Source organism: Myxine glutinosa, chromosome 1 (assembly GCF_964187855.1).
Source record: "Myxine glutinosa chromosome 1, kmMyxGlut1.1, whole genome shotgun sequence".
In the NCBI taxonomy this organism is placed as follows: Eukaryota; Metazoa; Chordata; class Myxini; order Myxiniformes; family Myxinidae; genus Myxine; species Myxine glutinosa.
In genome coordinates, this window is record NC_136261.1 from 391,201,840 (window position 1) to 391,346,018 (window position 144,179).

General features: G+C 46.8%; 1 protein-coding gene, 1 long non-coding RNA gene, 3 other non-coding genes and 2 pseudogenes across 7 annotated transcripts; 4 read left to right on the forward strand and 3 right to left on the reverse strand.

The window, feature by feature from the left end:
- The first annotated feature begins 33,505 nt into the window (after positions 1-33,505).
- KLHL12 (kelch like family member 12) lies at positions 33,506-82,218 on the forward strand. 2 transcript variants are annotated; one of them, XM_068102067.2, is made up of 12 exons: positions 33,506-33,857; positions 34,108-34,319; positions 40,878-41,031; positions 47,566-47,783; positions 50,066-50,215; positions 50,380-50,494; positions 53,085-53,191; positions 53,418-53,613; positions 66,448-66,606; positions 71,780-71,878; positions 72,109-72,295; positions 80,921-82,218. In XM_068102067.2, the coding sequence occupies exons 2-12, from the start codon at positions 34,137-34,139 to the stop codon at positions 81,045-81,047; spliced, it is 1,695 nt and encodes a 564-aa protein (XP_067958168.1). In that variant the 5' UTR covers positions 33,506-33,857; positions 34,108-34,136; the 3' UTR covers positions 81,048-82,218. The 2 variants fall into 2 exon arrangements, with proteins under 2 accessions (XP_067958168.1, XP_067958178.1); XM_068102077.2 differs by having other exon boundaries at positions 33,708-33,852.
- A 720-nt stretch (positions 82,219-82,938) lies between these two features.
- On the reverse strand, positions 82,939-97,189 carry LOC137416564 (uncharacterized). 2 transcript variants are annotated; one of them, XR_010982300.2, is made up of 4 exons: positions 97,124-97,189; positions 92,640-92,853; positions 92,451-92,510; positions 82,939-84,582 (listed from the first exon to the last, which is right to left on the reverse strand). It is a non-coding gene; the product is annotated as an uncharacterized LOC137416564 (long non-coding RNA). The 2 variants fall into 2 exon arrangements; XR_010982301.2 differs by lacking the exon at positions 92,451-92,510 and having other exon boundaries at positions 82,940-84,582.
- Positions 97,190-108,388: 11,199 nt separating this feature from the next.
- On the forward strand, positions 108,389-108,582 carry LOC144889925 (U2 spliceosomal RNA). Its single transcript, XR_013622144.1, has one exon. It is a non-coding gene; the product is annotated as a U2 spliceosomal RNA (small nuclear RNA).
- Positions 108,583-110,552: 1,970 nt separating this feature from the next.
- Positions 110,553-110,648, forward strand: LOC137419686 (U2 spliceosomal RNA; annotated as a pseudogene).
- A 20,411-nt stretch (positions 110,649-131,059) lies between these two features.
- LOC137420192 (U2 spliceosomal RNA) lies at positions 131,060-131,253 on the forward strand. Its single transcript, XR_010983161.2, has one exon. It is a non-coding gene; the product is annotated as a U2 spliceosomal RNA (small nuclear RNA).
- A 1,597-nt stretch (positions 131,254-132,850) lies between these two features.
- On the reverse strand, positions 132,851-133,029 carry LOC137419665 (U2 spliceosomal RNA; annotated as a pseudogene).
- Positions 133,030-134,268: 1,239 nt separating this feature from the next.
- On the reverse strand, positions 134,269-134,462 carry LOC137420191 (U2 spliceosomal RNA). The gene has a single exon (XR_010983160.2). It is a non-coding gene; the product is annotated as a U2 spliceosomal RNA (small nuclear RNA).
- Positions 134,463-144,179: the final 9,717 nt, after the last annotated feature.

Consider the following 144,179-nt stretch of genomic DNA (forward strand, 5'->3'; position numbering starts at 1 on the left):
GTTGAGAGGAAAGGGTAAAATCACATCAACAGTTACTAATCCACAGCAGGCCTGCCAGGATGGCCTCGAGGACAGAGGTACGCACACTCGCCTCAAAGTTGTCTAACCTGGGCTTGACTCCTGACCCAGCAATAAACTGCCGTCTTTCGGATGGACATTAAACTGGGATTTCCATCTGCCGGCATTAGTTGGAGGACGATAAATATATCGCCTTCACAAAAAGTAGGCCAAATTCCAATATTCCTGCCCTAAGCAGCGGAGGGCATCGCATCAGCGGCACAGCCACACCTTCAGCCAATGACGCTCCTCCGCAACCGTGTGCTGCATACAAAGAAGACGAAGAACCCACGGCAAATATCAAACTACAGTAAACTCAAATCAATTTCACATTGTAAATTGTCTTGTCCTCACCATTCTGTTTTGACTATTCACTGCTGGATACATTCAAAACCTCTTCAATCACTAAAATGGATGAAGGCCCTGAACCTCAAGGACATCTTAAGGGAGTCCTTGCTTTGATTTGTCTGTTAAACCGATCTTCTAGGTTCTCGAGTATCAATCCTTGTGACATTAATGCTTCTTCCGGTGTTCCACGGGATAGTGTATTTAAGGATTATTGCGATTTCCCATTGTCCCTTGCCAATGCAATCCAAAAGTATCAGGAACCCATGCGGCAATTCACGACACCATGGAGTTTAAGGTTTCGCTTCCTTCTTTCGTCCATGTGGACTTGTCTCTCTTATCTGTGATTCAGAGTGGCTGTTTCTGTCTGTCTGTCTGTCTGTCTGTTTTTCTGTGAGCAGGATATCTCAAACAGTTGTGGACGGATTTGGATGAAACTTGGTGGACTGTTTGGGTGTGTGACAAGGACCAATCTGGATCTGGCCTATCAGTGGGATACAAAGCGTAAACTGTTCAGCCTGGCCGAGGTATGCGCTCTACCGAGTGACGTTCTAGTTATTTCCTTTTTTTTGAATACATAAATATAGGCTAATGAAAGTGCTAAATGGAAGTGGAAGAACAAGAAGACAAGCACATCACAGAGGAGTGAATGAGTGGCTGAAAGGAAAAGTTTGGGAGAGGAGGGGGAAGTAACGGAGTAACGGATGGTTAAGGCAGGAATTTGGAAATTGGTTGTGGAGCTGGCGATAGGATAGCTTGTCTACTCTTGGCAAAGGACGTCTAGCCAGGATGACACCAGGACGGCAGTTTGTAGCTGGTTCGAGATTCAAACGCAGGCTCGATGGCGCAGGGGCAACTGTGCGTACCCCTAGTCTAGGCTATCCTGCTAGCCGAGAACAAGACCGACCCTTTCAGAGGCCTTATCCTAAATTCTTTAGAGTAGAGCCGCCATCAATTCTTTGCATCTCGAAGGAATGACAGCCAAGGAGATTCACGCTGAGAAGGTGCAAACAGGAAGTCAGGATGGCCCCTCATACAACACAGTGAAGCAGCATTCTACTGGATTCAGCCATGGCACACTGAGCGCAGTGGATGAGCCAGGGTCAGGACGGCCTACTGGGGTGATGTCTGATGAATTGGTGAATGCTGTTCATGACAAAGTGATGGCAGACAGGCCTGCATCATCACTAGGCAATTTATCTGTGTCTTTGGCATGAGATAAACATCGGCTAAACGAATTATTTTCATGAAAAACTTAAAAACATAAACAGGATGGATACCCATAGATGTTCCAACGGAGCAGCAGAGGGTCAGGATGCAAATTTCACATCAACTTCTTGATGAATTTCAATGCGATCCACGGGCGTTCTTTGGCCATGATGTGACCCAGGATGAAAAATGGGTACAGCACTTTGATCCTATATCAAAAGAACAAAGTTAAGAGTGGAAAACCCCAATCTCTCGTCTCCACTCCCCAGTCCTCCCTCCTCCCAATAAATTCAAGACAGCTGCCTCCAGTGGCAAAGTCATGGAATCCGTTTTCTGGGATGGAGAGGGTGTTATCAAAGTGGGATATCTGCGGAAAGACATGACTATTAATGGCCAGTGATAGCAAATAAAAGACAGCAACTTCAGGAACAAATAATGGAAAAAAAACCTTGGAAAGCAAAAAGCTCACAAGAGGCCTTTGGCTTCTCCAGGACAACTCACCACAAATTCCTCTTAACTTGCAGTGGATGCTGCAAAGGATTGCCGGTTCTGAATTCCTCTGCATTCACCTGCTCAAGCTCCCTCTGACTTCCTCCTCTTTCCCGGACTGAAATCTGAGCTCGGTGGAAGCAAAGTCGACGCTGATGAGGTCGCAAGTGCTGCTGTGGAGACGTGTTTGGATTGAACAGGATGGACGTTGGTTTCATGGCGGATTAGCAATGCTGGAGAAACGATGGACGAAGTCCATTGAAAAGAAAAGGGGAATCGTTAGGAAAAAATAAATTAAATAATTAATTTTTCTAATGGAATGTTCTTTCCTGGTCGGGCTGGAAACTTGTGGGATTTTTCCTCAAACGTAGATCTTCCAGCCATTTTTGGATACAAAGTCGAGGCTCGTGGAGGAGCTAGAACATAGAAGGGATCAGAACCTCATGGAGCAAAAGGAACAGTAGAAATAAAGGAGGAAAACACACCAACAGCAGGACTGAGGGACAAAATAGAGGGAGACTTGGACAAATGAGGGATGTGGGGAAGTAAGAGGGATAGGGAAGAATGCATGGGGTGGACAAGATGGATTCAGAAGCAAACTCTCAGGAAGAAAAAACTGGGAATTTGGAAAGTTGTTTAGCTTGGGTGGGTTAACGGGGTAGAAAAGAACATGGTTAAGGGGGAATACCAGACTTGGTGCTGTAACGGTTAGAGCGTCTGCTCTGAGTTTGGAAGGTAGTCGGTGGAAACCCGATCTGAGCCATAGCAAATACTTTTAAAATGGTGTGTGCTGCTTCCTTGCTTGACGTTCGGCATTTGAAAGGTTAAGAGCATGGACAATCCCAACAGTTTGGCATCTATGGGGAGAAGGGGAAAGTTCCTACTTGAGGAATGCCCCACTGAGGGCGCCATTGTTGTGACGTCACTGGTACCCAAATCCCCAAGAAACAAGCTTAGTGGTTGTGTTGGTCTTGTTTAACAGTCTTGTGTCATGTACAGTCACGTGAAAAAGTAAGTACACCCCATGTAAAGTTTTGACTTTTTCAACATATTTCAACATACAGCTATGTGATCCTCATTTCAACAATATTGATAGATAAAGGTGATATAATACTACTGTGTTCAAAAAGTATCCGACCTTTATTTTTTGTGCGTAAAAAAAAAGAAGCTAGGGAGGCGTTGATTGGTGCACGTATGTAGGCGATCCTAATGCGCACGCGTGAATTTTTTCCCACCTGCAGAAGCTGTCATTCGACGGCAGACCACCGATGAGTGAGGACATGTAAGTGAGCACCGTCGGATTTTCGTTTTTGACAAAATGACGGAAAAACTTGAACAACGCTACTGCATCAAATTTTGTGTAAAGCTTGGCGATTCCCAAGTGGAAACGATCCGCAAGATTCAACACCGTTCATTCCATTATGAAGGAGGATTTGGGCTTCAGGAGAATCTCAGCGAAATTCGTACCAAAGCTGCTAACGATTGAGCAGAAGCAACTCCGTTTGGAGATCACACAGGACATGCTGGAGACTGTGAACAGCGAACCCATAAACCCAGGACTCATCGCCAGTGATCACTGTGTTGAGGAAGCTGGGATCGCTGTTCACAGTCTCCAGCATGTCCTGTGCGATCTCCAAACGGAGTTGCTTCTGCTCAATCGTTAGCAGCTTTGGTACGAACTTCGCTGAGATTCTCCTGAAGCCCAAATCCTCCTTCATAATGGAATGAACGGTGTTGAATCTTGCGGATCGTTTCCACTTGGGAATCGCCAAGCTTTACACAAAATTTGATGCAGCAGCGTTGTTCAAGTTTTTCCGTCATTTTGTCAAAAACGAAAATCCGACGGCGCTCACTTACATGTCCTCACTCATCGGCGGTCTGCCGTCGAATGACAGCTTCTGCAGGTGGGAAAAAATTCACGCATGCCAATTAGGATCGCCTACATACGTGCACCAATCAACGCCTCCCTAGCTTCTTCTTTTTTACGCATGAAAAATAAAGGTCGGATACTTTTTGAACACACTACGTATAACAAATAGCATGAAACATTTACATTTTGGAATCCATTGTATAATTTAAATAAACATAAATGCAAATTTCGCATGTGGAAAAAGTAAGTACACCCGTGGCTCTAATCGGTGGTATTGCCCCCTTTGGCAGAAACAACCTCAAGTAGGCGTTTCTTATAACTGTCTAACAGTCTCTGACATCGACTGGGAGAAATTTTTTGCCCACTCCTCCATGCAGAATTCTTTCAGCTATGCGATGTTTGAGGGGTTTCTTGCATGCACAGCTCGTTTCAAATCCCCCCAAAACATCTCAATGGGATTTAGATCCGGGCTTTGACTTGGCCATTCCAGAACCCTCCATTTCTTTCTTTTCAGCCATTCCTTGGTGGATTTACTGGTATGTTTAGGGTCATCGTCATGTTGCAAGGTCCACCTTCGGTTGAGCTTCAACTTTCTGACAGATGGCCTCACATTATCCTCAAGCACCCTCTGGTACAATGAAGAATTCATAGTGGATTCTATGATGGTGAGCTGCCCAGGCCCTGATGCAGCAAAGCTGCCCCAAACCATAATATTTCCACCACCATGCTTTACAGTTGGTATCAGGTTCTTGTGGTCAAATGCTGTCTTTGGTTTTCGCCAAACATGTCTTCTGGTACAGTGGCCAAATAGCTCCACCTTTGACTCATCTGTCCAGAGCACATTGTTCCAGAAGTGCTGGTCTTTGCCTCGGTGTTCATTGGAAACTTTAGTCTTGCCCTGATGTTCTTTCTGGACAGCAAAGGTTTTACTCCTGGCACACCTCCCATGTAGATCAAATTTGTGCAGCCTCTTTCTAATGGTAGACTCGTGCACTTTGACATCAACAGTGGCAAGAGCTACCTGGAGGTCCCGTGATGACATTCTGGGGTTCTTCGAGACTTCTTTCAGCATCTTGCGGTCTGCTCTCAGGCTGAACTTGCTGGGGCGGCCTGGCCTGAACAAGTTGGCAGTTGTTTGGAATCTTCTCCACTTGTAGATGATCTTCCGGACAGTCGAATGATTGATTTCAAATTGTTTGGAGATCTTTTTAAATCCCTTCCCAGACTCGTAGGCATCTATAACCTTCTTTCTGAAGGCCTCAGAGAGCTCTTTTGATCTAGGCATGGTGACGCCGCACACTTCAACAACAAAGAGCAAACCAAACTAAATGTCTGAGGTTTAAATAAGACAGGTTCCTCCAAGATCATCTCTAACGATGTTCTAATCATTTGCACCTGAGCTGGTGCACCTGATTCTAATTTTAGGTATTTGAAGTAGTGATAAATGTAGGGGTGTACTTACTTTTCCCACATGTGAAATTTGCATTTATGTTTATTTAAATTATACAATGGACTACAAAATGCAAATGTTTCATGATATTTGTTATATTATATCACGTTTATCTATCAATATTGTTGAAATGAAGCTCAAATAGCTGTATGTTGAAATATGTTGAAAAAGTCAAAACTTTACATGGGGTGTACTTACTTTTTCACGTGACTGTATATACAGACTTGGCATTTAATATGGAATATTTTTTTGTTGTTGATTTGGGTTTACTTTCTTAACTCAGTATATCAATCTGGTGAGTTTCTTTCACACTTTGGCGATTTATTTGTTAAAAGAACCATGTCACTGATTGTCTGTCGCAGCAAGAAGTCAACAACAGGATTATATCACAGGTGGCGTGGCAAAATGTACGGACAGGTGCATTTGACGATTGGCTTCACAGTCGGGTATACAAGGGTTGTTGCGTTCTGTATTAGTAGAAAACAACTGCTGCAGGTCTCCAAAAGTTATTGCCGATTCCTCTGGAGATGGTCCGTCAACTCGACAATGCTGTTTGTCATGGAGTGGTGGCTTTACGAAATTACGGCATGAAAGAGCGTGCTATTGCTCGGCAGTATGGCATCACTCAAGGTCAGATGTCAAAGATCCTGAAACGAAATGCTCAGAGGGGTGTCCCTACTCCAATACCGAGGCCAGGACGTCCCCGCAGAACCACAAGGAGGGATGATCGCCAGCTGCACCGGTTAGTCCGCAATGGCCGTACCAAGTCAGCTAATCGGCTTAGGGCTGAGTGGCAGCAACTGACAAATGTGCCTGTATCCAGAAGGCTAGTCAACCAACGACTGGTTCAAGCAGGCTATTGTGCCAGGCGTCCCCTGAGAAAGCCACGCCTGACCAGACAACACCGCCAGCGCCGATTGCAGTGGGCCAGAGAACACCGTCAATGGCAGCCAGGACACTGGAATCAGGTGATCTTCAGGGACGAGTCTAGATTTCTGGTCTATCGTCAAGATGGCTGCGTCCGAGTGCGCAGACAAGTGCATGAAGCCTACAACAAAGATTGTATAGTGCCAAGAGTCCAAGCTGGAGGTGGTGGGGTGACCATTTGGACTGGTTTTCATGCAGGGGGCAAAACTGACCTGGTTGTTCTGAATGGAAAGTACAGGGCCATTCTGGAAGAAACATTGCTTCCTGAAACATTGCTTCAAAACTGACCTGGTTGTTCTGAATGGAAAGTACAGGGCCATTCTGGAAGAAACATTGCTTCCATTTGCTCGTGCCGCCTTTCGAGGAAACTTTGTCTTCCAAGATGACAATGCACGGCCTCATCGTGCTCGCATGATCCAACACTTTCTGGCTGACCGTGGTGTAGAGCATATGGAGTGGCCTGCCATGTCCCCGGATATGAATCCGATAGAGAAATTGTGGGCAGAATTAATGCGCCAAATCGACCACTGGGACCAGCAGCCGACCTCTGTGCGTGAATTGCAGCAGGCTATTGTCACTGCATGGCAAGCGATTCCTGTCCAAACCTTGGCAAATCTCGTGAACAGCATGCCTAAACATGTACGTGCTCTCCTGAATGCTCGTGGGGATTACACGAAGTACTGAACTGTAATTTTACTGTCCGTAATCCCAGTCGTAATTTAACTTTTGTTTTTGTTAAAAAAAAATTGGCTAATGTGCAATATAAAGAGATACTTCTGGAAAACGTACAGAAGTTTAACACAGTACTGTCCGTGAATTGAGTTCAATATCAGTTTACATCACTTTCAAGGATCAATTTATTTGCTTCGAAATGTCAAATGTGTTTTTTGTTTCTTTTAAAGGTCAAACTAACAAAATCTAGAATAATTTCAACATAATTCCAATGAACTTTTGGTTCTAAGACATCTTGAAAAGTAAGTTCACCCCCACAAAAAAATATTCCACATTAAATGCCAAGTCTGGCGCGCACCGAGGGCCCGATTCGGCTAAATGTCGTTCTAACCGCTAACCCAGTTACCGTCGATGCTTCACCTGCATGCTCACACGCATACGCTACCCCTTTCACCCTCACCAAGCTCGGTGCTCCAACGCCGCCCGTACACCCCGCATACTTCGTCATTGCACTCGTTCTTTCGCTCACAGACTTGGTCACACACCTGACCACCGCACACCTTGGCACACACTCGTCGTTCGCACACCTCACCAACACACCTCTTCGCGCCCCCTCCTCGGTCACCTCCTCTGTGACAACCACAGGTGTGCTCTCACTTGCACAGCCAATCACATGCCTTACTACCAACTCCAGCGTGCATTCCCATACGCGCTGTACCATTCCAGGTGTGCATCCTTCCATTCCAGGTGTACATCCTCTCTCACCTGCCACAACCAACTCATGCTCCGTGTCACTCTTACTACTCTCACCTCCACACTCGGTCGCGCACTCACCCTTACTCTTGACCGCGCACTCTGTCCTCATGCACCCGTCCGTTACACACCTTTCTCGCGCATCCTCTTGCGCACACTCTCCTGTTACATCCTCTGTAACATTCACCACAGGCGTGCATTCTTTCATTACATCCTCTGTAACACTCCCCACTCCGTGCTTCCATGTGACCCCTCGCACCCGCGCTACGACCAACTCACTCTTGACAGCGCACTCTTTCCCCATGCACCCGTCCGTTACACACCTTTCTCGCACATCCTCTTTCGCACACTCTCCCATTACTTCCTCCGTAACACTCACCACAGGCGTGCATTCTCCTTTACTTTTGACAGCGCACTCTTCCCTCATGCGCCCGTCCGTTACACACCTTTCTCGCGCATCCTCTTGTGCACACTCTCCCGTTACATCCTCTGTAACATTCACCACAGGCGTGCATTCTTTCGTTACATCCTCTGTAACACTCCCCACTCCACGCTTCCATGTGCCCCCTCGCACCCACGCTACGACCAACTCACTCTTGACAGCGCACTCTTTCCCCATGCACCCGTCCGTTACACACCTTTCTCGCGCATCCTCTTTCGCACACTCTCCCGTTACTTCCTCTGTAACACTCACCACAGGCGTGCATTCTCCTTTACTTTTGACAGCGCACTCTTCCCTCATGCACCCGTCCGTTACACACCTTTCTCGCACATCCTCTTTCGCACACTCTCCCATTACTTCCTCCGTAACACTCCCCACTACGCGCTTCCATGTGCTCCCTCGCACACGCGCAACAACCAACTCACTCTCGACGGCACACTCACTCCTCGGCGCGCACTTTTTCCTCACACACCCCAGAGTCGGACATTCTCACACACCTCCTCCTTCGCACTCCGTACCTGTCGCACACTTCACCAACGGCCTCTCACGAACACCCGGATCCAAATCAACCCCCAAGCCGACTGAAGCTCCCCTCACATCATATGCATTTCCGAATATATCGCCACTCACCTTGGCACCTCGTCTCTGCACCTCCTTCACCACCTGCACACTCTTTATTTGGTTAGTGAGCACATAATCAAGATTTGAGCACCGACCTTGTACATATTCCATCACCTCCTCCTGTATTTCTCTCTTAGTTTCTGTCCGTCTCTTCTTAATTTCACTCACCCCCTCTTCCACCTCCTTTAACTTTTGCTTCACCTCTTTTATCTCCCGGTGCGTCTCCTCAATCTTGTCCTCTAAGGCTACCTTGACCGTCTCTATGTGCGTCCTCACCTCCCGGTCCTTCGTCTCCATTACTTCTGTCACCTCGTCCAACCTCGTTGTCAGTCCCTCACGTACCATCTGACATTGCCTCTGTGTCTCTATTAAGTCATTTTTAATGTCGTTTTGTGTCGCTTTTAACCCTCCTAGTACCGCAGTGTTCCTTTGAACCTGCTCCACTAACTCCGTCTGTCCCACCGTCAGCTGTTCCACCTCCTCCGTCAGGGTCCTCTATGCCCCCTTGTAACTTTGCCGTACCATTTCTCACCTCTTTCTCCATACGCTTTTCACCTCGCTTTACCTCCTCGCGTACCCCCGAGACCTCCTCGCTTACACCTCGTCGTATTTCCTCCTTCATCTCCTCCCTCTCTTTTGTAGATGCCACCCTCATCTGTCCCAATTCATCCCTCTGAGCATCCAATTTGGTTTCTACCCCGATTTTCACCTCCTCTATCTGCTCTCCCATTTGTTTAATTTCTCGGGCGGATTGCTCCCCTATTTCCCGCAATTTGTTTTCCATCTTGTTTTCTAACCCCTCCAACCCATTTTTCACCCCCTCTATCTGATTCTCCTGGGCAGCCATTCTATTTTCCACCCCCGTTAACCCATGTTTTACCTCTTTTATCCCGTTGTCTAACCCCTCAAATTTAGCTTCTAGCCGTTCCCCCATTCTGTTTTCCAATCCTCCAATTTGGTTTCCCAATTGCTCACTATTCTTGTCCATAAGGGCCTTCATTTGCATCATAAAAAGGTTCAAATCCACCGGTGCCGCTGCTACGGTCGCGGGCGCGGTCGCCGTAGCCATGTGCGAGGCGCCATTTTGCGCGCCCGTAACCTCGTGCGCGAGAGCGCCATTTTGCATGCCTGAAACCTCCTCAACCACCTCCTCATTGCCCTCCTCCACATACATTTCCCCCAGGTCCTGGGTCGATTCTACCCCGTCTATCTCTCCCACCGACATCCCGTCGCCTTGACCAGCCATGGCGCGATTTCAAAATTCGGGTTTTTCTTTAAAACAAACCAAATTTCGGCCGCTCCAAATTTTGACCAAATTTTTTATAGATGTTTTAAAAATTTGGTTCGGGCCTCGTATCTCACTCCCAGACACCAATTGTTACGGACCGCGGATAAGATGTTGGTTTTGCCGAGGGGAGGCCCCGCGGCCCTAACAGTTACCCCGACTAACCCGATTCCCGAACATTGGCCGGATCGCGCCACAGATATTCAATATGGAAAAGACAAAAGCGACACAGATGTGAAGAAGAAGAAGAAGAAGAAGAAGACGAAAAAAAGGTTGGAAATACTACTAAATTTATTCCTACTATATACACGCTCAAAGTAACCAAGGAAGAAGGAAAGATAAGAAAATAATATACAGAAGAATTAGAGACACAGTGCAATTATTACCTTATACAAGCTTAATTAAATACCCATGGACAAGACACACAGAACAAACTCACGTACACAAAAGGATGGAAAGGCAGGAGGTGGATGGCTGGAGGGAGAGGAAGGTCCAATGGTACTGCAGCACGATCGGCGCGTTTAACAGCCGCCGTTCCTTCGCGGCCCTGCTCCGGAACTGCCGTCAAGGCCCCAAGCTGCTATCGTTGCTGCTGTGGCTGCGGCTGCTCTGTGGACGTCGCGTGCTTTGCCAGGACTCGTCTGGTCCAACCACACAACTGAACAACGTGCTTGCTTCTTGCCCAACTCTCTTGCTTGGTCCAACTTTGGCGAGCAAGGCGACGAATAGCAGGCTTTGTGCTTCCCTGGATGATCTTTTTAATGTTCTCCCTGGATGATCTCTCTGGATGATCTCTCTGGATGATCTCCCGCAGTACCTTGCGCGCGTGCTTTTATAGCGCCTCCGGCGATCAAGCCGCCGGCCTTCAGGACACGCCCATCGGTGTGCTCACCTCGGCCCTGGTTGGTCACGCGACCCTCTGGCTCCGCCCTTGATGACGACGGGCAGGCACGCCCCTTCTTTCCCGACCCGAGCACATGTTCAATGGTGGTTTTGGAGGGGATGTAATTGGCAATCGAGGCTTGGCAATGATGAAAGGGGCAAGTGAAAGGAATCTACTCTATTTCACTTGGTGCAATGGAGTGTCATCTTAATGGAAGACAAGGCCTTACCCTAATACACATAATAAATATATAACTATCAACCAGGGGGAAATCTATGATTGGCTGACGTGTATGCTTTATGGACTAATTATGGGACGCCCTTTGACCTTTATACATAACTGGAGTAAGGAGGGTCCAGACTAAAGCAATAATTCACAACAATTTACTATACAATACAACACAATAAAAAAACACAATCCTCATATCCGCAACACTGCACCCTCCTCCTCTTAGGCACATCCCGGGCCTATAACTTTAACTTAGTGTGACACGTAGGTGTAGTTCCCTCTACTTTTAACCTGACCCTGAGTGCAACAGTTTTAAAACATAAATAAATATGTCCCGCTGCTCCATTGCACCCTACCTAACAGACACGCCCACAGCTAACCGAATTGCGGAATGGTCTTCAAACTATACACTGACAGTGGGGAGCATTATTTACAATGACGTTACTTTATTTACAAAACTAACCCAGGACCTGTGATTGTTCTTTCTGGGGGTGGGGGGGGCGGGGCAGTCTGCTCTGCATCGACGCACCATGAAAGCACCCTAAGACGCACCAATACACCCTCAAGCACCAATCGGTGCACAGTCATCACTGGTCATGAAAATAAAAACAACAACCCCTAACCCTGCAGGTGGTCTCTTGCTATTTGGCTCCCTCTGCTGGCTATTATTATTTTCCTGGTGTTGTCATCTTCCTTTGCTGGCGGCCTATTTGCACTACAATAAAATGCACCCAACGTGTCCATGTTTATTTATTTTATTTATGGCTCACAGGGCCGACTAGTGTGGTTCACCTGTGGGGCATTGGTGCCCTGTGATCAAGGTCCGCCAGCAAGATTTCGGGCCTTCATGGCCGGTTCCAGCAGAGGGGCCATGCCCCAACCCATGGGGTCCATAAGTGGTGCTCGGCCACAGACATGTGGTCCATAATGTGGTGCATCGATGCAGACAGCTGGTTCTGGGAGTTCCGGGCGCACAATGGCGGACTCACGCACGCTCCCCTCGGCGCCCAGTGGCGCACAGGTCCTCATGTGGGAGACAAAGGGGGGGGAAAGACAGATGAGCGAGGGGTAAGGTCACAAGGGTACACATCAATAAGGCAATGCAAGGCGAAGTGCGTACGGAGAGCGAAGTGAGAAAGCTCGTCCCTACCGTACGTCACCCCCCCTGTCACCTACTCTACCCTTGCCCTTACCCCTTATTTACAAAATCTACACATTACAAATTTGTCGCTAATGTCACGTCTTCCCCATATTTCCCCTACACCAAATTCGTTCCCACAATCCCTCTATCCAAAATTTGCCATCACCCAATTCACCATCAATCCTCATAAGGAGGAAGAGATGGAACATCAAGCACAATGTCACACCCACGTCATGATGCGTCTCACATTCCAAACATTTGCAACAAAAATAATAAAAACATGGCATGGTGCGGAGTTACGTCACCTCAGGTGAGTGGATGTAGATGGTGCAAGGAGATTTTCATCCTAACTACTTTCTAAATGACATTAACACACTTTACACTACCCGGGGTCTTTCCCTGCCAATCCATTGGCCAACTTACACTATGGGTTCTAAAAACCAATTCCCATTGACCAAACTGTGGTGCTTCTCAATTTGGGGTCTCACTTCCCCGATGCAACTCCCTGTGCCCTTGCACAATTTCCAGGCTGGGTCGTGTAGCTCTCCCAGCAGGCCTACCCACCTGCACACCTCCACCACTGCAGTTGCCACCCGAGCTTACCTAGCTCCTCACCCTAACCTATCTAACTGGGGAAGGCCCCTCTTGGCTCTGTCACCCCTCGGTGCCCTCTGGCACTGGGCTACCCGGGTCCGTCCTCCGGATCCTCGGGCCCCATCCACAACAACTCTACCGGCTCCCAGAGCCCACCTGCGGCCTCACCTGGCCGACATCCTCACAGTGGTGGAGTGCCCAAACCAACTACACACACTAACAGGCTACACGCCCAGCCATTTCCACAACACTAATGCACCCATCCAAATACCATTCTTTCACCCGCACCACAGATGCCAATATCCAACCACAATTTACCTGTACCCTCTACCTAACACTTACACTACCCGCCCCGGGTATTCGTGATGGGGGTCCACTCTTCCTCCATTCACACCTTCGCACCATCCACTCCACTCCATAGTTTCCACCATACTCACTCCACGACCATCCATTCCAATACTCCATATATTCCACACTCCATGTATTCCACATTCCATGTATTTCACACAACCATTCTCCATACACCTGTTGTTGCACACCTGTGCAATCACACCTGTTCCTCACACACGGCATCATCTAATCTACCTGTTGCCCTGCTAACTTATTGCTCCCCGTCTTCCCTTTAAACTAAGCACATACCACGTCATTATCATCCACTCTAATCTACCTGCGTCCCCACTACAGGTGTCATTGTCACTACCTAACCTTAACGTTACCTAAGGTCATCTTCTAGGTCCCTACACATTATCCAAACCCTCCCTCGGCGAGCTTACACTGCCATAAACCCCATAACCTAGTGCTCCTTTGCCCCCGCTGTGAGAGATGGCAGAGTTGCCATCCCACCACATCGGGTATCTCTCACTATAAATTTTGCTAGTCCAAATTCAACAAATCAAAAATTTGCCAATCACTACCCATCATCTGCCAATCATTACTGCCAATCCTTTGCCAATCATTAAATTTTGCTTTGCAATTTCGGGTCCAAACCACTATCCTCGTCATCAGTCTTCTCACTAGTGCCTCTCAGTGCGCCAATTCACTTCTAAAGCTCGGCTTCGTAAAGCCGAGCAATGAATGCGGGTTGCTTGGTGCCGGCGGTTGGATACATCCCGCATTTGGTGCAGGGACGGGGGCTTACCCGGGCCAAGATCCCACGCACCATCTCACGCATTATCTTTCGGTGTGTGAAGTTATTGTGTGCAACTTTGGTTGTTTTTCGGTGTTTATCTTTCATAAATTGATCGTCTGTTTGCCGCGTTGCGAGCAAGGCCTTTGCCACGTCGCGAACGATTTGAAATCGAAGTTAAGTGATTGTTCCCATTTGTATTTTCGTTAAAACTGTATTTATTTATGGTGTTGTACGTATATTGTGTCCCGACGAAGATTTTTCGGTGCAAATCTTTCATACCTGTATTGAAAATCGTGTTAATTCGTGTCGTGTCTTGAGGCCTTGTACAGTGTACACTGTACAACCTTGAGGCTTTGTTTTTCTCTCAGCGGTCCGTCGTTTGTGATCCAATAACTTTCGTTCTCTGTATTCCCAGTCTTTTCACCCATAGCCTACTTCCTTGTGTAAATCTCAACTCAAAAAAAAAAAAAAAAAACATTTCCTTCTCTGTTCTCATTCGTTTATTCATTCTTATTCGTTCGTTCTTCGACCACGTGTTTCTCCCCCATTTCCCCAGATAGTTTTCACTGTTATTAACCTTCAATGTTTACACTTTCCCCTCAAGTTATGTATTCCGTCATATATTATAACACCTTTTTCTTCTTTAAAAGGCTGCTTTCGACTTGCTCACCAATTCAATTCATCCCCAAAAAAATATCCATCTCCTATAGTGCCTTTTTTCTACATTCCCTAAACTCTCCTGCACTCCATCCTCCATCCAGCGTCCTTAAACGTATTTTTAACTCGAAGGTCACAAGAAACTCATTTTGCAATAAATGTTCGTTTCCCATAAGTCGTACACTTTCTAAAATCCAATCTCACCCCTCCCCTCCAAATCTTCCCCATAACCCCTCCCCTCCAAATCTTCCCCATCACCCCTCCCCTCCAAATCTTCCCCATCACCCATACCTTTCAAATCTCCGCCCTTGCCGCCTCCCTCCTAAACTACCCCCTCACCCCTCCCCGCCAAGATGCCCCCTCGCCCCTCCCCTCCTAGACTCCTCCCTCACCCGTCCCCTCCAAATCTCCCCCATATCCCATCCCTTTCAAATCCCTCCCCTTGTCCCTTCCCTCCCAAACTCCCCCCTCGCCCCTCCACTTCAAATCTCCCCACCCTCATTGCTTCTCAATTTCCCCCCTCTCACTCCCCCTCCTCAAAGCGTCCTCCCCGCTTCTTCCCCCTTCCAACTCTCACCTCCATCTCCCCCAACCTTCTGCCTCGCTCTTCCCCCTCTTCAAATAACACCTCATTGTGCCTCACCCAATCACCATCAAACCTTTTGTCCGCCCCATCCTTCCCTTTCTCCGAGCAATTCTGAAATCTCTGACACACCTTCAACAGCTCTCCCTACCTCTTCCACCTCTTCCACATCTTACCCTACCCCTCCTCCCCCCTGTTCTGTATCTGATGCTCCCCCTTCCTCTTCATTAACGGTATGGACCTCAAACATCCGGGGCCTTCGTTCAAACTTAACTGATCTCTCCATACAGGTTGCTTCTGTCAAACCAGACGTGATCTGCTTAACAGAAACTTTCCTCCTTTATGATGTCTCTGATTCCTTAGTATCTCTCCCGGGCTACTCCCTCCTCCGGTATGATAGACCTGAGCCTCGTCCTGGAGGTGGGGTTCCTATCTTTATCAAAAACTCTCTTCCTCACTCGCCCTGCACTGCACTCTCTCCACCTCACCCCCAGGAATACCTCTGGCTACGGCTTCCCCTTCACTCCCACCTCTTGTTCATATGTGTGTTGTACCGTCCACCAAACAGTGATGACTCAATCTACATCTCGCTGTCTGATAATATGGACCAACTTCTATCTACTCATCCCAACTCTCTCTTCCTCATATGTGGTGATTTCAACTGTCATCATGCCAGTTGGCTGGGTGTGGGTACCTCTCTCACCAGCCATGGCTCCTCAGCAAAGGACTTCTGCGACTCACTGGGACTGACACAATCTGTCAATTTCCCGACCCGGATCTCAGTCAACGGAACATCTTCTCTTCTGGACTTGGTTATGACTAACTTCCCTGAAAATGTCTGCTGCTCTTGTTCTGCTCCAATCGGATCATCTGATCATGTCCTTGTTAAAGTGGACATCTCTCTGACCATCCTCAGGGAGCCTGCTCAGCGTCGACGAGTCTGGCATTTCACTCAGGCCAACTGGCACGGTCTTCAAGCAGCCATCAATCATCTGGACTGGTCTCCCATCTCTACCACCTCTGACATCAACTAATCCTGGGAATTCTTCCAAAGTAAATTGCTCTCTCTCATGCACAGATTTATTCCATCTCGTCTTCAGTTGTCATACCCTTCCTCCCGTCCATGGTACACGGAATCTTGTGGTGAGGCTGTTGCCCAGAAATAACTTGCCTTCGTCTCCTGGAAAGCAAATCCAACGGAAGGAAATCTCATTTCCTTTCACAAAGCCCGAAACAAGTGTGTGTCCACCCTCAGGAGAGCCAGGAAACAATATCTCTCCGTTCTCAAGACCGAACTCTCTTATCTCTCTCCCTCTTCCAAATCCTGGTGGCGTCTGGTCAAATCCGTTTCTGGTGTTTGTTCCCCCTCCATCCCATCCCTTACCTCAAACGGCGACACAGCTGAATCTGCACGTGAAAAAGCTGAATGCCTCAACTCTGTGTTTGCCTCTAAATCTTGTGTCCCAAACCCATCCCTCTCTGTACCCACCATACCCAGTCGTACCCTGCTGCTCCTGGACTCCGTGTCCTTTCCTCCTGACAAGGTGGAAAAGTTTCTGTCAACCCTCGACTCTGATTCTGCAACTGGACCCGACGGCATCAGCACACGGGTCCTAAAATCCTGCTCTGCCGCTCTATCTCACCCTCTCTCTGTTCTCTTCACCCTCTCTTTTGCTCAAGGGCAACTGCCATCTGCTTGGAAATCAGCCAACATCACCGCTTTGCACAAAAAAGGTGCAAAAACAGATCCTAGCAACTACAGACCAATCAGCCTTCTCCCAATTATCAGCAAAGTCATGGAATCCATCATTGCTTCGGATATTAAATCTTTCCTCTTCTCCAATGGCTTGATCTCTGACCATCAATTTGATTTCAGACCAGCTCACTCTACTCTGGACATGCTGCTTCTGCTGTCTCAACAATGGATGGAGGTCCTCAATGCCAAACAGGAAATTAGAGCCGTCTCCCTCGACATATCACGTGCCTTCGACACGGTCTGGCACCCCGCTCTGCTCACCAAACTCTCCTCCTTTGGTATCCATGGAAATCTCCACGCATGGCTGGCGGACGTCCTCTCTAGTCGTCGTCAACGTGTGGCCCTGAATGGGTTTCTCTCATCTCCTCTTCCTGTTCAGGCTGGAGTTCCCCAAGGCAGTATTCTGGGCCCCGTGCTTTTTCTGGTCTTCATCAATGATCTCTCTGACTCTCTTGAAAATCCTCTCTATCTCTTTGCTGATGACTCCACTCTCTGCCGCTCCATTCCTCTTCCCTCAGATCGGCAGTCTGCAGCCTCCTCACTCTCTGAAGACTTGGACAAAATCACAGACTGGTCAAACAAGTGGAACATGTCTTTCAATCCTGACAAATCTCACACTCTTACTATGTCTCTCCGAAAAGATCGACTGGACAACCCTCCCATCTACTTTCTCAACAATCCTCTCCAAGAAGTTCTGTCGCTCAAGCTTTTGGGTCTCACTATCTGCCATGATCTTTCTTGGGAAACCACATTTCCAAGCTGGCCTCCAAAGCCAGTCGCCGACTGGGCATCCTCCGTCGTGCGAAGTCCTTCCTCGGCACACCTGAGCTCCTCACCACATACAAGGCTTTCATCCGCAGCTCAATGGAATACTGTTCTCCCCTATGGGCCGGTGCTCCTGCCTCACACCTAGCTCGGCTTCACGCTGTTGAAACCAAAGCTTTCAGAATTATTGGAATCTCCCGCGATGAAGCTATCTCTGAGGGCCTTTCACTCACTCACCGCAGGCAGGTAGGTGGTCGTTCTGTCTTCTACCGGCTCCTCTCCGGCCTTGCACCCCCAGCTCTCTCTGTGCTCTGTCCCCCAAATATTCCTACAGGTCGCACAAGATCTGCCAGCAACCCTCTGATGGTTAAACTGCCGAAATCTCGGCTCTCTGCTCACCTTCACTCTTTCATTCCTCTTTTCTCCCGCCTCTGGAACAAACTCCCTCACTCCCTTCAATCCCACTCCTCCCTCCAGGTCTTTAAAACAGCTGTTCACCACCATCTCTTATCTTCCCCCATCCAAAACCTTGATCTTTTCTACCCCCACTAATTCACCCCAGATCCACCTTGTTTGAAATTCCAACTTCTTTCCTGGAAGTCCTGGCAGTGTCCATATGTTTTATACCTCTCCCACCGCCCCCTTCCCATGCCCCCCCCCCCAAAGCCCTCGCCCTCTCTCAGATACCTCGATGTCTCCATGTCTCTCGGTCCCTGCTCTCAAATGTTGTGTTTGTGTCCTTCCCCCTCTCTCCCTATCTTGTCTACCGCTCCTGATGTTATATGTTTTATGTGTCGGTTTGTCTTTCTGTGTGATTAATGTTCGCTCTTTCACGAGCCTCGATCTTGTATACAAAAAAAAAAATCTCGGCACAGAGCCGTACAATGGCCTGATCTTGACCTGCCGGAACGCCTCAACAAAAAGGGGTCGCCATGACGACCCTTCCTATCGGGCTGCCCGCTCCGCCTAGTGGAGCACGGACGCGGCCGTTCCGAGTGAGGCCCAGCGTGGATCGCGTACGGCGGTTCTTTCGAAACCGCCGTGGTTCGGATCCCCGCTGGTCCTCGCGGCACGCGAAGCTGCTTGGCACGCACCGAGGGCCCGATTCGGCTAAATGTCGTTCTAACCGCTAACCCGGTTACCGTCGATGCTTCACCTGCATGCTCACACGCATACGCTACCCCTTTCACCCTCACCGAGCTCGGTGCTCCAACGCCGCCCGTACACCCCGCATACTTCGTCATTGCACTCGTTCTTTCGCTCACAGACTTGGTCACACACCTGACCACCGCACACCTTGGCACACACTCGTCGTTCGCACACCTCACCAACACACCTCTTCACGCCCCCTCCTCGGTCATCTCCTCTGTGACAACCACAGGTGTGCTCTCACTTGCACAGCCAATCACGTGCCTTACTACCAACTCCAGCGTGCATTCCCATACGCGCTCTACCATTCCAGGTGTGCATCCTTCCATTCCAGGTGTACATCCTCTCTCACCTGCCACAACCAACTCACGCTCCGTGTCACTCTTACTACTCTCACCTCCACACTCGGTCGCGCACTCACCCTTACTCTTGACCGCGCACTCTGTCCTCATGCACCCGTCCGTTACACACCTTTCTCGCGCATCCTCTTGCGCACACTCTCCCGTTACATCCTCTGTAACATTCACCACAGGCGTGCATTCTTTCATTACATCCTCTGTAACACTCCCCACTCCGCGCTTCCATGTGCCCCCTCGCACCTGCGCTACGACCAACTCACTCTTGACAGCGCACTCTTTCCCCATGCACCCGTACGTTACACACCTTTCTCGCACATCCTCTTTCGCACACTCTCCCATTACTTCCTCCGTAACACTCACCACAGGCGTGCATTCTCCTTTACTTTTGACAGCGCACTCTTCCCTCATGCCCCCGTCCGTTACACACCTTTCTCGCGCATCCTCTTGCGCACACTCTCCCGTTACTTCCTCCGTAACACTCCCCACTACGCGCTTCCATGTGCTCCCTCGCACACGCGCAACAACCAACTCACTGTCGACGGCACACTCACTCCTCGGCACGCACTTTTTCCTCACACACCCCAGAGTCGGACATTCTCACACACCTCCTCCTTCGCACTCTGTACCTGTCGCACACTTCACCAACGGCCTCTCACGAACACCCGGATCCAAATCAACCCCCAAGCCGACTGAAGCTCCCTTCACATCATATGCATTTCCGAATATATCGCCACTCACCTTGGCACCTCGTCTCCGCACCTCCTTCGCCACCTGCAAACTCTTTATTTGGTTAGTGAGCACATAATCACGATTTGAGCACCGACCTTGTACATATTCCATCACCTCCTCCTGTATTTCTCTCTTAGTTTCTGTCCGTCTCTTCTTAATTTCACTCACCCCCTCTTCCACCTCCTTTAACTTTTGCTTCACCTCTTTTATCTCCCGGTGCGTCTCCTCAATCTCGTCCTCTAAGGCTACCTTGACCGTCTCTATGTGCGTCCTCACCTCCCGATCCTTCGTCTCCATTACTTCTGTCACCTCGTCCAACCTCGTTGTCAGTCCCTCACGTACCATCTGACATTGCCTCTGTGTCGCTATTAAGTCATTTTTAATGTCGTTTTGTGTCGCTTTTAACCCTCCTAGTACCGCAATGTTCCTTTGAACTTGCTCCACTAACTCCGTCTGTCCCACCGTCAGCTGTTCCACCTCCTCCGTCAGGTCCTCTATGCCCCCTTGTAACTTTGCCGTCCCATTTCTCACCTCTTTCTCCATACGCTTTTCACCTCGCTTTACCTCCTCGCGTACCCCCGAGACCTCCTCGCTTACACCTCGTCGTATTTCCTCCTTCATCTCCTCCCTCTCTTTTGTAGATGCCACCCTCATCTGTCCCAATTCATCCCTCTGAGCATCCAATTTGGTTTCTACCCCGATTTTCACCTCCTCTATCTGCTCTCCCATTTGTTTAATTTCTCGGGCGGATTGCTCCCCTATTTCCCGCAATTTGTTTTCCATCTTGTTTTCTAACCCCTCTAACACATTTTTCACCCCCTCTATCTGATTCTCCTGGGCAGCCATTCTATTTTCCACCCCCGTTAACCCATGTTTTACCTCTTTTATCCCGTTGTCTAACCCCTCAAATTTAGCTTCTAGCCGTTCCCCCATTCTGTTTTCCAATCCTCCGATTTGGTTTCCCAATTGCTCACTATTCTTGTCCATAAGGGCCTTCATTTGCATCATAAAAAGGTTCAAATCCACCGGTGGCGCTGCTACGGTCGCGGGCGCGGTCGCCGTAGCCATGTGCGAGGCACCATTTTGCGCGCCCGTAACCTCGTGCGTGAGAGCGCCATTTTGCGTGCCTGAAACCTCCTCAACCACCTCCTCATTGCCCTCCTCCACATACATTTCCCCCAGGTCCTGGGTCGATTCTACCCCGTCTATCTCTCCCACCGACATCCCGTCGCCTTGACCAGCCATGGCGCGATTTCAAAATTCGGGTTTTTCTTTAAAACAAACCAAATTTCGGCCGCTCCAAATTTTGACCAAATTTTTATGTTTTAAAAATTTGGTTCGGGCCTCGTATCTCACTCCCAGACACCAATTGTTACGGACCGTGGATAAGATGTTGGTTTTGCTGAGCGGATGCCCCACGGCCCTAACAGTTACCCCGACTAACCCGATTCCCGAACGTTGGCCAGATCGCGCCACAGATATTCAATATGGAAAAGACAAAAGCGACACGGATGTGAAGAAGAAGAAGAAGACGAAAAAAAGGTTGGAAATACTACTAAATTTATTCCTACTATATACACGCTCAAAGTAACCAAGGAAGAAGGAAAGATAAGAAAATAATATACAGAAGAATTACAGACACAGTGCAATTATTACCTTATACAAGCTTAATTAAATACCCATGGACAAGACACACAGAACAAACTGACGTACACAAAAGGATGGAAAGGCAGGAGGTGGATGGCTGGAGGGAGAGGAAGGTCCAATGGTACTGCAGCACGATCGGCGCGTTTAACAGCCGCCGTTCCTTCGCGGCCCTGCTCCGGAACTGCCGTCAAGGCCCCAAGCTGCTATCGTTGCTGCTGTGGCTGCGGCTGCTCTGTGGATGTCGCGTGCTTTGCCAGGACTCGTCTGGTCCAACCACACAACTGAACAACGTGCTTGCTTCTTGCCCAACTCTCTTGCTTGGTCCAACTTTGGCGAGCAAGGCGACGAATAGCAGGCTTTGTGCTTCCCTGGATGATCTTTTTAATGTTCTCCCTGGATGATCTCTCTGGATGATCTCTCTGGATGATCTCCCGCAGTACCTTGTGCGCGCGCTTTTATAGCGCCTCCGGCGATCAAGCCGCCGGCCTTCAGGACACGCCCATCGGTGTGCTCACCTCGGCCCTGGTTGGTCGCGCGACCCTCTGGCTCCGCCCTTGATGGCGACGGGCGGGCACGCCCCTTCTTCCCCGACCCGAGCACATGTTCAATGGTGGTTTTGGAGGGGATGTAATTGGCAATCGAGGCTTGGCAATGATGAAAGGGGAAAGTGAAAGGAATCTACTCTATTTCACTTGGTGCAATGGAGTGTCATCTTAATGGAAGACAAGGCCTTACCCTAATACACATAATAAAGATATAACTATCAACCAGGGGGAAATCTATGATTGGCTGACGTGTATGCTTTATGGACTAATTATGGGACGCCCTTTGACCTTTATACATAACTGGAGTAAGGAGGGTCCAGACTAAAGCAATAATTCACAACAATTTACGATACAATACAACACAATAAAAAAACACAATCCTCATATCCGCAACAATATATATATATATATATATATATATATATATATATATATATATATATATATATATATATATATATATATGTATGTACAGTTTGTACTGATTATGTTTGCCCTTCTTGCAAAGTTGCAACTGTGGGACATTTTTGTTTGTCTAAATCTAAACAAAGACGCAAGATCAAGGGAAAGAGCTAAAGTTGGGAGAATTTGAAAACATTTCACCAACAGATGTTTATTTAACATTGGATCTGCTGCAGATGCTGAATGATTGGGACAAAGTGAAAATATTTTCCTGTTTTTTTGTCCTTGGCGAACGTAATCATGATCCTGTTTTAATAGACGCATCGAGATGTCGGATTTTGTATTCCTTCTCTGCTATAATTATGATTTCAACCTTTTACAACTGAGTACACAAGGTGGAAATTTGTCTGTGAATTACACACTGTCAATGCTTTTGATTGTTCCATTCCCCGGATTGTGAGATCACTGACACGTCATGTACAGAACCTGTCTTGGGGGTCGGATTGGGACGATGAAAATGTACAATTACGTTGACATTTCCATTTTTTATCATTTCATTTAATCTCATTTACCGCATTTTCACTCATCTCAGCCTCGTGGAGGAGCTTGTATTTGGTTGTACAGTGAAATTATATATATTAGATATATACAGACTTGGCATTTAAGTGCCAAGTCTGTATATAGACTGAAACGTTTCGTTGCACCAAATGTTTCGTTGCACCATTTGGGTGCACCAAATGTTTCGCTCACCTGGAGCTCCGTGGAAAAAATTGTAAGGTGGCTGTTACGGATTCGTCACTTCCGTCGTTGTGGTTTTCATCCACAGGAAGCATTTTTGGTTCCATGTACTATTATTGTTAACGTTTAAGTGAAATGGAGATAACTGTTTTCAAAAGGTAAAAAATTTGTGTTTCAAAAGAAACCGGAAACCGGATCCGGGGGAAACTGGAAGAAGAAGAGGAGGTAGAAAAAAAGGGCGGAGCAAGTGAGGTCGGGAATAAAAGCCGAGCTGCTTTGAGGTCTCGAGGAGACGCTGGCGAACGGGGGTCATGAGTGAACTTTGGGTTTCCTGGGAAAGGGATTCCTGTGACAGAGTGGTTATCGCTGTGACAGATAAACCCTGCGTGTCGGGTTTTGCGGTTTATTCTGAAGAGAATCATTGGAGAGCAGGTACGCCTCCAGTACGGGCCCGCCCGCCATTTCACATCGCTCCAGCCTTTTGACCTCGCTCCAGCCATTTCAATGCACACAGCCGTTAGCCAGGTTTGCGAGTGTAACGTGGATTTCGATTGGGAATTTGTGGTTCTCCGTTTGGGAGCCGCTGAACTTTCATACCCGAAGGTGTGATTTCCCAGTCGCCTTTTGGGTGCACCTTTGCGCCTCTTTGGCAGCGTTGACTGTCAGCCGACTTGGATTCTGGTCTCGATTCGACATTTTTCTTCCGAACACCGGAGCGTGGATGGACTTTGGCTTGGTGCCGGGACAGTGACTTTGGGAGTGTTCTTTTCGCTCACTTGGAGCACAGTGAGTTATTGAATAAGAAACTGATGATACCATCATAGGAATTATATGGTATTTTTGTGGTGCAATTGAAACATTGTACTTGTGCTGTTATACTTGTGTGACTGTAATACAATACTTGTTTTTGGTAACAATTGGTTGGTGTGGTTTCACCATTGGTCATTGACACACATTATAACACATCTTTCTGCCATGACTCCTTTCGGGGCTCGGTGGTACACCGTGACCAGGGTTTGGGGAGGAGCACGTAACAGAATTTGGGGGCTCATCTGGGATAGAATTCCCCAACATTCCCAAAATTCCCAAATTTGGAATTTTCTAACATTCCCAAATTTTTCGAAAAATTAAAAAAAATTTGTGTGAAGGTTAACAGGTGCTAACTAATAGTCGCCATGGTGTTTGACGCAGAAAGGTTTGCGACGTCCTCCTAATGAGGCACAGTTCCAGGCGTTAAAAGATTCGGAACTCATGATATTGGTGAAATATTGTAACTTGGAGGTCCGAGTTAGTATGAAGAAAGCAGAGATTCAGACATTGGTGGTAGAATCTCTGGTGGGACAAGGAACATGGGAAGAGGTAGCCTTGGATTGGTTACCAGAGGAAAAAGGAAATGTGGAGCTCCGGAAAATGGAGATGCAACTGCAGAGCCAGGAAAGGTTAAAAGAGTTGGAATGGAAATCCGAGGAAAGAGCAGAGGAAAGGAAAGCAGAAAAGGAAAGAGCAGAACAGGAACGAGAACTCGAGGAGAGAAGAGCAGAGGAAAGGAGAGCTGAAGATGAAAGGACAGCAGAGGAAAGAGCAGAGGAAAGGAGAACCGAAAGGGAGTTAAAGGAACGGGACATGGATTATCAGAGGGAAATTAAACTCAAGGAGCTGGAATTACTGGGAGAACGGAGAGAAGTCGTATCCATGCCGGCTAGTTCGACAACTAGTCAGAACTCTTGGGATGTTGGAAGGCATATAAGGCTGGTTCTACCCTTCAATGAAAAGGAGGTAGCCAAGTCTTTTTTACCACTTTGAGAAGGTGGCTCAAATGTTAAAATGGCCTGTGGGGTCCTGGACTATGTTAGTGCAAAGTGTTCTGGTGGGTAAAGCTCAAGATATCTATTCGGCTTTACCGATTGACCAATGTGCAGATTATGAGATAGTGAAGAAAGCCATTCTCAAAGCCTATGAATTGGTCCCTGAAGCTTACCGACAAAAATTCAGGAATGCCAGGAAGAGGGAGAGTGAGAACCATGTGGAGTTTGCCAGAATGAAGGAAACTATGTTTGATAGGTGGTGTGACTCGAAGGAGATTGGGAAAGACTTCAACCTTTTACGACAATTGATCTTGGTGGAGGAATTCAAACAGTGTGTCCACGTCGACATTAAAGTACATCTGGATGAAAAAAAGGTACCGGAGTTGTTTGAGGCAGCAACAGTGGCAGATGACTATGCCTTGACACACAGGATGGGGTTCCACAAACCTAACTTCCCGCCTAGAGTTAGCCAGGGGAGTTATGGTAAATCAGGATCGGAGAACAAATTTTCATGGAGGCGGCCGAGAGAGGACTATGGGGACAAATCTGATACGACGACTTTTAGGGATCAGAAGACTTCAGTTCCAAGGCATACCTATCTTCCGGGGGGGCCGAGGCAGACCACGAGTTTTTCCTCCGGGCCGACTTGCGCTTTTTTCAAGAAACCTGGGCATTTGATGTCCCAATGTTACGCCCTGAAAAGGAAAAATCAGGAGCGGAGTCAGACTAGTGCAACTCCGAATGCGTTGGCCAATGCGAGAAATCGTCCTTGGAGGACAGTGCCTTGCGAAGGTTCAAGGTTACGGCATCACAGAACGACCTTGTCCAAGAGGGTTACAAACCTTTTATTTCCGATGGGTTTGTGTCACTGGATGGGGACTTAACAAACCAGAGACCTGTTAGGGTATTGAGGGACACAGGAGCACATCAATCTTTGATGCTTGAGGGCATTTTGCCATTGTCGGAGAAGACGGCAACGGGGGTTAGTGTTCTTTTACAGGGGGTTGGTGGCTATGTTAAAGCTCCTCTTCATGTCATCCATTTAAAGTCTGATTTGGTGTCAGGACTGGTCACTGTGTGGTTACAAGCCACTCTTTCTGTAGAGGGAATCTCTTTTATTATCGGGAATGAATTTGCCGGGGGTCGAGTTTCTGGTAATCCGATGTTGGTTGAAAAGCCCAGTATGGAAAATAACACAGCACAGTTAGAGCAGGAGATTCCTGGTATCTTTCCATCCTGTGCAGTGACTCGTGCTATGGGTAGGAAGTGCTCTGAAGAGAAGGAGAAGGAAGGCGATGTGGATTTGGGTTCCATATAGATATTGGAGGAAAAGTCTGGAAGAGATAATAGGAAAGGGAATGACATCAAGGAACCTAAGGAAAAGGTGGCATCTGGACCAAAAGAGGAAATGGAGTGTCCGTCGGAGACATCTGGGAACGAGGCTGAACAAACGGTGCTGGTCCGAAAGAGACTTGTTGAAGAACAACACAGAGATTCGGAGCTCTGGAGTTTGATTGATAAAGCCATTACAGAGGAAGAGGCTAGGAAGATACCTGTTGGTTACTTCATGAAAGGGGAAATACTCATGAGGAAATGGAGACCACCGGAGGTGCCAGCAAATGATGAGTGGAAAGTTCATCACCAAATTGTGGTGCCACCACCGTACCGGAAGGAGATATTGAGTTTGGCGCATGAGAAACCTTTGGCCGGGCATCTTGGAGTGAACAAGACATGTGACAGAATATTGGTACATTTTTTCTGGCCAGGATTGCGACGTGATGTGGCGGAGTTCTGCAAATCTTGCCATTCTTGCCAGCTGGTGGGAAAACCTAATCAGAAAGTCCCATCCGCACCTTTAAAACCAATTCCAGCTTTTGAAGAGCCATTCAGCCGAGTCATTTTTGACTGTGTCGGCCCTTTACCTAAAACTAAGGCTGGACATCAGTATTTGCTGACCATCATGTGTGCTTCCACGAGCTTCCCAGAAGCAGTGCCTCTTAGAAAAATTACTGCGGCAGTTATTGCGAAGGCCTTGATTAAATTTTTCACTTTAGTTGGCCTACCTAAGGTCATCCAGTCTGATCAGGGTTCCAATTTCATGTCAACGCTTTTTCAGCAAGTGGTACACCTGTTGGGAGTGGAGCAAGTAAGATCAAGTACTTAGCATCCCGAGAGCCAAGGGGCCTTGGAAAGGTTTCACCAGACATTGAAGAATATGATTAGAACGTATTGTTTTTAATGTGACAAGGATTGGGATGAGGGAATACCCTTATTGTTGTTTGCTACGAGGGAATCAGTTCAGGAGTCATTGGGGTTCAGTCCTTTTGAACTTGTGTTTGGACATGCAGTGCGAGGACCATTGAAATTGGTGAAAGAACAGTGGCTACAGGAGGAGTCACAGTCAACAGTGGTGGCGTATGTGTCAACGGTTAGGCACAGATTGGCAAAGGCTTGTGAAGTTGCGAGAGGAAACTTGAAAGTGACACAGGATAAAATGAAAGTGAGACATGACAAGAAATCTCAGATAAGAAATTTCAGTCCTGAGGACCGAGTGTTAATGTTGCTTCCTGTTCCAGGTCAGCCACTACAGGCTAGATGTTTCGGTCCCTATGCAATCGAAAGGGGGGTTACTGAAACAGATTACGTGGTGACAACTCCCGACCGACGGAAAAAGCGGCAGCTGTGTCATATCAACCGACTGAAGAAATATTATGAGAGGAAGTCTGTGGAAAAAATGGTTCCTGTCTCACCTGTCGTGCCTGTAGTCGGGGTGCAAGAGAATCCAGAGGTTGAGGCCGGTGTGAAGTTTGATAACTTTGATGACCAGGCTTGTCCCAGATTGACGAACACGGAAGTGATGAGTAATTTAGATGAGAAATTAGGTCATTTTACGAGGGAACAACAAGGGCAACTATCCAGCCTAATTTTTGACATTGCACATTTGTTCACAGATGTACCTGGTCGTACTGACTTGGTATATCATGATATTGAGGTGGGGGAAGCCACTCCTGTGAAGCAACACCCCTATCGGATGAACCCTGTGAAGATGGAGTATCTTCGGAAGGAGGTTCAGTATATGTTGGAGAATGACATCATCGAACCAAGCAGCAGTGAATGGAGCTCACCATGTGTGTTGGTTCCAAAATCCGATGGCAGTTTTCGCTGTTGTACGGATTTAAAACGGGTTAATGCAGTGACCAAGACCGACTCATATCCCATCCCGAGGATTGATTACTGCATTGATAGAATAGGCCCAGCTAAATATGTAACTAAATTTGACTTGCTGAAAGGATATTTGCAGATTCCTCTTTCTGATAGAGCCAAGGAAATCTCGGCTTTCGTCACACCAAATGGGTTGTATCAGTCCAAGGTTCTTCCCTTCGGATTGAAAAACGGGCCTACTACATTTCAACGGCTGATTAATAAGCTTATTGCAGACCTTGAGGGGGTGGAGGCTTATCTGGATGATGTCATCATCCACACCATGACCATGGGAGATCATCTTAAACAGATTCATGCATTTTTCAAGAAACTGACCGAGGCAGGGTTGACCATCAACTTATCCAAGAGTGAGTTTGTAAAAGCACAGGTGGTGTTCCGAGGCCATGTAGTAGGTCAGGGTCAGCTGCAACCGGTGACAGCCAAGATAGAAGCCATTGATCGCTTCCAAGTTCCAAAAGGGAAGAAGGAGCTGATGAGATTCTTGGGTATGGCTGGTTGGTACCGGCGGTTCTGCAGGAATCTTTCTGATGTGGTAGCCCCTTTAACGAATTTGCTGAGGAAAGAGACCAAGTTTATGTGGGATGACAAATGTCAGGCTGCCTTTGCCCACGTCAAAGCGATATTAATGAGCTCTCCTGTCCTAGCAGCCACGGATTTTCAAGAACCATTTAAGTTGGCCATTGATGCAAGTGATGTGGGGGCTGGGGCAGTTCTATTACAGGAATATGGTGATGGCGTGGATCACCCGGTGTGCTACTATTCGAAAAAGTTTAACAAACATCAGGCAAATTATGCCACTGTGGAAAAAGAGACCCTTGCTCTCCTGCTCGCGCTTCACGATATGAGGTGTATCTGGGAACTACTACCTTTCCTGGAAAAGTCTTCACTGCTCACAACTCCTTAACCTTCATTCAAAAAATGAAAAATATAAATCAGAGGTTGATGAGATGGAGTTTGGCTTTGCAGGAGTTCAACTTTGAAATTGAGCATGTAAAGGGCAGGGACAATGTCGTTGCTGATGCTTTATCCAGAGTAAACCAACTTTGAAAATGCCTGTAGGGTGTTTGGAAGTTTTGTTGCTTTCTTCTGGGGAATATGAATTATTGTTGCTCACGCGAGTTGATCATTTGGGTGTGAGTTTTACTTTTGTTTGTTAAAAAGGGTTTTTGCATGAAAAGAAAGTTTTCACTATGTTCCAACTTTCTTTCTTGAGGGTGGGGAGTGTTATGGATTCGTCACATCCGTCGTTATGGTTTTCATCCACTGTAAGCATTTTTGGTTCCATGTACTATTATTGTTATCATTTAAGTGAAATGGAGATAACTGTTTTCAAAAGGTAAAAAATTAATGTTGTAAAAGAAACCGGAAACCGGATCGGGAGCAACCAGAAGAAGAAGAGGAGGACGAAAAAAAGGCGGAGCAAGTGAGGTCGGGAAGAAAAGCCGAGCTGCTTTGAGGTCTCGAGGAGACGCTGGCGAACGGGGTCACGAGCGAACTTTGGGTTTCCTGGGAAAGGGGTTCCTTTGACAGAGTGGTTATCGCTGTGACAGATAAACCTGCGTGTCGGGTTTTGTGGTTTATTCCGAAGAGAATCGTTGGAGAGCAGGTATGCCTCCAGTACGGGCCCGCCCGCCATTTCGCCTCACTCCCACCATTTCGCATCGCTACAGCCTTTTCACCTCGCTCCAACCATTTCACCGCACCCAGCCGTTAGCCTGGTTTGCGAGTGTAACATGGATTTCGATTGGGAATTTGTGGTTCTCCATTTGGGAGCCGCTGAACGTTCATACCCTGGAGGTGTGATTTCCCAGTCGCCTTTTGGGTGCACCTTTGTGCCTCTTTGGCAGCGTTGACTGTCAGCCGACTTGGATTCTGGTCTCGAATCGACATTTTTCTTGCGATCGCCGGAGCGTGGATCGACTTTGGCTTGGTGCAAGGACAGCGACTTTGGGAATGTTCTTTTCGCTCACTTGGAGCACAGTGAGTTATTGAATAAGAAACTGATGGTACCATCATAGGAATTATATGGTATTTTTGTGGTGCAATTAAAACATATTGTAGTTGTGCTGTTATACTTGTGTGACCTTAATACAATACTTGTTTTTGGTAACAATTGGTTGGTGTGGTTTCACCATTGGTCATTGACACACATTATAACACATCTTTCTGCGGTGACTCCTTTCGGGGCTCGGAGGTACACCGTGACTTGGGTTTGGGGAGGAGCACGTAACAGTGGCTCATTGTAAAGTACTGGCCCATGGGGAATAAAATATTTTAATGATGATGTCATAGGTGCCTTCATTATGACGTCATAAATCGACAAGTACAACACTTTATCTGATCAGTATGGAATTTCTTGAGCGTGATCTAAGGATAAATTGGTTGAGAATTTTTTTGATGACGTCATCGGTCACGTGGTTTGGCAGCCATATTTTTACGACATAGCCCGTGGGGCACTGGAAGTGTTTGCCTGTGCTTCCTTTGTACGTATGTATGTCCCTCACAAACGTCCACCAATCACAGCTGAGGATCTGGTCACATTACAGGTAGATCCTCCACTCAGCAGATCCAAGCCCGGCTACGCCTGTGCTAATATATCGATCTTATTCAAATTTTAAAGGGAGATTTGGAAGTTCGAAGTGACCGTCACCAATCCTGTTAGGGATAGTGTAGGCCCCATGGGCAGCAGTCACATCTCACATAGAGGGAGGGGGGATTGAGGATTTGGGAGGGTGGTATAGGGAGTGGCTAGTTGTGTTTGTTGTCTTGAGAATTTTTTTGTTTGTTCTTTTTTTGTTTGTTTTCCTTTTTTGTTGTTTTGTTGTTGTTTTTTGCCTTCTTTTTTTTGTTCTGTTTTTTTTTGTTCTTGTTATTTTCTTCCTTGTTTTTTTCTCTTTTTTGTTCTTGTTTTTCTTTTGTTCTTTTTTTGTTCTTTTCTTCATTCCTTGTTTTTTTAAAATCTTTTTTGTTCTTGTTTTTTGTTCTTTTTTTGTTCTTGTCATTTTTTTCCCTTGTTTTTTTTAAAAAATTGGTCTTGTGTTTTTTTTTGTTCTTGTTTCTTTTTTGTTTCTTTTTTTGTTGTTTTTTTTTTTCCTTGTTTTTTAAATATTTTTTTGTTCTTGGGGTTTTTTTTTGTTCTTGTTGGTTGTCTTGAACAAAGCTGCATGTGGTGGTTTGTGTCGTCGGGAGGGAAAAGCACTTTCTGGGAATGAAAAAATCTTTGTTCCCAAGAAGGGTCAGAGTTCATGGAATGTTTTTGGCTTTGTTGTGATATTCTTCCTCCCGGAGAATCCTCTTGTACCCAGCCCTGTAATCTCCACGTCGTGTAAACTCCCGTTGCTGATGTTAAACAGAATTGTGAACTTTGGGGGGACTTGGCAAGCGAACTGCCTTATTGTGCACAAACCGTCCAGTCGGGCTCATTGCGTGCTATATGTGCCAGCGGGACGTCTTTCCAGTTTGATAAGTGATCCGGATCAGTGATGGAGTTGGAAAAACCACAAGGATCAATTGAAAAATGGTTGAAATGCGTTTGAAAGGGCACTGACGTCATGGCGGGACACCAGTGACGTCACAGCCCAAAATTTATAAAACGATCATTTGAAATTATTTTGCTCGGTATCGAGATTCGAGCTAATTACTGTAGATTAATCTCATCTCGTTATCAGTATCAAATTTGGGCGGCAAAAGTCTCGGACTGCAGTAGGGAGGGATCACCAGGGTCGTCGGGGTCGCCCACAGTCCGCTGGTCGGTGATCACGGGGGTCATTGACGCCGCAATGTTATTCCGAGAAGTGAGATAAGCGGGAAAGAAATCACAGGGTGAGATGTGGGTGGGTCGCGTGCAGCCACCCGTCTGCTGGTTGCATCATTTTTCTGTGGGCGCGTCTGCCGCTGACGCAGCGCCTCTCTGATGCAACCACTTATCTGGTGGTCATTTCGCCGACCTCGGAGGGATGATATTGATAGGCTGAGTCAACCCCGCCTGGTGTTAATTCAACGGAGTTTTGAACTCAGGACCTTGGGATACCAAACCCGCCACCCATTAGGCCAACACCAACTCCCACGTGACCCGCTACGTCATCTCTTGCCCATGAGAGGATTCTTGATCAGAATTTTTTTGGTCAAGTCAAATTCACTTCCGGACGAGTCTGAAGCGAGATGTGCGTACATTATCCGTTGCGTTGCGAGGCAACCTTGACTTTGATTACGTCACGCATATGACGTCATGACCATCGCTATTTTTAAGGGCGGTAATTGACGGGTTTCCTTTTTTTCTTTTCTTTTACACCTCAATATATTATGAGTCAAAAACCTCCAAGCTGTTTCCTTGGATCCCAGACGCGATCTGATTTACCTGAGTGAAAACTGCCGTTCTGGTGAATACCAGGAGAGGGCGGGAGTCCCCCCAAAAAACCTTTGGTTGGAGGCCTGCAAGCCGGCTGTCCCCTATGCATTCATTAGGATTAGTCGATAAGTATCACGTAACATCCGTGGTAATATTGAAATGTGGTTTACTCTTTATTACCAGATGGAATTCTCACCAAATTCTCCCTTTTACCATCGGCCGTGTCGATCGCAAGTGTAAGCATTTTGCGGCAGTGTATTTGTAAAGCGCGTTGTCCTCCTGGCGTTTTTTAAACGTTTATTTGAGCTATCATTCTGTACACAGGTCTGTTCACTTGTCCAGTGTGTGGCGATCCTGGTGGAGTTATACATTTTCACCAACGTCGTTTTAAAAATAAATAAAGTAATTTAGTATCATTTGACAGTTATAAGATCGTTAATTGGTATATATAATAATAATCCGCTGATAAACCCGTCGGCATTTGTCCTTTTAGTGGATGGCTATTCATATTTCGAACATTCGATTTCGAACATACACCGCTCAGGAATTAATGCTGAGCATAACTCTGAAAACGAGACAAATTTTAAGTACCGTGGAAGATTAAAATCATACAAAAAGGTATAATCGTGGGACATGGTGACTTTTTAAATACAATTCCACGTAGGATGACCGAAATGGTTTTCTCCCGACGTCTGAGAGTGCCTGGAAGCGTTGAGCGGTGTGTGGTGCGCGTGTCGTTAACCTGCGGGTGGCGCTCCCCTCTGCGAGTGCATTCTTCGGGTCTTTCGGTCGATCTTCCTCACAGTGCGGAATCTCTTTGCCGTCACATAGAACGGGAACGCTTTTCCGGCTCCTGTTCGTTCCTCCGTTTCGTCTTCTTCTTCCTCCTCTTAACCTGCATGTTGTGGGCGCCGTGGCGGACTGGCCAATCCTCGCCTTGTTTTGTGCCGGGGAGTATAGCGTGGGCCTCCCACTGCACGGGCAGGCCGCTCAGCCTCCCCCTGCCTCCTACCCTGGCCCCGATGATCGCTCAACGTTGCTACAAACGAAACGTTTTGTATTTGATAAATTATTTGAACCCCATTTATATATATATTTCCGAATTGAAGGTTTATTTGAAAGTTCAGCATTCTACAAAAAAAATAATCCTGAGTTCATCCCAACTCCTCCATCCCTACTCCCCGAGTGAATTGAAGTTGATAAACTGTTCGATCAAATTAATGTTGTGTTATTGTATACTATAGCGCAGGCCTGACGTCCAAGTTCCTTGTGCAACGAATTAAGCGGTGTATGTTCTGTGCCCACAGGTTGGGGGCGTGGCTTGGCCTCGGGTGCAATGGCTCCAAAAGACATCATGACAAACTCCCACGCCAAGTCCATCCTGAATGCCATGAACTCCCTTCGGAAGAGCAACACTCTGTGTGACGTGACGCTGCGGGTCGACAACGACGACTTCCCTGCCCACCGCATTGTGTTGGCCGCCTGCAGTGACTACTTTTGCGCCATGTTTACAAACGAGGTTGGTATTTTTGTGAGTTTTGAAATTGGGACTTTCAGTCCTTTGCCTAGGACGATTTTAAGAAGGGTTGGGGGTTTCGTCCCAGAAAAATCATCGGAATCTCCTGTGACAACAAAATGAACTTGGATCACCACCTAATCACCACCTAACCCAGCAGGCAAGGCTTAGGTCTGACATTTTGGCTGCCGAGTGGTCTTTGTCCAGTAATATGATCGGCCCTCATTTGCCTGATGTCTCCTCTTGGAGCAACGGAAGGAGAGGTTCACGTGACTGGAATATGGAAATGTGTAGATCCAGCATTTTCATTTGAGGAGGGGGGTGGGGTCAATTGGGTTGCTGGCAATGTCGACGCATGCAGACAGGGTTACCATTTGCACATTGCCATCACGTGATACCCTCCTGACTCCCCCTTTGTCCTGGGAGGAAACGGAGCACTTGGCATCATGATGCCTGCATCATCCCGGATGAAGACTATTCGGTGGTCGAAATGTCAGAGCTAAACTTGGCCTACTCAGCAGTGATACTAGTTTGTGGTTCCTCCATTTTTCGTCCCCTATCAGTTTCACCAGAGGGGTCTATACGTTTGCTCGATGTCTGTCTGTCCCACCTATCAGTTTTTAAGAATTTTTCCCATACCCTTCAACATATTCAACTGAAACCTTGTACATGGCTCTATTATAACTTGCAGAACACGTTTGAATTTCAGGGCGCTCCGTAGATTATTTTTTTTCAGAGTTACGCCATTTTTGGACTTGGAAAACATCACGCCGTAGGGCGCGTGTATTGAAAAGCAATTCCCACTCTCGTTGAATATGGATCTTTGCAACTTCGACTGAATGAATGAATGATCGTTTTTAGGCCATTTTTCCCCGCTAGAGCGGGGGTTAGCCTTGCGGGCCCCATGACAATCATGGTTCCCTGTTTGAGGCAATATTTTTGTGGCCGGATGCCCTTCCTGACGCCAACCCTTGGTCACGCTCCTACGATGCGCAGGGATACGGTGTACCTATTCTAAATGGGGGTACACACCGTGATCATTCATCCCAGCAAGCTGGTACTCAATTTGCCGACCTCAGAAGGATGACAGGCTGAGTCAACCCCCCTGGCGTTAATTCAGCGATCGACCGAGATTCGAACCCAGGATCCTAGGATCCCAAGCCGGCACCCTAACCGCTAAGCCAACACCAGGGTGCATCCGGTCAGTCAGATCATACGTTTAGTTTCCGACACGCGAATGCCCATTGCTTTTCATTCGAAAGATTGAGCTGCGAGCGTAAGGTACTCGCCATGGCTAGAAAGTCTCAACCTGTGTTCCTGAACTATGGGTTCACCTTGAATATCGATAAGCACAATGTTCATCGACCACAGTGTGTGATATGCCTTGACGTGTTGGCCAACGAGTCCCTCAGGCCCCAAAAGCTGAAACGGCACCTCGAGAAGAAACGTTGAGATCATGTCAACAAGTCGCGGGAGTTTTTTCTCCGGAAAGAACGCCGCTTCAAAGCCGAATCCATGATCTCGTAGCCAATATGCAAAGTCAACCATCGCACTGATGTGGATAATCCACATCTACAATGTTGCTAACGGAACATTTGAATTAGGCTTGTAAGTTTCACTTTCGGGTTTAATCAGTGAAAGTTGTTTATTTCATGTTGTTCATGATAACGGAACATTGAACCTGGATATAAGTTCAGATGCATATCGGGTTTTTCAGTAAAAGTTATTCTTGTTTTGTTTATCAGTTCATTTTACATTTTAAGTTCATCATCCATTCACGATGAAGATTAAAATAAAGTTCAAACACCTAATCTTGGCGTGTCACTTTAATAATTAAAGTTTTATTCTATTTCACAAAAGATACACCGCCAATGAATGTTGTGAGATTCATCTTCATCATCATCTTCTTCATCTTCATCATCATCTTCTTCTTTTTTTTCTTTTCTTTTTTTATACAAGATCGAGGCTCGTGAAAGAGCTAACATTAATCACACAAAAAGTCATACCGACACATAAAAAAACAAGGGGAGTGGCAGACAAGATGGGGCGAGAGGGGGAAGGACACAAACACAACATTTGAGAGCAGGGACATCGGGAGGACTTAAGGGGAGGTGGGAGAGGTATAAAACATATGAACACTGCAAGGACTCTGGGGTGAATTACCGAGGGTAGAAAAGATCAAGGTTTTCGATGGGGGAAGATAAGAGATGGTGGTGAACAGCTGTTTTAAAGACCTGGAGGGAGGATTGGGATTGAAGGGAGTGGGGGAGTTTGTTCCAGAGGTGGGAGAAAAGGGGAATGAAAGAGTGAAGGTGAGCAGAGAGCCTAGATTTTGGCAGTTTAACCATAAGAGGGTTGCAGGCAGATCTTGTGCGACCTGAAGGAATATTGGGGGGACAGAGCACAGAGAGAGCTGGGGGAGCAAGGCCGGAGAGGAGTCGGTAGAAGACAGAAAGACCACGAACCTGCCTGCGGTGAGTGAGTGAAAGGCCCTCGGAGTTGACTTCATCGTAGGAGATTCCAATGATTCTGAAAGCTTTGGCCTCAACAGCGTGAAGCCGAGCAAGGTGTGAGGCAGGAGCACCAGCCCAGAGGGGGGGAACAGTATTCCATTGAGCTGCGGATGAAAGCCTTGTATGTGGTGAGGAGCTCAGGTGTGCCAAGGAAGGACTTCGCACGACGGAGGATGCCCAGTCGGCGACTGGCTGACTGGCGACTGACCCAGACTGGCGACTGACTTTCTTTAAATCTTCATCCGGATTCATCTCTTCCGAAGCTGCTAACAAGGCAGGGAGTTTACGCCTGATTGGCTGACAATAATATCAAGTGGGCGGTGTCTGTGATCGAAGTCGCTGCTCATTCTCAAGGAAGGCGTGGTCTCTCGCTCTCTCTCTCCTCATGGTCGTGGAGATCCATACAAAATAACAACAAAATAAGGACAGCGTTTGGTATGATTGTCGTCACTTTGCTTTATTGTTCAATTACGAATTGTACTGCTGTACAAAGATGAAGAACCGAACCCTTACCAAGATATTAACGTCCTAAGCAATCGATATTTCCATGACGGTTTGTTGGGGGGGTTCGATGGGTCGCGACTAGATGCCTGGGTTTTTTTTATTGGGTCCTGGGCTAAAAAGGTTGCAGAACGCAGCACGAGATCATCCAGTTTGTTTCCATCCGGTTCTTGGTCTACTCCCGGCGCTTCTCCTGTTCAACCTGCTTTGGTTTATTATTTTCCATTGAGTTTCCTCCTCTATTCTTTCAATACGTCAAAACCATTTGAGACTATTTGTGCATATTCTCACACTATCTGGGATTTGTTAATCTTTTTCCGATGCGTTCATTTCTTACACCCTCTCTCCAACAAATTGTGTTAAGTACACTTTGTACGAGTATTTGTGTCGGCACGTTAAGTTTGTTGGATCTGGAAATTCCATTTTATTGGGAAGGAGTTGAATAGGGACTCGATTTTTGAGACTGCTCTTTTTCCATGGAGGTTTGCGAACTCACCTGCGAGTAGTCTCGCCGAGGTTCAAATCTAGACGCAGCTATAAATTGTCATCCTTGCATTTTGCAGGCAAGGTCAATGGTGGTGCCGTCCGTCGGGTGGATATTAAACTGGGCATCCTGTCTACTGACGTTCGTTGGTGGATTTTAAAGATCCCACGGTGTTCTTAACGAAGAATAGGCAAGCTATCGCTGGCACGCTGAACAAATTACAAATTCAAACACCAACCTACAATGGCCACTGCATCAGCCACCCTCAAACCTCTTTGGGCCACGCCATTAGCCACAATCTTTGTCAAACCACTTATCGGAGTCCGTCTCCGAAGCTAGCACCGACTAGGCATCTTCCGTCGAGTCGAGTCTTCACTTTTGCAAATCCGAACTTCAACAACATCCGAGGTCTTCGTCCGCAGCTCATGGGAATACTGCTTTCCCCTTTGGGCTGCCCCTCTTACCTTTCGCATCTTCATGTCACGGAGATAAAAGCCTGCAAATCATTGGAATCTCCTGCAATGAAGCCGAGTCGCTGGGCTTGTTACTCCTCCATTGCAGACACGTCTGTGGCCTCTGTCTTCTACCACCTCCTTTCTGGTGTTGCACTCTCCGCCCTCTCTGTACTAATTTAATACCCACCCCTCCCCTCAGGCTTCTCCAGGATGTACATGTCTGTCAGTAACTTGCTTGCGGTAAATCTTCCAAAATCGAAGTGCTGCTCACCTCTACTCGTATATTCCTCTTTTCTCGTGCCTGTTGAACCAACTTCCTCATTGTGGAGCTTCAAGGTGGCTGTTTACCTCCTCCTCAGATCATCCCCCTTCCATAATCATTTTCTTTTGCGCACGTTATCCCACCCCTTCCTTTACAGGTTGTTTTTTCTCTCTCTTTCTTCATCCTTCACCAGTCTTTCTGTTTATCTGTTCCATCGCCGTTTCATCACCATTTTTCCCTTCCTATTCCACCATCCCCTTACTCTAGCTTGAGCTTGTATCTAGTTTGTTCACCACCCATGTCTTCCTGCCCTCTGTTCTGCCCCTCTACCCTGCCATGAGTGTGCTTCTTCACTTTTCGCTGTTCCCTTGTGATCTGTGTTCTACCTTTTCCATGAGCCTTGGCTTTGTACACAGAAAAGTGCAACTTCCCTGCCTCTGCACCCCATCTATCTATATATATATTTCTTGCATTTCTTGCATGCACAGCTCATTTCAAATGCCCCCACAACATCTCGATGGGATTTAGATCAGGGCTTTGACTTGGCCATTCCAGACCCCTCCATTTCTTTCTTATCAGCCATTCCTTGGTGGATTTACTGGTATGTTTAGGGTCATTGTCATGTTGCAAGGTCCACCTTCGGTTGAGCTTCAACTTTCCGACAGATGGCCTCACATTATCCTCAAGCACCCTCTGGTACAATGAAGAATTCATAGTGGATTCTATGATGGTGAGCTGCCCAGGCCCTGATGCAGCAAAGCTGCCCCAAACCATAATATTTCCACCACCATGCTTTACAGTTGGTATCAGGTTCTTGTGGTCAAATGCTGTTTTTGGTTTTCGCCAAACATGTCTTCTGGTACTGTGGCCAAATAGCTCTACCTTTGACTCATCTGTCCAGAGCACATTGTCCCAGAAGTGCTGGTCTTTGCCGAGGTGTTCATTGGCAAACTTTAGTCTTGCCCTGATGTTCTTTCTGGACAGCAAAGGTTTCCTCCTGGCACACCTCCCATGTAGATCAAATTTGTGCAGCCTCTTTCTAATGGTAGACTCGTGCACTTTGACATCAACAGTGGCAAGAGCTACATGTGGGTCGTGTGATGACATTCTGGGGTTCTTAGAAGACTTCTTTCAGCATCTTGCGGTCTGCTATCGGGCTGAACTTGCTGGGGCGGCCTGGCCTGAACAAGTTGGCAGTTGTTTGGAATCTTCTCCACTTGTAGATGATCTTCCGTACAGTTGAATGATTGATTTTAAATTGTTTGGAGATCTTTTTAAATCCCTTCCCAGACTCGTAGGCATTTATAACCTTCTTTCTGAAGCCCTCAGAGAGCTCTTTAGATCTAGGCATGGTGACGCCGCACACTTCAACAACAAAGAGCAAACCAAACTAAATGTCAGGTTTAAATAAGACAGGTTCCTCCAAGATCATCTCTAACGATGTTCTAATCATTTGCACCTGAGCTGGTGCACCTGAGTCTAATTTTAGGTATTAGAAGTAGTGATAAATGGAGGGGTGTACTTACTTTTTCCACATGCGAAATTTGCATTTATGTTTATTTAAATTATACAATGGACTACAAAATGTAAATGTTTCATGATATTTGTTATATTATATCACCTTTATCTATCAATATTGTTGAAATGAAGATCAAATAGCTGTATGTTGAAATATGTTGAAAAAGTCAAAACTTTACATAGGGTGTACTTACTTTTTCACATGACTGTACTTCTACTAATTACAGATTGTTAGAATATACCTTTCGACTCTTTAAACTGCTGAGATCCCTTAGACCTTTGAAGACCCTTTAGGTCCCCCAAGACCCAAAAAACCCTGAAAACCCCGAAGACCTTTCAAGATTCAAAATACACTGAAGACCCTTGAGACCCATTAAACCCCAAGATCCTGAAGACCACTTTTACCTTTAAGACCCTTTCAATACTTTAGTTTAGACACTTTGAGATCCCTTCCCCCTTCCAATCTTTTATACCATTTAAGCCTTTACACCCCTTAAGTCCCTTCACCACCTTCGACCCTAACACCATTTAGACCCCTTACACCCTTCAGACCCATTAGACAGATTGGACCCTTGACCATTTCGAGCTTTACACCACTTGGACCTTTTTTGATTACAAATAAATAATATCACCAATATTACTAATAAATTTGTACAAAAGAAATGTTTGTATTATGGTTGGTGTAAATGATGACGATACAGCAACTCAAGTTCAGTCAGGTCATTATCCTCAATTTAAACAAGCCTGTGCCTCTGCGGTGACCTACGCTGGGGTATATATAATCTTTGATCTTTGATCTGTTATTTAATTGATGCCTTGTTCCAACAGTTGAAAGAGAAAGACAAGCCGCATGTTCACCTTCAGGGTCTCACGTCTTCGACAATGGAGATCTTGCTGGACTTTGTGTACACTGAAACGGTTCACGTCACCGTAGAGAATGTACAGGAGCTGCTTCCGGCTGCCTGCCTGCTCCAGCTTAAAGGTCCAAAATTTTTTTTGGCCTATTTGAACTTTCCTTTCTCTGCAGCCAGGTCGAGCTTTCAAAGGCGTCCTAAAAAGTATGCATGCATCACATTGGTAGAGGTCCCTCAAGGTGTGCTACATGAAATTAAAGGAAATCTCGGGAAAGATTAATGTTTTTTATTTTATTTCAGAGATTACACTTTTGTGTGTTTGAAGTCAAACACAGCACCATTTGCATGATGCAACTTCCCCTCTCTCCCCCATGCTCCCCTCATTCCTCTCTCCCAGTATGTCTTCCTCCTCTCCTCTCTCCTCTTACCTCGCTCCCTCCCCACATTGCTCCTGACAAACGGCTATTAAAATGCGTTTCCCTTTTTGAAACCTCAATATTGACCGGATTTTCTTCCCGTTTTTGCAACCGAGTCTTAAAACATCTTCGCCACTATGAAAAATGAAATTATATATCGAATTATAGTTGGGATGAAGCCGTGAGAGTCAGCACGAGCCTTACAAAAGAGGCCTATCAAGCTTGAGAACAGCCACGGAGCAAACAAAATGGCGGTGATTTGATTTTGAAGCCCCGCCCTGAATGGACGTACAGAGACAGGTAGAGAATATGTATATATATTGTTACGGTTCTCTACGCCGCCCTTCTTCCCCTTCCCAAGGGGGGATTAATCCCCTTGTCTTTACTGGGCTTGGCGGAACCGAGACTTGAGACGTCCCTTCCGGACAAACGCGGAGTAGGGTTTCGGGACCACTTCTCGCTCGTACCTAATTCCCCGCGCTGCCCTGGGAGCGAGGAAACAAGCCTCGCATGAACCACGTGTGGTTTGAGTATGCCGAGCAGATTGCGTACACGTGGTCCGCACAGTTACCGAGAGGTTGGAACCCGATTAGAGCGGTTGTGCTCGTGCCACGCTTAGTCAAATGAGGAAACCACAGGAACGATCGAATCAGGAAGAAAGGAAGAACAAAGGGTTTAATTATTTCCCACACGTATATACAATGTTCAGGGACGCAGAGACACAGAGTAGCCTTAGACAGTCTTAACCACCCCAGACAACGGGCCCGTCTCACACTCACACAGGGAATTGCAGATTGGTAGATGTTCCCCAACGCGTCCACGTGGTCGTCCAGAGACGGCCTCCGTCCGGCTCTCCATGGCCCCGGCACGTCCCGCGAAGATGGTGGCAGGTGAAGGCAGGGACTCGTAGCGCGTCTCCCGAACAAAGCAGATGATGGGGCGGAACGGCAAAGGGCGGATTTTAGCGCGGCTGGCGGTTACTCAGCCGTTATCACTCGCGCATCTCAAATGCGCTGTATCTCGGTTTAAGCGCGTCTGGCTGCGCCCGCATATATGTACAGTTCTCACACATGGCCACCTCCTCTTCCTCGATCCTCCGAGCTGGTTTGTGCGCGCGCGTGCTCGTGCAAGTTCTCTGCTTCCAGTCCTCCCACCAACCCTTGTGCAACGCGAGTCCTGTGTAATCCTTTTACTGCTGCGTGTACGCGAGTCCTTTCGCCAATCCTTTTGCCGCAAGTCCTGTCGAGGGCTTTGCGCAGCGGGTCTTATAGCTACGCCCCCCGAACCTTCTGGAACACTCTCGATCCTTCTCACCACGCTCTCTGACGCAACGCCGCCGTCAACACCTCCCAGCTCCGATTGGCGGCTCGTGCTTACCATCAGCGCTTCTGCCGCTCCGCCCTCGACTCCGCCCCGGTCCTCCTAGCTTGCCTCGTGTTAACTCGCCCAATCATGTCTAGCGCAAAAAGGATTGAGGCTACGGACGTAGGATGATCGGTGGCGGTAGGGCCTATTTTCCTGGCTCCTACTCAACGCAGACTAACAATGGAAAGGAACTAAGCTCACAAATACTAAGACATAACTATACTATCACGAGGCTACATGTTGCTTGTGTGACTAACTATGGGGGGCAAACTTTAACCTTTATTAGACTCGCTTTACAAACTCAAAACCGCAACAATATATATATATATATATATACTGTATATATATATATATATATATATACTAGCAGAGGTACCCGGCTTTGCACGGGAGTGGGAGGAGGAGGGGAGGGGGAAGAGGAGGGGAGGGGAACGGGGGGGAGGGGGGAGGGGGAAGCGGGGGAGGAGGAGGGGAGGGGGAAGAGGAGGGGAGGGGAATGGGGGGGGAGGGGGAAGGGGGGAAGGGGGGAGGGAAGGGTGCGGGGGTGCCCAGGGGAAGAAGGGCCCCTCCCCTCCCCCCTCCCCCCCCTTTCCCCTCCCCCCCCCTCCCCTCCCCCTTCCCCCTCCCCCTCCCCCCTTCCCCCTCCCCCTCCCCCCTCCCATCCCCTTCCCCCTCGTTCCCCTCCCCTTCTCTTCCCCCTCCCCTCCTCCTCCCCCTTCACACCAGGGGGGTTGACTCAGCCTGTCATCCCACCGAGGTCGGAAGTCGGAACTCATTGTCGTCAAATAAATGTAGCCTGTATGTTTCACTCTTTGTCACATGCCGTTGGTCCCATGTCAATCGGATGAAGTTGAAAAAGTAACGTTACGAAGGTTCTCTGGGACGTACTGATTCCGAATAATGAAGTTGAAAAATTAACGTTCCGAAATACGCTAATTACGCTAACAGAAGCGCTGGAGGGAGCACTGCGCTCCCTCCCTTAGATTCCCTCCCTCTTCTGCTAGCGCTAATTACGCGTAACACACTAATTTTAAAACCCGAAGTTTTTTTAATTTTAAGGTGTGCTGTAGTCAGAAGCGCTAGAAGCGCTGCGCTCCCTCCCTTCGAATCCCTCTCTCTTCTGCTAGTGCTAATAATACGCTAATTTTAAAACCCGAAATTTTTTTAATGTTTATGTCTCCGTGACATTCCTGGGACCATCCCGAGTCGAACAGTACTTTCCGCTCGCAAATCCGTCCACGGGTTCTCGAGATCTTAGAGATCGTAGATACATCAGGATACAGACACAGAGGCCAACTCTACTTTATATATATAGATATATATATATATATTTGACTAAGGAAGCACATTAACCCTATGAGATGACACTGACGTCATGCACATTAATTATACCAACACATTACCTACAAACTAGGAGCCATCCGCGTGGTACTCAAGTCTTTCCAGACTGAGATTAAAGCTCTCTGGTCACAAATGGCCAAAGGCAGAGATGTCGATCTAGATTTCACCCTTGTTATGGGCTAACAGGTTGTGCAGCAATTACTGAGGTGAGACTCAATCTGTGCCTTGCTTCCCAGTCAAGTTAGGGGGTTCAACCTGTGTATATTAATGGCTTAGATTGGTCACAAATAAACAATTTGCAGTGTGCCGCCCTGTGGCGAGCAAAAAAACTGCATGCAAATCTGACCTGGCAGGAGTAATTCCCTGCCGGTGGATTAAGGGGTCTCACTCCTATTAAGAGGAGTGGTCCCACCTGTATGACCATGCATTGTGGCCCTCCGGGGGCATGATGCATGCGTTTGAATGACCATGTGCTTCCCCCTCGGGGTTGAGGCGCATGTGTATTGTTATGGGGACAGCCTTGTTGACGATGTGCCTTGACCATGGGGTCAAGGTGCACGTCCAAGGCTGTTCAAATGTTTGACTTTTTACCTTTTTTCACTGCAAAAAAGGCAGGCCTTCTGTTCGGGCCCTAAACGAGCAAAAACTGCATGCAAATCGGACCTGGCAGGAGTAATGCCCTGCCGGTGGATTAAGGGGTCTCACTCCTATTAAGAGGAGTGGTCCCACCTGTATGACCATGCATTGTGGCCCTTCGGGGGCATGATGCATGCGTTTGAATGACCATGTGCTTCCCCCTCGGGGTTGAGGCGCATGTGTATTGTTTTGGGGACAGCCTTGTTGACGATGTGCCTTGACCATGGGGTCAAGGTGCACGTCCAAGGCTGTTCAAATGTTTGAGTTTTTACCTTTTTTCACTGCAAAAAAGGCAGGCCTTCGCGCGGGCCCTAAATGTGCGAAGAACTGCATGGAAATCGGACCTGGCAGGAGTAATTCCCTGCCAGTGGATTAAGGGGTCTCACTCCTATTAAGAGGAGTGGTCCCACCAGTATGACCATGCATTGTGGCCCTCTGGGGGCATGATGCATGCGTTTTGAATGACCATGCGTCTCCCCCTCGGGGTTGAGGCGCATGTGTATTGTAATGGGGACAGCCTTGTTGACGATGTGCCTTGACCATGGGGTCAAGGTGCATGTCCAAGGCTGTTCAAATGTTTGAATTTTTACCTTTTTTCTTGTAAAAAAGGCAGGCCTTCCGTGTGGGCCCTAAACATGCGAAGAACTACATGGAAATCGGACCTGGCAGGAGTAATTCCCTGCCAGTGGATTAAGGGGTCTCACTCCTATTAAGAGGAGTGGTCCCACCAGTATGACCATGCATTGTGGCCCTCTGGGGGCATGATGCATGCGTTTTGAATGACCATGCGTCTCCCCCTCGGGGTTGAGGCACATGTGTATTGTAATGGGGACAGCCTTGTTGACGATGTGCCTTGACCATGGGGTCAAGGTGCACGTCCAAGGCTGTTCAAATGTTTGAATTTTTACCTTTTTTCTTGTAAAAAAGGCAGGCCTTCCGTGTGGGCCCTAAACATGCGAAGAACTGCATGCAAATCGGACCTGGCAGGAGTAATGCCCTGCCGGTGGATTAAGGGGTCTCACTCCTATTAAGAGGAGTGGTCCCAATTGTATGACCATGCATTGTGGCCCTTCGGGGGGCATGATGCATGCGTTTGAATGACCATGCGCTTCCCCCTCGGGGTTGAGGCGCATGTGTATTGTTATGGGGACAGCCTTGTTGACGATGTGCCTTGACCATGGGGTCAAGGTGCACGTCCAAGGCTGTTCAAATGTTTGACTTTTTACCTTTTTTCGTGTAAAAAAGGCAGGCCCTGCCCGGGGCCCTAAAACGGGTAGATCTGCATGCAAATCGGACCTGGCAGGAGTAAATTCCCTGTCAGAGGATCAAGGGGTCTTACTCCTATTAAGAGGAGTGGTCCCAATTGTATGACCATGCATTGTGGCCCTTCGGGGGAATGATGCATGAGTTTGAATGACCATGTGCTTCCCCCTTGGGGTTGAGGCACATGTGTATTGTTATGGGGACAGCCTTGTTGACGTTGTGCCTTGGCCATGGGGTCAAGGTGCACGTCCGAGGCTGTTCAAATGTTTGACTTTTTACCTTTTTTCACAAGCAAAAAAGGCAGGCCTTGCGCAGGCCCTAAAAGCGCAAATAAGCCCTCGGTGGGACGGTATGGTGTTGAAGTCATGGGGACTCACTCCTATGGAGGAGGGGTCCAATTGTATGACCATGCATTCTGCCCCTTCGGGGTCAGGATGCATGTGTTTTGATTGACCATGTGCTTCAGCCTTTGGGCTGAGGTGCATGTGTATGCCAATGGGACAGTCTTGATGGACGGTGTGCCTTGGCCGTGGGGTCAAGGTGCACGTCCAAGGCTGTTTAAAGTTTTGATTTTTTTCCTTTTTTTATTATAAAAAAGGTGGCCCCATAATGAGGGCGAAATCTAGATAGACATCTCTGCCTTTGGCTATTTGTGACCAGAGAGCTTTAATCTCAGTCTGCAAAGACTTGAGTGCCATGCGGATGCCTCCTAGTTTGTAGGTGATGTGTTGGTATAATTTATGTGCATGACGTCAGTGTCATGTCATCGGGTTAGTGTGCTTCCTTCGTCAAATTGAATGTTCCTGACTGTAAACCTCCTAATTGTCGAGGAGCAGGGCAGAGACGATGTGTCAGGGTGGCAGGCGACACTTGTTGCTAACAGGTTGTGCTGCAATTGCTAGGGTGAGACTCTATCTGTGCCTTGCTTCCCAGTCAAGTTAGGTGTGTGTGTGTGTGTGTGTGTGTGTGTGTGTGTGTGTGTGTGTGTGTGTGTGTGTGTGTGTGTGTGTGTGTGTGTGTGTGTGTGTGTGTGTGTGTGTGTGTGTGTGTGTGTGCACTTTATATATTTATTTATTCATTCATTTATTCATTTATTTATTTATATTTATATATACGGTATTTATATTTATTTATGTATGATAGATCGATATTCTATTTGTAATTTGACCCAATCTTGACTTCACCTTTTTCTGCAATTTAATTTGATTTACCGTTTTGAGTCACTGATTCCGTGAGGTTAAACTGAAGCTGTTTATATGCTTGGGAGAGGGTCATCTCTGAGCATATGGTTTGACCACTTGGGTCGAGTCGTACAATTTGAATCAAAAAGGGATTTTCCTCCCCGACAGACTGCAGCGTGTTTCTTTAAATGACTGAGGAATTTGTAATGCGTGTTTTTGTATTATCGGCATTTATTTCTAGTTTTGTTTTCATCTCGTGCAACTTTATTAGCAGCTGTTAAGAAATGTCTGGATTTGCTCGACTCCCCAACTTTTTCTTTTTGCCTTCTTTCTGAACATCCTTTTTCATTGTACTCTTGAAACTATATTGCTCGCACCATAACATTATTCCTTCTGGACCATTCAGCATGTTCTTGCTGCCCTCTATGTGCTGTTCTGGCGTTTATACCTGGATACACAGGAGTGAAGCAGGCGTGCTGCGAGTTCCTGGAGAGTCAGCTTGATCCCTCCAACTGCCTGGGCATCCGTGAGTTTGCCGAAGCGCACAATTGCCTGGATCTGCAGCAGGGAGCTGAGCTTTTCAGCCTTAAATTTTTTCCTGAAGTGGTTCAACATGAGGAGTTTCGTTTGCTGGGGAAAAGCGAGGTGGAAAAGCTGATACGCTGCGATGAAATTCAGGTCAGTGTTCAAAATTCCCCCACCCAAACAATATTGTTACCTCTGCCACCAAAGGTGGATGAAGGTTATGTTGTCACCGCTGTCTGTCTGTCTGTTTGTCTGTCTGTTTGTCTGTCTGTGAACAGGATATCTCAAAGTTGTGGATGGATTCCGATGAAATTTGTTGGAAAGTTTGTGTATGTGACACGGACAAAATGATGAGAATTTGGTGTAGATCTGGATCTGGGATTTTAAAAGTGATTCTTCACGGTTGAGAGATGTGGCAAAAGCGATATATAACATGATATTTCAAAAAGTTGTGGACGAGTTACGACTAAACTTGGTGGACGAGTCGGTTAGGTGGCAAGGACAAGTTGATTAGATTTTGGTTCATGTCCGAATCCAGATCCGGCCTATCGGTGGGATCCAAAACATAAACCTTTCCACCTGGCAGAGGTGCATGCTCTACCAAGTGCTGTTCTACTTCATGATTCTGTTTATATACATGTTGGCCAAGGGTAGTAAGTAGGAAATTGGAATCCAAACTAACTACTGCATGTGGATCCAGTGTTCAGACCATTGGATTGTCCATGTGGAAGCAACGTTGAAGCGGTTTAATCTTATTAAATGCAAGTGCTATCTCATTGAACATCTTGAGCAAATCCAGTTTGAATGAATGAAACAAAAAGAACAATGTGAAGGTGTAGTTGGGACTTTATTTATTTATTTAGTTTGGTTGAATTGTCTTCTTATCCTTCTCTTCCTTTTATTAGGTGTACCGGAAAGTAATGTCGTTTTTTAAAGCTGTATATGTTTTTTATGCTGTTCCTGCCCTGCCTTGATCATGACACTCCTTCATCCCCCTCTGTCCTCGGCCAACTTTCTCCACTCTCCAACCACCCCCACCTTACTGATATCCCTCTTTCCCACAATCCTCCCATCTCAACCATAGTCTACCTCTTTTCCTCCGACCTTGATCCCTCGGCTTATCCGCTCTCTTTGCCATTCTCTCTTGCCCCATCCGCACCAAATGGCCAAGGCATCTCTTACTGTATATTGGAGCTAGTTTGCATCAGCAGAAAAATGGACAATTAATTTTCTCAGCCAAATGTTGAGAGAGGTACGCTGTGAATCCTTTATCAAACTACAACATCACTCGGTGGAGGGCATACCTCCGCCAGACGGAACAGTTTACATTTTATATTTACATTTTATTCTCCCGCCTCTAGAACAAACTCCCTCACTCTCTTCAATCCCACTCCACCCTCCAGGTCTTTAAAACAGCTGTTCACCACCATCTCTTATCTTCCCCCATCCAAAACCTTGATCTTTTCTACCCCTGTTAATTTCCCCCCATTTCCACCTTTTTGAAATACCAACTTCTGTCCTGGAAGTCCTTGGTGTCCTTGTGTTTTATACTTCTCCCACCCCCCCCCTCCCCCCTTCCCACGCCTCCTCCCCCCAAGCCCTCTCCCTCCCACACATCTCCCGATGTCCCTGCTCTCAAATGTTGTGTTTGTGTGCTTCCCCTTCTCTCCCCATCTTGTCTTCCACTCCCTCTTTTTATATATTTTGTTTGCCTGGTTGATTTGTTTGTGAAGTAAATGTCAGCTCTTTCACGAGCCTCGATTCAGGATACAAAAATATATATATATATCCCACTGATTGGTCATATTATCTAGATTGGGACCTGAACCAAAATCGAATCAGCTTGTTCCTGTCACCTAACCAACTTGTCCACCTAGTTTTGTCATAAATCATCCACAACGTTTTGAAATATCATGCTGTTTATCGTTTTAGGCCCTATCACTCAATGGTGACGAATCGTTTAAAAAAATTTAAAACTCCCTTATCCGGATCCACATCTTCACCAAAATATAATTATTTAGTCCGTGTCGCATACCCAACCTCTCCACCAAATTTTGTCTGAATCCGTCCACAGCTTTTCGAGATATCCTGTTCACAAACAGAAAGACGATCAAACAACCAGACAGACAGGGTTGAAAACAACCTCTGTCTACCTTCGGTGGCAGACGTAATTAAGAGGACCTTCTGGATTGGAAGACGGATTCATGCTCTAAATATTGCTTCACCTTTCCCATGGATGTTATCATACTTCCCTCAACACTTGCTTGAGGAAACTTTAATTGACCTCACCCTTGGCCTCAGCTAGTTTTTGGCTGAAACCTGCGTGCTCTTTGCAAATGTGCAAGTTTTTCAAAGCAAGGGAATTAACTGGACTAACGTGGTGTTAAATAAGAATCAGGATTTACAAATACGATGCACCTCCATGGTGACCCCAGGTGGACTCCGAAGAGCCGGTGTTTGAAGCCGTGGTAAACTGGGTGAAACACGCAGAAAAAGAACGCAGCTCCTTCCTGCCGGACCTCCTGCAGTACGTCCGGATGCCGCTGCTCACCCCACGCTACATCACCGATGACATCGATACCGAGGTGCGTCATGGAACCCAGACGGGGCTGATTTCATCATCATTTTTTGTCAACATTGATTCCGCCAAAACACGCTTTCGATTCTGGTTGTAATTGTTTATTTGTTTGTAGTCATAATGCCTCAAAAGGACAAAGGGGCGATGGTCGAGTACGCATTTTGTTTGCAGCCATTGATTCGGTGCAGTTTGGAATGCCGCGACCTTGTGGACGAAGCCAAGAAGTTTCACCTACGCCCAGAGATCCGAGCCCAGATGCAAAGCTCTCGAACGAAGCCTCGCTTGGGTGAGCCGAGCCTTAACAAAATGGGGAAACGGTGACCATTTGTCTCTGAATTCATTAATTGCAAGCGACCTTTCTGCACGTGATTTTGCTTTGTGGTTACTCGCGAAAATCGAAGATTTTTCACGTATATTGGTTGGGCTGCTTGTCTGTTTGTCTGTCTGTCGGTCTCCTTCAGGTCACAATTTTCAACCGATCTTTACCAAACTTCACCAAATGGTGGAGTTGGTCATAAGCAAGAAGGCTATTGTTTTTTGGGTGAAAAGGTCAATAGGTCAACATTGGCCAAAGATCACCAACTTTGTCAAATTTCTAAAATCCGCAATTTTCATCCGATTGACTTGAAATTGAAGAGGATTTGCATGTCTGGACACTGATTTCAACCACCAACTATTTTTGAGGTCAACATAGGCCAACAACCTATTTTACGGATATTGCAAGTATCATGCTATGCATGACATATTTCTTGTTTGTTTGTTGATTGGATAATACTTTCTCTCTGTTTAAAGACCGATTTATCCTCTTCTTATCCAATCGGAATTATTCTTTTTAAATGGGTGGATATCTTTGCTCATGAAGGACCTTAAAGAACAGGCTAAGGATTAACATTTCGTACTTCCTCATTCGTGCGAACATTTGGGAGGGAAGGTCGAGTAGGAGGAAGGACTGCCAAATGAAGAGTTGAAAAGCTGATTAGGAAATGAAGGATTTCACACAAGCTGATGAACTGACGCTTTTCCTGACTGGACATGGAATAAGACTAGGCTGAAGATGGTTATGGAGAGAAGGGTGATGGAGAAATGTAGGTGAGCTGTCAAAATGGATCTCCTGCATATAGACAGACACACACGGAGTCGGTTGGACGATGAACTCGTTCAACCGAGCAGGCCTGAACTGGGGATGGATTATTGAAAGTGATGATGGTGTAAGATCTCAAAACAAAATAATTCAGACGTTTTGAAATTGACTTGTCCTGACAACATTGAGGACTTTTGAAGTTCTATGACTAACTATATATGGGTGGGATTTGTAACGGAGTTTCAAGAACTGTAAGAACAGGTGCTTGCTTTAAAAAAGGATCTTTGTCATGACCACGTGGTTAAACAGCTGTTTAAATGGGAACCCAAACGCAAAACCATTGAATATCATTCATCACGGTCTAATTTGCTGAAGACGTCGATGGAGGCATTATGTTTTTAGATTGTCCGTCCATCCGTGATAGGTTTTTGTTACCACGATAACTTGAGAACGGCTGAAGTGATCTTAGTCAAATTTGGTGCAGGTATGTATAATCAGGTATATATGAACTGATTAGATTTTGCGGTCAAAGGTCAGAGGTCATATTAGGTAAAACTCCTGTTACCGAGATAACTTGTGAACCAGAGATGGTATTCCGACCAAATTTGGTACAATTATGTACAATGATGTGAAGATGAACTGATTAGATTTTGGGGTCAAGAGGTCAAAGGTCAAAGTCTGTAATACGTCGATAACTTGAGAACGGTTGAAGTGATCTAATTAAAACTTGGTACAGGTATGTATAATGTAAAGATTAACTGATTAGATTTTGGGATCAAGAGGTCAAATGTCAAAATCTTTAATAGGTCTATAACTTCAGAACAGCCTAAGTGATCTAATTCAAACTTGGTTATAGATATGTATAATAATGTAAAGATTAACTGATTAGATTTTGGGGTCCCGAGGTCCAAGGCCAAAGGTCAGAAGTCATGTCGGGTAAAAATGTGATAACTCGTGAACAGCTGAAGGTATTTAAATTAATACTTGGTACAGGTATGTATAATGATGTCAGCATGAACTGATGAAATTTTGGGGTCAATAGGTCAAAGGTCAGAGTTCATGTCAGGTAAAAATGTGATACCTTGAGAATAGCTGAATGGATTTAAATCAAATTTGGTACAAGACAGTATTATAATGATGTAATATTGTGAGCAGAGGCATATCGTTCGACGTCGTGACGTCAAAGAGTGTTGTTGTAGTTTTTGTTTGGTTCTGGGACCACAAGTGAGACTGAATCGGCGCTCAGTATATCGTGTACCTTCACCAGGCTGAACCGTTTACGTTTTGTAGCCCACTAAAGGCCGAATCTGCATCCAGACCTTAAGCAAAATCGTCCAACTTCAGCGCCGGAGGTAATTATACTAGATTTTTACATCTGTTGTTAAAAGGAGAAGCGCCTGTCCATTTGTATGTGTTGTATCCACTGCTGCGGCTAGCTTGTACTAACAGGAAATTATAGGAACTTGACTCCTCTCATTCACGGAACAGAACACTTGTGGTTAACCATTTTGAAATTGCCACTCTTTCGTCTAAACTCTAAATGCTGAAAATTATGTTTGAAAGACAATTTGAATTGCAGATTTTGTGTTGGTGACGGCAGGGTAAAAGTTCCCGGTGAGCATAACCGAGTCACCGAACATGCATACACACAGAGCAAATGTCCAAAAGGCCTCGTTGGCCTTTGTATGTCATTTTGAAAGTCACGTATTCAGATTTTGATTTTCTTCTTGCTTAACAGAAACTAGCAATGGCTAAACTTGAGAGTGTGTTATTACTCGTCCACAACTGTCGATAGGAGCCAACGAGGTGCTGTTGGTGATAGGTGGGTTCGGGAGTGAGCAGTCTCCCATCGATGTTGTCGATAAATACGACCCAAAGACTCAGGAGTGGAGCTTGCTTCCGGTGAGTTGTGAATCGTGTATTTCGGTTTGTGGGGGAGCGGGAAATTTGGAGGTTGAAATAATTCTTACAATCGAAATGCCTCAAATCTGTTAGACCTTACCAACGAGTGAGTTATTTAAAATTTTCTTTTTTTTTAAACTCTCACTTTTCCGAACATCTCATGTTTTAACAGTTTCTAAGCTTCCCTTTAAATTATCTTCTGTTTCTCTTTAACCCCTTTATACAGAGCATTGCCAGAAAGCGTCGCTACGTGGCGACAGTTTCTCTCAATGGGCGTGTGTATGCCATCGGTGGTTACGACGGGCGCTCACGGCTCAGTTCTGTCGAGTGCCTAGACTTCACTGCTGACGAGGATGGCGTGTGGTACTCTGTGGCTCCCATGAACGTCAGGCGGGGTTTGGCGGGTGCGACAACGCTTGGAGGTGTGAAGGCCTTTTGTTGGTTTTCTTTTAAATACCGATTCTTGATGATCGGAGATGTTGACCAATTTTTATCTGTTTTTATTTATTTATTTATTTTTACATCCTAAGATTGTCTTTTGTTCTGGTGCAAGATTGGCATCTTGCAATGACCAGCACGTAGTACTGGGTTTAAATTGCCATGATTGGGGTGGGGGAAATTGAACGACTAACATTGTCCCAGGTTCAGTGCCATTGTAGTTAGACTTTAGGGGGTCTGCTCTGAGTCTGGGGGGTCGTTGATTCAATGCAGAACCTGGGTTGAGTCATACGAAAGACTGAATATGGTATGTGCTGCTTGCTCACTTGATGCTCGGCATTTGGAGGATAAAATGGGGACAGGCCCTGTGGGTTAGCATCCCATTGGGGAGGAAGTTTCCACCCTAAAAGTTCCTCGCTGACTGCAGAGATAAAAACGCCACCAACAGATGATGCTGCAGTTTCCCAGTGTGTTCCAGGAAGTAACCCCTCTTCCATTCCCCCCCTCCCTCCCCTTCCCCCCACCCCAAGGTCAAAGGCCATGTTTGTCTGATCTCTAGTCCTATGTTGTCTGCTGTCTCTCTTTCCATGTGAGTGTGTAACTTGTTTATATGACAGCTCTTCCTGAAGAAAAAATAAATACAGTGGCCTGCAAAAGTATTCCCCCTCACCTCATCCAAAGTTTTCACATGTTTATGCCACTTGAGCTTATTTAATGATGCTCTCAAATCAAACTTGATATATAAAGTCTTCACAAACGACTCTAAAGTGATAAAGCTAAAAAAAATGCAGGTAAAATGTGGATAAGTTTGATTAACAGGAGAAAATCAGATGATTCTCGGTTGCATAACTATTCAAACCCTTTGCCGAATTAACCTTGAATCACTTCAGGAGCAAATTATTTGTTTGAAAGGTTACGAAATAAGTGTGATAGATATCACGTTGGTTGTTATCTCCATTTTTGGTTTTAGGAGGTGGGAGGAAGTTTTCCCAAAACTCAAAATCTCCACCTCCTTTTTTAGTAAAGGATTATTATTCATGAACCAGATTGTGAAACTTCATTCTCATAGCTTTGTTCCACGTGCTTGTTTTACAATCCTCACTGAACCTCTGAAGCCTCCACCTGTAGCTTGTTTGTCGTGATATTCCCCAGAATGCTTTTTCAGCTCACCTGGAACGAAGTTCAGGGGAGCTTATGCGATGGCGCTTTGTCAGTCCGTAAACACTTGAAACTTCTTCTCCGAAACCACTGATGGGATTGTGACCAAATTTGGCACAAATTATATTTGTTGTGTTGTGACTAAAGTTTGTTCACGGCATTAAAAAAAAGATCGGGGTCTAAGGGGGTTTACCGGTGGTCAAAGTGGATCCAGGTTTGGCCCCCCCAAATAGGTATTTGCTTTCTACTCAGAAACTACACACGATTTTAATTAAACTTGACCTCAAACTTCACCACCCATGATGTACCAAAGATTGTTCACGGAATTAAAAAATAAACTAGAGAAATACCCGTGCTACGCACGGGTGGGAGGCCAGAAGCAAACAGGCAATGCTGAAACGGCGAATGCTAAAGCATGAAACCAATAAATTCCACATTCCTGTAGCACCTTCAGTCGCACGTCAGACATGGACAGCAAGTTCGTGAAGGACTTCCATGAAAAACGTACCCGTTCGCAAACAAACGGGTACGTTCACGTATAGAAACATCGATCGTGGGACCGTGGCGAATCTGCATATGACGATGGCAAAATATCAGAAATTGAAGGTTTTTTTTATTTTAAACGATTCATATAAACATCCGTTAAATCATATCACACGCAAGTCATCAAAATCTAAACAGTATCTTTAGAATTTCAATAAAAGCCATCACTATTCATATCGGTAAATATTGTTCCATCGTGTTCCAAATCGTGATCGATACACTATGATCGTGATCGTGAATCGTGATCGATAATCGTGTTCACAATCGCTATGTCGTATGTACTCCCGATACGTGTACCAAATTCCCGAAACGTGTAACTGTACCAAATCAACAGTGAAAAGGATTTTGAGCCGAAAGCTGTTACAGCCTTGGCAAGATCGATGGAGACAGTGATCTGTTAGCGATCGATGGAGACATGTTGCTTTCCCGGGTGCATCCGTTTGTGCGTCGTCACAATGAGAACAATGAACGTCATGCGAACGCGAATGTTATGCGGGAGTCCAAACCCTAGAATGCTGGAGGCTAAAGCTGAAATTGGGAAAACTAAATAGCCTATTTTCCTCCTGGGGATCCCAGGATTACCCACCGAAAATATCTTTGTGATCGGTTCAGCAGTTTTTACGGTACCTTCGAACGGACAGACAAACGGACATTTGGTGAATTATAGTAAGATTAATAAAAGCTTTAAAGGAACAATAAAAGGTCTTTGTCCGAGGTCACCGAGTTCGATAGGTGCAGCTGTGCAGCGATCGGTGCAGCCGTTTGTGCAGCACCCGGGAAAACAACATCGTCACAATGAGAACAATGAACGTCGAGCAAACGCGAATGTTATGCGGGAGTCCAAACCTGAGAAAGCTGGAGACTAAAGCTGAAATTGGGAAAACTAAATAGCCTATTTTACTCCTGGGGATCCCAGGATTACCCACCGAAAATATCTTTGCGATCGGTTCAGCAGTTTTTACGGTACCTTCGAACGGACAGGCAGACAGACAGACATTTGGTGAATTATAGTAAGATGTGCCCCTTTGGGCGTCTCTGGGGTGGTTGCCCCCAAACATAAGTATCTTTAGTCGGTGCAGTATACTGTTTATTCTACCAGGTGAGCGCCAGGGGTATTGCCCCTATGTTTTTAAGTACTCTGCGAGGGATTTCCTGATCGCCCCTGTTGCTCCGACTATCACTGGTACAATAATAATAATAATAATAATTCATTTATTTTGTATAGCGCTTTTCCAGAAGCCCAAAGGCGCTTTGACAGAGTGGAAAACATAATGCATAACAATACATGAAAACAACAATTGCAAAAAGACAAGAATCAAGAAAACAAACAGCAGCGATATACGGCATATATATAAGACAAGAATCAAAAAGACAAGACAAGAATCAATAGGGAAATATTTAAAGCAAAAGGAGGGAGAAGGAGAAGAGATAGTCAGGGGTTAAATGCTGTGGGTTGAATGTTGAATGCAGCGTTGAACAGGTGGGTCTTTAGTGATGTTTTGAATGTGGTGAGTGAGGAGGAGTCTCTGATGGTGTGAGGTAGTGAGTTCCAGAGGGTGGGAGCAGCGATGGAGAAGGCCCTGTCCCCCCAGGATCTGAATTTGGTCCGGATGGAGGGGGTCAGGAGGTTGGTACCAGCAGAGCAGAGGTTGCGGGTGGGAGTGTGTCTGGAGAGGAGGTCAGCCAGGTAGGATGGGGCCAGGTTATGGAGGGCTTTGTATGTCAAGAGGAGGATTTTGTACTGGATTCTCTGGGGGATGGGGAGCCAGTGAAGCTTGTAAAGGACGGGGGTGATGTGGTCACGGGTCCGGGAATGAGTGAGTAGACGGGCAGCGGAGTTCTGAATGTATTGGAGTTTATTGGTGATTTTTGAGGGTGAACCATAGAGGAGGCTATTGCAGTAGTCCAGACGGGAGGTGATGAAGGCGTGGATGAGGGTTTCTGCAGCCGTGGAGGAGAGGGATGAGCGGAGACGGGCAATGTTTTTCAGGTGAAAGAAGGCTGACTTTGTGATCTGTTTAGTGTATTTGTCGAAGGAAAGGGTTTGTTCAAAGATGACGCCAAGATTCCGGATGTGAGGGGAGGTGGATACTGGGATACCGTCGATGTTGAGGGCAAAGTTATGGGTGGATTTTGTGAGCGTTTTTGGGCCAATGATGATTATTTCAGATTTATCACAGTTAAGCTTGAGGAAGTTGATTTGAAGCCAGGATTTTATTTCAGTGATGCAGTTTGTCAGGATAGAGTGGGTGTCGGTGGAGACGGACTTGGTGGAGATGAAAAGCTGGATGTCATCGGCGAAGCAGTGGAATTGGAGACCATGACGGCGGATTAAGTGACCGAGCGGGGACAGGTAAAGGATGAAGAGGAGGGGGCCAAGAACTGAACCTTGGGGGACACCTTGGGGGAGGGGAGCAGTGGGGGATTTGCAGTTATTGATGGAGATGAACTGGCATCTGTCAGAGAGGTATGATTTAATCCAAGAGAGGGCAGTGCCGGTGACGTTAAAGGTGGATTCAAGTCGGGTGAGGAGGATAGTGTGATCGATGGTGTCAAAGGCAGCGCTGAGGTCGAGGAGGACGAGAATGTTGAGGTTGCCAGCGTCAGAGGAGAGGAGAAGGTCGTTGGTGATTTTGAGGAGAGCAGTTTCAGTACTGTGGTTGGAGCGGAATCCGGATTGGAATGTTTCATACAAGTTATTGGCAGAGAGATGATGTTTGAGTTGAGTGGCTACAGCGCGTTCCAAAACTTTTGACAGAAAGGGTAGGTTGGAGATGGGTCTGAAGTTGTTTAGGGTGTCAGGGTTTAGACCAGGTTTTTTTAGAATGGGGGTAACAGCAGCAATTTTGAGGGAAGGTGGGACAATACCAGCTTTCTTCAATTTCCAAGTCCTCTTGACCTAGTTTTTCAGCTCCTGGTATTTGAGCATTTTCTTGGTTTCTGAAGCATTCAGTCCAAAGTCATTGGGAACTGAAACATCAATCAACAATGCCGTCTTTTCCTTTTTGTGTTTGAGCACTGTCCAGTCCAGTCGCAATGCTCCACCTGCAATGCCCAAACTTTATAGGATCATATTGTCATGTGTGAGCACTATATGTTCATTTTCAAGGATCAGATTTGGTTGTGTTTCCATGATTGTTCTGAAACTGGAATGTTGGAATGTTTACACATGTGCCAGTGGATTACGCTACAGATTATATCATGTCTTTCTGTGTACAACTCAGGTGAGACAAAAATTTAACTTTTTGGTCTAAATTCAAAGCATTATTTCAGGCGAAACCCTAACACTGCACATCACCCATTGAACACCATCCCTACTGTCAAGAATGGTGGTGCCAGCATCATGTAATGGGGCTGCTTTTTATCAGCAGGGACTGGCAAGCTTATCAGGATAGAAGGGACAATGGACGATGCAAAGTACAGGAGAATCGTTGATGAAAACCTGCTTGAGTCATCCATAAATCTGAAACTGGGTGGGAGATTCACATTTCAGCAGGACAATGATCCAAGTATAAAGCTTAAAGCCACATCAGAGTGGCTCAATAAGAAGAAAATAAACATCCTGACTTGAAGATTGCTTGCCATCGACGATCCCCATCAAAATTGGCCGAACGATAGCAATTTTCACGTGAAGAATGGACAAAGATTTCACCATCTCACTGCAAAGCTGGTAGAGACCTACTACCCAAAAAGACTCATATCAGTCATTGGTGTAAGTTGCTTCGACCAAGTACTGACCTATGGGGCTGAATACTTTTTCAACCAGTAAATTGTGATTTGGAGGTGTTCCTCACATGTAATCTCCTTCAAGTATAAGTGTTTAGTTTGATCTCTTCAGTTGTGAATAAAAAAAGTTAATTTGGAAAAATTATTGAAAAATAGAAAATCTAAAACAATTATTGAAAAGTCGTTGCATAATTCGTATTCATACTAAAATACGCAATTTGGTGTCTTGTCTGTCGGACTGAAATACATTTGGTCGTGGCTTATCCAATCGCAACCAAACTTGACAGGGAGACTAAGGGTCACACGACAGAGGTAACGATTTAATGTCCTCCTCTACTCAATGGGGATTTCCACTTTGCACAAACTCCATGTTGAGGTGTATAATAGGTTATCATGTGTTTAATGGGGTACACCTTCCGGAGGTAAAAAAAATAAAAAAATAAATAAAGACGTCTATTAAACCGGAAAAAGTTTGGATGAAACTGAAAGAAATGCTTAAGGCATTCTGTCTGTACTTACCGTGTCCCCCTCAGACGAGATGAACGGATCAGAGCTGTCTGGACTTGCTCGGCCTAGGAAAGCGGCAATGATCTTTAGCTATAACAATGATGCTTGCATGAGTCTTTACGCATGACGAATGAATCCCATTGCTCATCTGATTTTTCTTGCCATCAGATTTATTTGTGGACAGTATATGGATTTTTATTAGAATGGACAGTATATGGATCTGTGGACAGTATATTTTTATGATGAAGAAAATCGGGCAAAATGGAGAAGATTGTCATGGGGCCCGCAAGGCTAACCCCCGCTCTAGCAGGGAAAATGGCCTTAAAATGCCTGTTGTTGTTGTTGTTGTTGTTGTTGTTGTTGTTGTATATGGATTTTTAGAACATGTCTGGGGGTTGGGGGAATAGAGCCTGTGATTGATGCTGTGAAGAGGAACAGGTTGAGATGGTTTGGTCATGTGTTGAGGAAGGATGAAAGTGACTGGTTGAGAAGAGTGATGGAAATGAATGTAGAAGGAAGTAGAAGACGGGGAAGACCGAGAAAGACTTGGCTAAAGATGGTGGAAGAAGAAATGCGGGCAAGAGGGTTAACAAGGAGAGATGCAGAAAATAGGGCAAAATGGAGAAGATTGTCATGGGGACCGCAAGGCTAACCCCCGCTCTAGCAGGGAAAATGGCCTTTAAAATGCATGTTGTTGTTGTTGTTGTTGTCTGGGGGCCTCATATGTTATTTCTCCCAGTTGCCACTAGCACCCTTATGGCCCAATTCTGACCATTATTTGATGCATAATCATATTCCTATGGTTCGTAAGCATTTTGATATTGGTCTGACTAGCAACGGTACCCGCCCTATGGGTGGGGCTTCCATTGGGAAGTCCAAATGATCTCTCGCGAGATCACGGCGAGGTCACGTCTTTTCGAAGCTGTTCCATGCGCTCACGCTTTCGAAGCTAAGTGATCTTTCTCAATTGTGTTTTTGTCAAAACTGTATCTGTCTTTCGGTGTATGTACCTATAGAGTATAGCGTATCTTTTGGAAAATTTTCGGTGCTAATTTTTCGTACATGTATACACAATCGCCGGTTAATGCATATCGAGTATTCTGCGGCCTAGTACTCGTAGGCTTAGGCTACCGTACCGTCTCCGACCTTGTGGTTTTGTTTTTCTCTCAGCGATTCGTCGAATGCGCTGCAATTATTTTCGTTCTCTGTTTCGTCCCAGTCGTTCACCCCATACCTCCTTGTTTAATATCTTTACTCAAAAAAAAAAAAAAAAAACCCCAAAAAATATTTCCTTCCCAGGTCTTATTCGTTTATTTGTTGTTTTTATTTGTTCGTTCGTTCTTCGTTCGCGATCACGTGGTTAGAAATGAATAATCTCTCCCCTGAACAACTATTTTCTCTCATATATTATAACACCCTTTTCTTCTTTTCCTACAAAAGGATGCTTTCGTCTTGCTCACCAAATCTATTCATTCCAAAAAATATATATAATACCATCTCTTACAGTTCCTCCTTTCTACATTCCCTAAACTATCCAGAACTCCACCCCTCCTTCAGTGTCCCCAAACGTATTTTTGACTCGAAGGTCTCAAACTCATTTTGCAAAAAATGTTCGTTTCCCATGAATCGTACACTTTTCAAAATCCAATCTCACCCCTCCCCTCCAAATCCTCCCCATCACCCATCCCTTTCAAATCTCCCCCCTTGCCCCTTCCCTCCCCTCCCTCCTAAACTCCCCCCACACCCCTCCCCTCCGAGACTCTCCCTCGCTCCTCCCCTCCTAGACTCCCCTCTCACCCCTCCTCCTCAAAGCATCCTCCCTGCTTCTTCCCCCTTCCAACTTTCACCTTCATCTCCCCCAACCTTCTGCCTCGCTCTTCCCCCTCCTCAAATAACACCTCACTGTTCCTCACCCAATCTCCATCAAACCTTTTGTCCGCCCATTCTTCCCTTTCTCCAAGCTATTCTGAAATCTCTGAAATCTCTGACACACCTTCAACAGCTCTCCCTACCTCTTCCTCCTCTTCCACATCTTACCCTACCCCTCCCCCACCCTGTTCTGGACCCGATGCTCCCCCTTCCTCTTCATTAACGGTATGGACCTCAAACATCCGGGGCCTTCGCTCAAACGTGACTGATCTCTCCATACAGGTTGCTTCTGACAAACCAGATGTGATCTGCTTAACAGAAACTTTCCTCCTTCATGATGTCTCTGATGCCTTGGTATCTCTCCCAGGTTACTCCCTCCTCCGGTATGATAGACCTGAGCCTCGTCCTGGAGGTGGGGTTGCTATTTTTATAAAAAAACTCTCTTCCTCACTCGCCCTCCACTGCCCTCTCTCCACCTCACCCCCAGGAATACCTTTGGCTACGGCTTCCCCTTCGCTCCCACCTTTTGTTCATATGTGTGTTGTACCGTCCACCAAACAGCGATGACTCCATCTACATCTCGCTGTCTGAAAATATGGACCAACTTCTATCTACCCATCCCAACTCTCTCTTCCTCATATGTGGTGATTTAAATTGTCACCATGCCAGTTGGCTGGGTGTGGGTACCCCTCTCGCCAGCCATGGCTCTTTAGCAAAGGACTTCTGCGACTCACTGGGACTGACACAATCTGTCAATTTCCCGACCCGGATCTCAGTCAACGGAGCATCTTCTCTTCTGGATTTGGTTATGACAAACTTCCCTGAAAATGTCTGCTGCCCTCTTCTGCTCCAATCGGCTCATCTGATCATGTGCTTGTCAAAGTGGACATCTCTCTGACCATTCTCAGAGAGCCTCCTCAGCGTCGACAAGTCTGGCATTTCACTCAGGCCAACTGGCACGGTCTTCAAGCAGCCATCAATCATCTGGACTGGTCTCCCATCTCTACCTCCTCTGACATCAACTCATCCTGGGAATTCTTTCAAAGTAAATTGCTTTCTCTCATGCACAGATTTATCCCATCTCGTCTTCAGTTGTCATACCCTTCCTCCCGTCCATGGTACACGGAATCTTGTGGTGAGGCTGTTGCCCTGAAACAACTTGCTTTCGTCTCCTGGAAAGAAAATCCAACGGAAGGAAATCTCATTTCCTTTAACAAAGCCCGAAACAAGTGTGTGTCCACCCTCAGGAGAGCCAGGAAACAATATCTCACCGTTCTCAAGACCGAACTCTCTTATCTGTCTCCCTCTTCCAAATCCTGGTGGCGTCTGGTCAAATCTGTTTCTGGTGTTTGTTCCCCCTCCATCCCCTCCCTCACCTCAAATGGCTTAACGGCTGACTCCGCACGTGAAAAAGCTGAATGCCTCAACTCTGTGTTTGCCTCTAAATCTTGTGTCCCAAACCCATCCCTCTGTGTACCCACCGTACCCAGTCGTACCCAGCTGCTCCTGGACTCTGTGTCCTTTCCTCCTGACAAGTTGGAAAAGTTTCTGTCAACCCTCGACTCTGATTCTGCAACTGGTCCTGACGGCATCAGCCCACGGGTCCTAAAATCATGTTCTTCCGCTCTTTCGCTCCCTCTTTCTGTTCTCTTCACCCTCTCTTTTGCTCAAGGTCATCTGCCATCTGCTTGGAAATCAGCCAACATCACCGCTTTGCACAAAAAAGGTGCAAAAACAGATCCCAGCAACTACAGACCAATCAGCCTTCTCCCAATTATCAGCAAAGTCATGGAATCCATCATTGCTTCAGATATGAAATCTTTCCTCTTCTCCAATGGCTTGATCTCTGATCATCAATTTGGTTTCAGACCTGGTCACTCTACTCTGGACATGCTGCTTCTGCTTTCTCAACAATGGATGGAGGTCCTCAACGCCAAACAGGAAATTAGAGCTGTCTCCCTTGACATTTCACGTGCCTTCGATACGGTCTGGCACCCTGCTCTGCTCACCAAACTCTCCTTCTTTGGTATCCATGGAAATCTCCACTCATGGCTGGCGGACTTCCTCTCTGGTCGTAGTCAACGTGTGGCCCTGAATGGGTTTCTCTCATCTCCTCTTCCTGTTCAGGCTGGAGTTCCCCAAGGTAGTGTTCTGGGCCCTGTGCTTTTTCTGGTCTTCATCAATGATCTCTCTGACTCTCTTGAAAATCCTCTCTATCTCTTTGCTGACGACTCTACTCTCTGTCGCTCCATTCCTCATCCCTCAGATCGGCAGTCTGCAGCCTCTTCACTCTCTGCAGACCTGGACAAAATCACAGACTGGGCAAACAAATGGAACATGTCTTTCAATCCTGATAAATCTCACACTCTTACGATGTCTCTCCGAAAAGACCGACTGGAAAACCCTCCCATCCACTTTCTGAATAATCCTCTCCAAGAAGTTCTGTCACTCAAGCTTTTGGGTCTCACTATTTGCCATGATCTTTCCTGGGAAAACCACATTTCAAATCTGGCCTCCAAAGCCAGTCGCCGACTGGGCATCCTCCGTCGTGCGAAGTCCTTCCTTGGCACACCTGAGCTCCTCACCACATACAAGGCTTTCATCCGCAGCTCTATGGAATACTGCTCTCCCCTCTGGTCTGGTGCTCCTGCCTCACACCTAGCCCGTCTTCACGCTGTTGAAACCAAAGCGTTCAGAATCATTGGAATCTCCCGCGATGAAGCTAACTCCAAGGGCCTTTCACTCACTCACCGCAGGCAGGTTGGTGGTCTTTCCGTCTTCTACCGACTCCTCTCTGGCCTTGCCCCCCAGCCCTCTCTGGGCTCTGTCCCCCAAATATTCCTACAGGTCGCACAAGATCTGCCTGTAACCCTCTTATGGTTAAACTGCCAAAATCAAGACTTTCTGCTCACCTTCACTCCTTCATTCCTCTTTTCTCCCGCCTCTGGAACAAACTCCCTCACTCTCTTCAATCCCACTCCACCCTCCAGGTCTTTAAAACAGCTGTTCACCACCATCTCTTATCCTCCCCCATCCAAAACCTTGATCTTTTGTACCCCCGCTAATTTCGGTCCCCTTGTGTTTTATACCTCTCCCCCACCTCCCCTTCCCACGCCTCCTGCCCCCAAGCCCTCTCCCTCCCACACTTCTCCCTGCTCTCAAATGTTGTGGTTGTGTGCTTCCCCTTCTCTCCCCATCTTGTCTTCCGCTCCCTCTTTTTGTATATTTTGTTTGTCTGGTTGATTTGTTTGTGAAATAAATGTTAGCTCTTTCACGAGCCTCGATTCAGTATACAAAAAAATAAAAATAAAAAAGAAAAAATGAAAAGGCAAAATATCAGAAATTGAAGGCTTTTTTTATTTTAAACGATTCATATAAACATCCGTTGAATCACATCACACGCAAATCGTCAAAATCTAAACAGTACATGGCTCCCATTTTGAAAAAAGATTGAATTCTGCAAAACGGAAGCGGCCGCAACATGTCTTTCTCATTCGCACGTTTATGTGTGAAGAGTGCACGCCGAATCTGTAACACGGAAGCGGCCGCTACACCTGTTTCTCAGTCGCTTTGCACACGCTGCCATGGTACTTCGGAGCCGCACGTTTATATCGGAAGAGTTCATCAGGAGTCGATCTACTCTCTCCTGGTACGTAGAATTTCAACAAAAGTTCATATCGGTAAATATTATTCCATCGTCTTTGGAAAAACTGGAAAATTGGAAAACTTGTAAAATTGGGGAAAAATTGGAAAAACAATATAGCCTATTTTACTCCCAGGGGTCCCAGGAATACCCACCCAAAATATCGTTGTGATCGGTTGATCCGTTTTTGCGGTACCTTTGAACGGACGGACGGACATTCGATGAATTATAGTATAATGGAAATGTTGACGTATTTATGCATGGACGGTGTATCTGCTAAGAGTCGCAGGTCCGCACACTTATTGGTACTGTACTATTGTAACCAGTTATCGAATTCTGTCAAGCCGTGTCTGACTTCTGGTGACATTCATGATCAGATGTCTCCAAACGTCCCGATCCTGCGCTGCTTTCGGAAGCTCTGGCCGAGACAGCTTGGTCGCAGCGTTTGCCCCAACCTTTGGGGGTGTGTTCCATTACCAATCAGATTGCTATTGCTTGTCAATCCAGCCGTTCCTTATCAACCGTTTCATTCTGGAGTGCTTGCTTGAGAGCTTAAGCCACTAGGCGAGCGCTCTACAAGCTGCTTGATAATGGAACACACCCCTTCTGAACATGTCCATCTTCTCATTTGACAAGAATTTCATCTTTTTTAGGTTTAAATATAGACCATCTCTTTCACTTTCCTTCGCCATCTGCAGTTGTTTCATCAAGTCCTCTTTACTTTCTGCCAACAGTGTTATCAGTGTACTTTATATTGTTGATACGTCTTCTTCCAATCCCGACTCCAGCCTCTGTCATCCAAGTTATATTTTTCGTGAAAAATTATTATAAACACAAATTAATCAGTTAAATCCGTCATAATAATGACACAATGATGATAATAATAATCCCGGGGCTGTCCAGCCTGGGTTTAAATCCCGATGTTTCACAGGGAGTGATTCATCAAAGTGTGCCATCTGCCAGCATCAACAGGTGAACTTTAAAGATCCCACGTGTCCTTCAGGAAAAATAGGTGAGCAATCAGCGGCACCCTGAACAAATTAGAAAATTCCTGCCTTATACTGAGTCGAACGTCAGGCCTGGCTAGCCGGTTTGTGGAAGACTTGGTCCAAGCTTCCCCCAACCAACCCCACAAGAACATGGGAATACTTGTGGCCATTAAAGAATAAGAATATTTAACAAACCATCGTCCGCATGGTGCACATGTACACGTTATCCCATTCCCCACCCCACCTCCCTCCTTCGCTCCCAAAAGGGAGCGTTTGTTTCTAGTGCATCTAAATGTGGCATTATCGGTAGGGGGTGAATACTTTCACAAGCCACTGTAAACTTTCTATTCCCCCTGAGATTATGTTTTGCTTGCCATATGCAGACATGATCTATGTGGCGGGAGGCTTTGATGGCAGTCGGCGGCATACGAGTATGGAACGATATGATCCTAACATTGATCAGTGGACCCTGGTGGGAGACATGGCCACAGCACGGGAAGGAGCAGGCCTGGTCGTTGCAAATGGAGTGACCTACTGCATGGGTGAGTTTCCTGTGAATACAAGAGGTATTTATTTTAATTATAATTGCCGCAATTCCTCAAAAAGGTCTGACACCATCTTTGGTGCGATTTGTATTATGATAGCTCGTATGTGTGTGAATGCAATGTGATTTGGTTTATTGAAGATATCTTCGTTATTTTACTATACAGTCGGACCCATGGACGGTGTATCCCGCTATTTGCAGTTGATAAAATGCGACCTGTTTCTCTATTCGCAGAAAAGTGTCCCTCATATTCGTTTAAAAAAAAATATTTGTGGCCGTGTTCCACGAAATTGCGGGTTTTTTCTTCTTCTTTTTTCCTATTCGCTGCCGTGTTCCACGAAATTACGGTTTGTTTTTTTCCTATTCGCTGCCATGTTCCACGAAATCACGTTTTTTTTTTTCCTATTCGCTGCCGTGTTCCACGAATTCGCGGTTTTTCAGGGGCGCAAAAACAAAAATTCACCAGCTGCAGGCTTCACACTAGGCTGGGCCAAATCAGGGGTGATTTTCAATTTTTCATACTACAAGGTTGTAATTTACCTAAAAGTTGTGGCTGGTAACAGAAACAAAACCATGAAATTTTTTTTCAAAAATATTGACGTCTTACGGTAAAACAGCCCGTTACCATAGCAACCGTTACAGACGACTCAAAAAATTCTTAAAATCGATGATTTCTCAGGCTGTGTGTGACCCCCAGAGTTGATTCTGGTACCAAAAGATTCAGAATTGAAAGCCAAGGATGATTGGATAGCTTAACAATGTCTGTGACACAATTCAATACAACTTTTATCCCAAAAACTCATTTTTATCTCAAATTTAAGGCATTTGTTTGAAAAAAAAATGAAAATTTTGCTTTTTAATCATAGGATAATCATTAATCAGAGCTATAGTCAAATTAAATGTACTTTAAATTAACTTTTGTCATTGATTAAGCTTTTTTGTCTCAAATTTAAGGTCTGACATTGAACATTGATAACAAAATAAAAAACCTAGTCCCAATTGTAATCAATGGAGGCCAATGACTTCTTAGTCACAACCTCAGTGGATGTTGCCAGTCCATGCAGCTTCTCCCTGACGCCCTTCACAACCCTGTATAGAGCCTGGAGCTGCGCCTCAGATTTGGGGGCCTTGTTAGTGTTCAAATCTGTGGCGAGTCCAAGTGTCCGCTCTGCTGCGTCATTGACAACTGGGAGTTTGGCCACAACTTCCTTGCCATGACGATAGCTGTCTGAGGTGGGCCACTGTGCAACGGGGAGCTTGACAAAACTGGAGTCAATACCCAAGAGTTCAAACATGCTCCAAGAGTCGTAACCAACAAAGTCTTTGAGGGCTTTACTCCCCAATTGCTGTGAGGCTGGCATCTCCTGTATCATGTTATGTGCAGTCCCATGGTACCTGAGCATAGCCCTTCTCATAGTCTGCTTGTCAGATGACGTTCTGTCCGAGAAGAGTGCCAAAGAGACCAATCTCTCTGAGAGGTACCACAAATGGTTTTGTAGCTTCTCTCGGGCCACAGTCACAAAGGACAGAAATTTGGCAGGCCACTTTGTTGGATTCTTTGCGATACTGGCCTCAGCCTTGAGGAGGTTCTTCATCAGGTACATGTCGTTAGATGGTGCAACTGCAGCACTGGTACATGTCAACCACGCTTTAGTGTAGAAGACTGACATGAATGCAGCGAGACTGGTTATGTCTTCCAGCTCTTCGGGTGTGTAGATATCTCCCAGCTGCCAACGGAAGAGTGCCACCTTTATAGTGTATAAAGTCTTGCTCATCCAACGGGCGTGGTGGAATGCCCCAGGAGCTTTGATAGTGATGGTCCTCATACCATCAGGGACAGTCCCTCCAAGAAACAGTAGTGTGAGGTGTGCCAGCTCCAGGTAGTCGTGTCGAAGAGTCTCCTTTGTGCTATTGTCCATCCACGTCTGAAGGAAGGTGATGGTGGCATGTACATGGCCAGCCAGCTCTCTCTGTTGAGCAGACACTTCGACCAATGTGTAGTTGCCCTGGTCCAATTCACTCCAAGTGTTGAGCAGTCGCTTGAACAGCTGTTCATTAGGTCCTGTGGTGGGGCCATACACTATTGAGCAAGACGCCCCTCCAACCAATTCGTGGATGTGGTGCCGACATGCCAGTTGCAGAAGACTCCTGCCAAACTCAGTCTCCAGTCTTACTACGACTCCACTCTTGACCCCAGAGTTCACTGCCGTTGTATCGAAGACAAGAGCGCCTATCCTTGATGTGTGCAAGAGCGCCTTGAACGCCCTGATGAATGGTTACAGTAACAACCGAAAGCAGGCATTAAAATTAATGATTGTAAGCTGCTTTTGTTAACTTTTTTTTATTGAAATGAAGATGGCCAAATTTAAACAACGTTATAACAGTTATAAAAACTGGACAATACAAGGTTGTAAAAGACAATTTAAAGTAAATTTAATCTGATTAATGGTTATCCTATGATTAAAAAGCAAAATTTTCAATTTTTTTCCATAAATATGCTTGAAATTTCAGACAAAAATCAGTTTTTTGGATAAACGTGGTATTGAATTGTGTCACAGACATTGTTAAGCTATCCAATCATCCTTGGCTTTCAATTCTGCATCTTTTGGTACCAGAATCAACTCTGGGGGTCAAACACAGCTTGAGAAATCGTCAATTTAGGCATTTTTTGAGTCGTCTGTAACTGTTGCTATGGTAACGGGCTGTCTGACCGTAAAACGTCAATATTTTTGAATTTTTTTTTCATGATTTTGTTCCTGATACTCACTCACAACTTTTAGGTAAATTACATTGAATTAGGAAAATCACCTCCGATTTGGCCCAGCCTACTTCACACATTTATAAAACCCATCTTTCACCAGCGATGCATAAAGCAGCTGGACATACACAAAAAAAAAACATCTATGATCCGCAAGCATGACTTCTACATTCACTGTTGTGTGCTTTGCGTTTTCATGGCTTTTGCTGCTGCAAATTTTAGCCGCACTATAAGCGAGCTCCGAGGGATGTTCCACCAGCTGCATAACATGTCATCCCCGCGAGTTACTGTACAGAATGAAAATGCTCCACATTATCTATTAGTGCAATTAGGTGTCTCTATTTTCCCCAATGAAACTGGCACGACATGCATTCGTGGGGTTTGACTCGCCATTTCCAGGATTTTCACCGACATAGGCGGGTTTTGTCTCGCCATTTCTGGGACATTCATCGACCATCGTGGATTACCCTCGACATTCTCGGGATTTGCCTCACCATTCGCAGATTTTTTCCTCGCCATTCGCAGTTTGGTCCTCTCTATTCGTGGATTTTCGCTACTCGGGAACCATCCCCCCTTTTTCCATTGAAACAATGCCCCGCTATTCGCGGCATTTTCCAAGAACGTATCCCCCGCAAATATCAGGGTCCCATGGTATTTAGATTTTATTTACCCCACACACTTCCCCTCCTCCCATTCAGTGCACCGAGAACAGGTAGTTGCAGTGGAATTTGACCTCATCAAAACAGTTAAATGCTATTTTTTTGGGGTTGTAGTAACTCAGCAAACCAAGGTTTATCCTTTCATATCTGTCCATTTGAGTAGGCAAGTCCATAAATTAAGCTACTTGCTGAGGATGTTTCATTTTGGAATTGTCTGGACTCTCGAATGAAAATCCCATTGGCACCCACAAGAATCTTCTTCCGAGGCTTTGATACTACTGTGTTGGCTTTTTATTGATTTGTCAAGAAGTTTTATGATGTTGTTTTTATGCTGAACTTTTACACATGTGCACAATATAAGGACTTTTATTGTGGTTTATTTTATACACCAGGAACAAGTGGCAAGTGGTCATTTGGCCTATCAAGCCTTTGATTCATCTATACCATTTTAATTAAATGTATTAGTTATCAAGTTAACTTCATTGGTGGATAGAGGAGTGGAGTAGAGAACAGTTGGGTACATCTGTGCAAAGTTGATACCAAAGGACCGACATTTGAAAATCCCACTCCTGACACCAATTTGTCACAGAACCAGTCTTGCCCCAAAAGGTCAGGCCAAGTCCTGCTGGAGATTAACTCTCGAGATGCCAAGAGGAGGTGTTACTGTGCATGTTCAGAAAGCCGAGGTGGTCTTCAAATTAAATAATTACATTCTCCTGCCAAAATTGTGGTGTTTATTTCCCAACCATTTAATTTTATTAATGCTGAACATGCGGAACGTGACCAAAACCACAGTGATGTAAATATATATAGTGAATTTCATGACAGAGTATGGGGCAATAAAGTAAATTAATTTGAATTGGGTGCGAACAAGGACGACCTTCATGTGGACAGAGGAGTTTCGTCTTCCCTTGATTTTGGCGGATGGATTCTGACAGTCAGGTGAGCAGGTCTGATGTGGAGGAGGGTTTGTGTGACGTGATGCCCCAGTCCAGCACGCAGACTTCCAATTGGCCCTTTCATTCATACTAGCATTAAGCTCTTGCCTAGACTCCACACCCAAACTGATTTGGATCCTCACTCGCACTGATACCAGCTCTGTCCCATTCCTGCCTGCAACTGACACTGTAACCTTTTCTCCACGGCGCAGTGGGCTTTTATTGTCTCTTGGTCATATGACATCCGTGGCCTCTCTGTTAGCCGTACTCTTACTACATGGTCTCCTGGCAAAGAACTCCAGGAATGGTGACATCCGGTGCCGAAGGTCTCTTCCCTTCAGGGAAGTTGAGTTGTTAGGGCTAGGGTTAGCGTTCGTGGCATGCGTGAGGGAATTTAATGGAGGTGCGGGAGAAGGATATGGAAACATAATTTTTCGGGAAAGAGTTCTGTACAAATGATCCTGTCATCACTAATCTGGGATGTTTGTTACAGGACGTCTTATTTGAAAATAGACTACGAAATAACTAACGAATTTACCCAGACATTTTCATGAGTATATATATTTATGTAAGATGAACCAAGTAAAAACCCAAACATCTTTGAGGATTCACTGTACTTTTGCATTTTATTTTTTATTGTTGTCCCCCCCCCCCCCCCCCTCCCTCTGTCCCCCAGCCAATCCTCATCTATAGCAATATGTAATCCTCATCGATAGCAATATGTTACACGTCTTCTGCGTGATTGTTGGATTGAAGTTTCACATGACTGCTTTGCCAGTTTCTGCAATGGGTGTTAAGCCTGTCGTGTGCTCACAGGGGGATATGACGGTATCAACATTTTGAACTCTGTGGAACGCTTTGAACCACATACAGGCTACTGGTCGCACGTATCACCTATGTCCACCAAGCGATCAGGTGATTTGCCATAGTCGTGTGCCTCCACCTTGCAGGTGTCTCTGTATGATTTGCAAGTCTACTCTGTGGGGTTTAAATACCGAAGTCTCGAACCCTTTTGATTCATGTTATTGAATTTTATTTTAAGTTACCATATTGAGTGCTGACGCCTGTAACCCATGTAAACTTGAACAAACGTGATTGACTCTCCTGCAAAATGCAATAAGCCCCTCTCTTTCGCTGCACTTCAGGTGCTGGTGTCGCTTTGCTCAATGATCACATATATGTTGTTGGAGGCTTTGATGGTACGGCCCATCTGGCGTCTGTTGAAGCCTACAACATCCGCACGGATTCATGGACCACGGTTACCTCCATGACGACGCCTCGGTGCTACGTTGGAGCTGCTGTATTGCGTGGACGTCTCTACGCCATTGCTGGGTATTTTGAACTTCGGCTTTTCCCTATTGTACGCTGTCGTGGCCTTGCTTTTGAAACTGCTGGCATACCCAAGTACACGTTGAAAAGCAAATATTTTCTCTCTTAAACGCGAATTTTGGACTTGTTTGATGACTGAAACATATCGGCAAGTAGATCCGCAGTGAGGCACTCAAACTGGAACAACAGCCAATTGGTTCAACTTACCAGTTCGTCCATGTCAGGTGACCAGGCGACGTGTGATATTTTCCTTCTGCGAGGGGCTCCTCAATGCATTTTGTGTCATCTACCCTTAATCTTCCTCATTAATTTGACAGGAGCATACAAGACCGGTCGCTTCGCTGATGGAAATACTGTTACGGATCCGGTGGACGGCACTCCCGTTAGCAAGGGGGGGTTAATCCAGTTGTCCTGTTAAGCTGGCCGTCCGACCGGTCCTGGGGGCATGACGTCACGCCCGGTCAGCGCTGAATAGGGTAGTAGGCCAATCCTTCCTATGACCTAAGTACCAGCGCCTTCCGGAACGCGAGGAAATACTCCCGCCCGAGCCGCAGCGTAATAGGTGGATTGCGCCGAGCGAAGCGAGCTGCGACGCGGGCCGTTAACAGAAGACTAAACCCGATTGTAAGCGGTTCGGCCGAAATCGCGCCGCAGGTACTCTATGGGGAAATCAGAAAAGCGATCGGACGAGAAAGAAACCAAAGAATAAGAAGGAACAGGGATTTATTAATTATTTACACAAAAACCAAAACCAAAGAAGAAGGGAACGAAAGCAATTTACAGAAGAAGAAGAGGAAGACACAGCGCAAATCCTTAGACAGTCTTACTTAAACCCACAGGACAATACAGACAGACTCACACGAATAGGGAATTGCAGTCAGGAATGGCTGGAGGGATGAGAAGGGCAGATGGTCCACAGAGCTGGCGGCAGGGAGGTCCGGGGATCGCGGCACGACGTCGGTGCCCCACGTGCATGGCCTCGCCCTTGGTTCAGTGGTGAAAACCCGGTCGGCAGTGCTGGTTGGTATCGCCCACGAGCGTGCCGACTCTCACTCGCCGCAGGATGTTCCCGCCAAGAAAATGAATGGTCGATCCTCTCTCCCTCCTCTCTCAACTTCTCGGGTCGTGCTCCCTCACTCATCTGCCACGAAAAGGCTTGCGCTCGCGCTTACATTGTGCGTGGTGCGATCAAGCTGCCAACTCCGATGACACGCCTACCGGTTGGCTCACCTCGGCGCTGGTTGGTCGGCAAGGGCTCTCTGGCTCCACCTTTGATGACGAGGTAGTGCCATGCCCGTGCTCTGGTGGCTCCTCCCCCCTTCTCTCTGATCTTGGCCTCGTGGGCAATGGAGTTTGGGGCGAAGAAAACAGCCCAATGCAATGCTGGCAAACGCCGCCGAAAACAGCCCAACTGTTACTGGCACTTTGAAGAGACGATTGGGGAACTGAAAGGGACCTATCTTATTTGATTGATGCAACGTAGAGTCAACTATTGGAAACACAGCCTTACCTGGAACACATAATAATGACATAACTACAGAGAGGTCCTAAAGTGTCCCACGTGTTGTACATGGACTAACTAAGGTGCAATCTTTAATTAACAGCCAATTAAGGGGACATGTGCACAGGGGTCATTTATAAGGGAATTTACGACTAAATTTACATGTGAAGGTTCTAAAAATCGTAACGCAGCACCCTCATTCCTCACGGGACGTCCCGGCCCGAAAACTTTACTTAATGTGACACTCAGGTGTAATCCCCTCTACTATTAACCTTACCCTTGAGTGCTACAGTTTTAAAAGAGTTAAATATGTCCCGCCTGCTACGTTGCACCCTACCTAACAGATTCGCACCAACAAAATAACCGAATTGCGGAATTATTTTCAAACTACACATTTACGGTGGGGAGCATTAATTACAAGACACTATTTGTATTTACATTGCAACCCAGGACCTGTCATCTGTTTTGGGAAACAAAAAGAACCCTGTGGGAGGGAGGAAAAAGCATGCACTGCACCGATACACCACCTCTACATGCCCGGGGATGCAGAATTGATATTGCAATGCATCCCCGAGCATGCAAGCACCAAAGCACCATCAAGCACCATCCAGTGCTACATTGCACACACACAATAAAAACAAACTGATGGTCTTGTTCTTCTTGCTGCTCCCTCTGCTGGCCGACGTTTCTTCCAGATGTTGTCGTTCTTTCTTCTGGCTTGCTGCCTATTTGCAATATAATAAAAAGGCACACAACGCGTCCATTTTTTATTTATAGCCCACAGGGGCCAACTGAGGGTGGGTCCATCAGTGGTGCTCGGCCACAGTACCGTGGTCCATAGGGGTGTGGTGCTTAGCCACAAACGTGTGGTCCATAAGGTGGTGCATCGATCCAGGCAGCTGGCAGCGGCGGCTCGGGCACACAGATGCGGCTCCCGCACGCTCTCCCTCAGTGCCCAGAGAGCACGGTCCATGGGTGGGGAGGAAGACAAAGCAGAGTCAGCGATGGGTAAGGGCGCAAGGGTACACATCAACACAAGGCAATGCAGAGGTGAGGTGCGCCTGGAGATCGAGCGGAGAAAGCTCGTCGCTAACGTACGTCACCACCCCCCCCCCCCCCCCTCCCCTGTCACCTACTCTACCCTCGCCCCTTACCCCGTATTTACACAACAATTTAATAATTCGTCTCTACTGTCTCGTCCTCCCCATATCTCCTTATACCAAATTTGTCCCCAATCTCTCTTAACCAAATTTGCCATCACCCAATTCATCATCAATCCCTCTTTAGATAGGAAGAGATGGAACAACCATCACAATGTCCCACGCACGTCATGATGCGTCTCACATTCCCAAAAACATTTGCACAAAAAGATAACCATGGCATGGTGTGGAGCACTATCATCACCTCAGGTGAGTGGATGTAGATGGTGCGAGGAGATTTCCATCCTAACTATCCTCTAAATGACTAACACTTTTACTCTACCCGGGGTCTTTCCCTGCCAAACCATTGGCCGTCTTACACGATGCGGTTCTAAAAACCGAACTCCCATTGACCAAACTGTGGTGCTCATTTTGGGGTCTCACTCCCCCGATTCAACTCCCTGTGCCTTTGCACAATTTCAGGACTGGGTCGTGTGGCGCTCCCAGCAGGTCTGTTCACCTGCACACCTCCGCCACTGTAGTTGCCTCCGAGCTTACCTGCTCCTTACCCTAACCTATCTAACTGGGGAAGGCCCTCCCTGGCACTTACCCCCCTCGGTGCGCTCTCTGGCACTGGGCTACCCGGGTCCGTCCTCCGGATCCGCGGGCCCCACTGAACAACTCTACCGGCTCCCAGAGCCCACCTGCGGCCTGACCTGGCCGACATCCTCACAGCGGCGGAGTGCCCATTTAACCATACACACTAACAGGCCACACGCCCAGCCATTTCCACGTCACTAATGCACCCATCCAAACACCATTCTACCACACGCACCACAGATGCCAATATCCACCACAATTTGCCTATACCCTCTACCTACTTTTAAACTACCCTCCCCGGGTATTCGTGATGGGGCCCATCTTCGCCATCCACTCCTTTCGCACCAGCCACTTCACTCCACGTTTTCCACCATATTCACTCCACACCATCCATTCCATACTCCATTTACTCCAGACCAGTTATTCCATTCAACCATTCTCCACACACCTGTTCACTTGCACACCTGTGCTCACACCTAGTGCTCTTGCACCCTCCTTTCCTCCCAGGCTTCTTCATTCACTACAATGCCATTCACCCACACTCACAATACTCTGCTCAATACTCTTTCTACACACACACACAGCATCATCTGATCTAACTACTCCCTTCTGAAACTCGCGCTCCCCGTCTTCCCTTATACTATTGCGCTCCCTCGTTATTATAATCCACTAATCTGCTACGTCCCCTCTACAGGTACAATGTCACTACTTAAATCTAAAGTTACCGACTGTCATTGCTCTGGATCCCTAATCCATTTATCCTAACCCTCCCTGGCTTGGTTTGCACCGCCAAACCCCATAAACTATAGCTCATGTGCCCGGTAATGGGAGGGATGGTGGATTTGCCACCCCTCCACATCGGGCATCTCTCACTATCAATTTTGCCCATCCAATTTTTCTGACAATCAAATTTGCCAATCAAATTGCCCATCAAATTTGCCAATCAAATTTGCCAATCATCAATTTCCAACGCCTACCATCACCCACTAAACTTCGAGCCTCGGTGCGTCATTCCATTTTCAAAGCTCGGCTTCGCAAAGCTGAGCGATGAATGCGGGTGGCTTGTCTATCGCGGCTGGATCCGTCCGGCACTCGGTTCAGGGGAGGAGGTTTACTCAGCCCGAGATTCCAAGGTCCACCTCGGCGCGGAGCCTTTCGGTCTCCCGCCCGATGGCCCAATCTCGCCCGGCCGGAACGCCGCAACCACAAGGGGTCGCCGTCCCGACCCTTCCTACCTTCCCTCGCACCGGGCCGCCCGCTCCGCTTAGCAGAGCGCGGACGCGACCGTGCAGGGCGAGGCCCGGCCCGGGTCACGCACGGCGGTTCTTTTGAAACCGCCGTGATTACAACCCCCGCCGGTTCCCGCAGTACCCAAAGCCCGGCACGGACCGAGGGCTCGTGTCGGCTAAACGTCGGTCTGACCGCTGCTCCGTTTAACGTCGATGCTTCACTTGCATGCTCACACCACGCGTTCCGTTCCTTATTCACACATCCAGGTGTCTCCATACACTTCGTTATTGTACTTTCTCTTACACACCACCCAGGTACACTCATTCCGCTCACAGACTTCGTTACACACCTGACCACCGCACACCTTGGCACACACTCGTCGTTCGCACACTTCAACACACCTCCTCGCGCCCACTCCTCGGTCACATCCTCTGTGACAACCATGGGTGTGCACTCTTTTTCACACCCAATCACGCGCTTCACCACCAACTCAGGTGTGCATTCCCACACGTGCTCAACCATTCCAGGTGTGCATTCTTCCATTCCAGGTGTGCATTCTTTCTCACCTGCCACAACCAACTCTTACTCCGTGTCACTCTCACCACCACACTCTGTCGTGCATTTACCCTCACTCTCGACAGCACACTCACTCCTCGGCGCACACTTTTTCCTCACACACCCCATAGTCGGACATCCTTGCACACATCCTCTTTCCACACACTCTGCACCGGTCGCACACCTCACCAGCGGCCTTTCACGAATGCCCGGGTCTAGCCCAACACCCAAGCTCACTGAATCTCCCCTCACACCATATACATTCCCGAGCATATCGCCACTCACCTCGGCACCTCTTCTCTTCCACTCCTCCTCCGTCACCTGGAAATTTTATTTTGTCAGTAAGCACATCATCATGCCGGGAGCACAGACCTTGCACCAATTCCATCACCTCCTCCTTTATCTCGTTCTTAGTCTCCCTCCGTCTCTTCTTAATTTCACCTACCCCCTCTTCCACTTCCTCTAATTTTTGTCTCACCTCCTTTATTTCCCGGTGTGCCCCTTCAATTTCTCCCTCTAAGGCCACCTTGGTCGTTTCTATGTGCGTCCTGACTTCCCGTTCTTTTGTCTCCATTGCCTCTACCACCTCTTCTAACCTCTTCGTCAGTCCCTCATGTACCGTCTGACATTCCTTCTTCGTCGCTATTAATTCCTTCTTGATCTCCTTCTGTGTCGCTTTTAACCCTCCTATCACCGCCGTGTTCTTTTCCACCTGCCCCCCTAACTCCTTTTGTCTCACTGTCAGCTGCTCTACTCCCCGCGTCAGGTCTTCTATGCCCCCCTGTAACCTAGCCGTACTGTTCCTCACCTCTTTCTCCATGCGCTCATCACCCCGCTTTACCCCCTCGCGTACCCCCGCGACCTCTTCGCCCACTCTGCGCCTTATATCCTCCCCCATCTCTCCCATCTCCTTGGTAGATGCCGCCTTCATCTGCTCCAAATCATTCCTTTGGGCATCCAATTTGGTTTCCAACCCGATTTTTACCTCCTCTATCTGATTCCCCATCTGTTTAATTTCCCGGGTGGATTGCTCCCCTATTTCCCTCAATTTGCCTTCCATATTGTTTTCTAACCCCTCAAACCCATTCTCCACCCCTTCCATTTGGTTCTCCCGGGTGGCCATTCTATTTTCCAACCCCGTTAACCCATCCTTCATTTCCCCAATTTGATTACCCATGTCCTCCAGTTGGCCCCCTAATTTGCCTTCAAGCCCCCCTATTTTTGCCTTTGCGCCCCCCTATTTTGCCTTCGAGCCCCCCTATTTAGCTTCCCATATCATGTCTCAATTCCCCAATTTGGTTACTGGTACCCCTCGCTTCGTCCCTCATTGCTCCAATTTGGCCTCCCAATCGCTCACTGGTACCCCTTGCCTCATCCCTCTACATTTCTAGACGTTCGCAGTTGCTCTATGAGCAAATACAAGTCCCACCCCGCTGGCACCGCGGGCTCGGCCCTCGTTGCCACGTGCGAGCCGCCGCCATTTTGTGCGCCTCTAACCTCGTGCGCGAGGCCACCATCTTGTGTGCCTGAAATCCCCTCTACCGCATTCGTATTGCCTTCCTCTTCCCATTCCTCCCTGGGGTCCTGGATTGCCCCTAACTCCTCTTCTAACTCCCCTAACGGCATCCGATCACCTTGATCATCCATGGCACGATTTTAATTTGGTATATTAATAAAAATTTCGGCCGCTCGTAATTTCGAGTGCGTTAAGCGCACTTCGGGTCAAATCCCACTCCCCGACACCAATTGTTACGGATCCGGGGGACGGCACTCCCGTTAGCAAGGAGGGGTTAATCCCCTTGTCCTGTTAAGCTGGCCGTCCGACCGGTCCTGGAGGTATGACGTCACGCCCAGTCAACGCTGAATAGGGTAGTAGGCCAATCCTTCCTATGACCTAAGTACCAGCGCCTTCTGGTACGCGAGGAAATACTCCCACCCGAGCCGCAGCGTAATAGATGGATTGCACCGAGCGAAGCAAGCTGTGGCGCAGGCCGTTAACATAAGACTAAACCCGATTGTAAGCGGTTCGGCAGAAATCGCGCCACGGGTACTCTATGGGGAAATCACTAAAGCGATCGGACGAGAAAGAAACCAAAGAATAAGAAGGAACAGGGATTTATTAATTATTTACACAAAAACCAAAACCAAAGAAGAAGGGAACGAAAGCAATTTACAGAAGAAGAAGAAGAAGAAGAAGACACTGCAAATCCTTAGACAGTCTTACTTAAACCCACAGGACAATACAGACAGACTCACATGAATAGGGAATTGCAGGCAGGAATGGCTGGAGGGATGAGAAGGGCAGACGGTCCACAGAGCTGGCGGCAGGGAGGTCCGGGGATCGTGGCACGACGTCGGTGCCCCGCGTGCACGCCCTCGCCCTTGGTTCAGTGGCGAAAACCCGGTCGTCAGTGCTGGTTGGTATCGCCCACGAGCGTGGTGCCGACTCTCACTCGCCGCAGGATGTTCGCGCCAAGAAAATGAATGGTCGATCCTCTCTCCCTCCTCTCTCAACTTCTCGGGTCGTGCTCCCTCACTCATCTGCCACGAAAAGGCTTGCGCTCGCGCTTATATTGCGCGTGGTGCGATCAAGCTGCCAACTCCGATGACACGCCTACCGGTTGGCTCACCTCGGCGCTGGTTGGTCGGCAAGGGCTCTCTGGCTCCACCTTTGATGACGCGGTAGTGCCACGCCCGTGCTCTGGCGGCTCCTCCCCCCTTCTCTCCGATCTTGGCCTGGTGGGCAATGGAGTTTGGGGCGAAGAAAACAGCCCAATGCAACGGCGGCAAACGCCGCCGAAAACAACCCAACAGTTACTGGCACTTTGAAGAGACGATTGGGGAACTGAAAGGGACCTATCTTATCTGATTGATGCAACGTAGAGTCAACTATTGGAAACACAGCCTTACCTGGAACACATAATAATGACATAACTATAGAGAGGTCCTAAAGTGTCCTACATGTTGTACATGGACTAACTAAGGTGCAATCTTTATTTAACAGCCAATGAAGGGGACATGTACATAGGGGTCATTTATAAGGGAATTTACTACTAAATTTACATGTGAAGGTTCTAAAAACCATAACAATACCAATCTTTGCTTCGATGGCTAATCTATGGGGCAAGACCAAAAAGGATTCCTGCATATCTTGCCCCTACGTGCAGGGATAACCAGCATCACAAGTTGGCATTCGCAGTTCTGGAACGTGTCCATGTACCCATACACAAGCCTTTTTTTAAATTATTTATTTTTATTTAGTGAATCACAAACCTTCATTGGAGTTCCCTGGATCCACCGTCGTTTCTTTCATTGAAATTCGTTAAATCCGTTCTGAAGTTGTAGCACAACAGACACACGCTGCTCCTTTTTATAATAAAGATTATATTAGTAATGTGAGTGATACCAATTTGCATTTGTTTGAATCCCTGCAATACAAGGGGGAGGATACATTCTTGAATTGTGTGATAAATTGTGATCGGCATCGGGAGGTTATAGATAAGGACTGGCAGGATAACTAAATGAGTCGCATTTTGGGAAGGGGGTGGTTGTCGGCCTTTTCTTTATATAACACTAAAACTTCTGTGTCCTTGTGCCTTGTAGTTACGATGGCAACTCTTTGCTGAACAGCATCGAAAGTTATGATCCAATCATGGACAGCTGGGATATCGCTTCGTCCATGGGAACACACCGCTGTGACGCAGGCGTCTGCGTCCTTCGAGAAAAGTAGTCCCTCATTGGACCACGTTGCCAGGCCCTGCTCTTCACTACCTGTTCAACCATGAGGCAAGGTGGAACTTCTCCAAGCCGAGGTCATCCATCGTGCTCCGAAAGTGTGATTTCAAGTCTGCGAGAGACGTGTACAGTTTGGATCAATGTCTTCAAAAACTGTGTGGGCCCTTTTGTCATTATCCACTTTTATCGTTAGAATGTACCTATCGATTAATCTCTCATGAAGTACTTGAGGCAACAGGTTGTTGGCTGCAATTGATTGTGCACCAACTGGCAGTCGCCCGTGATTGGCCCGACACCATATTTGGCATGTATCGTCATCAGGTGAACCTCAATACCCACTTCACCTTTGCTACCTGACCGAGTCTTGAAAGCACCTTGGTCATCGTGCTTTTTCGGTTCCGTCCGCTCAGGAATATCGAGGGGTGTTGCTTAAGCACATGTGACTTGAACGTCTAAAGATAAAGCGATGTGACTTGAACAGCCTCAAAGATTGCCATGTGAGCGAAAGACTACTATAATATACAGTACAAAGGATTATGTACTTGCCAAAGCACATGTTCTGCGGAAGTTGAGTAATGGATGCTGTGACGTCACGAGGACGCTGTGACGTGGACACGATGGTTATGCAACAAAAACTCGACACTTGCACCCAAGACATCCCGAGCGACTCGAGGTCGAACTTTCCCCCACTCTCTGTGTGAATGGAACACCGTGTGAGTGAGTGCGCAATGTTTTGTACACCGGCTGGTGGGGAATCAGCCATCTTTGATTCGCCCGACCACTTTATCCGACGTTATTTTAAGAATGGTTTATTGATTTGTCGACTCGATTTCGATTGGCACTCAACTCATAAATGATGCCCGTTGAAATGAAAAGGTGACAGGTGATATCCTTTTGTTGTACATCATCATAGATGCGTGTGCAATGGCGAACGTTATATTTTATGTAACGTTGGGGGAGTGACGTCTTTTGTCGTAATCGTCAAATCAAATGCCAAGTGTCCATCCTGTGAAGGCAACTTGGCTTGTAATTATAGTAACTCCCTATAGAATATATTGTACGATTGTTATTGCCGTCGGATAGTATCTTGTAAACTTTATTTATTTACATCCAAAGGTATACTGCAAGTTTTGCCAAAAAAGGATTAAAAGGTATTATTTGCATTGTTCAAAGTGTTTTGTATTTTGGAATTCTCTTTTAGGATCCAATCCTTCCATGATGAATACCTATTGTTTTTGTTCAGATTACTATTATTATCTCACCTGGACTTTAGTCCGGTGAGCTTATGCGACCGAGCAGTGTCCGTGGGTCAGTGAGTGTGTGAGTCTGTAAACACTTGTCATTATCGCTTGAACCAAAAACATGATTTTGATGAAACTTGGACACAAGCTGCAGATCTGATGCCTAACGATGGTGTAATGACCGCATCAAAATCTGCACTTATTAAGGGGGTCTACAGGAGGGGGGTGGGGGTGGGTTGATCCCCCAAAATAGATATTTGCTCTCTCTCTCTCTCTCTCTCTCTCTCTCTCTCTCTCTCTCTCTCTCTCTCCCCCCCCCCCCCCCCCCCCACCCAATTTTGGTTAAATTTGGCCACAAGCTGCATATCTGATGCCAAATGAAGCTTGGTCCCTTAAATATCATAAAGACCCTGAGGATTCCAAAGACCCCCAAGGACTCATTTCAAAAAAAAAAAAAGATTTGGAAGTATTTTGAAATCCAATTCTGAATACTGTTTATAAAGAGGACATCATGGATCACATATCCAATGGAAGCAGGGTTGCATCAAAGCAGGGCAGATTGGATCCCGCAACGCACAGTTATAAAGCTGCATAGGCATACGTGCCCTGTCTAGTTTACTTTAATTTTCTGGCTTCAGTTTAAATTGGTTTTGTCAAAGAACTTTGTTGACCTCTTGGATGCATCTCAGCCAAAAACTCCATAAGACTCACTCAAGTTAAATATAAATTTATTAATCTCTTCCAACAAACAGTTTCACGAAGATATAGTTATATATTACAATCAACCATGACCACATGACGCGACGTTCAGCTCTCTCTCTCCCTCTCTCCTGCTTCCTTCGAGGATTCCCTGTTCAGTTCTCCTTGTTTCTCGATCAGTTCTTGGTTAAATAGAACCCTGTCCTCCTATCTCGCTCCAGTGGAATGCAAAGGTCACCCCAACGCCAGCCTTCCCGGCGCCATTCGGACATCTGGAACAATTAACTCTGAGCCAAGTCAACATTCCACCTCCTCCAGCATTGTCCAAGGTCACAAGGCCATTCCCCAGATGGCCGATCGCTTGCTCCAAGCTCCTGGCACCCCCTCCTTGCATGACGTTAGGGTCCTTTACATTGCAGTACAATCCAACCACCCTAACAAATATGACTTATATATTTATCTATTCTTCCACAATCCCTCATTTTTTCTTTTTGTTTATATTAACCATTAATCTAAACATCAACTTATTAAATATTCAAACCACAAATTTGGTAATCCAATTTCCTAAGGCATACACCATCATCCTGGAAGAATCTAATCACAAAACATTTCTTTATTCATTGACTCTTTCCATATTGATAATGCAATTCAATTCATTTGCATAAAGCATACAACCCTTCACCTTTACCACAACGATTTCAGTTCACCATTTTAAAATAATAAAGCATCTGCAACATTTGGCAGTACGTTTTGCTTCAAAACAAATATTGACTTTTTTGTTTGAAAAGAAGAGAAGAGGCTGATCACTCATGTTTGAAATTCAAGTATGAAACATTTTCTTCTGATGTCTTCATAGCACCTACACTATTTCGCGTAGGACTTCCCGCTGTTGTGATAGCAGGGCGGAGTCATTAACTGACCCTACTCTGCATGTATCATCCTTGCCACTCTTGCTGTGAACCATAGTAGATTTGAACAAAGCCTTCGTCCATTTGTAGTCGACATGCCTCCTCACTCATCATGAGTATGGAGCAAGTATTGATGTGATGTTGATTGGCCAGCAAGATGTGGAACAGGGATGCCAGATGCATCCGCAACGATGTTGGGACCATGGCGTTCAAGTTGTCCATGGCCCATACCAGGAGCAACCAGCAGAATCGTGCACAGCTGTTATGGAGGAAAAGGCACAGCCGTTCGCTTGCAGCTCCATGCTGGCTCCCCGGAAGTTGGTGACGTAATGACACACGTCACCGCCTCCCATAGAAGTTGCAGCTAAAATGTCATCGTCCTGCAATTGCTGACGTGATGAATGTTCGAGGCATTCGAACAAAAGTAAGTGATTGCCTTTTCTTCCATATGTTGCAGTGTGATCCAGACAAATGGTCACAAAAAATTTCCCTTGGTGAAGGTAAGCATCCATCTCCAAGTTACAATGGAGAATGTCTTCATCATTCTTTGAGAAGGAGGGTGTATGCCAAGATTAACTTCATTTTAGCCACAAATTTTCTTTCTCGAAGTTCTTCCCAATTCCGTTAGCACTCCTTTTGGGATGTGATCTGATCTTATCCTTTTACTCAGCCATATCTGAATCTGCTTTCCACACACACTGAATCAGATAGGGTACATCTTATCATAAAATCACCATATTTTAACTAATCATATATTTCTTATAACAGTTTCACATTCAACCATTTGTTGTTTTCCTTAAAACATTCAAAAAGTTATATTCATTTATATGCGTCACACAAATAATATTCAAATCAGGTATATATTTTACTACAAAACTAAGAATAGCGTTTAAAATTGCTTTCAAATCAATATCGTTTGAAAATTAAACTCATGCAGTTATTTTAACACTACTGCAAGGACATAAATGCATTTATAATGAGTATATGATTAAAATCACAAACAGGAATATCTAATTCCCAACAAATCTTGCAAACAAGCAAACTATGCATAATGTATTATTATCATAGTCCTCTCCACTTTTTTTTTTCTTTAACAGTGTAACTTATGGTGATATGAGTTCACTGATCTGATAAAACTGACGCAATTCATAACATTTTCATTATGCCATCATCTTAACTCTACTGTACTCATTTGCAACATTACTTGATTCAATCATTTAATCTCGGTATTATTCATATCATCATAAAATCTTTCTATTTTGGGTCCATATTTGTTTCTATTCATATCAATCTCCCATGGTTTATCAATTCGTTCCAAAATACCGCAATCAAAGGTTTTAACCAAAGCTCTACCAAACTATTTCCAATTTGAACTCAAAATACTAGTGAAACAATTATTCGAAGAATTAACTTCAAGGGGTCAACAAATTCATTTTATAACCAGATCTAATTTTCCCCATCCAATAGTTTGCCTTGCCAAATGTCATATTATAACACTTTAATAAACCTTCAAAAAATGTTTCCCATCTCAACAAATTCCCTTTTACAAATAGCCATGTGTAAATTACGTATTTAATTACAATTTTCTCTCAATTTGTTTGGCCTAAATGGCCGCAAAGTGGCTGCCAACATGCAGTACCTTTTTATCTACCAAGCAAGTGCTCGCCCACATAAGACCTCGACCAAAATGTTGTTTTTAATAACAAATCTGGGATTTCTGATTACATGGATGCACACTCTCAGGACATTTCAGGCTGCTGTTAACAATCCACTACGATAAATTAATTCCTTTACCCACAATCAAATAATTAACACCAATTGAGGATATTATCCTTATCACATTCATTTATAGATTAATTACGTTGGATCTAATTTTTTCCTCGCACTACTATAAGGAAGAACAATAGCTCTTATAAGTCTTTGTAATATCTCACTTAATTTACCCAGCATCGAAGAATTTATTTACTATCCATGCCCCTTCTGTTTACCAGTAACTTTGTTTAAACTCCATAACTTAATTTGGTGAATCCCATGTGTACAGCTACCACTTATTGAAACCCCTACTTTTTTCTTTTTTTTTTCTTTTTTTTTTTTTTGTATACAAGATCGAGGCTCGTGAAAGAGCGAACATTAATCACACAGAAAGACAAACCGACACATAAAACATATAACATCGGGAGCGGTAGACAAGATGGGGAGAGAGGGGGAAGGACACAAACACAACATTTGAGAGCAGGGACCGAGAGACATGGAGACATCGAGAGATCTGAGAGAGGGCGAGGGCTTTGGGGGGGGGGGGCATGGGAAGGGGGCGGTGGGAGAGGTATAAAACATATGGACACTGCCAGGACTTCCAGGAAAGAAGTTGGAATTTCAAACAAGGTGGATCTGGGGTGAATTAGCGGGGGTAGAAAAGATCAAGGTTTTGGATGGGGGAAGATAAGAGATGGTGGTGAACAGCTGTTTTAAAGACCTGGAGGGAGGAGTGGGATTGAAGGGAGTGAGGGAGTTTGTTCCAGAGGCGGGAGAAAAGAGGAATGAAAGAGTGAAGGTGAGCAGAGAGCCGAGATTTCGGCAGTTTAACCATCAGAGGGTTGCTGGCAGATCTTGTGCGACCTGTAGGAATATTTGGGGGACAGAGCACAGAGAGAGCTGGGGGTGCAAGGCCGGAGAGGAGTCGGTAGAAGACAGAAAGACCACCTACCTGCCTGCGGTGAGTGAGTGAAAGGCCCTCAGAGATAGCTTCATCGCGGGAGATTCCAATAATTCTGAAAGCTTTGGTTTCAACAGCGTGAAGCCGAGCGAGGTGTGAGGCAAGAGCACCGGCCCATAGGGGAGAACAGTATTCCATTGAGCTGCGGATGAAAGCCTTGTATGTGGTGAGGAGCTCAGGTGTGCCGAGGAAGGACTTCGCACGACGGAGGATGCCCAGTCGGCGACTGGCTTTGGAGGCCAGCTTGGAAATGTGGTTTTCCCAAGAAAGATCATGGCAGATAGTGAGACCCAAAATCTTGAGCGACAGAACTTCTTGGAGAGGATTGTTGAGAAAGTAGATGGGAGGGTTGTCCAGTCGATCTTTTCGGAGAGACATAGTGAGAGTGTGAGATTTGTCAGGATTGAAAGACATGTTCCACTTGTTTGACCAGTCTGTGATTTTGTCCAGGTCTTCAGAGAGTGAGGAGGCAGCAGACTGCCGATCTGAGGGAAGAGGAATGGAGCGGCAGAGAGTGGAGTCATCAGCAAAGAGATAGAGAGGATTTTCGAGAGAGTCAGAGAGATCATTGATGAAGACCAGAAAAAGCACGGGGCCCAGAACACTGCCTTGGGGAACTCCAGCCTGAATAGGAAGAGGAGATGAGAGAAACCCATTCAGGGCCACACGTTGACGACGACTAGAGAGGAAGTCCGCCAGCCATGCGTGGAGATTTCCATGGATACCAAAGGAGGAGAGTTTGGTGAGCAGAGCGGGGTGCCAGACCGTGTCGAAGGCACGTGATATGTCGAGGGAGACAGCTCTAATTTCCTGTTTGGCATTGAGGACCTCCATCCATTGTTGAGACAGCAGAAGCAGCATGTCCAGAGTAGAGTGACCTGGTCTGAAACCAAATTGATGATCAGAGATCAAGCCATTGGAGAAGAGGAAAGATTTCATATCCGAAGCAATGATGGATTCCATGACTTTGCTGATAATTGGGAGAAGGCTGATTGGTCTGTAGTTGCTAGGATCTGTTTTTGCACCTTTTTTGTGCAAAGTGGTGATGTTGGCTGATTTCCAAGCAGATGGCAGTTGACCTTGAGCAAAAGAGAGGGTGAAGAGAACAGAGAGAGGGTGAGATAGAGCAGCAGAGCAGGATTTTAGGACCCGTGGGCTGATGCCGTCGGGTCCAGTTGCAGAATCAGAGTCGAGGGTTGACAGAAACTTTTCCACCTTGTCAGGAGGAAAGGACACGGAGTCCAGGAGCAGCAGGGTACGACTGGGTATGGTGGGTACAGAGAGGGATGGGTTTGGGACACAAGATTTAGAGGCAAACACAGAGTTGAGGCATTCAGCTTTTTCACGTGCGGAGTCAGCTGTGTAGCCGTTTGAGGTAAGGGAGGGGATGGAGGGGGAACAAACACCAGAAACGGATTTGACCAGACGCCACCAGGATTTGGAAGAGGGAGACAGATAAGAGAGTTCGGTCTTGAGAATGGAGAGATATTGTTTCCTGGCTCTCCTGAGGGTGGACACACACTTGTTTCGGGCTTTGTGAAAGGAAATGAGATTTCCTTCCGTTGGATTTGCTTTCCAGGAGACGAAGGCAAGTTGTTTCTGGGCAACAGCCTCACCACAAGATTCCGTGTACCATGGACGGGAGGAAGGGTATGACAACTGAAGACGAGATGGGATAAATCTGTGCATGAGAGAGAGCAATTTACTTTGGAAGAATTCCCAGGATGAGTTGATGTCAGAGGTGGTAGAGATGGGAGACCAGTCCAGATGATTGATGGCTGCTTGAAGACCGTGCCAGTTGGCCTGAGTGAAATGCCAGACTCGTCGACGCTGAGCAGGCTCCCTGAGGATGGTCAGAGAGATGTCCACTTTAACAAGGACATGATCAGATGATCCGATCGGAGCAGAAGAAGAGCAGCAGACATTTTCAGGGAAGTTAGTCATAACCAAGTCCAGAAGAGAAGATGTTCCGTTGACTGAGATCCGGGTCGGGAAATTGACAGATTGTGTCAGTCCCAGTGAGTCGCAGAAGTCCTTTGCTGAAGAGCCATGGCTGGTGAGAGAGGTACCCACACCCAGCCAACTGGCATGGTGACAATTGAAATCACCACATATGAGGAAGAGAGAGTTGGGATGAGTAGATAGAAGTTGGTCCATATCATCAGACAGCGAGATGTAGATGGAGTCATCACTGTTTGGTGGACGGTACAACACACATATGAACAAGAGGTGGGAGCGAAGGGGAAGCCGTAGCCAGAGGTATTCCTGGGGGTGAGGTGGAGAGAGTGCAGTGCAGAGAGAGTGCAGTGCAGGGCGAGTGAGGAAGAGAGTTTTTGATAAAGATAGCAACCCCGCCTCCAGGACGAGTCTCAGGTCTATCATACCGGAGGAGGGAGTAGCCCGGGAGAGATACTATGGAATCAGAGACATCATAAAGGAGGAAAGTTTCTGTTAAGCAGATCACGTCTGGTTTGACAGAAGCAACCTGTATGGAGAGATCAGTTAAGTTTGAACGAAGGCCCCGGATGTTTGAGGTCCATACCGTTAATGAAGAGGAAGGGGGAGCATCAGATACAGAACAGGGGGGAGGAGGGGTAGGGTAAGATGTGGAAGAGGTGGAAGAGATAGGGAGAGCTGTTGAAGGTGTGTCAGAGATTTCAGAATAGCTCGGAGAAAGGGAAAGATGGAGCGGACAAAAGGTTTGATGGTGATTGGGTGAGCCACAATGAGGTGTTATTTGAGGAGGGGGAAGAGCGAGGCAGAAGGTTGGGGGAGATGGAGGTGAGAGTTTGAAGGGGGAAGAAGCGGGGAGGACGCTTTGAGGAGGGGGAGTGAGAGGGGGGAAATTGAGAAGCAATGAGGGTGGGGAGATTTGAAGGGGAGGGGTGAGGGGGGAGTTTGGGAGGGAAGGGACAAGGGGAGGGATTTGAAAGGGATGGGATATGGGGGAGATTTGGAGGGGAGGGGTGAGGCAGGAGTCTAGGAGGGGAGGGGCGAGGGGGCGTCTTGGCGGGGAGGGGTGAGGGGGTAGTTTAGGAGGGAGGGGGCAAGGGGGGAGATTTGAAAGGGATGGGTGATGGGGAAGATTTGGAGGAGAGGGGTGATGGGGAAGATTTGGAGGGGAGGGGTTATGGGGAAGATTTGGAGGGGAGGGGTGAGATTGGATTTTTGAAAGTGTACGATTTATGGGAAACGAACATTTATTGCAAAATGAGTTTCTTGTGACCTTCGAGTTAAAAATACGTTTAAGGACGCTGGATGGAGGATGGAGTGCAGGAGAGTTTAGGGAATGTAGAAAAAAGGCACTATAGGAGATGGATATTTTTTTGGGGATGAATTGATTTGGTGAGCAAGTCGAAAGCAGCCTTTTAAAGAAGAAGAAGAAAAAGGTGTTATAAAATATGACGGAATACATAACTTGAGGGGAAAGTGTAAACATTGAAGGTTAATGAGTGAAAACTATCTGGGGAAATGGGGGAGAAACACGTGGTCGAAGAACGAACGAACGAACGAATAAGAATGAATAAACGAATGAGAACAGAGAAGGAAATGTTTTTTTTTTTTTTTTTTTTTTTTTTTTTTTTTTTTTTTTTTTTTTTTTGAGTTGAGATTTACACAAGGAAATAGGCTATGGGTGAAAAGCCTGGGAATACAGAGAACGAAAGTTATTGGATCACAAACGACGGACCGCTGAGAGAAAAACAAAGCCTCAAGGTTGTACAGTGCACACTGTACAAGGCCTCAAGACACGACACGGCAAACAGACGATCAATTTATGAAAGATAAACACCGAGAAACAACCAAAGTTGCACACAATAACTTCACACACCGAAAGATAAATTTGTAGAAAATATCCAAATAAGTGGTTTTACGCCCCCTTAACTGTTGCTCAGCCATTTCTATGCAACTAGTGAATACTACTGACACCAGTATGTCAATATAGGTGTGCCACATTAACAAATATGTTGCAGGTACACGTAACGTTGCGTTCTGAGGTTAAATAACGTAACAGCGCGTTCATGTCTGCCCCTTGGTTTTAAGATTCGCAATAGTTCAATTCAGCAAAATTTTCTTTACTATATGCCCATATCATCTATGCCTAAGACACATCCATACATACAGCACAATTATATGCTGATAAAAGTCAAGTTTATATATGTCAAAAATCCATGAGTAGAGTACTCCGGGAAGTCAGTGTAAGACCTCTTCCAAATTTGGCTAATTTTGTACTCCCTCATTTTTTATGAAGCTCATATCCATAAATAGCTTTTATTCTCATATAAATTCTATCAAAAATGGAATCCCAAAACTACTCACAATTTTACTATTAATTAATGGCTGCTCATAACCCAGCACATCAAATCTGTATATTCCATCTCCCTTGACAAAAGAGATAATGTTCATAATCAAATTATATTTCTATTTCATTTTATGAATTCTCTGGATATCTGATCCCATCCACATGAAACTTATCTATTTCCAGACAAGCACATTGTCGGTTTCAACAACTTTGTAAGATTGACACACAAAAAAACAAAAACACAAACATTGACACACAAACATACACAAACCCAAGCATTATGTATATTTGTTTACGTTGGAACCATAATTATTAACAGATCAAGATGGGTGTCAATTTTATTTCAATTTCGTAAAATTTATCCTTTAATTTTAGAAACGCTAATACACAAATAGACAAAAAGTTTATTCTTAGAAAAACCCCTATAATGTCACATTGAAATTACCCTTTCGGTTCCCACAATAATTTATCCAAATTTGACAATACATCCATTTACATGTCAGTCGACCACTGACCTATCAATCATGCAAAAGAATAGTCCAAAATTCCCACCTGATGATCATGCGACGCTTGTCACTTGGTTTCCAAAAATTGGCAAAGCAATGTTCCACACTTTTATAAATTTTTAAAAATTGTTTTGCCCAAAATGCTCCCTAAAACCACATTTATAATTGGCAAATATGGGGCTTCCAGAATGAACTCTAATTCTGGATCTTTTAATTCATGTTCCAAAAATATCCAATTTTGGCATTTAATCAATTAATTATTAATTCGCTAACAAGCAAAAAAGTAAAAGTCATTCTCGCTCCGAAAACTTTTCAGACACAAGAAGCATCAACAGTTATTCATGTTGGTCTAATGATTTAATCTGTTGAGGCCAGTCGTCATTTGGGATCTGCAGCAATGAAGGCCTAATCATTATCTGAGGTACCGGTAAGCACTGGTACCCTTGAACTTGGTTTGTCCTATGAACTAGTCGTCCTATTTGAATATGGACACAGTCGTTTCCAGTGTCCCATATTTCCACACTTGTAACATCGGTTTCTGTCATTGCCTGATCTGCCCACCTGCTCACTTGTATTGGTGGGCTGCATCACTGGATCCCTGGGTTGCCACTGCGATCTTTGGTTATCTCCTGAACCATGAAAAAATTCTCTGTACTGTTCCTTTTGGGTAGACAAATGGGAATCAGATGGGACAACTGTCACTTTTATTCCTATTTTCGAGGGCAGTTGTGCATTTATCTCCTCCAATGTATCCTGTATTCTTTTTATTTTAAGTTCTAGGTCCGTTATGCGTTCTTGCTGTTCCCATTTTCTGGATTCCACGTCCCAATAAGGGAATGCAAGCTAGTCTACTGTTAAATTCTGTTGCTTCCTGGCTTTCAATTCTTGTCCTAATCTCTCCAATCGACTTCGCTCAAATGTACCATCTCTTGGAAACTCCTTAGCATGTCCCTTTGTCCACAAATACCAATTCTCAACCTCTCTAATAGCCTCTACACCATAACGGTCGTACATATAATATGCACAAGTACCTTTTTGTGGAATATCTGGTTGTCCTTGTGTATTCTTACAGGCTCCATTCCCCATTCTGCCTGTATGTGAATAACACTCAGTATTCACTCAATGTACCAGGTAAATTACTAGGATCTGCGCTTTGGAATACACCTGTACACACCTGTACTATATGTACTGTAAATAAAATCTACTAGGGTTTGTTCCACCTTTTATCAAAGCAGCGTTGGATGCGTTGTTGCCTAGCTTGTTCCTATAAAGTTCCACTCGTACTTCCAGGAAGGATCTCTCCACCTGTTCAAATGGTGATTTCCAGAGAATCTCTCTCACCTCTGGCTTTTGCACAACCCAATCTCACAGATCGGTATTGCAGATGAGCCAAATGGGTCAGTATGAAATGGGTGAATCCGCAGATCTCCCGTTCTGTTGAAGGGGGAATCATACAATGGTAACCGCATATATATCTATATATAGACTTACCACCTTGCTCAATTTCCAAGGTTGTCTTCACATTGATAACATCTCACAAATATATCAAGGCTTCTTTCTTGAAACTGCACTTTCATCAATCAATCAATCAATCAATTTATTCAATTAAATCAATTCAATTATTCAATTTCAATCAATGTATCAATATTCATCAATAAATCAAATTAATTATTCAATTTTAGATGATTCCCTACATAAGCCTTTTCCCAATGTTGCCAGAACAGTTTTATCTGTTGACTGAGATCTGTGATCATTGGTCATCACCTCTGACCCACACCTCATGTCAATTGACGAATCACTGTTCTGTCCTAGGGATCATATCTGACATATTTTCCAATCTTGTCTGGCCATTGTATCACAAATTCGACTTTTGCAACCACTAAAGGCAACTCATCCTTCATTCGTGAGACAGTCAGCCAAAATTGATCAGGCAGATATGGAACAGTTCATTGGGAAAAAATATCTCAATTTGACTGGTCTTGACAATTAAAATTTGACAATATTGACAATAACAAAACGTCTTGACAATTAAAATTTCGTAAAACTCCTGAAATGTTCTACCAATGGATGACAATTAATTCATAATATTAGCCAATTCTAATCCAATCATGCTCAAATTTTGACACTTTATTTAACTCTATTTCTTGTCATGCATCATTAATCCTACAGGGCTCAAAAGTTGTCCTTTAAGCCCGTGCAATCATTTTACACTGAAACCCTCATGATCTCATTCCTGTCAATCATAACATCATGATTTAATCATAGTCATACCATAATCATCCATTTGAAAAAACAAACATTTCCTGTATCACCACATCCACGTGGTATAATCAACAAGGAAAGAAAATGAGAACTGTACAATGTACATAGCAAAAGGCTACCTTCTGACCACTTTGTATACATATTTACAAAAAGTCGTAACAAGATCGAATAATCGTTAAAAAAAAGAAAAAAATCGCTTCTATTGCTCCTGCCGCAGCATTCGTCATTTTGTCCGCTCATCCTCCGTGACCAAAACGAAATAAAGGGAGCTCAACCATAATACAGCGCATTTAATGGCGCACGCCATAGGAACTCAACGCAATTTCGACTCGGCCAGAAAATGAGCAGTTTTCGCAGGACGTTACGCTAAACATTACAAAAAATAATTGGACGAGCACAGCACTCTTTCTCTAACGACCAACGCTGTCTATTAGTGGTTCTTTGGACTCGTAAAATTATTCCGGGGCTTTCCGCACACCTCAAAGAGGTATGCCTTGTGGTGTTGCCCACCTACCACATTTAATTAATCTCAAATATTCCTTCCATTCAAATCATAAAGCAAAAACCAAAGGTCAAAAAAAAACAAAAACTCACAAATGAAATCAAAAAATCAAAAAAAAAATGAAAAAAAATGAAAACAAAAATGAAAAAAATGAAAATGAAAAAGAAATGAAAAAAAAATTAAAAATAAAAGTGAAAAAAAAGAAAACAAAAATGAGAAAAAAAATAAAAATGAAAAAAAATTAAAACGAAAATGCAAAAAAAATGAAAAATTGTAAAAATTAAAAATTAAAATGGACAAAAAAGAAAGAAAAAAAATTCAAATCACAAATCATCTCCCTCTAAAAATCAAGTTTATTATCACAATCTTCTGATTTCAATTTAAGTACGTCAATGCTCCCTTTTTAAGAATTCACTTTTAAACCAATTAAAAGACAATATGCATAATCCCTTTTCCAATTTGGTCCAACTTCAATTTTGAAAACTAACTCAAAAGTTCGGCCAAAAGGTCTAACCGATAAAAAAAAGTATTTTTCCACTCCAATCCATTTCCCTATCAAATCCGACAAAGGAGCCCAGGCTCCAAGAGAATGGAAAATCACAAGCTCTATCAAAGGAACAATAATATGTTGTTCCCAACCCACAACTACAAAAAAAAAACATCAGCCAAAAAAAATCCTAATAAAATCCAATAGACCACCATTTAGCTCAATACAGCCTGATTCCTCATTTTACAAGTAGGAAACACAATGCCGCTTCTTGGGGGCCCTCCATGGAGCGAAAATATGCTTCCCACTCATCCTATTACCTCCATCAAAAAAGGAGGATATTACATTTAAACCCGTATGGTTGTCTGTCTGCACAGAACAATTTTGATTTTCTCTACATTTGTTGATATGAATGACAGAAAACTTCCATCACAGGTGCAACATCACCTGTGCAAGTGTGTAAAATCATAATCATGTCGTTAATGACGGTGTAGGCATCATAATTGTTTTAACACAGCAATCTTAAAATCACTGAGAAAAATCCTAGCAAAAATCCACAATCCTTTTTTCTGTGGCAATGATAATATTACCTACCTAACATATGAATATTGATTTATAATAACCAATAAAATGAAGCCATAACATCGCATGGCAAGGAGTTCAGGAAAAAAAACAATAACGTTTACCTGCAAGACATATTTCCACCCCATGCATCAATTGGAACAAATGAGCATTCGAATCCAAAATAAATTTTCAAATTTACATCCAATGGGTGTGCCTTATAGATTCTACATCCCCGTGACATGGATTTGCCTCATCATTTTTCATATTGGTTGAATAAAATTTAGCTGTCATCCAAGATGGCCACCGAAAAATAAAAATCCTAAAAAAATGTATATTTTCCTGATCAGGATTCATAGGGATGATTATAGGTGAAAATGTCATATTACAGAGCGGGAGGGTGGTGGGGAGAGGGGGTGGGGAGGGAGGGGGAAAGGGATGCAGGAGGAAAGGGGGGTGAGATGGGAGGAGGTTAGATAATGGTGGGATGGGGTGAGGGTGAGGATTAGAGTTAGGATGGAGAGGGTGGGAAATGGAAGGAGGGAGGGCAGAAGGGCGGGAGCACAAAGGTGTGAATGGAGGGAAGGAGTGAGGGGGGGCATAGAGGAGTGAGGGGGGGTGCAAAGGAATGTACTAGGCAGTGGTGGTGGAAAGTGGGGACACAGTCATGGCAGATAAGCTGGACAAGCTGGGATAAGGGTTTGAAGGGGGGGGGGGAGGAAGGGAAGGGGAGAGGAAGAAAGGGGCGGGAGCAAGAGGGACAGGGAGCAACACAAATAAATTGGGAGAAGAAGAAGAATAAAAAGATGAGGAGAAAAAAAATAACCACACTGGCGATGAACAACAGACAGAAGAAACGACATCGACTACCGTGCCCAGCGCTCTGAATGTCAAAATGAAGAGCTTCGCAGAAGCGCGGGTAAACGGCGGGAGTAACGATATGCACCATCCTCGTACCACTTTAAAATGCAAAATTAATGTAACCTAATGGTGCTCCTCATTTTGCCAGCTGTTGTATGAGCCTCAACCCACATACTAAAGTTACAATTAACAATTCAGACTTATTTGTTAAAAAATTCCACACATGATATTGTTTTTCCCACATATCTCAGTAATTGATGCAAGATAATCAGACAACTTCTTTTTAACATGATGGTCAAACATAACGATGTCACCGTACGCACACAGCACGAAATGTTCCACATCTACACAGTGACGTCGCAAGTACACACACACACACCCACACCTATTATGGAATTTTGTAGGGTGAGGGTGTTTGATCAGTGATCACTTAACGAAGAAGAAGAACAAAGAGAAAAATTGGAAAAACAACAACAACAACGGCAATCATTTGCTCCATGGAAGCATTTGCTGCCTAGAACCTTTCAAAACACATACATACTGATCCCATTTGAGGCACAATGCATGGTCATTCCATTGGACCACTCCTCAATAGTAGCGAGTCCACTAACCTGTAAAAGAGCTGATGCCAACGTAGGTTTTAGCATTCTCCAACAAACTACAAACACGTCAGCTTTTCCTTTAGTCAAATGACATAACATCGATGGTGATCATAGAATTACGACTTAAATTGATACCCATTCAATAGGGAACATTAAATTATATCGCATAGAGTTATTTACTTATCAAATAATAAATATTTATTATGTTTTACGGCCAAAATCCACACAAATTGACTTCCATGACAACGAACGTGATGATGTCATAACGCATGAATGCACTGTACTTCCGGATATTTACCCCGACACAATTTTGCCGTTTACTTCATAACAAAAAATTTGAAGCGTGTCATGTGACAACCACAGTTTGTGTTTTTCTCGGCACTACCGCCCACTACTAATCCAGCTGCAATTTGACAATACAGTACATACAGTTTAAGATGAGATGATGATGAGAGATGATGAGGAGGTGTGAGAAGAGGTGGAGGGGTATGGTGGGGGTGGGGGTAAGGTGGGGGTGGGGGTAGAGAGGCGGAGAAAAAGAGGGGAGGGAGAAACAGAAAAGGACAGAGTGTATATTAAAAAAAAACATTTCCGATCCCGTACACAATTTGTCAACAGGAAACATGTCATAATCGTACTTGTCAAGAGAAAAACCATTTTATTAATTGCAATTTATCCCTATATTCTATTCCAACAACTCAGTGAAGAGATAAATATATTTTACTTTAAAAAATTAACGGCTCAGTACGCCGTCATGGTTGACAAACACCGTCTAGATTTTGCACACAAATAATGTCAGGAGAAGACGTAATGTGATTCAAAACACCTTACAACCTACACGGATCGTTCACAAATGTTCACAATACTTCCCTCAAACCAACCCACAGCGTTATTGAAACAGGAAAAAATGTCATATGGGAAAAATCAATCAAAAAATGTCAAACAAAATAATTGCATGTTTCCACGGGATTCGAACCTGCCAAAAAAAAATTCTTGTGCATCCGCAATCCGCATTTACTAACTGTGCCATCTCAAAACTGAAAAACTAAAAAAAGAATATCTATGTGTATTTAGATGTCGTGCGTCTCGTGCACGTTGAATGGACATGTCAATCGTGCAAGATTCGAGTGCACCTATGTACGTGTGGGTGCGTGCACGAAATGTCCCGTCCGCGTCAAATGAACCACTGAGCGATGATTCACGTGTGTTACCTGTGGTGAGTCGTGCTGCCCGCACTGACCTGTGCGGCCTGCACATACCATGTACGTATACGTGTTCTTAGCATATACCCACGGTTTGACTCACGAAGCGGTAACTAAGCATGCGAACGCACTGCGTCCCTGTTCGAGCATCACAGAGTGACGTCACGATACGTGCCGAGGATAAATTATGCAGCACGATGGCGATGGCTATGTAAAATCGCATTTTCTGGCGCCAAAATAAGTCTATCAAAGTCGTGATGGATATTGTCGTGGGCTCACCGTTGTGCTCCACAAAAGGAAATTTATTTTATAAAACTCGAACCAGCCGTGTTAGAAATATTAATAGTTTCGTATTCGTACGAACGCGCATGTCAATCGTGAATCGAGTGTGCGAAATCTATGAGCCGTGTCACGCGATCGGCCGTGCGTTAGCGTTACCAAAACAATCGTGCACAAATGATGTACGCACATCGCTGCAACATAACATTTCGCTACAAAAATCGGAAATGTGTTCCTGGCGTCCAAATCTCAGTCACACCGGGTTCTCTTTTTACAGACACTGTCTGAGGTTAGCAAAAATAATACGCAGGAAAAACTTCATACCTTACCGTATCTAAAGCGGACCTCTTCCAGTGTTGTATTCGTACGGGCCACCATTTGTCAAAGAACTTTGTTGACCTCTTGGACGCATATCAGACAAAAACTCCATAAGCCTCACTCAAGTTAAATATAAATTTATTAATCTCTTCCAACGAACAGTTTCACGAAGATATAGTTGTACATTACAATCAACCATGACCACATGACGCGACGTTCAGCTCTCTCTCTCCCTCTCTCCTGCTTCCTTCGAGGATTCCCTGTTCAGTTCTCCTTGTTTCTCAATCAGTTCTTGGTTAAATAGAACCCTGTCCTATCTCGCTCCAGTGGAATGCAAAGGTCACCCCAATGCCAGCCTTCTCGGCGCCATTCGGACATCTGGAACAATTAACTCTGAGCCAAGCCAAGTCAACATTCCACCACGGTGCCATTCTGACATCCACCTCCTCCAGCATTGTCCAAGGTCACAAGGCCATTCCCCAGATGGCCGATCGCTTGCTCCAAGCTCCTGGCACCCCCTCCTTGCATGACTTTAGGGTCCTTTACATTGCAGTACAATCCAACCACCCTAGTGGGGCGGCTTAGCCCAAATATTCAAAAGAATTGTGCATTTTGTGAAACAAGCACCAAATTTGGCACAAATGTACATTAATATGTTGCGAACATTTTCAGATATTGGGCCACTTGAAATTCCGTAATTTTTTTTTTCAAATTTTTTCAAATTTCGTAATTTCAAATTTTTCGGGTGACACCGTCACAATTTCGGTCTTCGAGGCCGGCCGATAGGCAAAGTGTGACCGGAAGGGACGAGGTTCTCCTGACCACGTGGCCCTCGATCTGGGAAGCGAGAGGCGTTCCATTAGTGGACGCGCCCCTCACGCCCGACTTTTGGGCGGCCCCGGCAGGCCGTTTGTTTTGACGTTCCGTGACAGGCCCCGCACCCCCACCTCCGGGCCGACCGGAAGCTTGTGCTGAGTACATCATACCTGAACAACTCAGTGAGGCAGAACACAGCAGTGCACACCAGGGTGACCCCTTCAGTGCATAAACCAATTAACCTGTCCACTGCAGGGCATATAGAAATGAAGTTATTTTCTGCATATAATAATAATATAAGTTCAGTTCTATATAACAATTTCTGTTATCACCACTACCACTACAACTACCACTACTACAAGCTTTGTCTGGAATTTTGTGGACTAACAGACAAACAGACATACAGACAAGCTGGGATCAAAACATTACCTCCTTCCACCATTGAGTGTAGAGGTAAACATCATGGAAATTATATCATGCCCTAGATTTAATTCATGCTTACCCGTGTATTTGCTTCACTGGTTCACAAGGTCTTTTGCATACATGTAATTCAGACTCTCGTCTTCATTGCTGACCACACAATGTTCGCAACATATTAATGTACATTTGTGCCAAATTTGGTGCTTGTATCACAAAATGCACAATTCTTTTGAATATTTGAGCTAAGCCGCCCCACTATATCGGCCGGCCTCGAAGACCGAAATTGTGACGGTGTCACCCGAAAAATTTGAAATTACGAAATTTGAAAAAAATTGAAAAAAAAAATTACGGAATTTCAAGTGGCCCAATATCTGAAAATGTTCGCAACATATTAATGTACATTTGTGCCAAATTTGGTGCTTGTATCACAAAATGCACAACAGGTTTGCTATGCTGCTACACTACCTAACAAATATGACTTATATATTTATCTATTCTTCCACAGTTTCTCCTCACCTCTTCCCCCACTCACAACCCACTCCTTGCAATCACATGCTATTGAGAGAAGACAGACCGGAGAATCAAGATCCTCACCCACATCGAATATCTAGGATCCTCGCCCACATCCGAGATCCTCAGTCTCACACCACATCCAATATCTCGTTTCCTAACAGGGTTGGCGGCAGGAAGGGCATCCGGCCATAAAACATTGCTTCAAAAAGGGGGCCACGGTGCCCGAAAAAGGCCAACCCCTGCTCTGCAGGGAAAAATGGCCTCTAAAGGTGGTTCATTTAATATCAATATCAGAACATCTGGGTTTCTGTTTTTGTATCACCCCTTCATTTATTTACACAGCAAACAAGGGGAATGAACGAGTTTTTTGAAGGACTAATTGTTTCAATCATTGTATTATACTAGCAGGAGTACCCAGCGTTGTCGGGGGGTGGGGAGAAAGGTGGGCGAAGGGAGTGGGAGGGGAGGCAGAGGTGAGGTGAGAGGGAGGGGGGTGGCTGTACATATATATCTTTTGGGGGGGTTGGGCTTTGACAGGCCCCTCCGTTTGGGGGAGGGGTGGATGGGAAGGAGGAAAAATTTACTTCTGCAAAGAGTGCTTTAACCTCAGTGTTGCCCAAGTCAAAAAAGGAAATTATAATACCTTCTGCCACCATCACCAGGTGGCGCTGCATGGTACAGATTTACATGGAGAATTCCGCTCCTCTCCCGGTCCCTCACACCCCCGAATGAGGACGCGGCCACATAGCCTATGTTACCCCCATACAAAGTTGTATTTGTATTTGTTCTCCAAGGAAAGTATGTAAGTGTTTGTAGCTGGAGTACCCGGCGTTGCTCAAGCGAAAAAGAAACATTAACACATTTGAAATGAGGGCAAATATAATGGAAAAGCAATTACATCCAAATAAAAATCCATCACAAATGTCAAATCATCATTTTACCTTTTTGTTGAATATCTAATGCTGAATGTACCGTTCATCACGTTTCTGAGTTGAGTATGATGACTTTCAGGACGAATAAGAAGCTTTACTACCAACTCCATTCACTTCTGGAACTGTTAGATTTTTTTTGGTTCAAATGTTTGTTTTGTATTTATTTATGTGAATGTGTCCTTCTATAATCTATATAATTATAAGTGTCATTAATCAAAAAGGCTTCGGCACTATGGAGAGATTTTTTTTTTAATCCCCAAAAAACGTGTTTTTTTTTTGCTTTTTTTTTTGCTTTTTTTTTGCTTAACCCTAAATCAATCCCAGTCCCAGTCATTCACTGATGAACCTCTGAAAGTTTGATGAAGATCCGTTCAGCCATCTGAGAAAAATGGTGACACACACACAGACCAACCAACATCTCTCTTACTAGCTGAATAGACTAGCTGACGAGCTAGACAAGACTAGCTAGACTAGCTGAATGAACCCGACGTTTCCCGTGTTGTGTTTGGTACTACGTACTGCGTAGTGACGTCTGGGGGCGTGGCTTCGGTGGTTGCTGGCGGCTCGTCATTATGGCCGTGTGGTCTGTGAGAGTTTGGTATCGTCTATAATAAACCGCTTGGTTGAAGGAGAGTCCTGAACTTACTACAGCCCGGGTCCTTTTTGAATGAATTTAATCTTCTGTACAAAGGTCTGACGCAAGCCCAGTATCAGTTAGTGCTCAACGATTCCTTGCTCTCTCTTCTGTCGGGCACGGCGAGAGAGAATTTTGAAAGCATGTGTTGCAGTCAGATATTCCTATTAAGTGCATAAGTTGTACTTCAAGAGAATTTTGAAAGAAGAAGAAGATTTATTGCGAAATGGGCCTCGACTGGCCTCGCCACCGAGTCCATAACCTTCCTGTACCTGGCCCGTCCCGACATTTTTTGTGTCGGAGGTTTCCTCCTATCTTTCACCGTTCAGGAGATTAGCGCGTGCAGACAAACAAACAAAAACTTTCTTTTATATATATAGATAAAGAATAAGAAGAAGTAGAAGATCTTTGTACAAATTGTTCCATCTGGTGTGTCGAAAGTACATATTTATATTCTGAGGTTATAATGGGTTGGGGATTGGGTTGGTTCATTGAGCATCAACATGTCTGAAATATACACAACCTGTCCACCAAGTTTGGTCCAAATCTGTCCACAACTTTTTTCAAATATCATGCTAATGTGGCGTACACGAAAGCCCACTGGCGTGGTGACATCATTCCGCGCACCAAGTGGGCGGCGGCCACGCCCGAGGGGTAGGCGTGGCCTCAGGATATACACAGGGCGCGCAGCCCGGAGCGCGCCCGTGCTACAGTGACCTCTTTGGAATAAAGAACTATAAACTTACCGCGTTGTCCGCTTCCTCCTTGGTAGCAAGTCACGCGTGTAGCACCGCGTGCTTCATTGGTGACCTCCGACATTCGAGTCAGCCGTCGCTGACTACCCGAAACCGCCGCAACAATGGCTACCAACGCGGTCTCCATCAAGCTCCCCGAATTCTGGGAGTCACAAGCCGAAGTTTGGTTCCTGCAGGCGGAAGCCCAGTTCCGACTTCGAGGCATCACGGTGGACGAGACCATGTACTACCACGTGGTCACCGCCCTCGGGCCCGGCACGGCCACCCACGTGGGATCCACCTGCCGATGGCAAGTACGAGGTGGTCAAGCGTCTCCTCCTCGCCACGTTCGGGCTTACGGTGGACGCATGGGCCGATCGCCTCTTGGACCTCCCTGAGATCGGGGACACGCGATCGTCGGTCCGTATGGACCATATGCTGGCGCTCATGGGGGACGAAACCCTGAACGCTCTATTCCGGGTGTTGTTTCGACGCCAGCTGCCAGCACGAGTCCGCCTCGCTTTGGCTGGTTCCGCGTTAACGGAACCCCGTGCGCTCGCTGCTGAGGCCGACAAATAATACGCGGCTTTGGACGCGCAGGCGAGTCTTGGCGCGGATGCCGCTCTCGAGGCTCCCGAGGCTCCTGAGGCTCCCGAGGCTTTCCCCGATGCACCGCACCTCGTGTCCGCCGTCACGCCCCGCCCACCACCACCGCCGCCGCCGTGAAGAAAACCGCGGCCTCCGACGCCGCAGCTGCCCGCCTGGTGTTTCTTCCACGCCAAGTTCGGCCACGAGGCTCGGCAGTGTCGCCCGCCGTGCTCATTTGGCAGGTCGGGAAATGGGCGAGCCGGCGCTCGGTGGCAATGGTGAGCGTCGGCAATTCAAACAGCCTTTTGTACATAACGGACACCTTCTCTGGGCGCCGTTACCTGTGCGATACGGGAGCGCAGGTGAGTGTCATTCCTGCCGGTACGTCCGACATGCACACCGCGGGCCGAGGTCCCGCGCTGCTTGCGGCCAATGGTACGTCTATACGCAATTATGGAAAACGCTGTCTCTCCCTGCGGTTCGGAGGTCAGGTTTTCCGTTGGTCGTTCGTTACGGCCGACGTGCCCATGGCACTGCTCAGTGCGGACTTCTTATGTGCTAATGGATTACTGGTCGATGTAAAGCGCAGAAGGCTTGTCCAGGCTGAGACGTTCAGCTCGCTCGCGTGTGTGCTGCCCGCCTCGTTGAGCAGCTCACAGAGCGGCTCACCGAGCGGCTCGCCGAGCGGCTTGCTGAGCGGTACCATTCCGGCCAGGTTCATCTGTACGCTTCCGGCAGCGGACGAATTTGCCCGCCTCCTCGCGGGTTTCCCGGCCCTCACGTGGCCCACCTTCTCGGCAGGGACCGTCAAGCATGGGGTGGAACATCACATCCCCACCGCCGGGCCACCGGTCTACGCCCGGGCACGCCGCCTCGAGCCGACGAAGCTTGCGGTAGCGAAAGTGGAGTTCGATACGCTGGAGCGGCTCGGCATCGTGCGGCGCTCCGAGAGCGCGTGGGCGTCCCCGCTCCACATCGTGCCCAAGCCCGTCGGGGGATGGCGACCGTGCGGGGACTACCGGCACCTCAATGACGCCACCACCCTCGACCGCTACCCCGTCCCCCACATCCAGGACTTCTCCGCCCAGTTGGCGGGGATGTCCTTCTTTTCAAAGGTGGACCTCGTACGCGGCTACCATCAGGTCCCTGTCAGGCCGGAGGACATCCCGAAGACGGCTGTCATCACGCCGTTCGGGCTTTTCGAATTTCTTCGGATGCCCTTCGGTTTGAAAAATGCGGCTCAGGCGTTCCAGCGCCTCATGGACAGCGTCTTGCGCGGCTTAGATTTTTTGTACGTCTACCTGGACGACATCCTCGTCGCCAGCGCGTCCCGCGAAGAGCACCTTCGTCACCTCCGCACGCTCTTCGAACGTCTGAGCCAGCACGGCCTGATCGTGAACCACGCCAAGTGCCGGTTCGGTGTCGCTGAAATCGACTTTTTGGGGCACCGCGTCACCAGGCACGGGGCCATCCCCCTACTGGCCAAGGTGGAGGCGGTGAAGGGGTTTCCGCACCCCCGCACGATCAAGGGGCTCCAGGAGTTCCTGGGCATGGTAAACTTTTACCATCGGTTCCTGCCCCGCATCGACCAGCTCCTGCGCCCCTTGCACGAGGCCCTCTGGGGGAAGCCAGGCAAAGGTGACGTTACCTGGACCGAGCAGATGGACGCGGCGTTCTCGGGCGCGAAGCTCGCTTTGGCCAACGCCACCATGCTCGCCCACCCGGTGCCCGATGCACCGATCGCCCTCACCACCGACGCCTCGGACTACGCGGTGGGCGCAGTGCACGAGCAATGGGTGCGTGGTGCTTGGCAACTGCTGGCATTCTTCAGCTGGCAGCTTCGCCCGCCCGAACGCCGTTACAGTACCTTCGACCGCGAGTTACTTGGGCTTCACCTGGCGGTCAGGCACTTCCGCCATCTGCTCGAGGGCTGTGCGTTCACGGCCTTCGTCGACCACAAGCCGCTGGTTTTCGCGATGGGCAAGGTCGCCGAGCCCTGCTCGGCCCGGCAACAGCGTCACCTCGCGGCCGTGTCCGAGTACACGATGGACATCTGACACGTCGCGGGAAAGGACCACCCGGTGGCCGACTGCCTTTCCCGGGCCGTCGCCCACGCAGTCCACCTTGGCATCGACTATGCCTGGATGGCGGCGGACCAGGCCGCCGACCCCGGGGTCCAGGCCCTGCGGACCGCCGGCATGGGCCTCCGCGTCACCAAGGTGCTCTTCGACGGCGCAGGCACGGCCCTCGTTTGCGACGTCTCCCTTGGGCGGCCTCGCCCCATCGTGCCCGCAGGCTGGCAGCGACAGGTTTTTGACGCCATCCACGGCCTGTCCCACCCGGGCGTGAAGGCCTCCCAGAGGTTGGTCGCCGACAGGTTTGTCTGGCATGGCCTCCGGAAGGCCGTCCGCGGCTGGACCAGGATGTGCCTCGCGTGCCAGCGCGCGAAGGTGCACCGGCACACCCAGGCCCCCTTGGCCCTGTTTACGGTGCCGGAACGTCGGTTCGACCACGTGCACGTGGACCTAGTGGGACCTCTGCCCCCCTCACGGGGTTTCACCCATGTCCTTACCATGGTGGACCGCACCACCCGGTGGCCGGAGGCCGTGCCTTTGGCGGCGACGATGGCGGCAGATGTCGCGCAGAGCGTTCATCACCACCTGGGTTGCCCGGTTCGGCGCCCCCACGGACATCTCGTCCGACCGCGGCCCCCCAGTACACCTCGGAGCTCTGGGCCGCGGTCGCGCAGGGGCTCGGCATCCAGCTGCACCGAACCACGGCCTAACACCCCCAGGCCAACGGCCTGTGCGAGCGATTCCACCGCTCGTTGAAGGCCGCACTCTGGGCCACCCTCCACGACGGTGGCTGGGTCGACAGGCTCCCCATGGTCCTGCTGGGCCTCCGGACGGCGCCCAAGGAGGACCTGCGCGCATCCGCGGCGGAGTTGGTCTTTGGACAACCGCTGCGGGTGCCGGGCAAGTTCCTCCCTGACCCAACGGCACCTTGGTCCGCGGCACAGGAGCGTTCTGCGCTGCAGGAGACCGCCTGGAGGTTTGCCCCGGTGCCGACGGCGCACCACGGGCAACCGTCCTACACACGTCGCCCCGGAGCTTCGCACCACGGAGTACGTCTTCGTCCGGCACGACGCCCACCGGACACCACTGCGGCCCGCCGTACGACGGGCCTTTCCGCGTGCTGGAGACCGGGGTGAAACATTTCACCCTGGATATCGGCGGCACTCCTGACCGGGTCTCCATAGACCGCCTCAAGCCGGCCCACCTCGACGTGGACCACCCACCGCCGGTGGCTCGGCCCCCGCGTCGGGGCCGCCCCCCTGCGGGCGGGCCCCCGCGTCGGGGCCGCCCCCCTGCGGGCGGACCCCCGGCACCGCCCAGCACCGCAGGCATGCCGCCCCCTGGTCGGGCACCCATCCCGGGTACAGCCGAGGGCATCCCACCTGGCATCCCTGCACCCCCGGACGCCGCCGGTCGCCAGAGGGCGCTTCGGCCGGGTCATCCGTTTGCCCGCAAACTGGCCCTCCAGGTGCGCGGGAATTCTGGGGGGGCGCGTGTGGCGTACACGAAAGCCCACTGGCGTGGTGACATCATTCCGCGCACCAAGTGGGCGGCGGCCACGCCCGAGGGGTAGGCGTGGCCTCAGGATATACACCGGGGCGCGCAGCCCGGAGCGCGCCAGTGCTACAGTGACCTCTTTGGAATAAAGAACTACAAACTTATACCGCGTTGGTCCGCTTCCTCCTTGTAGCAAGTCAAGCGCGTAACACCGCGTGCTTCACTAATATATAATATGAATACGCATTGCGTAGAGTGAGAGCTTCATCGACAATGGTCAGTCGATCGAGTACGCAGCCCTCGCAAATATCTGTAGGCCTCGCCTAGCTAGGCTCGGTTGTTTGATCTTGGGCTTAGAATTCAAATTAATTTCATTGAATAGATAGATTGGGATAGAATGCAGGACTTACCTACTGGAGGCTATATAGTCTAGACTTCTAGTCGACTGGAGCAGTACGTAGGTCCGACTGGCAGGTATGTACTGAAATCGTGTACCTGGCTTAAATGAAGTCGGTAGCTGGCGGAAAACTGAAGTCGGTGTAGATGGCGGAAAACTGAAATCGGTGTAAGCAGCCTGGCTTAAATGAAGTCGGTGTAGCTGGCGGGAAACTGAAGTCGGTGTACCTGGCTTAAATGAAGTCGGTGTAGCTGGCGGAAAACTGAAGTCGGTGTAGATGGTGGGAAAAAGAAGTTGGTGTAGCTGGCGTAAATGATGAGCGGTTTCAAATTCAAAATCCGTTCTGTGCAGTTCTGTATTGCAATTTATTGATTTTAATCACCAGGCTGAAAAATTTTTATCGGTCACGCCAGACCAAAGCAAGATCACGTGAGCAAGATGGTAGATCATGGAAGGGACAAGATGGCGGATCATGGAAGGGACATTTCAAATGACAACATGAAATTTTGTTCCCAAGGGAATGGGGAAAAATTTGAATTTTTTTTTTTTGTGAAATTTGAAATGAAAGTGAAATTTTGAAATGGATTTACATAAAATTTTGAATGGATTTACATATACATGCAATTGCCATAGAGGTTCGCTTACAAAGCTCTCTATAAATCGTTTTTGGCCCAATCACTCGATGGTGAAGAATCAGTTATAAAATTAAAATACCCGCATTCGGATCTTTGCCGAAATCGAATTAATAAAATTAACTGAAGTATCGATGGAATTGTCGGGAGCAATCCACTGGGTTAATGTTTTGCTGATCTGTTGTAGAGATCAGTGAAGAAAGCAAATCTTTTGAGGGAAAGAATATGGCCACCAGTGTACTTCCGGTGGCTTTAGAACCGCTTGACAAACACCTCTCCAGTTAGTATAGAGATCAGTGCTCGTTGCGCGGATCCACATCTCGTAATCAAATCCATTGGAATTTTTTTTTTTGGAATGACGGTTTTTTCACACCGCATGGTTCAAACGCTGGAAGGAAATCACGTGATCTCGACGCTCTCGCTCCACCATTCCTGCCGTACTTCACACAATAAATCCAATATTTCTCACAAGATACACAAAATAAATACAGCACATCAGGTTTGTTTAATAGCAGAATATCGAGGGCGATTCGCTGCTGCAATGGAGGTGGCCGACGGGCGGCCATTTCGAGGGAATTTTCGATTTTTGCGAATCGGGCCCACTGATGTACAAATGGGATTCCAGTTTAAATGGGGATTTTTTTTAATTTTTAGGTTATCGCTTCTCGGCCTCTCAAGGCTAAGATCAAGTGTAGTATCTGTTCTTATCAGTTTAATAGCTGATATGGCCCGCAATGCGGGTCTAGTCTATTAAATGGATTTTTGGTAGTGGGGGTTGGATTAGGGGCTTGCTCCATCCACCCCATGCATCGACCTGGTATTGCAGTACCTCCTGGAACGGTGCACCCCCTTTGGGGAACCTTGAAACAAAGAAAAGATTCTTAAAACAAAAACGTTTTTAGAAACGAAGTTTTTGTTTTTAACTTGAGATGGGCCAATTAATGGGGGTGTAGACTGACCATGCTAGCAGTCTGTAGACCAAGTGATGGGGTAGGGGCGGTCTAATATTTTGTAGGTTAAGTGATGGGGGTGGGGGGGGGGGGTCTAATATTCTGTAGGCCAAGTAATTGGGGGGGGGGTCTAATATTCTGTAGGCCAAGTAATTGGGGGGGGGGTCTAATATTCTGTCGGCCAAGTAATGGGGGGTGGGGGTGGTCTAATATTTTGTAGGTTAAGTGATGGGAGAGGGGTGGTCTAATATTCTGTAGACCAAGTAATGGGGGGTGGGGGGACTAATATTCTGTCGACCAAGTAATGGGGGATGGGGGATCTAATATTCTGCAGGCCAAGTAATTGGGGGGGGGGGGGGAGCTAATATTCTGTAGGCCAAGTAATTGGGGGGGGGGTTGAATATTCTGTAGGCCAAGTAATGGGGGTGGGGGGGTCTAATATTCTGTAGGCCAAGTAATGGGGGTGGGGTGGTCTAACATTCTTTGACATCACCTGATAATTTCACCTCCATCAGACAACTTCTTAACGGTCACATTTATTACTTGCAAAATCGAAGATTTTTCAAGTATACACAAAGAATTAAGTTAAGCACCCCCCCCGTTTTTTTACAACCTCGCACATTACAAGTTTGTTGTCGTCAAAACAGTGTAATATACCCATGATATGGCTATATTTTCTGGAGAAGTGATATTATGGTCACATAAAAACATAACAATCATGCCGTTTTCAATATTTTATTCTGAATAATTTAAGGTGAAATTTTTTGGGAATTTTAGGCATATTTTCACCTCAATTTAAGTATGGAGCTATAGGTCCATCACGGACAGTGTGGATGACGTTTATGTTTTCTAACGTACAGTCATTGTTCTGAGAAGACCTCTAGCGATCTTTGCGTCAATAACGTGTGTAGGACCCACGTGATCGGATCACTGACTCAACCAATCACTTTTTTTCACTTTGATCACTCAATTTCATCAATGGATAATTGCTAATGTCATACCAATCATTATTTGATCTCACATACCTTAGAATATATGCCAATGTATACATATACACAAAGAATATATATTAGGGGGTGCTTACCTTAATTCGTTGTGTAGGGGTGCTTAACTTAATTCTTTGTGTATATATTGGTCGGTTGTGTTTGTGGTTTTGTCTGTCTGTTTGTTTGTCTGTTTGTCACCGGCCTACAGATCACAATTCCAAACCGATCGTCACGAAACTTTACCAAATTGTATCGGTCGTCCCAATTGAGAAGCCTATTGATTTTGAGGTCAAAGGTCATCTGGAGGTCAAATTTCTAAAATCGCCATTTTAAATCCGATTGACTTGAAAATTGAATAGCATTTGTATATTGAGTCCAAAAATTGGGAAATTAACTATTTTTGAGGTGAAAAGGTCAAAGGTCAACTCAAGGTCAAATTTTTTACATCATAAATTTTCATCTAAAAAGCCATCAATTCTCAACCGATTCACTTGAAAATTGAACAGCATTTGCATATTGAGTCACTAAATTTGGAAACATACTATTTTTGAGGTCAAAATGTCAAAGGTCAACTCAAGGTCAAACTTCCAAAATCATCACTTTTTATCTGAAAAAAACCGTCAATTTTCATCCGATTGACTTGAAAATTGAACAGCATTTGCACATCAAGTCATTAAATAGGGAAACCAACTATTTGAGGTCAAAAGGTCAAAGGTCAACTTTCCAAAATCATCATTTTTCATCTGAAAAATCGTCACTTTTCTTCCTATTGACATGAGCTTTGATCAAGATTGTCAATTTTAATCTTGATGAAATGGACAATTTGCTGTATCAATGGAATTTTTTTCCTTGGGGTGGGGGTGGGCCGATTTTGCAGTATCGTGGATCGCTTCTCGGCCTTTTGGCTAAGATCAGCTGTTCTTATCAGTTCAATGGCTGGTGTGTCCCGCAGTGCGGGCCTGACACAATGCGGGACATATCGGCTGTTGGACTGATGGGATCAGATTTAGGGATCGTGGGACCAGTCTCTTATGGGCGCTAACCTGGCTTTGTGCCCCTTATTGGACCCTGGATGATGTTTTCGAAATTTCCAGGGTCCCCTTTCTCTTTTTTTATATTTGATTACCCCTTTTGTGGGGGAAATTTTAAATTTTTTTGAAAGTTGTGTTTTGATTTTTAAATTTTTAATAAATCTGTTCTTATCAATTTCAAAATACAAATTCCTGCACTAATCTTAATCGAAGCCGAGCCAGCCGGTTCGTGAAAGACTTGAGCCAAACCTCCCCGGCCAGCCCCGCAAGAATGTGAAAACAAGAAGACGTCATGCGGAGCACGATACTTGCAAAATCGGCCCACCCCCTCCCCAAGGAAAAAAATTCCATTGATACAGCAAATTGTCCATTTCATCAAGATTAAAATTGACAATCTTGATCAAAGCTCGGGTCAATAGGAAGAAAAGTGACGATTTTTCAGATGAAAAATGATTTTGGAAGGTTGACCTTGAGTTGACCTTTGACCTTTTGACCTCAAAAATAGTTGGTTTCCCTATTTAGTGACTTGATGTGCAAATGCTGTTCAATTTTCAAGTCAATCGGATGAAAATTGACGGGTTTTTTCAGATGAAAAGTGAGGATTTTTCAGATGAAAAATGATTTTGGAAGGTTGACCTTGAATTGACCTTTGTCCTTTTGACCTCAAAAATAGTATGTTTCCCAATTTAGTAACTCAATATGCAAATGCTGTTCAATTTTCAAGTGAATCGGTTGAGAATTGATGGCTTTTTAGATGAAAATGTATGATTTTAAAAATTTGACCTTGAGTTGACCTTTGACCTTTTCACCTCAAAAATAGTTCATTTCCCAATTTTTTGACTCAATATACAAATGCTATTCAATTTTCAAGTCAATCGGATTTAAAATGGCGATTTTAGAAATTTGACCTCCAGATAACCTTTGACCTCAAACTCAATAGGCTTCGCAATTGGGACGACCTATACAACTTGGTAAACTTTCGTGACGATCGGTTTGGAATTGTGATCTGTAGGCCGGTGACAAACAGACAGACAAAACCACAAACACAACCGACCAATATACTTGAAAAATCTTCGATTTTGCAAGTAATAAATGTGACCGTTAAGAAGTTGTCTGATGGAGGTGAAATTATCAGGTGATGTCAAAGAATATTAGACCACCCCCATTACTTGGCCTACAGAATATTAGACCCCCCCACCCCCCCCCCCCCCATTACTTGGCCTACAGAATATTAGACCCCCCACCACCCCATTACTTGCCCTACAGAATATTAGACCCCCCACCCCCACCCCCAATTACTTGGCTTACAGAATATTAGACTCCCCTCCCCCATTTATAGGTCTCCAGAATATTAGACCCCCCCACCCCCATTACTTAGCCTACAGAATATTAGACCCCCCCCCCCCAATTACTTGGCCTGCAGAATATTAGATCTCCCACCCCCATTACTCGGCCTACAGAATATTAGACCCCCCCACCCCCCATTACTTGGTCGACAAAATATTTGTCGAAAATTTGTCGAAAATTTGATGACAAAACTCAAATGGTAAATTAAAATTTCAGGTCAATCGGATGAAAATGGATGATTTTATGTGACACTGACCTTTGACCTTTTGACAAAATTATTAATTTGTCTCCATATTCTCATAATAAAGCTTTGTCGAAAATTTGATGACAAAACTCAAATGGTAAATTAAAATTTCAGGTCAATCGGATGAAAATTGATGATTTTATGTGACGCTGACCTTTCACCTTTTGACAAAATAAAATAATTAGTCTCCATATTCTCATAATAAAGCTTTGTCGAAAATCTGATGACAAAACTCAAATGGTAAATGTAAATTTCAGGTCAATGGGATGAAAATTGATGATTTTATGTGACGCTGACCTTTGTCCTTTTGACAAAATTATTAATTTCTCTCCATATTCTCATAATAAAGCTTTGTTGAAAATTTGATGACAAAACTCAAATGGTAAATTAAAATTTCAGGTCAATGGGATGAAAATTGATGATTTTATGTGACCCTGACCTTTGACCTTTTGACAAAATTATTAATTTCTCTCCATATTCTCATAATAAAGCTTTATTGAAAATTTGATGACAAAACTCAAATGGTAAATTAAAATTTCAGGACAACCGGATGATAATTGATTTTATGTGATGCTGACCTTTGACCTTTTGACAAAATTAGTAATTTGTCTCCATATTCTCATAATAAAGCTTTGTCGAAAATTTGATGACAAAACTCAAATGGTAAATTAAAATTTCAGGTCAATCGGATGAAAATTGATGATTTTATTTGATGCTGACCTTTGACCTTTTGGCAAAATTATTAATTTGTCTCCATATTCTCATAATAAAGCTTTGTCGAAAATTTGATGACAAAACTCAAATGGTAAATTAAAATTTCAGGTCAATGGGATGAAAATTGATGATTTTATGTGATGCTGACCTTTGACCTTTCGACACAATTATTAATTTGGCTCCATATTCTCATAATAAAGCTTTGTCGAAAATCTGATGACAAAAGTCAAATGGTAAATGAAAATTTCAGGTCAATGGGATGAAAATGGATGATTTTATGTGACGCTGACCTTTTGTCGTTTTGACAAAATTATTAATTTGTCTCCATATTCTCATAATAAAGCTTTGTCGAAAATTTGATGAGAAAACTCAAATGGTAAAATTAAAATTTCAGGTCAATCGGATGAAAATTGATGATTTTATGTGATGCCGACCTTTGACCTTTTGACAAAATCAATAATTTGTCTCCATATTCTCATAATAAAGCTTTGTCGAAAATCTGATGGCAAAACTCAAATGGTAAATTAAAATTTCAGGTCAATGGGATGAAAATGGATGATTTTATGTGATGCTGACCTTTGACCTTTCGACAAAATTATTAATTTGTCTCCATATTCTCATAATAAAGCTTTGTCGAAAATTTGATGACAAAACTCAAATGTCTCCATATTCTAAAACTTGTCTATGTCTATGTCTAATTCTATGTCTAAAACAACTTGCCTTCGTCTCCTGGAAAGCAAATCCAACGGAAGGAAATCTCATTTCCTTTCACAAAGCCCGAAACAAGTGTGTGTCCACCCTCAGGAGAGCCAGGAAACAATATCTCTCCGTTCTCAAGACCGAACTCTCTTATCTGTCTCCCTCTTCCAAATCCTGGTGGCGTCTGGTCAAATCCGTTTCTGGTGTTTGTTCCCCCTCCACCCCCTCCCTTACCTCAAACGGCTACACAGCTGACTCCGCACGTGAAAAAGCTGAATGCCTCAACTCTGTGTTTGCCTCTAAATCTTGTGTCCCAAACCCATCCCTCTCTGTACCCACCATACCCAGTCGTACCCTGCTGCTCCTGGACTCCGTGTCCTTTCCTCCTGACAAGGTGGAAAAGTTTCTGTCAACCCTCGACTCTGATTCTGCAACTGGACCCGACGGCATCAGCCCACGGGTCCTAAAATCCTGCTCTGCTGCTCTATCTCACCCTCTCTCTGTTCTCTTCACCCTCTCTTTTGCTCAAGGTCAACTGCCATCTGCTTGGAAATCAGCCAACATCACCGCTTTGCACAAAAAAGGTGCAAAAACAGATCCTAGCAACTACAGACCAATCAGCCTTCTCCCAATTATCAGCAAAGTCATGGAATCCATCATTGCTTCGGATATGAAATCTTTCCTCTTCTCCAATGGCTTGATCTCTGATCATCAATTTGGTTTCAGACCAGGTCACTCTACTCTGGACATGCTGCTTCTGCTGTCTCAACAATGGATGGAGGTCCTCAATGCCAAACAGGAAATTAGAGCTGTCTCCCTCAACATATCACGTGCCTTCGACACGGTCTGGCACCCCGCTCTGCTCACCAAACTCTCCTCCTTTGGTATCCATGGAAATCTCCACGCATGGCTGGCGGACTTCCTCTCTAGTCGTCGTCAACATGTGGCCCTGAATGGGTTTCTCTCATCTCCTCTTCCTCTTCAGGCTGGAGTTCCCCAAGGCAGTGTTCTGGGCCCCGTGCTTTTTCTGGTCTTCATCAATGATCTCTCTGACTCTCTCGAAAATCCTCTCTATCTCTTTGCTGATGACTCCACTCTCTGCCGCTCCATTCCTCTTCCCTCAGATCGGCAGTCTGCTGCCTCCTCACTCTCTGAAGACCTGGACAAAATCACAGACTGGTCAAACAAGTGGAACATGTCTTTCAATCCTGACAAATCTCACACTCTTACTATGTCTCTCTGAAAAGATCGACTGGACAACCCTCCCATCTACTTTCTCAACAATCCTCTCCAAGAAGTTCTGTCGCTCAAGATTTTGGGTCTCACTATCTGCCATGATCTTTCTTGGGAAAACCACATTTCCAAGCTGGCCTCCAAAGCCAGTCGCCGACTGGGCATCCTCCGTCGTGCGAAGTCCTTCCTCGGCACACCTGAGCTCCTCACCACATACAAGGCTTTCATCCGCAGCTCAATGGAATACTGTTCTCCCCTATGGGCCGGTGCTCCTGCCTCACACCTAGCTCGGCTTCACGCTGTTGAAACCAAAGCTTTCCGAATTATTGGAATCTCCCGCGATGAAGCTATCTCTGAGGGCCTTTCACTCACTCACCGCAGGCAGGTAGGTGGTCTTTCTGTCTTCTACCGACTCCTCTCCGGCCTTGCACCCCCAGCTCTCTCTGTGCTCTGTCCCCCAAATATTCCTACAGGTCGCACAAGATCTGCCAGCAACCCTCTGATGGTTAAACTGCCGAAATCTCGGCTCTCTGCTCACCTTCACTCTTTCATTCCTCTTTTCTCCCGCCTCTGGAACAAACTCCCTCACTCCCTTCAATCCCACTCCTCCCTCCAGGTCTTTAAAACAGCTGTTCACCACCATCTCTTGTCTTCCCCCATCCAAAACCTTGAACTTTTCTACCCTCGCTAATTCACCCCAGATCCACCTTGTTTGAAATTCCAACTTCTTTCCTGGAAGTCCTGGCAGTGTCCATATGTTTTATACCTCTCCCACCGCCCCCTTCCCATCCCCCCCCCCCCCCCAAAGCCCTCGCCCTCTCTCAGATCTCTCGATGTCTCCATGTCTCTCGGTCCCTGCTCTCAAATGTTGTGTTTGGGTCCTTCCCCCTCTCTCCCCATCTTGTCTACCGCTCCCGATGTTATATGTTTTATGTGTCGGTTTGTCTTTGTGTGTGATTAATGTTCGCTCTTTCACGAGCCTCGATCTTGTATACAAAAAAAAAAAAAAAAAAAAAAAAAAAAAAATGGTAAATAAAAATTTCAGGTCAATCGGATGAAAATTGATGATTTTATGTGACGCTGACCTTTGACCTTTTGACAAACTTAATAATTTGTCTCCATATTCTCATAATAAAGCTTTGTCGAAAATCTGATGACAAAACTCAAATGGTAAATTTAATTTTCAGGTCAATGGGATGAAAATTGATGATTTTATGTGATGCTGACCTTTGACCTTTTGACAAAATTATTAATTTGTCTCCATATTCTCATAATAAAGCTTTGTCGAAAATCTGATGACAAAACTCAAATGGTAAATGAAAATTTCAGGTCAATGGGATGAAAATTGATGATTTTATGTGGTGCTGACCTTTGACCTTTTGACAAAATTATTAATTTCTCTCCATATTCTCATAATAAAGCTTTCTTGAAAATTTGATGACAAAACTCAAATGGTAAATTAAAATTTCAGGTCAACCGGATGAAAATTGATGATTTTATGTGATGCTGACCTTTGACCTTTTGACAAAATTAGTAATTTGTCTCCATATTCTCATAATAAAGCTTTGTCGAAAATTTGATGACAAAACTCAAATGGTAAATTAAAATTTCAGGTCAACCGGATGAAAATTGATGATTTTATGTGATGCTGACCTTTGACCTTTTGACAAAATTAGTAATTTGTCTCCATATTCTCATAATAAAGCTTTGTCGAAAATCTGATGACAAAACTGAAATGGTAAATTAAAATTTCAGGTCAATCGGATGAAAATTGATGATTTTATGTGATGCTGACCTTTGACCTTTTGACAAAATTATTAATTTCTCTCCATATTCTCATAATAAAGCTTTGTCGAAAATCTGATGACAAAACTCAAATGGTAAATTAAAATTTCAGGTCAATGGGATGAAAATTGATGATTTTATGTGGTGCTGACCTTTGACCTTTTGACCAAATTATTAATTTCTCTCCATATTCTCATAATAAAGCTTTATGGAAATTTTGATCACAAAACTCAAATGGTTAAGACAAAGGTACGGTCCATTCCAAAAGTTTGCATATGTAATAAAAAGATTTTCTCAAATTAGAATCAACAGTAACAAGTTGACACGACTCAAGCACATATGTGAATCAAGTTTATCATGAAGTGCAAGTTAGTCACATGACTCACCGTCCACCGGGTCTCTTGGCTCCTCCTCCGATTCAGCAGAGTCTTCGTCCTCTCCCACGATCCGAAAGACACCAGCAGGTCTTCGCGTCCACTCGGCATTTCCACGTACGGACACGAAGGCCCGTTCTGATTCTGTCCCCGCACGGAACGACTCCATGTACCGACAGAGTTCCGCGTACATGGTGTAGGTGAACTTTCGTGCGGCCAATGAACATAGTCGATCTCTCACCGGAGCGGGCTCGGCTCGGGCACAGAGAGCTCCGAAGATCTCGACCCCCAGACAGGTAACCGCGGCTCGGAGAGACTCCTCCGATAGACCCAGGATCTTCAGCCAGAGCAGGACCGGACTGAGACCGCCACGACCTCTCCACGTGTCCATTGTTCGTCAAGAATCCGCGCCAAAAGTTTCAAAATAAATAAATAAATATCGTGTTCTATCAATGTCTTTCTTTTTTTGTTTGTTTGAGCAGTTTCTCAATCTCACCTCAATCTTTCCAGACATCTCACCTTCAACGAAACATTTACTTCATATTCTCAATAATCTTTACTTGTTATCCGGAAGTTACCATTGTTACAGCAGCAGCCATTGTGGTTGATAAGAAACTTGTTGAGGTTGTTTAATAGTCAAACCAAATTCCCTCACTTTGCCACATGAGCTTTCAGCAAGAAGCGGGCATCTATCTATATATTATGTACGCACAGCGGGCACGAAGAGGAGGCAGGAGAAGAGCACGGAGGGAGGAGACAGGACGGATGAGGGGAGGACAGAAGGAAGATAGGACAGAGGAGAGGAAGACAGAGGGAGGAGAGGAGGACAGAGGGAAGATGGGACAGAAGAGAGGAGGCCGGAGGGAAGATGGGACAAAGGAGAGGAGGACAGAGGGAAGATATGACAGAGGAGAGGAGGACGGAGGGAAGATAGGACAGAGGAGAGGAGGACAGAGGGAAGATAGGACAAAGGAGAGGAGGACGGAGGGCAGATAGGACAGAGGAGAGGAGGACAGAAGGAAGATATGACAGAGGAGAGGAGGACAGAGGGAAGATAGGACAGAGGAGAGGAGGACAGAGGGAAGATAGGACAGAGGAGAGGAGAACAGAGGGAAGATAGGACAGAGGAGAGGAGAACAGAGGGAAGATAGGACAGAGGAGAGGAGGACAGAGGGAAGATTGGACAGAGGGGAGGAGGATAGGAGGACAGAGGGAAGATGGGACAGAGAAGAGGACAGAGGGAAGATAGGACAGAGGGAAGATAGGACAGAGGAGAGGACAGAGGGAAGATCGGACAGAGGAGAGGAGGACAGAGGGAAGATAGGACAGAGAAGAGGACAGAGGGAAGATGGGACAGAGAAGAGGAGGACAGAGGAGAGGAGGACAGAGGGAAGATAGGACAGAGGAGAGGAGGACAGAGGAGAGGAGGACAGAGGGAAGATAGGACAGAGGGGAGGAGGACGGAGGATAGGAGGACAGAGGGAAGATGGGACAGAGGAGAGGAGGACAGAGGGAAGATAGGACAGATGGAAGATAGGACAGAGGGAAGATGGGACAGAGGAGAGGAGGACAGAGGGAAGATAGGACAGAGGAGAGGAGGACAGAGGGAAGATAGGACAGAGGAGAGGAGGACAGAGGGAAGATAGGACAGAGGAGAGGAGAACAGAGGGAAGATAGGACAGAGGAGAGGAGAACAGAGGGAAGATAGGACAGAGGAGAGGAGGACAGAGGGAAGATTGGACAGAGGGGAGGAGGATAGGAGGACAGAGGGAAGATGGGACAGAGAAGAGGACAGAGGGAAGATAGGACAGAGGGAAGATAGGACAGAGGAGAGGACAGAGGGAAGATCGGACAGAGGAGAGGAGGACAGAGGGAAGATAGGACAGAGAAGAGGACAGAGGGAAGATGGGACAGAGAAGAGGAGGACAGAGGGAAGATAGGACAGAGGAGAGGAGGACAGAGGGAAGATAGGACAGAGGAGAGGAGGACAGAGGAGAGGAGGACAGAGGGAAGATAGGACAGAGGGGAGGAGGACGGAGGATAGGAGGACAGAGGGAAGATGGGACAGAGGAGAGGAGGACAGAGGGAAGATAGGACAGATGGAAGATAGGACAGAGGGAAGATGGGACAGAGGAGAGGAGGACAGAGGGAAGATAGGACAGAGGGAAGATAGGACAGAGGAGAGGACAGAGGGAAGATTGGACAGAGGAGAGGAGGACAGAGGGAAGATAGGACAGAGGAGAGGAGGACAGAGGGAAGATTGGACAGAGGAGAGGAGGGGAGGGCGGATTGAGGAGGGGAGGACAGTGAGATGACAGGAGGACGGAGGCGAGGAGAACTGAGGGAGAGAGGCAGCTGGACGGAGATGAGAAGAGGAAGACGGAGGGAGGAGAGGAGGATGGACAGAGGGAGGAGAGGAGGACGGATTGAGGAGGGGAGGAAAGATTGATAGGGTGAGGCTGGATTGAGGAGAGGAGGACGGGCGGGGGGAAGAGAGGAGGAGGACGGAGGGAGGGGTAGAGGATGAAGGGAGGAGAGGAGGACGGAGAGAGAGGACAGGACGAAGGAGAGGAGGACGGAAGGAGGCTGGAGGAAGGAGAGGAGGGCATGGTCCCGATTCCTCGTGGTGAGTTTTGTCTGGATCTGTCTGGCAGTTTCTTAGAAGATTTTTGAATGAAATACAGAACCCATAGAAAGTCTCCACCCTCTTTCAATATTTTCACCTTTTGTTGCCTTATACCCTGGATTTAAATTGCATGAAATCAGACTTTTCCACCTTTATTTACACATCATAACCCACACCTTCTAAGTTAAAAACAATTTTAATTGTGTCATTTAATATGGCATCCCTCTTCACCCAATTTAATATGAGGGATCATCCTTCGCATTCAATGCTGAACTCAATCCCAATAGAACAATGTATTTTTCTATGGGATTAGTAAGATGGATTCCATGCTGGACTTCCGAAATCCAACAATGGCCTCACTCGAGACTTGTATGTAGTAGAAGCTCACACAGTGCTCTGTCGATCATCCCTGACATATTATTATTCGTAAAAAGCCCGTCAACAATGACGGATTGGAACAGTTTATTCGACAGTTCAGTCTCGTGAGCGTGCCAAAGTCTGAAGCCTCGGCCTGGTGTCAGATTGCTTATATCTTCTTTATTTATTAGACATGCTACAGATGTAAATTAACACTCGTTATACTCTGCACCTGCTGCACATCATGTGCAGCAAATTTAACCTCCCTGCGCCTTGTATTTATTGTTATTTAAAAAAAAAACGATTCTGTACACCGCCCTTGAGGCTTGTTATGCAAGCCATCGTCTACAGTTCCAATGTAATTAATGTAAATACTGTTCTTTTACGTATTTTTGGTCCTCTGGGTCTTTTGGGTCCTCGATGTGTTATGGGTCCTCCGGGTCTTTTGGGTCCTCAGGTTATTTTAGGTCTTTGGGGCCTTTTGAGTTCTCGGGGTATTTTGGGTCATCTCGGTCTTTTGGGTCCTTTGAGTCTTTTGGGTCCATGTGGTCTTTTTGGGTCCTTGTAGTCTTTTGGGTCCTCTGCGTCTTTTGGGTTCTCTGGGTTTTTGGGGTCCTTGGAGTCTTTTGGGTATTTTGGGTTCTCTGGGTCATTTGAGTCCTCGGGGTTTTTTGGGTCTTTTATGTCTATGGGGTGTGATGAAATCGTCATCCAAGTTACGACACTGATGTTATTCGCCTCATGGCCGCTACGCGACCCTTTCTCGGTTCCTATATATATATATCAGCGCGGACAGGCGATGTAGATCCATCACCGCGATGTAACTCTAGCGATGTAACTCTAGAGCTTCTCTGGGCTTCCATAGAAAGGTAACGATTCTGCTATATGTATCAAAGCTTTTATAGTCATACCACCTGTCCGCACCTGTATTCACCTGTATGTAATATGAATACAATGTTTATTGGTTTCTCTCTAGATGCTGCTGAGAACGAATTACGATTAAACCTACCTTTTGGGTTGCTGTTGTATCTTGATTTTCACAACACTTAATCGTAATTCCTCTCCTGACATCGCTCCTGCACTGCTCGCCTCGGAGAAGAATGCCCAGCGGAGGACCCGTCGAGCTAGCTCCAGCAACGGAGCTCCGACTACTCTCGCTGCCGGCCTGCCTCGAAAGATGGGACGTCACAAGCCTTTTCGCGGGACCGCGTCGTCAAAGCGCGACCTGCTCTCCTGAGACCCGTACGCCAGAGCAGGCGTGACGGACTCCGGCTCGATGCCTGGAGAACGATGCTACTGGGCAACGTCCTGCGGCCGAAACCCCGTCGGAACGACGGACCCGCTTGGAGCCGCCGGCCTACCCGTCCGATCGCAGCTCGGAAGCGCTAACGGCTCCGTCCGAGGGATTCATCCTAGATATGCGTGCCTCGGTCCGAGTTGAGATTCCCACGCGAGTGATCACATCTCCCATGTCGGCCATGCCTCCACACGGCCGGCACACTCCGACCACTCGCTACTCGGTGGAACCATCACCTCCGCGCGAATCGCGCACTGCTCGTCGGAATCACGCCGTCACGACCGGCTCACTCCGACCACTCGCTACTCGGTGGCCCATCTCCTCCGCGCGGATCGCGCACTGCTCGTCGGAATCACGCCGTCACGACCGGCTCACTCCGACCACTCACTACTCGGTGGCCCTTCTCCTCCGCGCGAATCGCGCACTGCTCGTCGGAATCACGCCGTCACGATCGGCTCACTCCGACCACTCGATACTCGGTGGAACCACCTCCTCCACGCGAATCGTCTTGCACTGCACCCATCGCGTGCTAATACTCTGGGAGGCCCGCGATCCCATCCTGCTTCCGAGCACCTCCTCGCCGCGAAGCCGAACGTTGCTCGGAATCACCTCCTATGCGAAGCCACACGTGGCACCCATCGCGGGCCCTCTCTGCGGCCCAACGCCGGCGATTCCTATCGCTGCTCGTCGGAACCCCTCTTACGCGCGAGTCACGCGCCGCACCGTCGCTGGTTGTAATCACTACAATGCATGACGCGCCAGTTGCGCGCGCCGCATCTTCGCTGGATGAACCCCTTTGCATGCGGTTCCTCTCGCGGGCCCCACTCTGTGAGGCCGGCGATTCTGATCGCGGCCGTCGCAATCCCACCTGCATGTGGCTACTTCCCGAGGCCGGCGAACTCCGCTGCCCGGAATCGCCTCAATGGAGGCTCGCTTGGCACCATGCGAGGACTCGTCGCAGCACGGATGAATGTCTAAGTGTTACGTGGTCCCCTCGGTGAATACCTGGTCTCGGTGACCCCCGGACCGTGAGAGGAACTTCGCCAGAAAGTTGTATTATATATGCGCTTTCGCCACGCAATCCATATGAATTCCACCCAAGAGAAAACTGATGTTCAAGGATATATTTCAATGGTAATGACACCATACAATTTCAATGATACAACCACGGAGATTTTCCCCGAGCAATCAACAGCAAACCCCCATCAACAATTCCCAATCCACAATCAATCCCCTATATGATTAAGATGGCCATCTTATATATGTGTGTTCACTTCGGTACTCACGACCCCCTTTTGGTCTCTGCTCCTCACAATGTCTCTGGGCCCCTCCTGACCAAGATACTGGTCGGCGTCGCCGCACTCGGGCGGTTGAACGAACCCCGGGTGGACGTTTTTCCACCGGGCAGGTATCGTACCAGGCACCGTGGCTGCAGCCCCTCGTGGCCACGCGAAGCGGGTACGGTAGAGCAAGCCAAAAGCCCCACGCCGCTTGCAAGGCGCGTTAGGCCCCAAGGTGCGACCCGCACGCGTCTGTTTAGACGGTGCCGCGAACGGTGCCAGACGCGGGGTCGATGCACGGCCCCACGTCAACTTGACGTCTCCACCGGGCAGGTACACGTCCCGGTAATTCCTCTCGCCAGACGGGCTTCGGAACGCCGCTTTTCCATGCAGCGCAAGGTCGATCCCACCTTTCGTCGGAGCGGGGCGAGGAAGAATACTACTCGTCGCTTTCTTCCTCGTGTCTTTTCCTCCTCCGTTTCCGGTCACTTCCGTTTCCGGACACTTTTTCAGAAGGGCTCCTGACCCTCCAACCACAACAACCCTTAATCTACTATACACGGATAAGCAAAGACCTGAATGGTAATTTACATACATTCACATAAATATGTAACACTCCCCCCCTTCAAGAAAGAAAGTTTGAACCCAGCGAAAACTTTCTTTGCCGGCCAATTTGGAGAAACAAACCAGATAACTCAACCCCCCCCCCCCCCCCCCCCCAGATTAACTCAATCTGGACAAAGCGTCCGCCACGACATTGTCCCTGCCAAATCAAACTCCATCTCATGACCCTCTGACTTTGACCGTCAGTTTCTTGTGAATGAAGGTTAAGGGGTTGATCAAAGATCCAAAGTTAAACCACTCGATAGCACTTTTTCCGGGAGGCCAAGCCGAGTATTCACTACATGGATGCCTTTAGGAACGTGGAGTTCACGGTTAGTCCGTGCAGGAAAGTTCTCTACATGGGCGCCTTGAGGAACGTGGAGTTCACGGTTAGTCCGTGCATGAAAGTTCACTACATGGACGCCTTTAGGAATGGCGTTCACGGTTAATCCGTGTAGGAATCTTGGCTCGGCGGCTCCGCCGCATTCAGTGCTTCAACTTCTCAGAACTTCCCTAATAATTATGGTGGGACCACTTGTCCCTGTAGTCCCATGAATAGCGGTCTCCTTCTCGGCCACTACTTTGACAATCCTTCCTTCGGGAGCTGCTGTAACTCAGGGAGCCTCCATAATAATATTGATTGCGGCCACCCCCAAAACTACCGCCCAGTTGTCCTCTCCTGTAGACCTCTCGACGCCTACGAAATGCCTTCCCTACTGTTATGGTCCGACCCTCCAAATCCTTGCCATTCCAATTCTTCTCTGCCTCTCTGGCGTCTTTTGTGCTGGCAAACGTGACAAAGCCGAACCCTCTTGACTGTTGCAAACGCAACTGTCTCTTACCAACCGCACCTTCACCAGCGGCCCATATCTGTTGAAGACAGAGGTCAGAACTTCTTCCTCTGTTTTGAAGTTCAGTCCCCCTACAAATAACTTGGCACTTTTGTCGCCATCCCGAGCTGGTGTGGTGTTATTTTCCCTGCTGGGCTCTTTACCAACCCTCAGGTTACCATAAACTTGACCCCCGGCCAAATCATTCCCGATAACCACAGAGACACCCTCTACAGGAAGCGTGGCTTGTAAACCGACGGTGACCGGTCCTGACACCAAATCGGACTCCAAATGGATGACATGAAGTGGAGCACTAACACCGCCCCCGATCCCCTGTAAACGAACACTATTCCCCGTTGCCGTCTCCTCGGACCATGGCAAAATGCCTTCAAGCATTAAAGATTGATGTGCCCCTGTGTCCCTCAATATCCTAACCGGTCTCCGGTTAGTCGAGGCTCCATCCCGTGACACAAACCCCTCTGAAATAAATGGTTGGTAACCCTTTTGATGGCGATTTCTCACAATGGCCATTGCATTTGGAGTCGTAATAGTCGGACTCCGCTCTGGGTCTTCCCTGTTCATGCGGTAACAACTGGACATCAAGTGTCCCGGTTTCTTGCAAAAAGCGCAAGTAGGCCCGGAGGAAAAACTCGTGGTCTGCCTCGGGCCCCCCGAACTATAAGTTTGTCTTGGGCCCGCATCCCTCTGATTTCGAACAGGTGGGGTATCATAGTTGTCCCCATAGTCATCTCGAGGCCGCCGCCATGTAAGGTCGTTCTCCGCACCGGGTGTTCCATAACTCCCCTGCTGAAGTCTAGGCGAGGAGTTAGGTTTGTGGACCCCTATTCGGTGGGTTAAGGCATAATCATCTGCCATGGTGGCTGCGTCCCACAACTTTGGTACTTTCTTTTCCTGCAGGTACACTTTGATGTCCTCGTGGACACACTGCTGGAATTCCTCCACCAGGATCAAGTCACGCAATGTTTCGAAGTCTTTCCCGACTCCTTTTGACTCACACCACCGATCAAACATGTTTTCTTTCACTCTGGCAAACTCCACATGGGTCTCACTCTCCCTCTTCCTGGCATTCCTGAATTTTTGCCTGTAAGCTTCCGGAACCAACTCATAGGCTTTGAGGATGTGCTTCTTCAGTACCTCATAATCTGCACATTGGTCCATTGGTAGCGCCGAATAAATTTCCTGAGCTTTCCCCACCAGCACACTTTGCACGAGTATGGTCCAGGCCTCCTCCGGCCAGTTTAATTGTCGAGCCACTTTCTCAAAGTGTGGAAAAAATTTCGCGACTTCCTTTTCACTGAACGGTGGAACCAGCCTCACATGTCTGCCCACATCCCAGGTTTTCTGGTTAGGTGTCGACCCCGTCAGCAAGGGTGGTGCCTCTCCCCGTTCTCTCATTAACTCCAGCTCCTTGAATTTAATTTCTTGCTGAAGCTCCATGTCACGTTCCTTTAATTCCCTTTCTGCTTTTCTCTCCTCTGCTTCGAGGTCCCTTGCAGCTCTCCTCTCCTCTGCTTTTCTCCCTTCTAACCTTTCCTGGAGTTCTCTTTCCACTCTCCTTTCCTCTGCTTGTTTCTCTTCTCTCCTCGCTTCTGCTTTCCTTTCCTCTTCTTTTAACCTTTCCTGGAGTTCTCGTTCCCCTCTCCTTTCCTCTGCTTGTTTCTCTTCTCTCCTCTCTTCTGCTTTCCTTTCTTCTTCTGCTCTTTCCTTTTCTGCTTTCCTTTCTTCTTCTGCTCTTTCCTTTTCTGCTTTCCTTTCTTCTTCTTTAATCCGTTCCTGGCTCCGTAATTGCAACTCCAGTTTCCGGAGCTCAACGTCTTCTGGTTCTTCGGGTAGCCACTCCCAGGCTAACTCGTCCCATGTTCCTAATCCCACCATAGATTGTATCACCGTGGCCTGCAACTCTGCCTTCCTCAAATTAGTTCGGACCTCCAAGTTAAAATGTTTGGCCAATTTCAAGAGGTCCGACTTTAGTAACGCTCGGAACTGTGCCTCACTCGGTGTTACCGCAAAGTTCTGTGCCACAAACGCCATGGTGACTATCGTTAACACCTGTTAACCTTCACCCAAGACTTTACCCCAATTTCCCCAAAAATTTTCCAATTAATACTTAATTAATAAATTTTAATTAATAAAAATATTATTTTATTATTTTATACAAATACACTTTTAGATCCCGGACGTAGACCCAATTGCGTAATCGTAATTTGGACGAGCCCCCAATTCTGTTACGTGATCCCCTCGGTGAATACCTGGTCTCGGTGACCCCCGGACCGTGAGAGGAACTTCGCCAGAAAGTTGTATTATATATGCGCTTTCGCCACGCAATCCATATGAATTCCACCCAAGAGAAAACTGATGTTCAAGGATATATTTCAATGGTAATGACACCATACAATTTCAATGATACAACCACGGAGATTTTCCCCGAGCAATCAATAGCAAACCCCCATCAACAATTCCCAATCCACAATCAATCCCCTATATGATTAAGATGGCCATCTTATATATGTGTGTTCACTTCGGTACTCACGACCCCCTTTTGGTCTCTGCTCCTCACAATGTCTCTGGGCCCCTCCTGACCAAGATACTGGTCGGCGTCGCCGCACTCGGGCGGTTGAACGAACCCCGGGTGGACGTTTTTCCACCGGGCAGGTATCGTACCAGGCACCGTGGCTGCAGCCCCTCGTGGCCACGCGAAGCGGGTACGGTAGAGCAAGCCAAAAGCCCCACGCCGCTTGCAAGGCGCGTTAGGCCCCAAGGTGCGACCCGCACACGTCTGTTTAGACGGTGCCGCGAACGGTGCCAGACGCGGGGTCGATGCACGGCCCCACGTCAACTTGACGTCTCCACCGGGCAGGTACACGTCCCGGTAATTCCTCTCGCCAGACGGGCTTCGGAACGCCGCTTTTCCACGCAGCGCAAGGTCGATCCCACCTTTCGTCGGAGCGGGGCGAGGAAGAATACTACTCGTCGCTTTCTTCCTCGTGTCTTTTCCTCTTCCGTTTCCGGTCACTTCCGTTTCCGGACACTTTTTCAGAAGGGCTCCTGACCCTCCAACCACAACAACCCTTAATCTACTATACACGGATAAGCAAAGACCTGAATGGTAATTTACATACATTCACATAAATATGTAACACTAAGGACGTCGAGCGGGACCTTCATAGCCTTTCACGGCACTCGGGTTCTGCTTATGATGGTTGTTCGTATACCTGGCTACCATGTGTAGTTCTTCGTTCGTTCTTCTTCGTTCTTCTTCGTCCTTTGTTTTACTTGATTTGGTGTTCCCGCTCTCAAACGGCGTTTTCGTTAAACACCTGCGACCATTGTAAACATGCTGTGCATGGAATGTATGTGGACCGAATGCTATCATTCCTTTTTCACACCCCGCGTTTCACCCAATTAATTTAATTTGATAAGCTGTTGGATTGAGTTAATGTGGTGTTGGTGTAGAGCAGGCTTGACGGACCGAAAGGCCCCTCTTCATCCTTCATGCTCAATGCACCTCAAATGAGATGCTACTTCAGGGCGTTATATGTATTCGCTCCTTAGTCGTGCAGTCTATCGCTGCCAAGCATGCTCGCCATCTCGACTCGGCGTGCTCGCCCCTCGACTCGGCGGGCTCACCCGCACTGGATCAACAGGCCGAGCTCAACTTTCGGTTTCCCTCGTACGCGGTGCGCCCTAGATGTTACTTTCACCGTCGGCCAGGTTCGTATGCCGTATGCCGATCTCGAGCTCGCTCGAATGCTGCTGCACGCGAGACGTTTGATTTCGGTGTGCTACTGTACTCCGTCTGGGGATACCGCTCAGCTAGAACTCGCCGTCAAACCCGCCCGACCTAATTGATGACGTCATCGACTATATCACGCGTTCGCTTCACGGCGTCATTAACGTAATGGCGTGCTTCCCGCGATCTCATCGGGGATTCGTTTACCTTTCAATGTACCTTGATAACTACGTACCAATTGACCTTTACGTAACGACGTGAACAACGTAACGCGGCGCTCCCTCAGGGTCGCGCGCCAGCACCGTTTAGGGAGTACACGGTGACCTCGTGAAATGGTGACATTGAGCGTCGCGCCCGACTCCCTTGTCACCTGCGCATGTAACGGGGACACCGTACTGCCTGCTAGCCCTTGACTCTGGGCTCGTTGTTATCGGACAGAGCTCTTGCCTCGTACATTTCGAGACTGCGAGACGCCTCGTCTGATTCCATTTCCCTCTGCCCCAGTCTGACTGTGACTCAGCCTGACCCAGACTGTGAAGGTCGTCTGTCTTCGGTATGCAGCGCGCTGCAGCCACCTCCTTAACAGATGTTTCGTCTACCTCAATATTCTTGCGGTTTGTGGATAGTATGTCCAAGGGATATGACCATGTTGCTAATCTGCCGCGCTTCCTTGAGGTCGCGCTGGTCTCACTTCACTATGTTGCTAATCTGCCGCGCTTCCTTGAGGTCGCGCTGGTCTCACTTAACTATGCACGAGGATACGTGCACATACTCCCTACGCACGATGGATAGTTTTCTGGGGTACACCGTGACCCATGGCCCCTGCGACCTTTTCTCGACATGGCCCCTCCCTGTGATCGGGCCACCTCGACTCTTGTGGGGGCCCGGGAGGTTCTTGTTGCTCGCCCGGGTGCCGTCCGGTATGGCGACTCCCTCCTCGCCCCTTGTGGTTTAGTTATGCGATGAGCCAATTGATTATGAAAATATTTTGTGATAATCTTTTATTGATTTTAATTATACAATTAATCAATCAATTAGTGTACACCTCTCCCTCCCAATGCAGCCTCAATGAGCTGCACTGCGGTATTGCCGGGCGCCGGAGGCGGCCCAGAGGCGGCCCAGAGGATGGCGACCATGGATGCCTTGGTGTCTTTGAGCGTGACTTTGAGTCCATGGATGGTCGATCCGAGCCATTCCATGTGTTGAATGGATGGATTGGTCGGACATCCGTGGATGGATGCCCATCCGGGGCGATGGCTGTCTTTGGGTCTCTGGGCCAATCCATCCAGGCCATCTCTGTGCCATTGCGTCCGTGGATGGTCGATCCATCCGCGGTCCGGCTGGATCCGTGCCATGCAACGATGGCGTTAACTGGATGGATCGGTCGGACATCCGGGATGGCCAATCCATCCGGGACATCTAGCATGACAATCATGACAATCATGACAATCAATCATAACGATCCGGGACGACGCTGGGACAAACATGGTTTGTCCAGCCGGGACTCTCTCGGTCTGCCGATCTTCTCCGATCCTCCGCGCGCGCGGTGCAGCTGGACAAGCTTGCCATATGCATCCCGGCGGTCCTGCGCTCTTCGCTGGAGAGGCGCGTTTCGGCCGTTTGTGCGTCGTCGTAATCGGCCATGCCGGTCGTCCAGGCAGCCTTCAGAGGCCGCTCGTGACTCGTGCGATCGCTGCCAACGGTAGATTCGCGTGCCGCAACATGCGCTTGTACTGCGTATGTACCCTTGGGAGCCAGGGCGGGTACAGACCTACTGTAATGGTTTACTTACTTACTGTTATGGTTTACTGAATTACACATCTGCCACACCGACACATCTGCCTGTAATGCGTTGCATTGCGTCGTATGGACAGTCGCTCTTCGTCATGGCACACCTTATGTAATGAGTTGCGAATCGCAAAGGTACACCTTATCCATCTAGCTACTGTGCCGTTCCTCACTGTTCAACGAGGTACACTTATTTACTCAGACTACCCCACAGGAAGACTACTGCTACCCACGGGCTCAACGTCTTCTCCCTGGGATGACCACTGCTTGCTCGGTCCGATATCTTCTTGACTGGGACTTCCTCCTCGATATATCTATAGCTGGGGATTGATTGCTAACCAGGCTAACAGGCTGAAATGCAGTAACCCTGCCATCGGGATTGATGGCCCCTTGGACGTTCGACCGGCAGTGACATCTTTCCAATGTATTTCGTTCTTTGCATTCCTATGTATTCCTCTGTATGTGTCTGCTGTTCTTCACCGCCGAGTTAGGATCTACGCACGGGGAGAATGTGATGAAATCGTCATCCAAGTTACGACACTGATGTTATTCGCCTCATGGCCGCTACGCGACCCTTTCTCGGTTCCTATATATATATCAGCGCGGACAGGCGATGTAGATCCATCACCGCGATGTAACTCTAGCGATGTAACTCTAGAGCTTCTCTGGGCTTCCATAGAAAGGTAACGATTCTGCTATATGTATCAAAGCTTTTATAGTCATACCACCTGTCCGCACCTGTATTCACCTGTATGTAATATTAATACAATGTTTATTGGTTTCTCTCTAGATGCTGCTGAGAACGAATTACGATTAAACCTACCTTTTGGGTTGTTGTTGTATCTTGATTTTCACAACATGGGGTATTTTGGATCTTCTGGGTTTTTTACCATAGTAAATACACAGTGGTGTTAAAAGATTGGCGTTTAAAACCCTCCTCAAATCCCTACTAAAACCTTACTCAAAGCCTTTAAACCCTACCATTATGAAGGGGAACAGACATCAGACATCTGTACAAACATACAAACGAACAAACATACAAACGTACAAATGTACAAAGACACTCATATGGTAGACGTAATCACGTGAAGGGTCTAAAGTACAAATTCCATTGGAATCTCGTTCCGGAATGCCGAGTTTTTCCACACAGCGCGAGGTTCTGACGATGGAAGGAAATCACGTGATCTTGCTGCTCTTCTCCGCCATTCCTGTTGATCTTCACAAAATAAATCCTATATTTCTCCCAAGATACACAAAATAAATACAGCACATCAGGATTGTTTAATAGCAGAATATCGAGGGAGATTCGCTGCTGCAATGGAGGTGGCGGACGGGCGGCCATTTCGAGGAAATTTTCGATTTTTGCGAATCGGGCCCACTGATGTACAAATGGGATGCCAGTTTAAATGGGGATTTTTCTTAATTTTTAAGTTATCGCTTCTCGGCCTCTCAAGGCTAAGATCAAGTGTAGTATCTGTTCTTATCAGTTTAATAGCTGATATGGCCCGCAATGCGGGTCTAGTCTATTAAATGGATTTTTGGTAGTGGGGGTTGTATTAGGGGCTTGCTCCATCCACCCCATGCATCGACCTGGTATTGCAGTACCTCCTGGAACGGTGCACCCCCTTTGGGGGAATCTTGAAACAAAGAAAAGATTCTTAAAACAAAAACGTTTTTAGAAATGTAGTTTTCGTTTTTAACTTGAGATGGGCCAATTAATGGGGGTGTCGACCCACCATGCTAGCATTCTGTAGACCAAGTGATGGGGGAGGGGCCATTTTATATTCTGTTGGACCAGGTAATGGGGGATGGGGGGTCTAATATTCTGTCGACCAAGTAATGGGGGGTGTGGGGGTCTAATATTCTGTAGACCAAGTAATGGGGGAGGGGAGTCTAATATTCTGTAGGCCAAGTAGTGGGGGGGTCTAATATTCTGTAGGCCAAGTAATTTGGGAGGGGGTCTAATATTCTGTAGGCCAAGTAATGGGGGTGGGGGAGGTCTAATATTCTGTAGACCATGAAATGGGGGAGGGGAGTCTAATATTCTGTAGGCCAAGTAATTGGGGGTGGGGGGTCTAATACTCTGTAGGCCAAGTAATTGGGGGTGGGGTGGTCTAATATTCTTTGACATCACCTGATAATTTCACCTCCATCAGACAACTTCTTAACGGTCACATTTATTTTCACGTTCTTGCGGGGCTGGCCGGGGAGGTTTGGCTCAAGTCTGCCACGAACCGGCTGGCGCGGCTTCGATTAAGATTAGTGCAGGAATTTGTATTTTGTTCCAGGGTGCCGGCAATAGCTTGCCGACTCTTCGTGAAGGACACCGTGGGATCTCCAACTAACGCCAGCAGTTGTGATGCCAGGATCGCAGTTAGACGGGTGAGGGGCGAGTGTGGGTACGGAGGCCATCCTTCCAGCCACATTTCACCGTGCAGAGATAGGGACATTAACCACATTTCACCATACATAGCCAGGTGCATTAACCCCATTTCACCATACATAGCCAGGTGCATTAACCCCATTTCACCATGCAGAGATAGGGACATTAACCCCATTTCACCATACGTAGCCAGGTGCATTAACCCCATTTCACCATACATAGCCAGGTGCATTAACCCCATTTCACCATACAGAGATAGGGACATTAACCCCATTTCACCATACAGAGATAGGGACATTAACACCCATTTCACCATACGTAGCCAGGTGCATTAACCCCATTTCACCATACATAGCCAGGTGCATTAACCCCATTTCACCATACAGAGATAGGGACATTAACACCCATTTCACCATACATAGCCAGGTGCATTAACCCCATTTCACCATACAGAGATAGGGACATTAACCCCATTTCACCATACAGAGATAGGGACATTAACACCCATTTCACCATACGTAGCCAGGTGCATTAACCCCATTTCACCATGCATAACCCGGTGCATTAACCCCATTTCACCATGCATAACCCGGTGCATTAACCCTATTTCACCATGCATAGCCAGGTACATTAACCCCATTTCACCTTGCATAGCCAGGTACATTAACCCCATTTCACCATGCATAGCCAGGTACATTAACCCCATTTCACCATGCATAAACAGGTGCATTAACCCCATTTCACTCTGCATAACCAGGTGCATTGAGCCGATTTCACCAGTTCTCTGGTTTGGAAGAATTTTTGCTTTAACAATCTTTTCTTTGTTTTCCAGGTTCCGCAAAGGGGGTGCACCGTTCCAGGAGGTACTGCAATACCTGGTCGATGCATGGGGTGGACGGAGCAAGCCCCTAATCCAACCCCCACTACCAAAAATCCATTTAATAGATTAGACCCGCATTGCGGGCCATATCAGCTATTAAACTGATAAGAACAGATTTATTAAAAAAATTTAAAATCAAAACACAACGTTTAAAAAATTTAAAATTTCCCCCACCAAAGGGGTAAACAAATAAAAAAGAGAAAGGGGACCCCGGAAATTTCCAGAAGATCATCCAGGGTCCAATAAGGGGCACAAAGCCAAAATATGTATGTTTAAATAATCAATAAAAATTTCCCCACAAATGGGGGAATCAAATGTAAAATAAAAGGAGAAAGGAACCCCGGAAACTTCCGAAACATCATCCAGGGTCCAATAAAAGGCCCCAAGCCAGGTTTAAAAATCGCAGGACCAATCTATTATAGACACTCGCTCCTCGACATTTTGGCCACACAGTAAACAAAAAAAAGGACTCATGTGATTAAAAACGACACAATTAAAAACAAACATCAACAAATACAAGACAAGACAAGACAATCAGGCTCCCTCGGCATACTGACGGTGGCCCGACATATGTTCAATGTATATACAGTATCTCGCGATCCCTTAATTGCGTCAATACAACACAATCTTCTCATCAGTCTGCGGTAAGGTCGTGAAAACCCCAAACGATTCAGGGCAGACTCATTGCCTACGAACCACGACCCCAACGCCCCAACCACAAACCCGCACACCTGGACGTCCTTGCCCTCCGCTGCCAATGCTCGGCGCAACTCTGAATATTTTTCTTGTTTGGCCGTTGCACAGGCAGTGAGGGCATCAGGGCCATTGTCAAAGGGGACAGCCACATCCACAATGGTGATCTTGTTTCCCTCCACCACAGTGATATCAGGTCTTTCACGTGGGGAGGGATCACCAGGGACGTGTTGGTCAACAAAGACTTCCCCATGACAAATGGCCTTGACCAGGCGGTTCTGGATCATATTGTGCCGGCGACGGATGGGCATCATGCTCGGGAGACAGTGGTCCACGATGTGTGCCAGAGTCTCTCGAGGATAATCACACCGCCGGCACTTGATTGGGCAGGAGGGGTTCCACCGGTGTATGGCAGCATTCGTAGGCAGACAGTTACAGAATATTATACAGAATATTAGACCCCACACCCCCCATTACTTGGTCGACAGAATATTAGACCCCCCATCCCCCATTACCTGGTCCAACAGAATATAAAATGGCCCCTCCCCCATCACTTGGTCTACAGAATGCTAGCATGGTGGGTCGACACCCCCATTAATTGGCCCATCTCAAGTTAAAAACGAAAACTACATTTCTAAAAACGTTTTTGTTTTAAGAATCTTTTCTTTGTTTCAAGGTTCCCCCAAAGGGGGTGCACCGTTCCAGGAGGTACTGCAATACCAGGTCGATGCATGGGGTGGATGGAGCAAGCCCCTAATCCAACCCCCACTACCAAAAATCCATTTAATAGACTAGACCCGCATTGCGGGCCATATCAGCTATTAAACTGATAAGAACAGATACTACACTTGATCTTAGCCTTGAGAGGCCGAGAAGCGATAACTTAAAAATTAAGAAAAATCCCCATTTAAACTGGCATCCCATTTGTACATCAGTGGGCCCGTTTTGCAAAAATCGAAAATTTCCTCGAAATGGCCGCCCGTCCGCCACCTCCATTGCAGCAGCGAATCTCCCTCGATATTCTGCTGTTAAACAATCCTGATGTGCTGTATTTATTTTGTGTATCTTTGGAGAAATATTGGATTTATTTTGTGAAGAACGGCAGGAATGGTGGAGCGAGAGCGTCGAGATCACGTGATTTCCTTCCAGCGTTTGAACCGTGCGGTGTGAAAAAACCGTCATTCCGAAAACAAATATTCCAATGGATTTGATTACGAGATGTGGATCCGCGCAACGGCCACTGATCTCTATACTAACTGGAGAGGTGTTTGTCAAGCGGTTCTAAAGCCACCGGAAGTACACTGGTGGCCATATTGTTTCCCTCAAAAGATTTGCTTTCTTCACTGATCTCTACAACAGATCAGCAAAACATTAACCCAGTGGATTGCTCCTGACAATTCCATCGATACTTCAGTTAATTTTATTAATTCGATTTCGGCAAAGATCCGAATGCGGGTATTTTAATTTTATAACTGATTCTTTACCATGGAGTGATTGGGCCAAAAACGATTTATAGAGAGCTTTGTAAGCGAACCTCTATGGCAATTGCATGTATATGTAAATCCATTCAAAATTTTATGTAAATCCATTTCAAAATTTCACTTTCATTTCAAATTTCACAAAACAAAAAAATTCAAAATTTTCCCCATTCCCTTGGGAACAGAATTTCATGTTGTCATTTGAAATGTCCCTTCCATGATCCGCCATCTTGTCACTTCCATGATCTACCATCTTGCTCACGTGATCTTGCTTTGGTCTGGCGCGACCGATAAATTATTTTCACCTGGTGATTAAAATCAATAAATTACAATACAGAACTGCACAGAACGGATTTTGAATTTGAACCCGCTCATCATTTACGCCAGCTACACCAACTTATTTTTTCCCACCAGCTACACCGACTTCAGTTTTCCGCCAGCTACACCGACTTCAGTTTCCCGCCAGCTACACCGATTTCAGTTTTCCGCCATCTACACCGATTTCAGTTTTCAGCCAGCGACACCGACTTCATTTAAGCCAGGTACACCGATTTCAGTACGTACCTGCCAGTTGGACCTACGTACCTGCTCCAGTCGACTAGAAGTCTAGACTATATAGCCTCCAGTAGTGAATCCATCATCAGTGAATCCTCCATCAGTGAATGCCTGGGACTGGGATTGATTTAGGGTTAAGCAAAAAAAAGAAAAAAAACACGTTTTTGGGGGATTAAAAAAAAATCTCTCCATAGTGCCGAAGCCTTTTTGATTAATGACACTTATAATTATATAGATTATAGAAGGACACATTCACATAAATAAATACAAAAAACATTTGAACAAAAAAAATCAAGCAATTCCAGAAGTGAATGGAGTTGGTAGTAAAGCTTCTTATTCGTCCTGAAAGTCATCAAACTCAACTCAGAAACGTGATGAACGGTACATTCAGCATTAGATATTCAACAAAAAGGTAAAATGATGATTTGACATTTGTGATGGATTCTGATTTGGATGTAATTGCTTTTCCATTATATTTGCCCTCATTTCAAATGTGTTAATGTTTCTTTTTCGCTTGAGCAACGCTGGGTACTCCAGCTACAAACACTTACATACTTTCCTTGGAGAACAAATACAAATACAACTTTGTATGGGGGTAACATAGGCTATGTGGCCGCGTCCTCATTCGGGGGTGTGAGGGACCGGGAGAGGAGCGGAATTCTCCATGTAAATCTGTACCATGCAGCGCCACCTGGTGATGGTGGCAGAAGGTATTATAATTTCCTTTTTTTACTTGGGCAACACTGAGGTTAAAGCAGTCTTTGCACAAATAAATTTTTCCTCCTTCCCATCCACCCCTCCCCCAAACGGAGGGGCCTGTCAAAGCCCAACCCCCCCAAAAGATATATATGTACAGCCACCCCCCTCCCTCTCACCTCACCTCTGCCTCCCCTCCCACTCCCTTCGCCCACCTTTCTCCCCACCCCCCGACAACGCTGGGTACTCCTGCTAGTATAATACAATGATTGAAACAATTAGACCTTCAAAATAACTCGTTCATTCCCCTCGTTTGCTGTGTAAATAAATGAAGGGGTGATACAAAAACAGAAACCCTGATGTTCTGATATTGATATTGTTGTGGATATGAGAATTGTGTTTTTTTTATTGTGGTAAAATATCACCCTCCTTCCTCCATTTGTTGTGTATATAGGTCAAAGGTCGTTCCCGTAGTTATTCCATATACAATCACGTAGCAAATCATAGATCTCCCTGTTTAGTAGTTATCTCCTTATTATGTGTATTACATTAAGGCTGTGTCTTCCATTAATTGACACTCCATTGCACCGAATTCAAATAAGGTAGAGTCCCTTCACATTCCCCTTTTGTCATCGATTGCAAACTGCATTGGGCGGTTTTCTGCATTCCGCTGCTGCTTTGGGGTTGTGGTTTTTTCGCTGCAAGACTCCATTGCGCACGAGGTCATCTCGGAGCAGAAGGTGGGAGGAGTCAGCCCAGCGCCAGGAACAAGGCGTGGCCTTGCAAACGCCTCCTCTAGGGGCGGGATCGGTGAGCCCTCGCGACCAATCAAGGCCGAGGCGAGCTCACCGATGGGCGTGTCGTGGAGGCCGGCGGCTGGATCGCCCGAGGTGCAATAAAAAGCACGCGCAGAAGCAATTGGAGAGAGATACGGCAGAGAGACAGCAAGCCATCAAAGAGAGAGAGAACCCATCACGCAACGCCCCCACGTCAGATGCGGCACACCACTGCAGCTTGAACCAACGGAGCTTTGAAACCACCGCAGTTTTTGACCATGGCAGCTTTGAGCGGTGACGGCAGTTGCAGCCTCGAAGCAACGTCGCCGTACGAGAGACGGTTGAGGAGAGCCGGCGGCTGCCCAACTCGAGCCGCGATCATCCCAACCACCCGGATCCTTCCCGCCATTCGTTCCTGCCATCATCCCCCGTGTAAGTCTGATTGTTTGTCCGTCTTCTGTGTTATCCTGGGGTTTAAGTAAGACTGTTAATAGGTAAGCTAGCGTTGCACTGTGTCCTTCTGGTCCGTCCCTCTTTCTGTCTTTATTTTCTTATTCTTCCTTCTCCCTTGGTTTCTTTAATTGTGTACATAATAGATACAAATAAATCATATTCGTATTTCCTACCTTTTGCCTTCTTCTTCTTCACATCCGTTCGTCTTTGAGGTTTCCACATTGAATACCTGTGGCACGATTTGGCCAACGTTCAGGAATCGGGTCTAGTAATTGTTAATAGTTCGTGCCGCGGTTGCTAAAAACCGCTCGGCAATTAACATCTGTCCACGGTACGAACGGGGCTGTGCACCTGCCTTTCCGGGGGTAGCTGGTCAGTGTCAGGGACCAAGTCGGTCAGTTATAGAAGAGGGGATTAATCCCCCCTCTAAGGGGAACATAGGCCGACGTTGGGTTCCGTAACAATTGGTGTCGGGAGCGAGATTCGGACCTGAAGCGCTTAGCGCGCTCAAATTACGAGCGGCCAAAATTTTGTTTTATTTTAACATCTTAAATTTAAAAATCGTGCCATGGATGGTCAAGGCGACGGGATGTCGGTGGGGGAATTAGAGGGTGTAGAGTCGACCCAGGACCCCAGGGAAATGTATATGAGGGAGAGAGAGGAGGACAGTAAAAAAGGTGCGGTCGTGGGGGTTACAGGCACACGAAATGGCAGCCTCCCGTACGTGACGGCGATAGCCGGACCCGCAGTGCCAATGGACTGGGGCCTTTTGATGATGCATTTCGGTGCCTCTCTGATGGGTGACAGTAAGGGATTTGATGCAATGATGGCTACCCAGGGGCTAGACGCGAAAAAAGCGAGGCACGAAGCAAGGTACAACCCGGTTGGATTTCAGGAGCAAATAAACGCCACGATGGAAAGAATACGGGAAGACATTGACAGCAGGGTGGGCGAAAGGGTCCCAAGGGTGCACGATGAGGTAACGCGGTTCGAGAAGCGCTGGTTGAGCGAAGCGGAGAAAAGCATGGGTAAAATGACGGGGATAGAGATCGCGACCCGGGGTATGGGGCAGCCGGCGACCGTTGAGGTAGAAGAGGGAATTTTTATGAAAGCCAACGGTCGTCGAGGTGAATAAAGAAAAAGTGCTGGGAATTGAAATTGGAGAGACCGGGGGCTTAGAAAAGCACTCGCGGGAGGGAGGAATGGATTGTGCACAAAGTCTAAGTTCACATCCTGATGCCGTACTTGCTAATCCTTATAAAGATTTGCAGGTGCGCATGGAGAAGAGGATCCCCCAGGTGAGTTGTGCTGTGTATTGTGCAGGGAGATGTTGTCGAAGGATGTTTGGTGACAAAAGAATTTTCGCGCGCTTGGGATCGAGAAAGCATCCGGGCGTTGGTGAAGGGTCCCCTATGAGTGGTATGAGTGGAAATGGCGCGCTTGTGGGAAAAAAGTGTGCATCGGGGAATGAGCGTGTTACGAAGCGCGAGTGTGAAACCGAGTGTGAGCGAGAATGCACGTCGGGATGTACGGAGTGTGACACAGAGAGTGAGTTGGTGGTGGCGCGAGTGCGAGAGAGCACATCGGAGCGCGAGTGTAAAACCGAGTGCGAGCGGGAATGCACGTCGGAGTGTACGTGCGAGGGTGAGAGTGAGTTGGTGGAGGAGCGGGTGCGAGGATGCACGCTTGGGATGAGTGTGCGAGGAAGCACACCTGAGTTGGTTGTGGCGCATGTTCGGGAGGGCACATCGGAGCGCGTTAGTGGGTGGATGCAAGAGTGCACGCCCATGGTGAGTGTTACGGAGGACGTAACGGCGGAGAGGTGTGGAACGAAGTGTGCGAACGACGAGTGTGCGCTTGAAGGTGTGCGGGAGGTGTGGTGTGTAACAGGGAGTGCGTTGGTGGAATGGAGGGAGTGTGTGGAATGTACGGGCGGCGTTGGAACGCCGGGCTTGGTGAGTGTGGAAAGGGTCGCGTATGCGTGTGAGCATGCGAGTAAGGCATCGACGTCGAACGGGGTAGCGTTTAGGGCGACGGATAGCCGACGCGGGCGCTCGGTGCGCGGCGCGCTTTGTTGGATGCGAAGCTTCGCGCGGACCGCGCTTTGTTGGATGCGAAGCTTCGCGCGGATCGATGCTGCTATGCCCCGCTACGGAGCGTCGCACACGATTCGGGTCGGGCCCCGCACTGAATGGTCGGAGCCGCGTCAGAGCAGCGATCGGCGCGATTCCGTGGGAAGGGAGCCGGGTCTGACCTTCGCCCCCTGGCGGGGACGGGGTTCCGACCGGGCGAGCCTCGGTCGTCGGGCCGGAGACCGCAAGGTTCCGAGCCGCGATGATGCGTGGAACCTCAGCCCGAGCATGCCTCCTCCCCAGAATCGTGAATGCCGGACGGATCCAACTGCAGGCGACCAAACCACCCGAATTCATTGCTCGGCTTTACGAAGCCGGGCTTTGAGGATGTAAAGACGCACCGAGGCTCAAGTTAATGGACATTGGACATGTTCGTAGGGATAGGGAATTTGTGATTGGAAATTTTTGATTGACTGGAATTTGAGAGCAAAATTTATAGTGAAAGATGCCCGATGTGGAGGGATGGCAAATCCACCATCCCCCACAGAAAGGGGGCAAAGGAGCAATAGTTTTATGGGGTTTGGCAGTGAAAACTAGCCCGGGAGGGTTAGGATAAAATGATAGGGATCTAGAGAAGATGACCATAGGTAACTGTAGGTTAAGTAGAGACACTGGACAGGTAGTGGGGACAAAGAGAGGGTAGTTGGATGATAATGACGAGGGGGCGCAATAATATAAGGGGCGACGGGGAAGCGCGAGTTTTAGCAGGGCACCAGGTAGGTCAGATGATGCCGTGTGTGTGTGTAAAAGTGTATTCAGAAGTGTATTGTGAAAAGTGTATGAGGAACAATTGTGATTGGGCGTTGTATTGTATTGAATGAATGGTCCTGGAGGAAGGAGGGTGCAGGTGGCACCAGGTGTGATTGCACAGGTGTGCAACTGAACAGGTGTATGGAGCAGTGTATGAGTGAGTAATAGTGATTGTGTGTTGTGTTGACCAAATGGTCCAGGGAGGAAGGAGGGTGCAGGAAGTACCAGTAGGAGTGATTGCACAGGTGTGCAACTACAGGTGTATGGAGAATGGTTGTGTGGAGTACATGGAGTATGGAATATATGGAGTATGGAATGGATGGTCGTGGAGTGAGTATGGTGGAAACTGTGGAGTGGAGTGGATGGTGCGAAGGTGTGGATGGGGGAAAGGAGGATGGACCCCATCACGAATACCCGGGGAGGGTAGTTTAAGCATTAGGTAATGGGTACAGGTAAATTGTGGTTGGATATTGGCATCTGTGGTGCGTGGTGGAAGAATGGTGTTTGGATGGGTGCATTAGTGACGTGGAAATGGCTGGGCGTGTGGCCTGTTAGTGTGTGTAGTTGGTTGGGCACTCCACCACTGTGAGGATGTCGGCCAGGTGAGGCCGCAGTTGGGTTCTGGGAGCCGTTAGAGTTGTGGATGGGGCCCGAGGATCCAGAGGACGGACCCGGGTAGCCCAGTGCCAGAGAGGGCACCGAGTGGGGAGAGCGCCAGAGGGCCTTCCCCAATTAGATAGGTTAGGATAAGGAGCAGGTAAGCTCGGAGGCAACTGCAGTGGTGGAGGTGTGCAGGTGGGTAGACCTGCTGGGAGAGCCACATGACCCAGTCCTGAAATTGTGCAAGGGCACAGGGAGTTGAATCGGGGGAGTGAGACCCCAAATTGATGAAGCACCACAGTTTGGTCAATGGGAATTTGGTTCTTAAAACCTCATAGAGTAAGTTGGCCAATGGTTTGGCAGGGAAAGACCCCGGGTAGTGTAAAGTGTATTAAAGTCATTTAGGAAGTAGTTAGGATTAAGAATCTCCTCGCACCATCTACATCCACTCACTTGAGGTGACGCTACTCCACACCAGGCCATGGATGTTTTTGATTATTTTATTGTGCAAATGTTTGGAATGTGAGACGCATCATGACGTAGGTGTGACATTGTGCTGATGTTCCATCTCTCCCTCCTTATGAGGACTGATGATGAATTGGTGATGGCAAATTTAGACAAAGGGATTGTGGGGACGAATTTGGTATTAGGGGAAGTATGGGGAAGACGTGACGTTAGCGATGAATTTGTAAACGTGTTAGATTTTTTTTGTACATATGGGGTAAGGGCAAGGGTAGAGTAGGTAACAGGGGGGGTGACGTACGGTAGGGACGAGCTTTCTCACTTCGCTCTCTGTACGCACCTCGTCTTGCATTGCCTTGTTGATGTGTACCCTTGTGACCTTACCCCTCACTCACCTGTCTTCTCCCCCCCCCCCCTCCCCCCTTGTCTCCCACCCAAGGACTGTGCGCCACTGGGCGCCGAGGGGAGCGTGCGGGAGTCCGCCATTGTGTGCCCGAAACTCACGCAACCAGCTGTCTGCATCGATGCACCACCTTATGGACCACATGTCTGTGGCTGAGCACCACTCATGGACTCTGCGGGTTGGGGCATGGCCCCTCTGCTGGAACCGGCCATGATGGCCCGAGATCTTGCTGGCGGACCTTGGTCACAGGCACCTATGCCACACAGGTGAACCACACATAGTCGGCCCTCTGGGCCATAAATAAAAAGAACAATGGACACGGTTGTGCACTTTTATTAGTCCAAATAGGCCCCCAGTAAGAAGAGCAAGTTGACAACATCTGGAAGAGCATTAGAGAGCAGAGGGAGCTGAAGAGCAAGACCACCAGCAGGGGTTGGGTTTACTGTTTATTATTAAACTGTGGTGACTGTGCACCGAGTGGGGCTTGATGGTGCTTTGGTGCGTTTTTGGTGCTTTATGGTGCGTCGATGCAGGGCAGGCTTTCTCCCCCCCCCAAAGAACAATCACAGGTCCTTGGTTGCGTTTTGTAAATACAAGTAACGTTAACTGTAAATAATGCTCCCCCATCGTTCATGTTGTAGTTTGAAAACAATTCCGCAATTCGGTTAGTTGTGGGCGTGATTCTGTTAGGCAGGGTGCAATGGAGCAGCGGGACATATTTATTTGTGTTTTAAAACTGTCACACTCAGGGTCAGGTTAAATGTAGAGGGAACTACACCTACGTGCCACACTAAAGGTAAAAGCAATAGGCCCGGGACGTGCCTAAGAGGAGGAGGGTGTAGTGTTGTGGATATGAGAATTGTGTTTTTTTTATTGTGGTAAAATATCACCCTCCTTCCTCCATTTGTTGTGTATAAAGGTCAAAGGTCGTTCCCGTAGTTATTCCATATACAATCACATAGCAAATCATAGATCTCCCTGTTCAGTAGTTATCTCCTTATTATGTGTATTAGATGAAGGCTGTGTCTTCCATTAATTGACACTCCATCGCACCGAATTCAAATAAGGTCGATTCCCTTCACATTACCCTTTTGTCATCGATTGCAAACTGCATTGGGCGGTTTTCTGCAATCCGCTGCTGCTTTGGGGTTGTGGTTTTTTCGCTGCAAGACTCCATTGCGCACGAGGTCATCTCGGAGCAGAAGGTGGGAGAAGTCAGCCCAGCGCCAGGAACAAGGCGTGGCCTTGCAAACGCCTCCTCTAGGGGCGGGATCGGTGAGCCCTCGCGACCAATCAATGCCGAGGCGAGCTCACCGATGGGCGTGTCGTGTGGAGGCCGGTGGCTTGATCGCCCGAGGCGCAATAAAAAGTGCGCGCAGAAGCAATTGGAGAGAGATATGGCAGAGAGACAGCAAGCCATCAAAGAGAGAGAGAACCCGTCACGCAACGCCCCCACGTCAGATGCGGCACACCACAGCAGCTTGAACCAACGGAGCTTTGAAACCACCGCAGTTTTTGACCACGGCAGCTTTGAGCGGTGACGGCAGTTGCAGCCTCGAAGCAACGTCGCCGTTTGAGAGATGGTTGAGGAGAGCCGGCGGCTGCCCAACTCGAGCCGCGATCATCCCAACCACCCGGATCCTTCCCGCCATTCGTTCCTGCCATCATCCCCCGTGTAAGTCTGATTGTTCGTCCATCTTCTGTGTTGTCCTGGGGTTTAAGTAAGACTGTTAATAGGTAAGCTAGCGTTGCACTGTGTCCTTCTGGTCCGTCCCTCTTTCTGTCTTTATTTTCTTATTCTTCCTTCTCCCTTGGTTTCTTTAATTGTGTACATAATAGATACAAATAAATCATATTCGTATTTCCTACCTTTTGCCTTCTTCTTCTTCACATCCGTTCGTCTTTGAGGTTTCCACATTGAATACCTGTGGCACGATTTGGCCAACGTTCAGGAATCGGGTCTAGGAATTGTTAATAGTTCATGCCGCGGTTGCTAAAAACCGCTCGGCAATTAACATCTGTCCGCGGTACGAACGAGGCTGTGCACCTGCCTTTCCGGGGGTAGCTGGGCAGTGTCAGGGACCACGTCGGTCAGTTATAGAAGAGGGGATTAATCCCCCCTCTAAGGGCAACAGAGGCTGACGTTGGGTTCCGTAACAATATTAACTGAACCACCTTTAGAGGCCATTTTTCCCTGCAGAGCAGGGGTTGGGCTTTTTCGGGCACCGTGGCCCCCTTTTTGAAGCAATGTTTTATGGCCGGATACCCTTCCTGCCGCCAACCCTGTTAGGA

Bases quoted from the DNA above. Each gene is read 5' to 3' on its own strand.
- KLHL12 (XM_068102067.2), top strand. From the start codon at position 34,137: ATGGCTCCAAAAGACATCATGACAAACTCCCACGCCAAGTCCATCCTG. The intron at 47,784-50,065 runs GTCAGTGTTCAA...TGGTGACCCCAG, and splicing joins TACGCTGCGATGAAATTCAG to GTGGACTCCGAAGAGCCGGT. The intron at 53,192-53,417 runs GTGAGTTGTGAA...CCCTTTATACAG, and splicing joins AGGAGTGGAGCTTGCTTCCG to AGCATTGCCAGAAAGCGTCG.